This window comes from Nelumbo lutea, chromosome 2, assembly GCF_056320005.1.
Source record: "Nelumbo lutea isolate HS-2025 chromosome 2, American lotus-T2T, whole genome shotgun sequence".
NCBI lineage: Eukaryota > Viridiplantae > Streptophyta > Magnoliopsida > Proteales > Nelumbonaceae > Nelumbo > Nelumbo lutea.
In genome coordinates, this window is record NC_142685.1 from 29698599 (window position 1) to 29842777 (window position 144179).

A 144179-nucleotide genomic window follows, 5' to 3' on the forward strand; every position below is an offset into this window, starting at 1 on the left:
GCTTCCCACTTGCCCCTGTTTCAGATCCGAAGACTTACATGACGAAAGTTTCATTTTGAAAATTTGAAGAATAAAGGGCAAAAAAGTCTTTTTGTCTTTCTGTTAACGAACACTAACGGTAAGGGATGTATTAGTCAATTGTCAGAAATAGTAGGGATAGTGTTAGTCAATTTTGAAACAGTAAGGGTACAACTTAGTCAATTAGCTAAACAATAAGGGTAGTTTAAGAAATTTACCCTAATTATAATACTAGTAAGTCTTTGGGAAATGGAGTAAGTGGTGGGGCACATTCGGTTTTGCTCGAGAAAGTATTGAAATGGGAGATTCTTTCAAGGAGGGCGGAGGTGGTAGGGAGGAGTATTTATTTGTGGGCCACGTGGAGGGCCAAAAGAAAGGAAGAGTGGGGCAGGGTAAAGGGGAAAAACTTTAGCTGTTGGGGCCAACAGCCTATACTGTTGAGAGAATTTCTGGAAATGCAACGTTACCATGAGAATGGGTAAATTAGTAATTACATCTTAATTTATTTTGACTAAAAACCAAAGCATAGGTGTGAATTGGTGAACTGCCCAGAACGTGCCCAACCCAGAAATTGTCTCAACAGCCTATGCTGTTGGGTCCCAACAGCCAAAGTTAAGTGGGGAAGCTTCAAACGTTAGAAAAAGAAGAGATATTTCAGGAAGGAAGGAGGGATGAAGTCTCAAATGGGGCCCACACCCTGAATGCAAAAATAATGGAAAGGTTTTTAGAATCTCATATCTAAAGGTTAGCAGGAGATTTTTCATTTGCTTCAGACATCAAAAGTATAGGGAACCAAGAAATAAACTCGAGGAACAAACGAGAAGGGAGGATTGAAAGCTGGGTTTGGCAGATTTTCAAATATGACTCTTAACAGTAAGAAGATCATTCCGAACAAAGAATCGAAAGCTGATGTAGGAGAAGCTCTACAAAGTGTTTCTAATGCTAATTGTGTTTCATTTCCTTGCGGTCAGTTGGCAGATGACTCCAAGGTGATCTTAGAAGTAGAGGAAGATAAAGGGGTGGAAGCTATTTTAGCTCAGGAAGGTGACTGCGACCCTAGCCAGAAGCCTATGAAGGTTGTTGAGGAAGGGTGTGAAGAAGCAAGTTTTGGGTTAAGGAGCAGGAAAAGGAAGCTGCGAGGGGGGTAAAGAGGGTGAGGTGGGAAGAGTGGTGAAAGTAAGAGAAGAAGGGAGATCGCCGATTGTTACAGGTGGTAGGGACTGTAATGAGCTAGAGAGATCGACTGCCAAAAGCTGGGCTGGTTATAGACGACGGAGGTGGGTTTTGGTCTCAGATTCTTAATGCTCCAAACCTCAGGTGGATGATGCTAAGCAAGGTTTGGAGATGTTTCCAAAGAGAAGTCAGCAAGGGAAGGAGTTCAACCAATTGAGGAAAAAGTTGATAGAAATGTAGAGATTGGCAAAAAGCTTGGTTTGTTCTTCTGGGGAGGAGAGAGTTTTGCTAGGAAAGCTTTTGAGGAATTTGAATGGAAATGGAAAGAAGAGAAAGTGAAGAAAGTGGGTATTAGGGGAGGGGGAGAGAAGTGGAACAAAGAAAAAAAAAGTCAGGAGGAAAGCCCTGCAGAGGAGTTTGAGTAAAGGACAATCTTGTTAGAGTTATGCTCCTCCTTAAGATGGAGGCCTAAAGGTTTTCTGACCCAGGGGTAAAGGGTTTTTTTGGTTCTCTGTTCCGATGTTTGTAGTCTGTTTTAAGGTGTGAAGTTTGTTTTAAGATCTAGATTGTTTCTGTTTTTCTTTTGGTGGTTGAGTTGATGTTTCAATGTCTTCTCTCGGGTGATTTCTAATCACCTTCTTATTGTTCTTCTTTCTTTTTCTTTTGAATTTAATTCTTACTTATCAAAAAGGAAAAAAGAAATGGAAAAGATAGTTGACAAGGAAAATGATTACAGCCCTTGTTTCTTCCTTGGAGCAAAGAACTAACCATCAGAAAGGTGAGACATTTTGCATGAATGATGTGACCACAATCTAGAATTCATATTAAGGCAAGACCCTAGAGACTCTAACTACCATTTTATCCTGCAGGTTTTAAGGGTTTTTTTTTTTTGAATAGGCATTACAAGCATCCCACAGAGAGGCACAAGATGCTACCTCTCATACAAACATCAAAATATAGTATCAAGAATCAATTACAACTGAACCCAATACAAACTGTCCCTATTTACCCTTTGTTTAGCTAACCCATCAGCTGCTCTCCTAACCCAAAAAAAACTCCAAGTTCATCTTTTCTAGTTAGTCATTTAAACTTAAAATCTCATCTCTAAAGCACCAGGTTGATTCTGGATCCTTCAGCCAACCTATCACCAGATTTGAATGACCTTCAATCTCCACATTTATCAGGCCCATCTCACTTGCAATCTGTACCCCTCTCATTGTAGCAAGAAATTCCACCCTGATGGAATCCCCCACTCCCACGGGACTGGAAAACAATGCAATGATATTTCCTTCTTTGTTTCTCAACACCTCTCCTATGCCTGAGGACAATTCCACCCTAATGGAATCCCCCACTCCCATGGGACCAGAAAACAATGCAATGAGATTTCCTTCTTTGTTTCTCAACACCCCTCCTATGCCTGAGGGGCCCAGGTTGCTTTGACTACTCCCGTCAAAATTTAGTTTTACAAATTCTTCAGCCGGGGGTTTCCATAAGGTCTTTTCATTTTCCTTTTTGGAAGAGCTTCTGGTTCTGGCCACTACTTCCCAATTTCTCCAGATATCATCAAAGGACCAAAGGAAGAAAGAATCCAACATCCTAAGCCAATGTCTCACCCTTACCATTATGCAATCTCTTGCCGCTTCTTTACATCTCTTCTTTCCTGAAAAAAATATATATTCTAAGGTTTCTTTCTTCCCACAGAGTCCATATCTATACAGCTTTAGCAGCCATCCAATAACAGCTGAAGTAGCTAAACTGAAAACTTATTGATTTGTCTTTTAGTGTACAAAATAATTTAGTAATAAAGTATTCAAGGGTATGGAAATTAGTCCAACTTAAGTAATTAAGGAATTCAGCCTCTTTAATAATTTACTTACTAGTTACTAAAGCATTAAGCATTAAACCTCCTTAACAATTTATTTAGTTAATCAGTTCAGTCAATTCAGCTGTTATCAAATATTCCTTGTAAAGAACACTGATGTGGTCCCCACAGTGTTCGTATGGCAGCAATATTTCTGTTAGATATGACAGTGTTAGTTGGTAGTTATTTCAGCTTTATTATTAGTTATTTCTTATTCTATTTGCCATGTAAGCAATAAGGGCAATTCAGCCCTTTTACAGTTAGCCAATAGTTATATAAATACTAAGAGAGGGTCGGCAGAAATTATGACCAACTCTCTCTTTTCTGAAACTCTCTTCGTGTACTTCTTTTCTTCTTCTCTTCAACTTTTCATCCTTTTTTTTCTTTTTAATTCAAGACTGATTGTAGTCTAGATCGACTACTTGGTATCACAGCCGACCTAGGAGCTCTTATGCTAGTCTGATTAGGCCGACTGCATGAAAATCTCCTAGGTTTGGAAGTTTTTTCAACAAGGAAGAAGAACCAACTGATTCTTGGAGGTTACTGTTAGTGTGTGGATGCTACTAAAGAGATTGTAGAAGTCTGGGAGAGTTCCAATAGTCAGGAAGAATCAGAAGAAGATTCAGATCCTCACAATTAGGGTTTTGCATCAACCAGAAGGTAGCGGCCAGAGATATTTTTCATAAAGCTTTTCTTGTGATTCTGTTCAGAAAAGATCTTGGTTTAGTCTGAGAGGTGCAGCTTCAGAATTTTTTATGTTTTCTTTAGGGTTTTGAGAGAAAACCCTAAAATTCAGAACTATTATTTGTTTCAGATCAGAATTTGAACTGGTTGTTATCAGTTGGAACTAGACCGGCTGTGTTTTCTGTGTTCTTTGGAAGACCTAGACCGGCTGTTATCAGTTGTTTGGGTGCTGTTTGTCCTATTACAGTAATTGAAAAATGGTTTTTTATAAATTCTTGATCAAGAATGAACTTCAAGAGTCTTTCATTGTTTGGGGGTAGTTGGAGTCTACCAGCAGAAGTTCACATGCTCTTCAACCATTCTACCTTTTATTGGCCTACAAAAATAGGGAGAATTATGTGGAGATGTGCTCGTGCTGCCTTGACTTGGACTCTTTGGGAAGAAAGGAATCTCAGAATTTTTCAAGATAAGGAAAGGAACAGCCAAGATTTGAAAGACTGTGTGTTAAACAGGGCAATACATTGGCTGAAGACCTTGGAAATCTTTCATCAATTCTCCTTTAATGGCATTTGGAGAAATCGGTCAGCAGTAGCAAGGTGTTCATCTTTAAAGGCCAAATCAATTACAAGCTGGTTTCCTCCACCCGAAGGTTCAATTAAGTTGAACTTTGATGGAAGCAGCATGGGTAATCCAGGATTATCCGGAGTGGGGGGTGCTTTGAGAATTCCATCAGGGCAGAACTTTTAGCTACTGTACAAGGGGTTCAATTTGCAAACCAGCTGGGGGTACAACACCTAATAATCGAGGGGGATTCCAAAGTGGTGGTGGGTTGGTTGAAAAATTCTGAAGAGGCTATGTGGCGATACAAGAATGAAATGAAGAAATTTAGTTGGTTGACAAGGAATATGTTGGTCACTGTACAGTGGGTGGGGAGATCAGCAAATACCTCGTCAAATGTGTTAGCTAAGCAAGGGGTAAATAGGGAAGAATTATTTTGGGCTCAGTTGTGATTCTTGTTTTTCTTTCCTAGTTTACTTGTAAGTTTCAAGGAGGGGCTGCAGCTCGCGCCTCTCACTGGGATGATGTATGAACTCACTCTAATTTGCTTCTGAATCAATAAGCTTATTATTATTCATCAAAAAAAATGGACTTCAAGAGTCAAGGGGAAGGTGTTTTGGGGATTAGCAATTCTGGTAACATGTTTGAGAATACCTTTCAGATTACAACAGTTAAGTTTGATGGATCAAACTACCTAGAATGGGCTCAATCAGCCATGATAGCCATTGGGGGGTAAGGGAAAACTGGGCTACTTGTTGGGAGATGTGAAAGAACCAACTAAGGAGGACCAAGCCTATACCAAATGGGTTCAAAAGAACTATTTGGTTATGACATGGCTGTGCAACTCTATGCAGCCACATATTAGTAAGAACTATTTGTGGGCGAAAACAGCTAAGGAAATCTGGGATGTCATGAAAGAGACCTTACTCCCAACCCCTAAATGTTGCTAGGCTTATGAACTGAAACGTGAGGTTAACAACCTTAAGCAATGAGAGAAACCAGTCTTAGTTTACTTCTCTACAATGAAATCTCTGTGGCATGTAATTGACCACCTAGAAACACTTGGGTGGGAAAGCCAGAAAGATGCACAGACTCATAGAAAGCAGGTTGAGACTAATAGGGTTTTTGAGTTTCTAGCTGATCTAAATCCTGAGTATGCTATTGTGAGACAACAACTACTGACAAGAGAGAGTGTGACCCTATCACAAGCCTACTCCTTAGTGCACAATGAAGAAACTAGGAGAAAGGTTATGATGCAACATCAACCCTTCCCACCAGCCTTGGCAGCAGTCAAACATAAGTCCGGGGGTGATACAGAGAGGGATATAAAGATAAAAGACAAGCGGGATCTAGTAATATGAACATTGCAAGAAACCCAAGCATACTAAAGACACATGTTGGAAGTTGCACCCTCATTTAGTCCCAGCAAAACTCAGGAACAAAAGGGGTAATGCTAATATGGTTGTTAATACTGATTGTGCCTCCTCATCAGGCACAAAAGGCACACCCCTAGACACCCTAGCTGCTGTCCGGGCTACCTTGACTCAGCTGGAAAAGGAAGTTGGCAATTCAGCTCAATCATCTCAGCTACCATCATCTCCCACATCAGCTTTTGCTCATTCAGGTACTCGGGCCTCAACTTATAATGCTTCAGCTCCAGGTAACACTGAACCTTGTTGGGTAATAGACTCAGGTGCATCTAACCATATGACTGGCTTGCCATTACTGTTCACTACCTATCACTTATCTTCTGGCAGAGATAAGGTGTCCATTGCTGATAGTTCCCTTGTTCCCATTTCTGGCAAGGGAAACATCAAGTTGTCTAATGTCATATCCTTATCTTCAGTTTTGCATGTTTCTAAGTTTAATACTAATTTTCTTTCAGTCAATAGCATTACAAAACATCAAAATTGTTCAGTAACCTTTTTCCCTGACCAATGTGTTTTTCAGGACTTGGAGACAAGGAAGGTGATTAGGACTAGCCGTGAGACGAATGGGATCTATCTGCTTGGAGAGAGTTCACATTGGGAAGATAGTGAAGAGAGGAAGTCTTTTGTTTCTCAGTCTGTTAGTCAAGTTATGCTTTGGCATAAACGATTGGGTCATTTATCTTTTCGGTCTTTAAAGAGTTTGTTTCCTGATTTATTTGAGTCTATTCAGATGTCCAATTTGAGATGTGAGAGTTGTGAGCTTGAAAAGCATTGTAGGACATCCTAATTCATTGAGTAATAAAATAAGTAATAATCCTTTTGATATTGTGCATACCGATGTTTGGGGTCCTTATCACATCACTGCTATGGGGGGGTACAGATATCTCTTGTTGTTTGTTGATGACTATACCCAATTTTCTTGGGTTTACCTTATACGTTCTCGAGATGAGGTTCCTACTTTGACCTAGATCTTTCATCAGATGATTTTAACCCAATTTGGGGTCAAAATCAAAATCTTCAAATCCGATAATGCGAAAGAATACTTTGCCAACCAGTTAGCCTCCTATTTGCTTGACCATGGGACTATCCATCAAAGTACTTGTCCTCATACACCACAGTAGAATGGGGTTGCTAAGAGGAAGAATAGGCACATATTGGAGGTGGCCAAAAGCATCATGTTTAACTCCAATGTGCCTATTCGTTTCTGGGGAGATGCTATTCTTACATCAATGCATCTCATTAACCGAGTTCCTTCAAGGGTTCTTGACATGAAGCCTCCATTTACCCTCCTATACCCTGATAAAGACTTGTTTACAGTTCCCCTTAAAACCTTTGGTTGCACTTGCTTTGTTCGGATTCTTAGACCTCATCATTCTAAATTTGATCCTAAGGCTTACAAATGTATTTTTCTCGGTTATGCACAAACTCAAAAGGGATATTGCTGCTATGAACCCACTTTTGGGAAAAGATTTGTCTCTATGGATGTTACTTTCTTCGAGGATGTACCCTATTATCCTAGGGTTTCTCCTCAGGGGGAGAGTAGTGAGTGTGGGGTTAACTCATCAGAAGTTCCTTTACCTGTTCCATTGAGTGATGAGGGATGTAATGGGGAGGGGTGTCAGAGGTGTCGGGATTTGAGAGTCTATCACAGGCGGTGGAGGTAGGTTGATTTCGGTCATCAATAGTCCAAGCCAGCCCCAATTCCTTCTACGGATCCAGACCCAAGTACTACAGTTCCTTTATTAGATCCGGGTTCCACTGAGATACCTTCCACTATTGAGCCCTTACCTCCTTTGGATGACCTTGACCTCCCCATTGCAGTCCGTAAAGGCAAACGGCATTGCACCACATCCATAGCCCATTGCATTTCCCAATTCTTGTCCTATGATCACTTGTCCCCCTCTTACAGGTCCTTCCTCACATCTATTGCTGATATTCCAATCCCCAGAATAGTGCAGAAAGTCTTGTCAGTTCCTAAGTGGAAAGATGCAATGAAGGTTGAAATGGATGCTCTTCTGAGGAATCATACTTGAGAGCTAGTTGACCAACGTAAAGGGAAGAAACCGGTTGGATGTAGATGGGTAGTTACTATGAAACACAACGTTGATGGTTCCATTGAAAGGTATAAGGTTAGGCTAGTTGCAAAGGAATTTACTCAAACTTATGGTATAGACTACTTGGAGACTTTTGCTCTAGTAGCAAAGATGACCACTTTTAGGGTTTTATTGTCCCTTGCAGCCAGTTACTCTTGGCCCTTGTTCCAGATGGATGTCAAAAATGCCTTCCTTAATGGAGACTTGCAGGAAGAAGTCTACATGCATTTGCCTCCTGGATTTTATGATGCAGACACAGGAAAGAAGGTTTGCCAGTTGAATAAAGCTTTGTATGGACTAAAACAGTCCCCCAGAGCTTGGTTTGATAAATTCAGACAAGCCCTTGAAAGGTTCGGCTGTGTACAGGCCTAGTCAGACCATACATTGTTCATTAAGAGAGTGAACTCTTCCTTGACCTTGTTGTATACATGGATGATATTGTAGTGACAGGGAATGATCATAGTGAGATTAAGTCTCTCAAACAACTCCTTCATCAAGAATTTGAGGTGAAAGATCTGGGAGAACTACGATACTTCTTGGGTATTGATGTAGCTAGATCTAAAGATGGGATTTTTGTTTCCCAAAGAAAGTTTGTTCTAGATTTGTTGGAAGAAACTGAAAAGTTAGGTGTTAAGCCTACGGATACACCTATTGAACAGAATCACAATATCAGTGCAAAGAGTGGAGAGCCACTTGAAGATAAAGCTATGTTCCAGCGATTAGTTGGAAAACTCCTCTATCTTTGTCTCACACGATCGGACATCAGTTATGCGGTCAGCATTGTCAGTCAATATATACACTCTCCTAGGACTACTCACATACTTACGGTTGAGAGGATATTAGCATGTTTGAAGAGGTGCCCAGGTAGAGGTATACTATTCAAGAATAATAATCACATGAAGATAGAGGTTTATACAAATGTTGATTGGGCTGGGAGTATTGATGATAGAAGGTCTACCTCTGAATATTATGCTTTTGTAAGAGGTAACCTGGTCTCCTGAAAGAGTAAGAAGCAAAATGTTGTTTCTCGTTCTAATGCAGAAGCTGAATACAGGTCCATGGCTAATGGTGTGGCTGAAATCCTATGGTTGATATCACTATTTGAGAAGTTGGGTATTGCTTATGAGAAGCCCATAATGTTGTATTGTGATAATCAGGTTGCTATTAATATAGCTCATAATCCGGCACAGCATGACAGAACTAAGCATATTGAAGTAGACCGACATTTTCTCAGAGAAAGGGTTTCATCTCAAGAAGTGTGTTTCGTATATCACCTCCAGCATGCAGCTTGCAGATCTTCTCACCAAGGTTGTTCCAAGGAAGAAGTTAGAGGCAGATCTATTCAAGTTAGGAATGACAAATATCTATTCCCAACTTGAGGGTGAGTGTAAAGAACACTGATGTGGACCCCACTGATGTGGTCCCTACAGTGTTCGTATGGTAGCAATGTTTCTGTTAGATATGACAGTGCTAGTTGGTAGTTATTTCAGTTAGTTATTTCAGCTTTATTATTAGTTATTTCTTATTGTATTTTCCATGTAAGAAATAAGGGCAATTCAGCCCTTTTACAGTTAGCCAATAGTTATATAAATACTAAGAGAGGGTCGGCAGAAATTATGACCTACTATCTCTTTTCTGAAACTCTCTTCATGTACGTATTTTCTTCTTCTCTTCTCTTCTTCTTCTCTTCAAATTTTCATCCTTTTTTTTTTTCTTTTTAATTCAAGACTGATTGTAGTATAGATCAACTACTGTCCTCATTCTAAATCTCATTACCAAATTAATTGACTGAGATTTATTTTCTCCAAGGAAAAGGTACGGATCCAGACCAGATAATCCTTGGAAATCTCAAGGAACAGAGCCTAATGAACTTGAAAAATGTTAGTATATTTACTAGAAGTTTCCAAATGAAAGAATTCAAACCAGATTTAAGCAACTGCAAGTATTGAGTACAAGTTGACCCCTTCCTAAAGAATTTAAAACAGGTATGTTCAGAACTACCTAATTACAATATCACTCAGAAGTGAAATTCTGGTAGCCCAATGAAATACTTTAGCGTAAAAGTTGAGCATCAACTGAACCATATAAGTAATCCCAAACCCCAATCCATACCTTAAATAAAATATCCTAAAATAAGGCATACACACTAGGACCGAGGTTAGAAAACATTGCCCTCGTGAATGAAATCATTATTCACATGCTAGTGGCTTGTAACGACGAATTTTGCATCAACTCACCTGCAATGGGACAATGTTTACTACAGGCTGAATGCAATCCACAACCTGAGGAACTTCAATCACACGGCATGATCCACCAGGACAAACTAATGATGCCTCCCCCTTTGAACACATAACTATCAGACGACCTTTGCGTGCGTGAAGCTGCTGGATAACAGACTGCTGCTTGCTGCAGTAAAATAAAGATGCAAATATCAGAGAAAAACAAAATACGAATATCAATGTCATATTTCTTCACCTGATTCAAGAAGAACTAACCTGAAGCAAGCATCATGGGTAGCAATAACAACAATGGGAAGATTTTCATCCACAAGTGCTAGAGGACCATGCTTCATTTCACCAGCGAGTATTCCTTCACTGTGCATCAGCGCAACTTCTTTCACCTTCAAAGCACCCTCCAGAGCTGTTGCATAGTTGTAACCTCTTCCAAACACAAGAAGTGACTGCTCAGACATTAATTCTTTTGCTAGATCCTTCATTTCCTGGTCAAGTTTTAAAACTTCTCGGACTTTACCTGCACAAAGAAATGAGAACACAAACCAACTTAATGGCATACAAACAGGAAAAGTTTCAGGGGGTATGCAATTCAAATGGAAGAAGCTTGCGGAAACATACTTGGAAGTTCAAATAGACCATCTATTATAGATTCTCTTCTTGTTTGATTGGAAATTGTATCATCTCCAATTGCTAGAGCCAACATAACCATTACTACAATCTGACTTGTGTATGCCTATTGAATTATGATGCCAACCACATTATATTTCCACAAACCCAAAATGGATAAAAATCAAATCAAACAATGTAGAAAGATTTTTTTTACCTTGGTACTAGCCACACCTATCTCACAGCCAGCATTGATGTGAACACCACAGTGTGTATTCCTGGCTATTGCGCTGCCAACAGTATTTGTTATGCCCACACATAATGCTCCATTTTCCAGTGCATACTCTAATGCAAGCAAAGTATCTGCTGTTTCGCCAGATTGACTAACAAATACAACTGTATCTTCTCTATATATTGGACCCAGCCTGTCCAACAAGTCACTAGCTATTTCCATTGTAACAGGGATGCCTTCAGTTTAGAATAAGAAAAAATTGTAGAAGAAAAAGTTAATACATCATAAACTCAAAATTGAGAATAACACACAAAAAAAAAAAAACATCTTGGTTCAAACATCTCACCACAAAGTTCTTCCAGAATGGGTCTTGAAGCTAAGGCAGCATTATAGCTTGTACCACAACCTATAAAAACAATCCTCCTGCTTCGTCTAATTGTTTTAAGGTGATCCTTAATTCCACCCAAAAGAACACTCTTAGCTTTGCAAGATCCTCCACGTATAAGGCGCCCCCTCATTGTTGTTGTTAAAGACTCTGGTTGTTCATGAATTTCCTTTTGCATGTAATGCTCATACTTTCCTTTATTTATTTGTTCCACTTCCATCTCAAGAACAGACAATGCGCGTTGAACTGATGCAGGTCTAGTATGACCACCTTTACTTTTACCCTTGTCATTATCAAACTTAAGGATAGTTACATCTCCATCCTGCAATTATGATCATCAAGAATGAGTACATCCTGATTTCATAAAATGGCCTGAAAATGAATATAAAGTAGAAAGCTAGGTGAAGAAATTTTTCATACAATGTGGTCTCATTAACAGCATATGAGAAGGCACATGCAATTTCTATGTCATGATGTTTATAATCTTAGAATTAAGGAAAAAATACACAGATCATGTGTCGAATCTCATCAAGCATAACCGACACTAAAATATAGTCTTCTCATCTCTTTTAGTAAAATTAAAAAATTACTAAATATACAAAACAAACTCTCCTATGTGAAGTTAAGAAACAATTTTATTGCCTCAGCTTCTATTGAAAATAGAGAAAGAAAGATAAAGTCATCAACCTTCAAATTGATTTTCAGATAAACCATTTGCAATCTTATTCGTATTATTGTTAATAGTTCCCTACAAAAAAAATAAAAAATCTAGAAAATATTTACATAAAAGCTTAGTTAGAAAATTCAGAACAGGGCAAACATATAGTGTAAAAAAGTTCATTACCAGTTAGATTCAAATAATATAAATAAGGTAAATGATTCCATCAAATAAAATTGATGCAAGAAGATTGGTTACAGATATATACATACACATGATAGTTCATGAAGATGTGATGAGAAAAAATAATAAAAGAAGAGAGAGTGTATCGTGGAAGAGGGAAGTTGTCAATTGAGAGCAAGATTATATCTCTCACAACCAGACACTGTTATTGCCGGTCATGTTTTCAAATAACAAGAATTCTAATACATTTTTTAGTTTAATAGCTCCAAGATGAAAGGTGTTACCTTTTCTTGAAATAAAAAAAAAAAAAAAAAAAAACAATCATGAATACATATAATCAAAATAATCACGAATACATTCAAAAGTTTCCATTCTTTTGGCAATTCAACTTTTTTCAACAATAAAGAATATTTATTGTATATGTTTATTATATGCATATTTTCTATGTTAACATTCTCAAAATCAACATGAAAAGCAAAAGAGAGAACAAATTTGCATCTGATACAAAGAAAAGGGACTACCTTAAGATGTACCACTTCACCATCTTCAATAACCAGAACTTTCTTTGTGTGCTCCACAAGGGCTTGGGCATCACTAGAAAAGAAGAGTTCCTTGGGCTGGCCACTATTTGTGAGGAATTTAACATCATGAAATGATGCACCAGTGCCTTTATCTTCATTTAATTCCTGTTATAAAGATATCATGCTTTTAAAACCAACGTCTCCACAATAAAGTGATTCTAAGTACATAAGAAATAACATGGTTTGATAGGGTTGTATAACAAAATATATAATAAATTGAACACATTGCTTCATACTATCTACAAAAGAGTATTTCAAAAGCAAAAAAAAAAAAAAAAACATGGTACATGCAAAACAAAACATCAAGTTTCATATCCATAAAGCCTATATCCTGGCATACAAAAACAAAACCACCATAACATTTACAAGAACAGGAAAAGTCAGCTACGATGCAAATTCACATATATCATTTCCGGTTTTAATCTACATTTAAGTAAAGGAAATTGTGAAAAATAATGTGGAATTCAGTATGTCAAAGAAAGTACACAACTTGAAAACAACATCAATCAACCTTAATTTTATCATATAAATTACTATCACAGACAAGCAAATTGTGGTTACAAAAATGTTACAGAACTAAAAAATACTAACTATTATCATAAAAGATTTATTTAAGGCATCCAAGTTAAATGAGGCTCAATATTTGTCACAGTAGAATAGTAGTATACAAAAATAACTTACTTTAACACCTAGGAGTAGTGGACTACCACGTTTGCAAGCAATCAACTCATTTGGATAATGCCGACTTTTGAATATGAGCGCATATGCTCCTTCAAGATGCCTCATGACTTCAATGACAACTTGGCTAAATGTCACAGGCTGGTCACCTGCAACAAAAACACATGAAAGGCAAAACAAGATAATAAATGAGGGAACGTATACACACAATTCTGTCTATATGAATACGTTCATGATGAACAATGCCATATTCCCAAAAGCTTGCTTTGACCATACAAGATGTGAACCCAAGCCACTAACTTGATGTTAAATATCACATATTTCGCTCTTGCCTCCAATGGTCAAGAGTCAATCAAGAGAGTAAAATATTGCAGGGAATCACTACATAAAGCTTTTTCAAATAAAAATTACCTTCTCCCTCATTTGCCTTGTCAAATACAAATTTTGCAAGCTTTGGAATTACTTCTGTATCTGTTTCAGACTCAAAGGTAAATCCATGTCGAACTAGTGTCTCCTTCAAAACCTGATCATGTTCAAAATAAAAGAATATTATTCTTACATGTTTAACCTCAAACTTCTGTTATGGATAAGTCAATGAGATCAGTCAGCAAGAAGAGAACATCATTAAATTCTAAACAGCAGGATCTTAATTTAATGCACAAGAAACTCTTGCTAGAGCGAGTGTATACTAGTTTTACCTAATTTTCTGAACAACAACAAAATTATCTTCGTTCCATAAAATTTCTAATTTTAATATGTTCAAATTAGCTTTTTCCTACAGAAAACTTTAATGTCAGGTTGGATGGAGTTGCATGATAACAAATGAGGCAAGTAAATCAATCAAGTCACCTATGTATGCATATTTAATATTAAGATTGCCTAACTTGACAGTCAAATTGAATGAGCTTTATGGTAGAGATCTGGTGGAGACAAAACTTAATAGGGAGAGATTGGAAGTAGTGGAAAAACAAGAAGACTAAATTGGCTGGCCCTTTTAGGCTTCTAAGTTTTTTTTCTTAAGATAAATAAAATAAAATAAACTTTATTAATTAAAAAAGGAAAGAGATGATACAAAAGGGTGATAAGAAATCACCCACCAAAACAAAACCCAGCCAGAAACAAAAAAAAAAAAAAAACCTAAAACAGAAAATAAGTTCTACAAAGTCCAGTACACCCTGAGAAATCCAAACAAGATACAACTACAAAAAACCCCAAAGAAATATCACGCACACCCCTCCACCAATAACTAGAATAGATAAGCAGGAAACTGCAGGTCCAACACCCTTCCAACCCCTGTCAAAAAAAAAAAACAGAAGAAAACCTCTCGATCCTCACCAGCCATTTCCAACAAAAAACATGTCAAGATTTATCCATTTTCTCTGCATATCCATTGTCCAAAACATAGCTCTCACTTCTCATCTGAAAAACTTTCTTTGTCTTCTTCCCCTTCTTCTTTAGTCCCGTCCCGAATACTCCCAACTTTAACCTGGCAAAAGCTTTTGAAACTTGCATCCTTTGATTAGTTTTCCCCCTTCTAAATCTTCTTACTGCATTAGGAATTTTCTCCATCTTCGTGTAGGCCTCCTTTCTTTCATTGATTCTTTCTAATTCAAATATTGCATTCTTCTCAAAAAATTGAGCTTCAATCAAACCTTCCCCTCCCAACATCTCCATCAACCTTCACAATCCCATTCTCCTCAGCCCTCCCAGAATCAGAATCACCCACCTCATCGTCTGAATTTAATATTGGGCTTCTGAATTCTCATATTCAAGAAGTTAAAACCCAGGCCACCATGCCAGATAGATTTCTCCTCATGATATCTATTTAATCATATTAAGGGGAAGCAATTTTTCCTGACTTTAGCTTCTGAATTGTTGGTGTCACAGTAAAAACATGAACATTTTCCAAAGCCTTAAGGCTCCTTCATTAATTCCAATAATGGCCTCAAAGGCATACTATAAAATATAAATTACTACTGACCCCTCAAAAAATTTTTAAAATCTCTAAATTTGCCCACCAATGGTTTGTTAATATTCAAATTTAATAAAGTTCTCAGAGAATTCAAAAACCCAAATCCCTTTTTTTCTCTCTCCTTATCTTTATCCATTTACAACCAAAAATCATCCACAAGAAGAAGCATTCATTGATAACCTATTAGCTTTTTAAGCCACCCAAACACCAAATAAGGCTGATTAGGTCAACTAAATGAGAAGGTCATATAAGAGCACCAAAGGGAGAAGAGGGAGAGAGGGATCTAAGAAACCCACTTAAAGGAGGTGCATGGTGATTGCTCTTCTGTGACTGTCTATTCATGCTTATGCGGTTGCATGCATTGTTCTGGTGAGTGTCTTTAGTGGCTGGACTTTGGTAAGGAGGGGTACTACTTTTAGTTGGGCTCTCTTCATATTTGGGACCTCTTTTGCATAAAAGTTGTGATGGTGTTCATGGGAATTTTGAGAGTTCCTTTGAGGGGATGGATTTTTTGAGGTCAACTCTCCTTGCTGTTTCTGTTCTTTTGGTTACTGTTTTCTGCTAAATTTAAACTTTAACAATAAAATTCAGAAAAGTAAAAATAAAAGGAAAGAGGTAGGAAAAATTTTAAAAATAAATTGTTTAACATGGTATTGATGTTTAAGAAATAGTGCAGATTTTACAATCAGGCTTCTTTAGGTCTCACATAAAAAGAAAGGAAATGAACACCTCCCTGAAATTGTTATTTCATGGTGTTTCCGTTGCATGTAGAATAGCAATGAAAAAGCAAATATTTTCCAAAAATGAGTAGCACATGAGACTACATTGTGTCAAAAGAAGTGCCAATAGTTTGGCAGATTCTTTAGCCAAACAAGGGGTGGAGAGAATCAATTGTTTTGGGCTAAGTTGTAAGAAAAAGTAAGATCTTTTGGAGAGAGAAGAGGGTTTATCTCTCAATGACTACTTTATAACTTTTACTTTTTCTTACTTTCTTTAATTAATAAAAGCAACGGTTATTGATAAAAAAAAAAGTTGAAACCTCTGGTGAGGCATAACTGGTCTCCTGAATATTTTCATTATATCTTACATGTAAAATCCTAATATCAAGTAAAATGAAGCTTTGAGTCATATCACTAATGAAAGACAAGTTCTTATATATAAGAGAAGAGAGAAAAAGCACAAAACCTCATAATTAGTAATAACACCGTTATGAACAACCAAGAAGTCATTTTCAGAGCCAGAAGACTGTGGATGGCTATTCCTAGGAGCTGGTTCTCCGTGTGTTGCCCATCTGGTGTGTGCAATTCCAGAATGAATAGGAAATGATTCCTCCAAATTCAAATCCGTTGTAGCAACCTCTAAAAACACCAAAAAAAAACACAACAATTATCCCCAGGCCAGCAAAAAGAATTTTGAAATAAAAGAACAGAAACAACAAAATAAATAAAAACTAGGTAGAAACCAAGAACTAACTTGAGATCCCAAGATAAAATTAGAGAAAAAATTTTATTAGCTATCAAAAAGGATTTTATTGCAAAGTTGTTATCATATACTATCTTTTATTTATAAAAAAAATGCAAACAAAAAACTTATTATCACAGACATGTTACACCTAAGTGGGGTTGATAATACAAAAATGCACATTTCTGTTCTACTCTAAGGCCTTATTTTATGTTAAAGAATGAGAATATAGATCTTTGCTCACTATATGAGTTCATTTCTTAACCGGTTTTCCACTCACCCATCTCAACATTCGTATTTTTGCCCCACTTATTTTTTTTGGCATATTATTTCCTGATAGGGCAACATTCTCTTCAACCTCTCCCCCGATTATTCAACCAAGGTAATGAAACCAAAAAACGAAAATTCCCCTCTCAATGTTCTCCAGTAAAGATAGTTCTGAGATAACTTGTTCTCTCCAACCAAACAATCCTTAATGAAGAATTTGAAAAGGGAAAAATCTTAACAGTTAAAACCAAACGCCTTTTTCTCTCAGAATCTGCCATAAAACGTCAACGGAAACCCGAAAGTGATAGAAATCGCCTTTAAATCCAAATCATGCCTTCTAATGTAAACAGAGATTAAAAAAACGGCATATTCAAGAAACAGCACAAATATCAATCTAGGGAATCAAGCACAATCCAAAATTTCGTTTTTCTTCACAAAAGAAGTCCGAAGCAATTACCTTCGTAAACCGATCTAACGAGTGAGTCGATGTTTCCTTCCTGGCGAAACACAAGCGGTGGAAGAGATTTGCATGAATTCCCGCAATTATCCTCACAACCCGCATAAAAATAAGAAGAATCGACAGAAATCCCAGCAGAATCGTAGCCTCTGTACTCCAATCGCCTCAAGCCATTGAACAGAACTTCGAGAATGTACCTTCTCTCCCGGGCCACGTTGTAGTTCAAGTACGCAAAAATCCCACACATTTTCTCGAAATTCCTCCTTCTGCTCTTCTCTTCTGTCCGAATTCAGGAAAAGAGATCAGAGAGAGATTAGAAGAGTAAAAGGGAGATAGGCACATTCAAAGGAGAGAAAGGAAGAGGGAAACGATGGCGGTTTCCTCCCACGTTCCAGTACGTTTCTTCGCGCTAAGTGGGTGACGAGAACGAGACCGGAATGGATCTTCTGCACTTCTTAGCATGCACTTAAAAGCTGCACCTCTCATACAATTCAAAACACGTCATCATCGCACACCATCGGTATATGTACATTGAAACAAGAAAGTGAAAGAAATTTAGTAGAAAGTTTTTCTTTTAAATTATCTTTAATTTTTATTTATTTTATTTTTATTTATATTAATCTGAAAAGTTTAGATTAAAAAATTTTAAAATTATTAAAATATTTTAAAACAATTATATAATAAATTTAAAATATTTTATTAAAATACAAAAAAAATGTAATTATTGTATTTTTTTATTATAAATATATTTTTAATAATTATGTAATTTCGCTATAAATTTTCAATAATTATTGGAGACTAAACTATTGTTATTTATTAGAGATGAGACTATTAATTTAACTGAAATTATGAGTGTTCATGAGTTGGTTCAGTTCGCTCATAAGCTATTTGACAACAAAATTGACCCGGTAAGTTGGGAAATTGGTTAGCTGAAACCGATTGACCTTTTGTGAAACTGATCCGCTTAAGTTGTATCGGTTTTGGTCGACTTTTTTATTTGGTTAGTCGGTTCTTTAAACTTAAAATTTTAATTTAATTTTAAAAATTACAACATAATAATTAAAAATTAAATTTACAAAGATATAAAACATTTTATACTAAGAAATATGAGAAATTTTTCACTTTTCCATATTAAAAATTATATATAGTCATTCAATTTTGGTTGGTTACAAATGGCCAAAGTGAAACTGATCCAACTTGGTTGAATTGGGAAAGTTTTTAACCAAAGCCAACCTAAAATACTAGAAAATCGACCAACTCAGGTCAAATTGATCAGCTTGGTCAGTTTCATCAATTTGATGAATAAACCTAACTGGAATTAATTATATTTATTTTTGTATTATGAAAAATTTATTAAAAATAGTATATAAAATATGAATAATTATTAATTACTTAAAAAGTTAAAAATACAAAACAATTGTATTATGTGTTTCTCTTAGGGTCATTTACTAGAACATACCTTATAGTTTTATATATTTACTTTAATCCACCTTATAGTTTTCATTTTTACTAAAACATCCCATATATTTTACAACTTATTTACTTAATCAACCTTTTCATTAAGGAGTATTTGTTTTGCCATTAGGCCCATGATTTTTATTTCAAAAATACACTTAACACTTTTTTGTATAGAAAACAAAATTGACCAAATATAGACAATAGAGCGGTTGCCCATGTCAATGAAAAAAATGGTATTTTTATTTTTATTTTCTTTTGATTAAATTTATTTAAATGAGCATTAGGGTTAACACTATCATTTTCTAGTGTCATTTAATGGAAGATTAATTAAATTAATTGCAAATTATAAGTGGTGTTTTAGTAGATTTTAGTAAACCCATGAAACTATAAGGGATATTTTAGTAAATGACCATTTCTATTATTTAGCTTTCGCTTAATAAATCCCATGCATCTAAGGGTGAGCGTTCAGTTTATTCAGTTAAAAACTGAACCAAATAAACTGAAAATTTAAAAACCAAAACTGAAACCAAAAATTAGAAAAACCAAAATAACCAAAATCGAAATTTTTGGTTCTGTTTTTGGTTAAAACCAATTTTTAATAATATATAGTCTATTATATATTATATATTATAAAATATATATTATGAAATCAAATTTCAATATATTATATATAAATATATTATATATTATATGTTACATATTATATATTATATATTACATATAATAATAAAAAGTTTGGTTAACCAAAATTCTAATTTCAAAAACCGAAAAAACCATACCGATTTAACCAAAAACCGAAAAAGATGAACCAAAAAAATTGAAACCGTAATTTTTGGTTCAGTTATTTGGTTTTAACCAAATAATGCTCACCCGTACATGCATCACACGGGTCCCCGCTAATAATGTTTATAACGTGCAATCTAGATGCCATTTGACAAATCTGAAGTCCGATTTGTGAAAAGTCAAAAACCTATTATTTGAATCTGAAATTTGAAAAAAAAAAAAAAACATTTTCTATGTTTAAGAGATTTTAAAATGATATAATCTTTAAGTTGGGGCAACTGTGAAATTTATTATTTATCCTTAAAAATAAATTGATAATATTAAAAATAATAAAAAGAATATTAAAAGGTTATCTATTATATAAAATTTTATTATTTCTTTAAATAAATAGTAATAATTATTATTTAAATAATAATAATAAATATTTAATAATATTGTTTAAATAAATAGTACAAATTTTATAATAATAATAATATTATTATTAATAATAATAAATAATACTATTATTTATAATTATCTATATCTATATATTAAAACCAAATGGAGCTCATACATTTCTCTTGTGTTTGTGTGTGTGCCTCATTAAGCAAGCACCAATAAATGAAAAGAGAGTAAGTAAGACGTTTGGGAACAAAAACATTAATATTGCATTAGAAGTACAGAATCTTCAGTATGGACTATGGAGCTCAACGGTCACCGGGGAGCGGAACTTGAAGCTGCAAAAGTGAACCACCATTGAAAATAAAAATAAAAACAAATGGTATATCTTCTATTGCTTTTGCCCTAGCCCCTATGGAATTAGCTCAACACAATGGTTGTATAAGGGGATGTGAAAACCAATATTATTGAAAACGCCCCAATGCCAACCATAAAAAATACATGGAATGGCATGAGGCGTTATCATTCAATAAATAGTCATCACGTTTCAGCTAATCGATGTGATTAGATGAATGCAATCTATGCTTGTTTAGCATGTCATGGAACTTAGCTATGAGATCCAACACCCCACGCCAACCAATCATGCATAAAAATACATAGCCCACTAAATAGCCATTACATTATCAGCTAATTAACCTGAGTTAATTATAAGATTGGATTAGTAATGTAATGGTTGTTTCGGTTAGGAAAAAGTACTCGAAACATTCATTCAATAAAACTCAATATTTACAATGTAAATATTGTTGTAGCCATATTTTGAATCTTATTGTGCAAGATGATTTGAACATTGTTGATGATGTTGTTTCTAAGATTCACGATGGTGTGAAAAATATAAAGAAATTAGCTGCCCAGAAGCATAGATTTTATGAACTTACTAAAAAAGTTTTCACTTAAACACAACTAGAAGATTGATGTTAGATATGTGTTTGAAATGGAATTCAACTTATTTGATGCTTGAACATGCCATTTATTATAAGCAAGTCTTACAACAATGGGGGCAAAGGGATAATATTTTCAAAATGTTTATGCTTTTGGAAGAAGAATGGGGAAAGGTGAATAAACTTCACAAATTCTTAAAGGTTTTTTATGATGTTACTTGCATATTTTCTACCACTAAGTACCATACTTCAAACATTTACTTCCAGGGAGTGTGAATGATTCACAGACATTTAATGTTAGTGAGTAAGGAATCTCAGAATTTTATGACCGACATGATTAGAAATATGAAGAAGAAATTTGATAAATATTGGGCTAAATATAGTATGATTTTGTCTTGTACTGTTGTATTGGATCATCATTGCAAGATTAGATTAGTAGAGTATTGTTTTGATAAGCTTTATGAGAATGAAGCGAGGAAGTATGTTAATGCTATAATTAAAACTCTCCATGATTTGTTTGATAAATACAAAAAAAAAATTCCTCCACCTCCTTTATTGGGTCTTCTTGTCAGTTTGACATGAGTGAGAGAAATGATGATGATGGTGATGGGTTTAAGGATTATGAGTAATTTTTTAATTCAAAAAGAAAGATTCAAAGTGAAAAAGTTCAATTGGACTTTTACTTGGAGAAACAAAACCTTAATATCAAGGCAGATGTTAATGTTTTGGAGTATTGTAGTAAGAGTTCACTTAGGTATCCTGAATTGGCATCAACGGCTCGAGATATTTTTGGCTATTTTTATTTTCACAGTTGCATCCAAATCTGTATTTAGCATGGAAAGAATGTGATCAATCCTTGAAGAAGTTCACTTAAATCCAAGACAATTCAAGCTTTGGTTTGTCTTGAAGATTGGCTCCATGCACAACGCTTTGTATTAGATATTTTTTTTTATTTATTGTTTATTAAAATATATGATTCATTGAATTTTTTCTAATAGATTTTCTAAATGTATGTAGGGGGATCAAGTTTGTTAGGGGCTTCTTGAGGATCAAGCTTGTTAGAAGAGGATGAAGAATCAAATAGTAGTGATGATGATAATGAAAATGCTAAATTTGATGATATGTTTTAGGTATTATAATAACATATATTTTCGTTATTTATTTGTCATTTGACATGATAACAAATTACATATGTGATATGGGTATTGAGTTTATCTCTTATTTTCTTTTGTAGAATGGCTTGGAACTTGGAAGTTGGAATGTTCAATCTTGTTGGTGAATTCAAGAATAAATGAAGATGGATAAAACATGTTTTGTTTGACATGGGCAATGAATTGGTCTTTTATTTTATTTTTTAGAATGGCTTGGAACTTGAGAATTGGAATATTCTATCTTGTTGGTGAATTCAAGAATGGATGGAGAACATGTTTTATGAATTTTGTTTGTCTTGTTCTTTTTTTTTTTATGATTTTGGAGGAACATGAACTTAAAGTTATATGAATTTAGTTTTGTGTATCATGCTATTTGTAGGAATATGAAACTATATGATTTTTTTAATTTAAGAATGTAAAACTATGCTTTAAAACGTAAAAGAAAGGGAAAAAAACCATCTTGTAGGCTTATTGCTAATTTGAACAGGGAAAAAAACCATCTGAAGTATTGATAAAAAAAAATCTGAATTAAAATAGATAATTTCCATTTAAATAGGGAAAAATCCCAATCTTTTTATTAGGTCTGGTTTCGGACTTTTTATCAGGGCCAGGCTCAAGCCCAAATTATACACCCATTGGTCGGACCGGGCTCGGGCTCAAGCCCGACAAATTTCTATTTATGAAGAATAAAAACCCGGCCCCTTTCCCCCAAGTTGGGCATGTGGAAAAGGCCCAACTTCAATTCACAACAGCTCTGCCAACGTCAATTCACACCAACCGGCCCGGAGCCCATGACTTGCACATGGGGATGAGGTTAAACGTGGAGAGGTGTAATTGATTGATGTGGACGGTGGACTCACAAGTCACAAAGAGAGAGGATGAGATTACGCTCATTACTTGTCTTTAACCTTTGACTTTGAGCAAGTCCCGCGCAGCCGTGCCACCGCTTCAAATCTTTCAACACCTCGACGGAAGCTTCAAGAGCCCACACATTTTTTTCTTCAGACAGATTAGATATTTAAATAGGGTCAACTCTCAACTGGTCTACTTCTTACTTCTTAGCACCAACACCGGATTCTAGTGGGTGGGACAATTATGTCGTGCGTCCCGTTTGGTATGGGTTGGAATATGACGATCTATATCTAAATCTAATGGTCCTGATTAATTTTATTTATTCAAATAAAACAAATTTCAAAAACATTATTTAACGTTGACTGGCGGATAATCGCACGGATAAACACCAAGATGTGATCTAATGGTCAGTAACCTTAGCACGCAGATCTGGTGTTGTATGGATTTAACGATCCAAACCCAAGAAAAAAAATATATTCCAGTACTGGGCGTTTGGTACCGTGAAGTCCATGACCCTTTCTCCTGGTGATTTTACTTTGAAAATTTGTATGGTAAAGTGTTTAATGTGAAAACACGTACGGCTACAACTTTGTGTAGCCATGTAGGATGCCACGTGGGAGCCAATTCGGCAGCCCATGTCTAGAAATGGTCAGGTGCTGGCGTTTCTACCAATTCGGCCAACTTTCAACATCTGTGTGGCCGTAACCGTACGTGTTTTCACATTAAACACTTTACCATACAAATTTTCTAAGTAAAATCACCAGGAGAAGGGGTCATGGACTTCACGGTACCAAACGCTCCCGTAAACCTTCGGCTAGATACCGGAAAGACGTGATGCGGAGAAAACTTGCAACCAATCAAATGGTTTTATCTTAAAGACCGGAGCAACACAAATTAAAATCTTTTTAAGAGAGGTTAGTATTTATCAAATTCATGGAGGATTTTGATCGGTCAAAGCTATTCTGCTATTTGGTGGTATGGTTTTTACCATTTTTCTTTTCATTTCACTTATTGTAGCACGCTTCGTGAGGGCCAAAAAGCTGTCAACAGTTGGATAAGAACTTTTGGATTAGGGATTAATAAAGTAATATATATTTTACATTAAAAATAGTCTCTCAATCAAATGGTTTTATCTTAAAGACTCGAACAACACAAATTAAAATCTTTTTAAGAGAGGTTTTCTAATCTTAAAAGACAAATTTCATTCATATATATACCATACTCGGGATACTCAAATTTAGCATATTTTGACAAAAATATTTATATTTTAAATCTAAAGGTCCATTTGATTCATAGCCAGAATCAAAATCAAAATCGGAACCCTTCAGAATTGGAATCAGAATGGTTTATTTTCACAATCAATCTATTTGGTTCAAACAGGAGTAGAAATAGGAATTAAAATCAACAAGAATGGGATTTCATTTCCAAGAAAGAGACAGGGAATGGCCATTCCCTCAAATGGGAAAATGCCATTCCAACAGAAATGAGATTGGAATTCCGATTCCACTCAATCAAACAGTTGGAATCAGAATAATCCATTCTGATTCATATTTTGGGCCCCTATTACTGTGAAGCAAACGGGGCCTAAATACTTTTACAATATACCAAAAGGTCACATTTTAGATGAGGCCTAATTTCCTAGAATACACCACATTACTTCTAAAATCATGAGTGTTACATATTATTAGTTTATTACCCCATTATCTAGGCTATTATAAAAAAGTAGGAATATCTCTCTAAGGCTTTTGGATTTTTCTTAATTAACATACCCTCTTTCACAGTGTTTTAAAAACCAACCCAAAGGTCAAACCATTTTTGCCTTTGGGTCATGTCACCGGTTCGACCGTTCAAGCGTGCCATGTCAATGTCTATATATATATAATACATATTTTATCAATAAATAATATACAATTATATTATAAACATGATAATGTATTATTTTATATTTAATTTATGTTTTTTAATTTTTTATATAAAAATATAAAAAATTATAATTTAAGACCAAAAAAGGGTTTTTCTCATGAAAATAACAAGGCAAGGTGCCTTTGGCTCCTTGGGAAGCATAGATATAGAAAAGTTACCTAAAAAAAACCTTAATCGAAAATTGAAGTGCAAAGTTATGGCCTCCTGAAGTTTGCATACATAGTTACAACCCACAACCCAGTAACTGAGTCATTGGTTTGACGACTCAACTGTTCGGGTTGATGGTTTTGTTGAATTTTCAACTGTTTTTGGGGCAACACCAGGTCTTATAAGAACTAGACCCAAAAAGTCAACTAGGTGATGGTTCGAATTGTTTGATGTCAACAATGGGTTAAAAGCATTACTCTTTTGATACTACTATTTAGTTCATTATATTCTCTCTCATTAAATTTCATATTTAAGGTATTGGATCCATTTCTCTCTCATTAAATTTTATATTTAAGGTATCCTTGTTTCTTAACATTAGATTCCACCGGTTAATTTACAAAAAATAACTTTAAACATATAAAACCTATATTTTTAAAAGTAATACTAAAACCTTAAAATAGATAAAAACAAAAAATGAAAAATCATAGAAAACTTTGGACATATCTCTCATTAAATATTTTAAAAAATAGAAAACATACAAAGAATTATTGAGAATTACAAAAAAAAAAGAAAAGTTAGGCACATCTCCAATATTATATAATAATCTTACTAAAAAAATAAGTGTGATAAACAAGAATATTTTTATTAATGATCTACATGAAATACAAAATTCAAAATTGATCTAAAAATGAAACTATTTTCTTGTCTAAGTATCATCGTAGTAGGTCAATGATTCAACCTTTTGGATCAAATAGGTCAACCCATGATGCCATAATTAATTAAATAATAAATATTTTAAAACATCAAAACACAAGAAAATACAAAAAATACATAAATATTTTGTAAAAAAAGTGAGCACATCTCTAACGTTATATATTTATCATATTGAAGAAAAATAAGTGTGTAAAAATAATACATATTTTTAGTAATGATGGAAATCAGTACAAAATTTAAAATTGACCAAAGAGCAAAATGAATTTTCCATTCATGTGGTAGGTCGATAGTTCAACCATCTAGGTTAAATGGGTTAACCCATTATTTCATATAATAAAAATTTAATAAACTAGATAAAAATACAATAAGTCATAAAGATATAGAATTTTTGTAGAAAAATATGGTTATATCTCTAATACTATATATCTATCAATTTAGGGGTGGGTTTGAGCCAAGTCGAGTCGAATATCTAGTTATTTGAGCTTGGCTCACCAAAAAACTATGAAGCTAAGCTTGACCTCGAGCTTGATTCAAGCTAGTCTTGAGCTAGAATTTGACTCAACTCAAAGGTTCATAAGTTCAAGCTTGACTTAGATCGAATTCAATTGTGAGCCAACATTCTATAAAAATAATATATATATAAACTTATGAATAATAAAAATATTATTATTATACATATAAAAAATAAATATTATATACCTCGAGCTTGATTCAAGCTAGTCTTGAGCTAGAATTTGACTCAACTCAAAGGTTCATAAGTTCAAGCTTGACTTAGATCGAATTCAATTGTGAGCCAACATTCTATAAAAATAATATATATATAAACTTATGAATAATAAAAATATTATTATTATACATATAAAAAATAAATATTATATTATATATAATATTCTGTATGTGTGTATATATATATATATATATCGGACTTGTATCAGCTCAAAGCTCAATTTAGACCTAGCTAAATCAAAATTTTCACAAGTTGAGCTCGAATAGCTTGATTTGTGTTTTCGCTATCTATCATGCTAAAAAATGTGATGAATAATTATTGTTGATGGAATCGAAAAGAGAAAATAATTAATGTTTAACCATGATCCCAGAGGTTCAATTCTCAATTAACTAGGTCAATGTGTTGCTGACTAAGTCATGTTTTTTTTATAAAATATTATGAAAGTAATAATAATAATAATAATAATAATAATAATAATAATAGTAAGATGATGATGATTATATGAGTATACTAATAATTAAAATAATAATAAAATATTAGTAACATATTCATAAAGTAATAATAAAATAATAATAATAATAATAAAGTAATAATAATATAATAATATAATGATATTTTAATAAAGTATTCATAAATTAATGATAAGTGCTAAGATATTAATTATGAAAATACCAATATAATAATAATAACAACGTACTAATAAAATAATAATTATATATTCATAAAATAATAAAAAATAATAAATATACTGATATAAAATTGAAAATTTTCAATTGATTCCAATACCTAATTGAGCCAAATAAGCATACAAGTGATTTTGATTATGATTCTGAGGGATTTCGATTTCAATTCCAATTTCAATCCTATTTGTTAATCAAATGGACCCTTACTTTAGCAGATGTGTTTGATTCTCTCTAGCACTTTTTAAAGAATGTGGGTATAAATACATGCATTATTGTCGTAGGTATTGCATTTATTAAGACAAGGCCCCACTTTATTACCTATTTAACTGGTTTTGGAAGGAGGCCCGACCATCTAGATCGCTAGAAGAAGCAACCCTTCCATGGGGGATCTTTTTTGTTTTGGTATTACAAATTACACATTTTAGAAGAATTAAGAGTAGTAATAGGATGGATGACCTCTTGGGAAGTCCTTGTGTTGCACCCCAATTTGTTATATAAAAAAAAAAGTGAATAGGTGGGGACACAGAGAGGTGCACTGCACATGAGGTCATTTGGAAAAACACAAAGTAAGCAACCAAGATATCTAGGGGGAATCAGGATTTGCTCCTCAAAAAGCACACCTCAGAGGGACCTCACAGCCCCATTCCACCTTGTAATGGGGATATCTCCCAATGAATAACAACACAAAGGACAAAAGATGTTCCAAATACATGGTGGGATGTAGCTGTAAGGTCCATGTGAGGTGCACTTTGTGAGGAGCAGATCCAGATTCATCTAGGGTCGTAGGGATGGTAGGGATCTTTTATCAATAAAACAGTCCCAACATTGTCCCTACATGCCACTGCATTTGTACATTGGGAATCCAGCATACTTTCCATGAATGTTTAAAACATGAACTTCACATTTTAAGATTTGTAGAAAAAGATTTTGAAATTTATTAGGCACTGGTTTGAGGCATCACAGTGTTTACATAAATAGGTAAGTGAAAAGAATAAAAGTTGGGAAGATATGTACAAATATTAACAACTGTACAATAAGTAAAAGAGGTCGTTCAGGCAGGCATTCCATTCCATCACTCAGTATAGAGACTGTAAATCCTCTTTTATAACAAAGGTTCTGCAGAAGTGTACTCATTAGTCCATCAATACAATCCTTAATAAGAATTGCTTGTTTATACTCTCCATGATGAGTCCCTGAAATATTTTGGCGATATTTCACTGGTGAAAAATATCCCAGCTCCCACACTGTTTGATCACTCATTTCTAAGTCGATCAGTATCTTGGAGCCGTAAATTCCCATAAACCTTGATGGCCCTGAATAAGTGAAAAGAGTTAAAACATCCCTGCAAAAGAGCAGTTCTTTGCACAGTTCATCCAGCATGATAACAATCCAATGAGGCCTACTTCCTCTGTGGGTTGTGCAACATCCCTTTCCCGTCTGTGTAGAACTCTTACAAACTCATCTGAACTTAGACTCCCATCTCGATTCGTATCAAATACATGGAAAATGATGTCAATGACATTGTCAGAGAGAGAAATTCCACAAACCTGGTACAAAATTTTGAAATTAGAAGAAATGAGATGTGGGAGATAAAAAAAACCAGTGCCAGGAATTGAAGGATGAGTTAAGGAGTGATGGTGGTAGCAGTAGTAGTAGTAGTAGAACCTGGGAGGCAGCTCGTTGTAAATCCTTCTTTGTCAACAAACCATTTACTTTCCCATAACTAAAAATAGCCAAAGACAATGGCTGCAATTGTTTACGTAGCTCTGCAAAACTCATGAATTCCTCCAATGTGACGCGGTTATCCCTGAGTTGTGGTTCATTGTTTAATTCATCAACACGATCAAGAAACTTGTTTATATGGCTCATATCGGCAGATGCAACCATTGACAAGGCAAAATCCTTGGCTGATATTGTTCCCTGTGACATGCAGTCATAATGGGCAAACTCCAACAGCAAAATCTGTAAAATTAGGAAGGAGTACTTATAAGTCATAGAAAACGTGATGGGTAAAGATCCATGTAACCAAATAATGATGATTGAAGAATACACAACAGAAACTAGAAGATAATAGACAGTGTAACCATGGCTTCGATTTCCCTTCAAATATCTGCTGCTACAAAATATCAAAAACAAGACTAGCTTCCAGAAACCCCCCTGATGCAGGAGAGTACCAGCACCTTAACTCCTAAGAAAGATGGATTTAGATTTAGACTCACAAATTAGTATCTAAATGAGCCACTAATCTGAACTTTAGCTGGATTGACCATGAACATTAAAAGAAAACTAGAATTATGGATATTTCCAACAGTTCTGAACATGTAAAAGGATGGAGGGTACATGTGGAGAGAAAGCCAACTGCCATGGAAAGATGAAGATAATTTTGTTGGTTAATGGAATGTCTTGTCCAAAATCTACAAGGACGGTGATTCTCAATTGTAAAAAAAAAGAACTTTTTATTTATTTAACCTCACTAACAAGTTTACTAGGAGACTACCTTTGCAATCATTCACGTGGCAACAGAACAGTACACCCCAAACCAGTGCTAGGCTTGGATATCACCTCATAACATTTCCAAAACGATGTTACCTTAGATGCTGCCATAATATATAAAGTGGTAGAAAATACATCTTGAAAAACCAACTTCAATACCAAGAGTCCATCAAAAAATTGCACCTTGTTATTTCCCCACATTATAGCCTTATTACATTTTTGAGTTGGTGCAAGGTTCCCATGCCTATTTTCATAAGGGAGTCTAATCATTATATGCAGGGACCTTGAGTTCAAATAACCCAGCTCACCACATTTCGTTTTTTTTTTTATTCCCAGTTCCTCCTTTGTATCCCAACTAATCTTTTTTTCTCTCAACATCCCAAACATTTATTCTCATTTCATTCATGTGGAACACCCCCAGCAAACACACAAATAAAAAGGAAAGAAAGGGAAAAATTCTCTACTTCATGGTAGCTTGATCTGCTACTTTTAGTCCTTTGCACAGGTTAAAATGACTGGGTCATGGTTAACTATAATCAACAAAGCCTACATTGGAAAGAATCCACAAGAAAATATATTTCTAAAAATTCCTGAACAACTTAGTTTTGAACTGCAAGAACTTAGTTTAATTATTTAGTAAACTAAGACTAAATCATAGCATGGGATAAGATAGTTTCCAAAATGTAATGTGAAGCAGGCACCCAATCAAATGTCCAATACAAAGAAAAAAAAAGGAATCTAGAAATGCTACATGCATCAAACAACCATTAGTGCATATTAACCAAATCACAAGGAAGAAAAGGGAGATATACCTCATGATGCAAATCCCTAAAAAACTTGACAAATTTTTCATGCTGGAGGCATGACTTTCCTTCCTTGCCAAAGAAGTACTCCAATAGACCCCCATTTTCAACAGACTTCCCAATTTTGAACCCAGTCCGCAGTCCATCCCTGTGACGAGATCCTTGTCTGTTATGTGTTCGCATCAAAGCCATCACCTTCTTAAACTCCTCCCTGTCTATCTCTCTGGAAATGAATGTAATCAATCAGTACTAGAGGCATTAACAAAACCAAATAGAAGCCCACTGGTAGATAAATGTAGAAATAAATATGACTTGTCTTGCCGATTAATAAGAAAATGGTTAGATGCCTCAATCTTTAATGACTAGAAAAAAAAAAGTTATTCATACATAAATATAGAGATAAAAATTGGAGCCCAAAACCGAAAAGAAACTTTATAATATACCACTCTCTACACAAAAAACAGCGTGTTGATTAAAAGCACAATCTTTAGGATTGAGGCCCTTGAAGTCATTAAGCCCAAGGACATTAAATAAATACATATTATATCCATTGATTTCAGACTTCACTAGATAGGATCAAACGTCAATATATACAAATAAATTTTGTTTTACAATACGAAATAAATCTCAATTACTGTATCATGTAACTCATAACAAAATTAACTCCATAAGGTGAAAACAACAAGATTGTATGCTTCCATTACACCTGTTCTTGGTACAAGTCATATTTACTTTTATCAAGTTAAATAAATTTAAACATAAAGGTGACCAGTATCATTGCCCAACACGATAAACTTCCAAGATTGCAATACAAGGCTTATTCTTAATGATGGCCTATGACACCTGGATATAGCAACATTCTCATGGCTAGAGTAACATTCTTTGTAAGAACAACATATAAATAGTTACTTCATATAGCATGGGTATCAGAAGCACAATTTGAAAATATCTTCATCCTTAAACTAAAAAAAGGCAGGAAAGGAACTTTGCACGGCTATAGCTCTACTTAATTTTTGATGTAAACATGAGATAGATATCCTTTATTCTCAAGGTAAAATGCTTTAAAATCACAGGATACATACCCATTGTCATCAAGGTCAAACATTTTGAATGCCACAGAAAAGCTTGATTCTGGGATGCTGAGTAATGTAACAAAAAAGATGTACCTGTTACAGTAAGGAATGGATGGATTGGTCCCAGAGCATCTCTAAATTAACAAAACATTGATAGAAGATTAATCCTTCAACTGAAACTGATATTTGGCAATACAGAAGTCACAAATTGGCAACTCACTCTGCAAAAGATATAAGTCCATCGCTATTAGTATCAAAAAGCATAAAGAAATCTGAAGGAGCACAGTACAACTCGCCAGGAGTTCTCTCCCCTCTCCTCTCCCCTCTCAAATACCCTTCTCTAACACGATTTGATTCAGATGGAGGAAATACAGGAACAACTGCTCGCATCAAGTCTGCTGGTGTCATAAATACTTCCCCTTCTGGAGACCTAAAAGATGCGAAGTACTCAAAAATCTGGAAAAAAAGACACGGTGAAAGAAGGTATTAATTAGAGGAATACTCCCAAAACACATAATTATAGTGACAGCCTATTTAACTAAAATCCTATTCCTTATCAATGGCAAGGACATTGACAAAATGCCAGCTTACGATGGCTTAACCCCCTTCAGAAGGCCTCTGGTACAAGCCAAAATCTCATCTCCTCCTTAGCTAGATAATCTGCAAGGAATTGGTAGATGTTTGGACCCATATAAATGAGATATCCATGCTGGATGCCAAAGATCTTACCTTTCTATCCGGATGAAGATATAATCAAGGACCTCCAATAATGACTTCAGAATCAATCTTAACAAATGAACCAATGCAAGGTTAATAGAGTTTCTGTTGCCTATAAGGCCAGTAAAATACAACCATAATGCACCAACATGGTTCTTAGAAACTTCACATATACCTCATCTTCCTGGGTAACAGTCATAGCATCATTAGTGCTGGCAGCATGTCCTTGACATGACCACCAAATTGATAAAGGCTAAGTTGTAGAGTGATGTTCACTCCAACAACTTTTAGAGTATACAAACATCATTAAAAAGTGCTAAAAGGACATTTGGAATTTCCGGGCACAAATTTATATGCTACATTTACTAATACAACTCAACTCAACTAAATAAAACCTTGTCCCAACTATACGGTGTTGGCTACAAGAGTCCTGTACTACCATTCTGGTCTATTCAGTGCCATATTCTTTTATCAGTAGTTCAGTTCAATATTAAATTATAGGACCTCAAATGATTACATTGACTATTACACAACTACAGACAAATAGTGTCAGTTCCATGATCTACTGAAGAGTGAAAACAAGAATCCCTTCCTGAGGACTACAACAAAATTTCTCATCTTCAGTAATCTTGGTCGCTGCAATAATTTTACTATGTTTTCTTAATATAACATACAAACACAAAATTTAGCAAATATTGAACAGGTAAAACCAATTCTACTATAAAAAACCCTCATGTGCATTAGTTCCAGAGAACAAGGGCTTTGTTATAGTGATTTTGTTCTCTAAGTTCTGCATGTTTATTCACCATCACTAGCATATAGTAGTAACAGTACAAAGTGAGAAGTTATAATAAAACAGCACTTTGGAAATTTCCGGCTTATTGTAATAAGACACATGTGGGCCCTATAGAAAGAACCAACTGTAGTCATGGTTCCTCAACCATGGGAAAGGACAGCCTAGATACAAATCAAAGAAGTTCCTCAGGAATTTCATATGGCCAAATCAGTTATCTAAAAATTCCTTCAACGGTAAGACCAATTAACACCTTTGAATTTGATGTTCGCAAAACTAAGAACTAATTCAAAACTTGCTGTTTTACAATTCTCCTATTTCTATCCCATCATCTACTACCCCCTTGACATAAAAAATTCCATATGGTACCCTCCTCATGTGAATATACAGTGATATAACAACTTATCCATCTTATGGACCAGAATATTTCACAACCCCAAGAATATAACACTTTCTTCTAGAAACTGGCATAGGAGGATTGGCGAAAGAACCTTTTGGATAGCACTTCCAAATTATTTCATCAGGTCATCATTCTACTCTGGATGAAGACATAAAAGAAGTTTGAACCATAGCTCTATCATCAATATCAATGAATAAAAACGACAACAATGGATGCTAAATAGGAATGGGAATGATTGATCCATAGAGAGAAACTTTATTGGAGGCAGAGATCAGACCAAAGTAAGGAGGGTAATAACAATACCAAGTTATTCCTCAATATGTGAATGATCATTAAAGAAATTTCGTTTTCTCATTGATAGGCTGATTCTACGGAGAGAAAGGTATACAGGTCAGATCTGGTCTTAAGATGCTTGGAGACGGACCATAATTGGGAAACTGGCCAGAACCACCATATTTGAAACCAAGAAAGAATATTTATTGGTTAGAAATGGAACTTAATAAGTAGGAGGCAGTGTACTATCTTGATTAGAATGGCACTGGTATTAGATGGTTTTTACATGGCATTTTATCACGAATTTTGGGACAACAAAAGAGGAGACTTGATAGAAGTGTTTGATGATTTCGACAACTCAGACAATGTTGACAGGGCAATAAATCAAGCTTCATCATTGACATAATTAATAAAGAAGGAACCATGAAATAAAAAACTTTGGTCCTGAGTGGTCTACATAATGTCATTGTAGAAGTGTTATCTTATAGGCTAAGAGGGGTCATTGGTGAAGTCATTTCCCTTGGCCAAAGAATTTTTGTTGATGGAAGATAAATTGTAGATAGCATTCTGCCTCTAGCGACAAAGACACAGTTGTGTTTAAAGATCCTTTAAAGGGTTGGAACCATGTCATTCAAATACCACTTTGTAATTGAGAGGTGGAGGAAGTTGATTCCCTATTTGAGTCCTTAAATGATGTTTATGCCTCCCCAGGAATTAACTGAAGGTTATAGTAACTTAACTCCTCTAGTTTGTTTTCCACCAAATCTTTTTTTTTTCTATTACAATCCATCATAGCCAGTCTGCAGCTAGACCTTTCCCTGGAAAAAATTTGGTTCTCTTTTGCACCTTTGCGCATCCAAAGGTTGCCTTTTCTTAGAAAGGAACCTAGTGTAGAATTAATACTTCTAATTTGATAGAAAGGGAAAAAAAGAGGATATCCAGACATGTATTCATCATGTGCCTTAGGAGTGAGGAGTGATCAACCCATTTACTTCATTTCTAAGTGACTGGGAGATAATGGCATTTCTTCCTAAATCTGGTCGGACTTCAATTTGGGGCTCCGGTGATGAGGAGTCATCAACTTATTTACTTCTTCATTGCTCAGTTACTGGGAGCTAATTCTATTTCTTCCTAAATCTGGTTGGTCTTCAATTTGTGGATCTAGGAAGCTTTATTGGCATGCCCTTATAATGCAAGAGGCACAGCCTGGATCTAGGAGCAGAGTTTATAGGAAGGCAATCATTTGGGTTTTCATATGATTGGTTTGTCAAGAAACCATTTAAGAATAAGAAATCATTAATAGTTAGTTATCCAGTCTAATTAAAGTTATACATATATTAAAGGATATGGATACAAAGTAGCTTCCTACCAAATCCAAGGAAGCTTCATCCTAAAAGATTATTAAAGTTTCCTAGTGTCCAAAAAGAACAAACAACTTAGAAGGGCCATATGTTTCAATTCTCAAAAAATTAAGACACATAAGTTATCATGCTGATAAAAAAATGAAGATAAAACATTCCTTCGGTCATTACTAAAGTTCCTGTGATGTTGATACCTTTTCTGGTGGGCTTCTCATCCTTATGCGTTTTTCATAGTTAAAAAAGACTTTCCTTCTATATGCCTCTGCAAAACAAATAGAGCTAACTGTAAATAACAAATAATGCATGGTATTAATAAGACCGATATTGTCGCATCATGATCAGATAAGGAACTATTTCTTAGTGGAATGGTAAAACCTCAGGAGGCTGACAAGCATAGAGTGACAGGTAGAAACTTCTTGAAAGGACCCTGTTCTAATAACTCATTAATGTTATAGTTACACAATTTCCAACCTAATTTACCGAAATGAAACAAGGAGAAGTTACTTTGAACATATTAATACAGTGACAGTTGGACCAACTCAGATCTAACAAAACATTTGCTCTTTGTAGAGGAAATGCATCGAAACAAAAATTTACTACGAAAGAATTAAAATCAAGAAGAACGAAAGGAAAATACCTCCAAAGAGGAACTTAGATGTCTTCTCTTGCGCCACATGACGGAAGGACGAATGCGTTGGATGCCGCTCCTCTGCAGTATCTTCTGGCGCGCAATCAGCTAAAGAGATGGAAGAATTTGCAGCAGCAGAGGAAGACCACAACCAGAACCCAAGACTCGAGCCTAGAACGACCCTTGAAACAGACCTCAAGAAAAAACCTAGTACAGAGTCTCTCCGCTTATCGTCGTCAATGCTCGACTCGGAAAACAAGCTCGCCGATGAAGAAGAAGCTGATCCTCCTGCTTGATTCGAAAATGGGCGAATGTTCAGCCGTTGGATTCCGATTACTCGGCGGATCGACGGTGAAGATCTCGTCAGCAATACGCAGGAATACATAGTATGATTCACCTGATTCACACGGAGAGAGCAAGAACGATTGCTAACAAGGAGAAGAATAAAAAGGAGCGCGAGAGGAAGAAGAGAGAGGTGAGGAGCAGAAACACGGACAGCGAGGAGATTTGACCGGGAAAACCGGTAGTTCCGGTTAGTTAATTGTAAGGTTTGCAATGGTTTGATTCGGAAAACACGCAGAGTCCGCGGATTTTATTTTGGGCGGTTTTTTAATTTTAACGGTTAATTAGTTGGTCTACGTTGACTCCCATCGTTTCCGTTTTCGCTGTGGCGCTTCTCCGGGAGTTCCATCCGACGATTTGACATCTCCGTATCTGAAACATACACGTGTATATGCGATAAAGGTGGACCCTTTTAGAGAAATCAACGTCATCATCGAATGATGTCTATACTGTCTGTCTCATCAGAGAGATATGGTTGGTAGTCCTATTCTCGTGTGTTGACGTTACTGCATGTGCATGTATCCACTAAAGATGCTGAAAAGACATTAATACCCTTCAATGGACACGTGTAAAAAGCATTACTATATCACAACTCTTTTGGATTTACAAGTTGCATGCCACTTATTTTATTTTATATATATAGGTGCTCATTAATGTCGATATTATATATAGAAATTTGATTTCTCGTTTTCCTTCGTAAACACAGAATTAGATTAAATCAAATACAAAGTAACAGTCCTTTTTAGATAACTTCATAACTCCCTCACCCAGCTGGGGAGAAAACTATATTTTTTTGACTAAATAAAGTTCAGAATATCTTATCTAAACTGTATTTTTTAGATAAGATCATGCTTTGAATGAGCTTTAGATTTTGCAAGATTTACCTATTGCCTTTAAGCCTTTTCATAGTTGTGGATTGCTTCCACCAGTATTACTCCTTCTATGGGATTTGCTTTAGCAGATAAGTAGTTGTCATATGCAAAAAAGAGATGCGAGACTGTGGAACAATCCTTATTAATTTTTGTTCTTATCAAATTCTTTTTCTCCACTAAACGGGTCAGATTTGTTGAGATATGTGGTCTCCTTGCCTCAGGCCTCTCTTAAGGGGTGTACTTTTTTCGGATTTTAAGAGTGGGGAAAATTGGTCAATGGGATTTTGGTTTTCATTCACCAAGAATCCCATGTTTTTTTTTTTTCAAATTTATGTGAGGATCAGAGAAAGTTTATTTTTCTGGGTATCACTTATTACTCACTCAGGTAAGTGATACCTATCTCTTAGGTGGCTAAATAACTTTTCCATGTAGGGGGAAAGTTGCCAACACTTGAATGAAACAAAAATGCCATTTTTAATAATGGATTTTTATGACTAAAATGGTCATTGCCTTATTTACATGATAAATAAAAGAACATGGGTAAATGCACTTACTTGGGTAAGCGCTTCCTGGGAAAAACTTACCTAGGTAACTACATTTACCCGGGTAAGTAACTTTCCAAAAAGTGAACAGGGCCTTACGGTAAATAGTGTCTCCAGTGGAACTATTGTAAACAATCATATATAACTAAAATCACACATTCCATAATCCAATTTATCCACTTTTCTCCAAACTTGAGCTTTAAGAGCACTTTCCTCAAAAACATCCCCTCAACTTTATCGTATGCCTTATTCATGTCCAGTTTGAGAGCCATCAATCTCTTTTTCCCTCTTGTTTTCCTCATAAAATCTATTACCTCAAGCAATTAGAATGTTTTCCTGGATTTGTCTTCCTGGAGAGAAGGCACTTTGGTTCAAACTAATAAGCTTAACTAGGAAAGGTTTTAATCTGTTCACTGGGATTTTTGAAATAACCATGTAACTGGTATTACAGAGGTTGATTGGCCTGAACTAAACAGAATTTTCAGAGTTTTTAACTTTTGGAATCAAAGCAATAAAGGTGGAATTCAGATCTTTTTGTAGCTGCCTTGAGTGGAAGAAATTTTTGATTGCTTCTACCACATCTGCCCCTACAAATTCCCAATACTTTTAATAGAACAAGTTGGGGAAACCATCAGGCCCAAGAGCCTTTCTTGGGTTTTTTTTGAAAGAGTGCCTCTTTGATTTCTTCTTCTGAGACCTCTTTTCCCAGAGAAGCTCTATCATTTTCATCAGTTTTACCTTCAAGGTGTGCAATTAAGTTTTCCATGTCCCTTGGATTTGAAGATTTAAGAATTTTAAAGAAGTGCTCAAAAAAGGTTTTTTATATTTCTTCTTCTACCCAAGCTCCATCTTTATTTTTGATTATGGTAATTCTATTCTAATATCTTCTTCTTTTGACTGTTTCATGGAAAAACTTAGTGTTTTTATCCCCATACAACAGCCAGCTGACTCTTATTTTTGGTGCTACGTAATTTCCTCTCTTTTTAATAGAACTTCCATTCTACCCTTTAGGTCTCCTAGTTTTGTTTTTGTTTTTGTTGTTGTTTTTTTTTTTTTTTTTTTTTAAGTTCATCTGAGACCTATCTTTTGCTTCCTCCCTCTCTAAATCAGACTGGACTTCTTTTTTTAGACATGACAAAAAATATCCCTGTTCGAGATTCTTAGAGCTTTTTTCAAATTTTTTGCTTTCTAAACATGTATAGACTGTGAGGTACCACTCTTTTGTCTTTCCCAAATTTCTTTATATAGGCTTCACAATCCTCATGGGTTATCCACATCTCTTCAAGCTTAAAGGGCCTCTTCTTCCAACGCTGACTTTCTAGGTGTTCAAGGCTAGGGGATTATGGTCTCAACCCAAAGAGCAGAGGATTTTGCATTTGGCCTTTGGAAAAAGGTCCCACCAATCTCTGTTACACAAAGCTATAGCTAGCTTGTCTCTAATGATGTTAGCATCCTCCCTTTTGTTTGACCAAGTAAAGAAAGGGCCATGGCTCACTATCTCTTTGAGTCTGCACTCCCTTAGCAGTTGTCTATTGCCAGAGAGATAGCTTTGACTACAGACCCTTCCTCATTTTTCTTCTTGGGAGAAAGTTAGGTTTAGATCACCTAAACAAAGCTAAGGGTCTTTAACAACCTTTGCCAACCTCCTCCACTTTCACTAAAACTCTCTCTTGCAGCCTTTCTTGGTTCCCCATAAGATTAGGGTACAACACCACTTCCTACACAACTCATCAAGAATCTAAGTGTGTATGAAGTTTTTCATCTTTTAGGCCACTACTAACACCTCTTGAGTCCACACCCCAATAAAGCCAATCCTTAACAAAGTTCAATTTTTTTTGGGTAAAATACAAAAACCTCCCCTATAGTTTCATTTTAACAAATAACTCCCATGAACTTTTGAGAAACTCAACAAAAACCTCCCTTCCGTCACTGTTCTAGACTGAAAATGTTAGATTGGTGCATCAATTTTTTTTCCAAATACCCATTCTACCCTTTAATAAATTATTTTACATACAAAATTACTGAAATAACCCCATTTTAACTCAACAAAAACCTCTTTTAACGATCATTTCAGTAATTTTACATACAAAATTACTGAAATATGTTTTTTATTGAGTTAAAATGGGATTATTTCAGTAATTTTGTATGTAAAATCATTTATAAAAGGGTAGAATGGGTATTTGGAAAAAACTGGTGCATCAATCTAACGTTTTCCATTTCTCAAAAGTTTAGGGGAGGTATTTTGTTAAAATGAAACTATAAGGGAGGTTTTTATGATTGTTAGAAACTTCAGGGGAGGTTTTTGTATTTTACCCTTTTTTTTACAATTACGAGAATGTTTGCTTTTTCTGTCTTCTGGGTTTCTCTGAGGGCACAAATATTTTATGGGGTTTTTATGGTTCAGTCCACCCCTAGGTGGAGCTAAGATTTCTAGGGGTGGATTGAATCCTGTCCGTGGATTGATGCCAAATTCACAAGTAGGATGTGGTTTATAGGGGGTAGGGGCTACTTGTAGACTAGGAGGGGTCTACAAAAAAGATTTCTAAGGGGGATTGAAGTCCAAAAATCCCTATTTTTATTTGGGCTTTGGGTTCTGTTTTGGGACAAAACCCTAAACCTACTTATTTTTAATCTCATAACCAACTTGTGTACTTTTAGATAAATTTCTACATCCCTTTCCGTTTGGTTTGTGGATGGGGATGAGAAAAAGGGAATATTCCAAAAGTATTCATTTTTCTCTCATTTGCTTCAAGGGAAATAGGGGATGGGATGAGAAAAAAGTTGGATGTGAGATCCCAAAATTACGCAATTGGGGTCTCACCAAAACCGTGTGTCCCCAATGGAAAAACTTGAGAAAACTCGAATTTCTTCATCTTCATCCTCTGCCCTGCCATTACTGCACCACCGCTATTGGGTTTTCCCTTCTACCTTCTGTCGTCACCACCTTCACTTTCTCCTTCCCTTCTGGAAACCACTACCACTATTGGTGTTGTTGCACTACCGTTGCTGGTAATCACCACCATCACTGCTCCTAGGTTTGCCCTTCTACCTTCTTCCACCACCACTATTGCTGGTAATCACCGCCCCACCACCATTGCTGGTAATCTCCTTTGCCCTTTTACCTTCTACCACCACCACCACCACCATTGAAGACGTTTTCGCCACGATAGAACCTAGATCAGCGCAAACATACATTGGAGTTTTTCTGCCATGGTAGAACTTAGATCGGATGTTTTGAGTTTGCTAATTTTTTCCATTCTTTTTAAGTTGTAGAACAAAAAATTACAACTCTAATGAAGAAATCAAAAAGGCGATGCAAGAGATGAGAGATTAAACATTATTCTTATATTATAAATCTAAGATACACCAATGAAGCAAACGATATGGGATCTGAAAGAGATTTAGATAGAAATCTCTTTAACCAACCGCCTCCTTCTCAGCTTTAACCAACCACCTCCTTCTAAAAGTCTCACACTCCCCTATCATAACAATGTATATACACGGTGGACTTTAACCTAATCTTTATCTAATGGTAAAAATAAAAGTAATACTATATTTTACATCTTACTAATTTGACTTGCTCAAAATAGACGATTGAACTGCCAACCTTGAAACCGAAATCCAAAGTCGTTCCGTTTTTTTGGTCAGTTTTTAAAACCTTGATTTTTTTCAAAAGAAAGTTCCACAATCTTTATTCGTATTTTTAATAATATTATAAATATAGAATTATAGATGTGTTCAATTTTTCTAGAACTTTTTTTTTTTGTATTTTTGTGTAAAAATAATTCTAATATGTCACACTTACTTTTTGTTTAATATGATAAATATATGATATTATACATGTGTCTAAATGTTTTTATTTTGCAAAATTTATGTATTTTTTTGTGTTTTTATATTTTATTAATTTTTATTATCTATTTATGACATTAAAGGTTAACACATTTTACCCAAAAGTTGAACTATTTATAATTACTATTTATATTTCATTTTTGGTCAGTTCTAAATTATTTATTTCATTTTAATTATCAATAAAAATAATTCTTGTTTATTACATTTATTTTTTAATTTGATTAATAAAAATATTATAAATGTGTCTATTTTTTCCACATTTTTTTTAGTTTTCTATATTTATTTCTATTTTAAAATTTTTATTACCTAAGTATGATTTCATATGTTAATCAATTTGATTTGTATTGTTGAATTGCTTAGCCACCACTTGGATAAAGAATGGTTTTGTTTTTGATTCAGTTTTAAAATATATAGGTTTATATTGTTAAAAATATTGTTGTAGATCTAATTAGGAGCATTTATTAGTAAAAAATAGTTTAAAAATATTGGTTTTAATAAGAAAAATGGAATTTAATACCTTAAGTATAAGATACAATGAGAGGAGATTAAATGAGATAGAAAGTAATAATTGAAGTTAAATTTTCAACCCTTACGGTTAGAGATGGATTAAATACACAAATATGGTTATTTTAGTAGTCACCAAAGTTGACTTTAAAGTTATAATAAAACAACTTTTATACCCTTTCTCTAACAAATAAATAAAGGGTAATTTTAGTCCAAAAAAAGTTTCACACTACATCCACACTACTATATATAGTATAGATTTAGTAACATCTCTATGACTAAAAAGTCCAAATTGTAAATTAGCCATACCATTATATAACTGGTTATATAATCGATCACGACTAAACATGCTAGTGTTATGTATGTATGGAACCCTATAAAACATTGGTGTATTCACTTGTGGTTGGGTTATATAGCTTGGTTCACATTCCAATGTTTGCAACAGATCTTGCCACCTTCCATAGACCCTACTAATAATTGTTAATTTGTTATATAGACATTGGAAGAGGTTCCCTAGACCTTATTGATCTTTTAGTATGTGTTTGGTTTTATGGGCATCTATAGATGTGGTGTTTCAAAGATAATCATTTAAATGAAAAATATTACTTTAAACATTTATTGTTTTTATTGTTTGGTTGAATGTTTCATGGCCGTTTCAAGAAAGACCCCATAAAGCTACCTTCCACCTCAGCTTCCAGGTAAGCATTTCATTTCAATAAACATTGGGGCGCTAGGAAAAACCAGAATTTGAAGTTCCCCCTAATGCCTCATGCACATAAATCCAAGAGTTTTTATTTTAATGTTTATTAGATAAATGTTGAAACCAATTAGTGATTACATGCACAATAAATGCCAATGCTAAAGTGACTGATGTGGTGATGTTTTTCCAATAAGCACCATAGAACCAAACATAGCATAAATCTATGGGGGCGTTCTACAACATGAATGCTTTTATTTTCATTTGTTATTGAAATCGTCACATCACCTATAAAACAAAACATGTTTTTGAACTGTTTTTGCTTTTAAAGATGAAATCAAGATGGTTTTGTTTCAAAAAGCAATACATGTTTTTAATTTGAAACTAATGTAGGGTGATTTGACCCGACTTGGTAATAGGGGGACACGTGGACACGACCTAACTTGCAGGTTGACAGCTCACTCCTACGCACCAAGTCTGCAACAGATCGAGCTCGGATAATCGAACCACCTCGGGGCAAGTTCACCTCGAGGCACGACCGCATCAGGACCACCTCAGTCTCAAGGCACTTCGGCATTCGTACCAGGTTGGATCCAAAGGGCACTAGCTCGGGTAATATTGACCGACCCCAGCATGGCAACCCCGAAGATCTCACCACCAGATTCCACGCCTTACGGGATTACGCCTCGTAACAACTAGCATTATCTCCCCCATCCGATCGAGCGGAAAAGATAAATCTTATCTACTGGCAGCGTTATCCCCAATCAACTCGCAAATGGACCTCATCGTAACGAGGATCCCAGAACCACTCTGCAAAACCTGCAAGGACTCCACTACATAAAGGCTCCATCCTCCGGGGGTGAAAGGTATGCGTTATCTCTACTTACTAGCTCTCCTTCTTTCTAAGCTACCATTAGCTCGCAAGTTACTGACTTAAGCATCGGAGCGACCTTGTTGGGTAAGTGCCTCGGGTTCTCTGGTTTGCCTTTTGCAGATCTACCGAGTTCGTCGTCTACTAGGATCCAGATCACCTCCAGCTGGGAGCAGTCGGATTGCTCAACATCATTTGGCGCCGTTTATGGGAACGATACAAAAAACCTTTTCCTCAAAAAAGCATCCATTGCATCTTTTAGTAACGTCGGACAGAACACTGACATAAACATCTCCGGGGGACAACTTCAGGTCCCAACCGTGTGCATTGGACAGTTCACTGTGCCTCTCTCTGCAGGTGGGGTTCCAACACTGAACGTGCCTCGGGTCATAGCACTGGTGAATGCCCCACTCCCTCCTACGGTGGGTGCAACCTTTGCTGAACCTTCTATAATTTCCCCTGTAGTTGGGCAGAACCAGCTTAATGACCTGGTACATTGCGTGCGGGCTATTCAAGCCCAAATGCAACAGGTCTAGCAGTTCCACCAGTACCAGCAACAGGTCCTGCATCACTTCTATCAACAACAATACTAGCAGCAGTTCCCACTGCTGCAGCAAAATCCACAGCCAATTCCACCTCGGCATCCGTCGACACAGCAGAACAAGTCTCACCGCCAGAACGATCATCCTCTTTGCCGGGGAGAGACCTCCCAGATCCAAAATCCTCTCGGGAGCCAGGTCACGTCCTACGGTAGGAGGGAAGGACAAGTGACGAGAGTTTCTTCACCTCGGCCTTCGCAGCTTGAAGCTCCGCTCGCAAGAAACCGGTTCGAGATTCTGGCCACAAAATCTAGACAAGGCCCTTCCGTCCACAGTAGCTTCTGTCAGCAATCCGAGCAGCTCCAGGTTGGAACAGTGCTCGACAACACGGAAGCCAACAACACTAATGCAAAGCCAGTCAAGAAGTAGCAGAAGCGATGTCATAAGGCTCACCGAGCTATGGTTCAAAGTCAGCCCGAACAGCCTAAAGGAAAAGAAGAGGCGAGCTCAGGAACCACAAAGACTGCTTCCCTCCTCTCTGTGCCATCTCCCTTGTCCTCCGAGCTCCTAGCTACATCGATGCCCAAGTACTTCAAGGTACCTCCACTGGACAAGTATGATGGGTCGTTCGACCCGAACGATCACGTAGACTCCTTCCAATCCCAGATGCACTTAGTTGGGGCTGATGAATCTTGCATGCACGTTGCCTTCTCCACAACCTTCAAAGGAGTGGCTCGCACATGGTACAAGAACCTTGCACCCGGGACAATCAAGAGTTGGGCTCAGTTCGTGCAAATGTTCACCTCGCACTTCATCACCAGTAAGAAGTGCCCGAGGTCACAGGAAAGCCTCCTCAATATAGTCCAGAGGGAAGGAGAGTCAATTCGAAGTTATATCAAATGCTTCAACGACACATGCTTGCAGATCCCCGACATGGATCCCGTTGTGAGGCTCATAGCAGCGAAGAGAGGCTTCACTCATAGAGGTTTCAAGTGGCATGTGGTAGCCATCAAGCCCAAGGACATCACTGAGTTTCTCAAGCTCGTTGATTAGTTCATTGGAACAGAAGAAGAGATGAACCAAAAAAGTGAGAACCCAGCGGAGAAGAGGAAATGAGATGGTGATGCCTCGGCCAACGGGGACAGTAAGCAAAGAAAGGATGAACCAACCAGGGGAGGGAACAAGTTAGATCTGCATTCCCGAACTCCTCCGGTTGAAAGGACAAACTACACGCCCCTCAACGCGAAGTGGTGAGAGATCCTCTTGCTGATCAAGGATGCCTCGTATGTGAAGTGGCCACCTCAGTTGAGAGGGGATCCTAATACAAGAAAAAAAAAATGTATATTATCATTTTCATAGAGATCACAGTCATAGTACCGAAAATTGTAAAAACCTCTGCGACGAGATTGAAGAACTCATCCATTGCGGATACTTGAAAAACTTTGCACAAAAAGATAATAAAGATCAGATAGGTCGGTAGGGGGAGTAGAGAAGAGATGCTCCTAAGTCCAGCAGCAGACAGACTGAGTAGCCGCAGAGATAACTACCCGAAGAGAGACCCATCCGCGGGGTAATCCACATGATTACTGGCGGGTCTATTGTCGTGGGCTGCACCTTGGCAGCAATGAAGACTTTAGCTCGTGAACTAGAAAGAGAAGATCAGAACCCTCCAAAGCGGCCAAGGCTCGAAGATCCTATATTCTTCATGGAAGACGATGCACGCAGGATTCAATACCCCCATGAGGATGCGCTCGTCATAAAGTTGAGGATCAACGACTTCGAGGTGAAGCACGTCTTGGTTGATTCAGGAAATTCAGTAGATATCCTGTTCAAGGACGCATTCGATAAGCTCCAGCTCCAAGAAAGCGACATCAAGCCCATGAACACTCCTCTGGTAGGCTTCAGTGGAGAAGAAGTCAGGCCCCTGACGCGAATTTCAGTACCTGTGGAGATTAGCATGTGGCCTAGTATCACAAGATTCGAGCATACTTTCCTAGTAGTCGCGACTCCCTCCCCGTACAACGCCATTATAGGTTGACCCATCACCCACTAACTTTGCGTAGCGGTGTCCACCTATTATTTGGCTATGAAGTTCCCCACGGACTTCAGAGTAGGGGTAGTGCGAGGTGACTAACTCGAGTCTCGCAAATGCTACGTCGCTGCCTTCAAAAAAGCCAATGTAGTAGCTGACCTCGAGCTAGAGTGACCTATGGAGTATACCGAAGAGCGAGCTACACCGACAGAAGAGATAGTCCATGTGCCTGTTTCAACAGAAGATCCAACTAAGACTTTCCAGATCGTTGCATCGGTCAAGGAACCTCTTCGTTCTCAGTTGGTATGTTTTTTAATTAAAACTTTAGATATATTTGCATGGTCCACGACAGAGATGCTCGGAATAGATGCAAAAACAATAACTCAAAAATTAAATATTGATCCTGTAGTCAGGCCCATTAGATAGAAGAAACGCAACCTAGCCCCGGAGCGCTGGAGGATAGTCGATGAGGAGGTTGGGAAGCTCCTTGTAGCCGATTTCATTAGGGAGGTCCATTACCTGAGCTGGGTAGCTAACCCTGTTCTGGTAAAAAATGCCAACGGTAAATGACGCATGTGTGTCGATTATACCGACTTGAATCGAGCTTGCCCGAAGGACTATTTTCCACTCCCCAAGATCGACGATCTAGTGGATGCGACCTCAGGGCACGAGTTGCTGAGTTTACTAGACGCGTACTCAGGATATAATCAGATCAAGATGGACCCTACCGATGAGGAAAAATGACTTTCATAACCGAACTAGGCTTGTACTATTACAAGGTCATGCCCTTTGGACTGAAAAATGTTGGGGCAACCTTCCAAAGGCTTGTAAACAAAATTTTTGAGCCGTTGATCCGCAATAAGGTCGAATGTTATGTAGACGACATGGTCATCAAAACTCAATTTTCAAATTGTTTAATAAAAGATTTGCACTGTGTTTTTGAAATTTTGCGCAAATATAACATGAAGTTAAACCCTAACAAATGTGTCTTCGGTGTCACCTCAGGTAAATTCCTGGGTTACATAGTTAATTGACGTGGCATCGAAGACAACCCTGACAAAGTAAAGCCCATCCTAGATATGAGGCCACCTCATAAATTGAATGAGGTTTAGAGGCTAAAGGGTCGTATAGCCGCTCTGAGTCACTTCATGTCCAAGTCGGTAGATTGCTACCCAACTTTTTATTAAAAAAAGCAAGGATTTTGAATGGATCGAAGAGTGCCAGTTTGCCTTCAACGAGCTCAAAAAATAACTAACCAGTATCTCGGTTCTAACCTGACCCGAGGAGGGAGATATTTTAAAGCTATACCTCTCCGTAAGTGATGGGGTGGTCAGCTCAGTACTGATAAAAGAAGTAGATCGGGTTCAACGACCCATCTACTATGTTAGTAATTTTTTGTAGGATGCAGAAAATAAGGTACCTAATGATCGAGAAGTTGGTATACGCGTTGGTCATCACAGCTCGGAAGCTTCGACCGTACTTCCAAGCCCACACCATTGTCGTCCTCACCAACAAACTTCTGAGGCAAATCTTACTCAAGCCCGAGGTCTCTGGCAGACTGACGAAGTGGGCCATCGAACTTAACGAGTACGACATCAGGTACGATCCTCGGATGGCGGTTAAGGCCCAAGCCTTAGCCGACTTCATTACAGAATGCACCTTCAGCACCGTAGTCCCTGAATTAATTGAGCCCGAGCACAGAGAGGAAGCTTCAACTAGTGTGGCACCAGTCCCAATTAGAGCAAGGCCAACTTGGGACGAGGAGCCCTGGATTCTCCATGTAGACGGCTCATCTAATCAGCAAGGAAGCGGGTCGAAGATGGAGTATGTGCTTCAGTTCGAGATCGTAGCATCCAATAACGAGGTGGAGTACGAAGCATTGATAGTCGGACTTGCTCTAGCAAGTGAAGTACAAGCCAAACACGTCATCTGCAGCAACTCCCAGCTCGTGGTCAACCAGGTCACCGGCGAATACGTAGCTTGCGACCCCACCATGGTTGCTTATCTAGCCAAGGTCAGGGAAGTTCTGCGTGGCTTCCAATCATACTTCATCAAGCGGATACCAAGATCCGAGAACGTTGAGGCCGATGCATTGTCCCGGTTAGACAGCACAAGCGACAACACCATGAGGACCGTGTACATAGAGAACTTGCCTCGACCCAACATTCTCGAGGGGGGGGGGCAGAAGAGGTTGCTCCTGTTGCACAAGCAAAGCTAATCTGGATTGACTCACTCGCAAGCTACCTGCTTCACGAGACCCTCCCTGTAGATCGCAATGCGACTAGAAGGGTAGAGCGATAGGCAGCCAATTATGTCATAATAAACAGACAACTGTACCGAAGATCCCACACGTTGCCCTACTTGCGCTGCTTGCAACCCTCAGAGGCTAAGCTCGTTCTCCATGACACTCATGAAGGCCTGTGTGGCGGACACTTGGGGGGCAGGGCTCTCGCCCAAAAAACACTATGACAAGGATATTACTGGCCCACGATGAAGGCAGATGCACTCGAGCTTGTCAATAAATGCGATAAATGCTAGAGGCACATCAACATCCATCACCAACTTGCTGCTGACCTAAAGTACCTCACCAGCCCATGGCTCTTCGCACAGTGGGGAATCGACATTCTTGGACCATTCCCGCCAACGACAGGACAGAGGAGATTCTTGGTGGTAGCAGTGGATTACTTTACAAAGTGGGTAGAGGCGGAACCCCTAGCAACAATGACAGTTCGAACTGTACAAAACTTCTTTTGGAAGAGCATAGTATGTTGCTTCGAATTGCCTCGAGTGCTCATCTCTGACAACGGTAAGCAGTTTGGAAATATCAAGTTCAAGAACTAGTGTGCCGAGATGGGGATACAACAGAACTTCACTTCGGTAACACACCCTCAGGCAAATGGGTAGACGAAAGTCACGAATATATCCATACTCCGCGGACTAAAAGCTCGCTTAGCCCGAGCTAAGGGCTATGGGTAGACAAGATGCCCATCATACTATGGGCTTACAGAACCACTGTCAAGACCGCCACAGGTGAAACCCCCTTTAACCTCACCTATGGCATGAAAGCGGTAATCCCAGCTGAGATCGAAGTACCTATATTACGCCTAGAGGCATACGACGAAGAGGCAAACGATGATGAGCTCCGTACCAACCTCGACTTGGTGGAAGAAGTACGAGACCTCGCATATATCCGGACCGCAGCCTACCAACAAAGAGTGGCTAGGTACTATAATGCTCGGGTCAAGAAGCGGCACTTCCGTGTCGGAGACCTGGTTCTTCAAAAAGTTGTGGTGCTAGAGCCCGGTGCTGGTAAGCTCGGACCGAATTGGGAAGGACCCTACCGAGTAAAGCGGGTGCTCGGGGAAAGTACGTACGAGCTTGAAACCTTAGAAAGAAAACAAGTACCTCAGGCATGGAACGTCAGCAATCTAAGGCAATACTACCTGTGATCGTCTAACTGGAGAGCGGACTGCAAGCCACTCCCAGAAGTCTAAGGATTAAAAGTGCCAAGCTGATAAAAGACCTCAACATCATATAAGTTCCAGTCACTTCCTTGGCATGGGCACATAGGACCCAGTCGCCTCTTCGGCATGGGCATACAAGACCTAGTCGCCTCTTCGGCATGGGCAAATGCTTCTAATGCCTAAAGTGTAGACACCTCGAGTGTGAGCCCTACGATGTCCAATCCACTTCGGCATATATCAATAGGTTGGGTCCGTTAGGGACAACTGACATTTAATGAGTAGCCCATGCGCGGACAGGTCGGGTATATACCCTGCAACCTCGCTCACCTCGGCGTTCAATATGTAAAGTTGCCCCTACTAATAGTCCAAGTGGACAGTTCGGGGTAACAAACACTTATATAAATTTTTACTTTGGTTATCCTTACTTGTTGTCCAGCTCGGTAGCTCGACAATTCGGGTAACCTATACATTCGTTGCCCAGATCAGGAGTCACTCACAGTTAGAGTATTTTTGCACAAGGATTGCTCAGAAATGTTTGTATTTCATTAATGAAAAAGTGTGGGTACATAGATTTCATTGTAATCCGAGCTCGGTGGCCTCGGGGCATACATTCAAAGCACAGAAAAAAGAAAGAGCTAGAATCACTCGTGAGGACTGCTAGTCGGGTCGGTCTCCATGTGCTCCTCTATGTCTCCTTGACCCGAGGAGCCCGCCTCTTCGACCTCGTTGTCACTTTCTTGCTGGGCTCTTCGTTCGCGCCTTCGCCACCTCGAGGGTAAGGCCTGACATAGTGAGGACTCTGGAATCAAGATCGGGGAACTTCTGCCGCACTAAGTATCTGCATAGCTTGAAGCCAGAATGATAGGAACTCGATCTATACTCGACCTAGAGATCGTGGAACTCTGAGGATTCCTTGAAGCGTTTGACAGCGTGGCTTCGAAGACCTTAGTCTGCTCTTGGATCATCGCTTCGAGACTCTCGTTCTCCCGTTGAAGCTTTGCCTTCTCCTCGGTCAGCGTCGAGATCTGCTCCTGTTGCTTCAATTTTTCCTCGGTCAGTGCGGAAATTAATTCCTCATGCTTCTCCTTCTCCTCGGTCATGGCCAAAATCAGCTCCTGATGGCCTCGAGCTCCATTCTTGGCCTGAAGTATTTCACCCCGAGCTATGTTTAGTTCGTGATGAAGCTCATGTGCCTTTTCTTCGGCTTTCAAAGCCCGCTTCAGACGAATCTCAGACTGGCACCTCAATGATTGAATGGCAGAGTTCACCTAGAAAATAAAATCGAGGTAAGTACATTTGAAATTAACAAAGAAATAAACTGTAAAATAAGATACATACCACCATGCAGCAACCAGTAGCTCGGGCTCCGAGCAGGGCTGTAGACATGTTAGCCCACTCCGCAACCTCGTCAGGGAAGACGACATCCCTGCTCCTGTGCATTGCGAGCCGAAGAGTCATTATGCTCCCTTTGGAGGATTTGGACCTCGGTGCAGAAGTGCTCTCTGGCCTTTGAGGTTGGACGCTCTCCTACTCGGGTACAAAAGTGCTCCCTGGTTCATGAGGCTGAGCATCCTCATCCTGGTCATCGTCCCGGTCCACTATGGGGGGTTGAGGACGAACTTCCTCCCTGGGAGCTCGGTAGAGATCGGCTCCACGGCCAGGACCTCAGGTGGGGCTAGGGGCTGAAGGACCGGCCTCCCGGCAAAGCTTCTTCGAAGCCTTCCTTTTCTTTCCTCTTTGAGAGCTCTTGAGAAGGTTCTCGGCATCGACCTTCGACATGGTAACTGCAAGAGCAAAGGGTATGCTACGAACTAAAAAGGAACTTAAAATAAAAAAAAAACCAAGGTGGAAACCTACCAGGAGGGCTCAGACCAGCTCGCACGAGCTTCTCCTCAGCCAAGAAATCTTTCATCTCGAGGCTGAGGTCCCTCCACGAGTTGATGACTGCCCTAGTTTCTGCATCCAAGCTCACCCCGGGATCCTTGATAGCTACCCTCCAGTGGGTAGGAAAAGACCACCCTCAGGATTTTAGATGATAAAATACCTCCTTTTCCAGGCTGGGATCTTGTTCGGGTAGCCAAATAGGATTTTGAACCTAGGCCGAGGTCAGATGTAGTAGCTCTATCTGATGTCCCCGTGCAGACAGGCAGAATTTCACTTGATCGCCCAGGTCGAGCTGAAGGTGTCTAAGGACAGAGCCGCTTGTAGGTGTGGAACAAAGAGATAGTACCAACTACATTCCGAATAGAGTTCGGGTGTAGTTGGTTGATGGTAATGTTAAAGAACTTAACTACCTCTATAATGAAAAGGTAAAGCGGGAAGCGCAGCCTGGCAGCAAGCTGCTCCTCAAAGACTGCGAGCTCATGGTGATCATGAGCCCAAGGATATGAACCTAAGGGAAGGCTAAAAACCAAGCTATCGGGAAGACGATAGCAAGCTACTAGGTACATTAGCCTATCAGAAGTTAGAGTAGAAGGACCGAAGTCGTTTGGATCCCGAACTCGGGAAGAAGATGCAGCCTTCGTTCTAGAGGACGGACCCTCTTCCTAAACCTTGGTCTCCCTGAGTCGAGATGGCTCAATTTCGGGAGCAGAAGCTTCTACTAAAGACTGAAGAGGGGAGTCACCCTGCGGCGAGTTGACCTCCCCAGCAGGGGCCGCGGATTGCACCACAGCACCCTCGACCTCACTAGAACTACCTAAAAGCCTATCTACGTTAGAACTAGACATGATTAAAAAACAAAGGAAGAATAGGAAAACACGGACTCACCGGAAAGAATGATGACCTTGAAAAACAAAGTGAAGAGCGAGCTAAATGACTCCGATGCGACCTCAGGAGAGCTCTATCACAGAACTTGTGGCGAGAAAAATGAGTCGCGAACCCTCTATTTATAGCCCCTATGTCTGAGAACTAACGGTCGAGATTGAAGCGATCCAACGACTCCTAGGAAAACCGATTGCACGACCCCCGAGGATAAAATCAGTTTAGCGCGTTTTTTGACGTCCGCGGAGCATATAGATCGTGTGACGTCCGTGCATAGGCTAGGTGCGACCTGGGTTTTCCTAGTTAAGCCGGGTGGCTGAACAAGTCCGACCTGTGAATCATCTGCCTAGCTGCCTAGACCTCGGACCAAATCCACTTGGCTCGTCATGAACTCCCCGCATCGGGTTAGGACCCTTAGCTCAGGGAGTGGGGGGCAATTGATGTAGGGTGATTTGGCCCGACCTAGTAATAGGGGGACACGTGGACACGACCTAACTTGCAGGCTGTCAACTCACTCCTACGCACCAAGTCTGCAATGGTTCGAGCTTGGATAACCGAACCACCTCGGGGCAAATCCACCTCAGGACAAGTTCACCTCGAGCACGATTGCATAAGGACCACCTCAGTCTCAAGGCACTTCGGCATTCGTACCAGGTCGGATCCAAAGGGCACTAGCTCGGGTAATATTGACCGACCTCAGCATGGCAACCTCGAAGATCTCGCCACTAGATTCCACGCCTTATGGGATCATGCCTCGTAACAGCTAGCATTATCTCCCCCGTTCGATTCGGGCGGAAGCGATAAATCTCATCTACTGGCAGGGTTATCCCCAATCAACTCGAAAACGGACCTCATCTTAACGAGGATCCCGAAACCACTCTACGAAACCCGTGAGGACTCCACTATATAAAGGCTCCACCCCCCGGGGGTGAAAGGTACGCGTAATATTTGCTCACTAGCTCTCCTTCTTTCTAAGCTACCATCACCTCGCAAGTTACTGAATTAAGCATCGGAGCAACCATGTCGGATAAACGCCCCTGGGTTCTCTGATTCGTCTTTTACAAATCTACCGAGTTCGTCGTCTACTAGGAATCAAATCACCTCCAACTAGGAATAGTTGGATTGCGCAACATCAGAAACTATCAAAACAATGATTTTTTAAAAGAAAACATGCAAATTCTGTAGTGTAGAAATTATATGATTTATCTAACATGTAGTAAATAGCCAGGAGAAAATATGTTTTCAAAACCAGAAATTTAAAACATATTTTTTTTTGTGTTTTTTAATGAAAAATAATCTATTTTCAAACCTTATGAGTTTGAGTTATTTTTGAAACTAGCAACAACAACACTTTAAGTTGTAAAACACCCCGTAAGAGTATCATACAAGCAAAACTGACTGACACATCAATTCTTTTAAGACCAATCCTATATTGATGCTTTGAACCTTTGGAAACTCTTGTGTGGGAATTTTGGAAGGTAGAGACTTGTGATGGAGATGAAGACTATGCCATATTATCTAATTAATCTCTTTCAAAATAATATTATATAATTAATCATATTATGTGCTGTCATTATCAAAGTCTATTTGTGTCGAATAATTTGTCGGAGTAGGTAATTCTTGATGGCTAGACACACAAAAAGAGAAAGAAAAATAAAATCACGAATGACTACTTTTCGGGTCAAGTCAATGCGCCCATCTTTACTCTATTAACATAAATAAATTTTTTATTTTTAGATACCGAGAGGATATGACTCAATTAAGTTAATTAGTATGACAGTTGACATAGTCAAGTGGGCGATGGAAACTCGGTGATGCTCATCCAGGGAAAGAATAATGGAGCTATAAATGGACCGTAGTCTAATTCATTAATGGCTACGTCTTTGATAAATACCTCCTTCGAGCCAACTCAAGTCAATGCCTCCTTCCCTATCTAATCCGATTGGTGAGATACAATCCCCCAAAAAATAGGAAATTGTGAAGTTAATTTGTTTTCCTTCAATTTTAATGCTCAATTTAAAAAGAGTATAAATACAAAATTATAGTATTTTATATTAGGATAAATTAAGAAAACCCCACCTCTTTTATAGGGTTTATGTCAAAGAACCCCCTGTACAACAAAGACACTTTCTGTACTATATCGTGAACAAAGATCCCTTCTGTTAAAATTCCCCGTTGCAATATTTTTTAATCCTGTATTACCTTTGTAATAATGATTAGGATTCTATCCTTTCCTCTCTCTTCTTTCCTTTAACCTTTCTTCTTTCCACCCAGAGAAGATTAAGAGACAAGGTTCTAGCGGTCAGTGAGCTTCCCAATCGCTCTGGGTGAGAAGAAGAAAGAATGGCTCAGTGAGCTTCTGTACCAACAGATGATGATTAACAAAAGAGGAGAGGTAACGTGGCGAGAGTGGAGAAGGGGGAGGGTTAATTATGTTGGTAGTCTGCAATAGAAGAAACCGAAAGACAGAGAGAAATGAAGAGAAGATACAGAAACCGAGATTCCAGGACGGAAAAGATCAAGATGACCGCCCAAGAAGTAGAAAAAGAGCAATGGAGGTCTATAACTAATAAATCTACCCGAGATAAAAAAAGAAGTCAATTGCTTCGAACCCATAGTTCCGTGTAGACACATTAAAGTAAGGTTTATGTAGCGTGTTTTACATGGCTTGGGCTTGCTTTATTGAATTGAACGTCTTCGATTTGAAAGCTGTGATAAACAAACTGTAAATGAGCAAAAGCGGAGGAGAGAGAGAGAGAGAGAGAGAGGGAGGAGGAGGAAGAAGAAAGGCGTCTTCTGCGACTCCAAGTCGAAGCTTCTAGTGCTTAATATATCCGGAGGTGGTGGAGGCGTCGGCCGTGGCAGCAGCAGCAAAAGTAATTTAGAAGCTTTCTCTTGTTCCAAAGTTTCTCATCAGGAAGAGTTGCTCTGTTGGTCGTGGAAAATTGGGGGAAAACTCTCGCAGGTGCTTGGGAAGCTCACTGAGGTTAGGGTTTTGTCATTGCTGTTTAATGATTTCACGAGTGTGATTCCGGATGAACTTTGGGGTTTGCAGAAGTTAGAAGGGCCTGATCTCGAGGGAAATTCGCTTTCTGGAACTTTGCCGCCCAAATTTTAAGGCCAGAGGAGGTTGCAGGTCCTTAATCTCGGTTCCAATAAGCTTGTAGGGGAGATTCCTACTTCTCTTTCCAATTCTATAGGCTTACAGATATTGAACGGGACAATTCCCCGGTTTCTTGGCAAATTTATTGAGCTGAAAGGGCTGTTCTTGTCTCTTAACAAAGGGGAAGGAGAAGAAGAGAGATAAGGGGAGAGAGAGAAGAAAGGAATTTTACAAGACTAGTATGTATGGGGATTAAAAAAATATTACAACCGTGAATTTAACGGAAAGATAACGGAAGGGTGTTTTTGTCTCACGGTCGTAGTACAGGAGGGTGTTTATAATTTATCTTTTATATTATTTTATATATATTTATACATTTATATTTATACTTTTTCAAATTAAACTTAAGTCTTAATTTAAAAAGAGTATAAATACAAATATATAGAACGTAAAACCTTGTATTTTATATAATTTTTTGTGTATTTGGAACTGTGATAAAATTGAAAAATGATATTAAAAAATGACATTAGAGGCTCTAGGATGGTTGTCAAATAAGGGGAAGTAGAGTTTAGGTTCTATACTCACTTTTGGGATGTTTTAAAAACTAACCCAGAATTAAAATTGCTTGAAAATCGGTTTTAGAGTCAGCGAATGCTAGTTGAACAAGTTGCTTATTTGTGGTGGGATTACATAATAAGTGGCAAATAATAGCTTATTTGTATGTGGTGTAAAAAGAGTGAATTGTTTTCAAAATATGTAATAAAAAAAAAAAGCAACCAGGAGTAGCTTATTTTAAGCACTCTAATTTTTTGGGACAAAATTGTCTTCATAATTTTAAATCCCATCAAGTGTTTTCCATTTGATCTCCAACATGAACCAGCAAAGGCGACATGTGACTCCAAGCTGAGAAATTGTTCTACATGCATTAATCTTTTCACTTTTTTTTCATTTTTTTTTTCTGTTTTGGACAACTCTTCATGTCTATATTTGTCATTTCCACAAAAATATATACATATTAATTAAGTGTCTCTCAAAATATTATAACCCAAAAAAGTACATAAAATAAGTGTAAGTGGTTTGGAAAAAATCTCCCAAACAGTAATGAGTAATTATTTCCAAACATGAATGGAAATGGATTTGAATTTAAAAAAGAAAAATTCCCCTATGACTTTTCAATAAATTTCATATTTAAAAATTTTAATTATTAGAAAATGTCAAAAGATATAAGGGCAAAATAGAAATTTTAAAAAATTGACATGGAAGAAAAGTCAAGAGAGGAGAGGCTTTTGTCGGCCAAAAGATGTTTAAGTATTTTGGTGAAATATGAGGAAAGGCATTATGAGATAAAGCGTCTCCTAATTTCAAGACATTCTGTTCTTACTAGTGCAGAGAGAGAATACTAGAGACGATGAAGGCGGTTCCCAATTTTTCTTCATTGTTAGCGTTCACATTCATCTTCAGCTCCATTTATCTGTTATACTTGCTCGATATATCTCAAGCTCAAACTACCAATCCCATTGAAGGTATCTCTCTCTCTCGTATTTGGTTGCTGGATCTATGATAAGAGTCAGTTCACTAAAAGAATACCGGCCTAAGCACTTGGTGACCAAAAAAGTTTGGTCCTTGTTGGATTTTAATCTTATAAGAGATTAAATCCAATGGGTTTGATTGGTCAATTACATGAGAAACTATACCTCTGCATACTTGATTGAAAAATTAGTTTTTTTCTTACAAAACCCTGTTTTGAACTTGTCATACATTGGAAAATTATAAGTTGTAACTGTTAACCACTTTTTAAATAGTCACAATGTTTGAAATTATGACTGTTCAATGTGCCTTCTCTGAACTAATGCTTACTTTTCTTTTTCATACCTCTTCATAAACTATTTAAGGAGCATGAATCAGACTTCAAAAACACACATTTTCAAAATCCACATTCTCTCTCTTTCTCAATCCGGTATGCTACAGTCTCACAGAAGGTTTATTCGGAGATTCTTCAACTTTGCTGGTTGCAGATTTTCACCCAAGGTTTTGTTGTATCCTGGGAACAGATTTGCCTGTAACCCAACAGCAAACTCGATGAAACTAAATTGAGACAAATAACATTTTAAAAACAGTATCTTAAGAATTCCATCGACAGTCGTTCAAGGTTTTGAAAACCATTTCAATAGTCCTCATCTTCGATGAATCATGATTGACAGTCGTTCAATGTTTCTAGTTGTGATTGTAATAGTTCCATCGTCATTGGCCTCTAGGTCTGCTGGTTACCTATGAATTGGATCCATTGCTGGATCCTGGATCCCTAGTAGGTTGAGCTAGTGGTCGAAATTATTTGGAGACACAAAATGGTTTTCAAAACCCTTCAAATAAACAAGGAAAAATATGATTTTTTATACATATAAACTACTCTAGCTCTATGCTTAAATCTTAATATGCTGTTTTAGTTTATTACGGAGCAATACTATAGCTAGATTATAGGGTAGCAGGACGATCTCGACTGATTGTGGATCAGGTAAAAAAAAAAAAAAAACTGATTCGCCTGATAATCAAGTCAATTAAGTTGAATTGAGCAGTGCTTGAATAGAACATTTCTATTCTTCAAAATAAAAAAAAAACATTGTTCTTTTTCTTCTTTTGAGATAGAAGATTGTCGATATGATGAAATAAAATAAAATAAAGGGGTTTTTACAGCTCAGTCCACTCTTATAAAATAAAATAAATTATTTTTTGCCAATCTGTACTTTATTGGGGTACTGAAATTTTAACTCCCTGAACTTTCATTTGTGAATTGTGACAAAGACCTCTTAGCCACTCTCAACTTTCAGATCCAGCACTTCCCCCCACCCCACCTGTTCCCCCATTAATGGGTTTGGCAGTACAATTAATCAGATCCAGCATTTCCCCCCCACCCCACCCCACCCCACCCCATTAATGGGTTTGGCAGTACAATTAAGTTACGAAAATGTATATTCAAAGTTTTGTGATCTTTTGTACTTTTCTATCTACCATTCTGTAATTTTTTTCTTTTTTCTTATTTGTGTTTTTGTTACATTTTTTTTTGCAAGTTTCTACTTTTTCTTTATTTTTTTTATTTTTATTGTATTTTATTAAATTTTTATAAAATGGTCTCATAAAATGATATAATAACAGTTTGGGATTTTAGGAAATTTAAACATATGCATGACAGTGAGAAAATTACCTAAATACTGAGGAGATGAAGTACTGGAATGTAAAAGTTCAGATGAATCTTTTCCCCAAATAAAAGCTTGGGGGTGTTAGAATGACATATATAGACAGTTGAAAGCTGGCCCTACATCGTCACATTTACCTACGATGGATAAAATTTCAAAACATGAAAAGCAAACTATTAACAATGAATTTGTGGAGATCACACTAGCGCCACACAGGCGCCCCACATTCACATCTAATCCAAGCGAGCATTGGGAACATCTTCCGTATTTGTTATGAGATTGGATCTACTTTTTACAATTCACGCCTCACAGGCGTTTCACACGTACATCCAATCATACATTCGGAACATCTCCTGTACTTATTAATTATTATTCACGGGAGATATTTCTAATGCATATTGAATGTGCCTGTGAATCGCCCATTTGTGAGGAACAGATCCCGTCACACTTGTTATTGGGAAGATGTGAACAATATATGGTTGGGAGGCATGCCGTGTGGGGCACCAATGTGAACTGGAAATTGTGTGTTTTTCTTTTAGGGTGATTCTAACTTTTAAATTAAATTGTAATCATTCATGTTTGGTAAAATAAGCCCGTTTTAGGAGGGCTTTTATCTTGATTGTGTTGCCTTGACAAATATACTTCAAGGATGCCGAGATAGCTTCACCATAAAGTCGGATTTTGCAGTTGGGGTTTTACCAAATAAGACTTCACGTCATTCCATTGAGATCAAATCAGTCCTCCAAAAGATTACCCCCTATAACATCCCACAGCATATTTCCGCTTTGTATTAGGAACATCTTCCAATGATAATATAACAAATAATGATGTCATTATTGAGAGATGTTCCTAATACACGGTGGAGATGTGCTGTGGGACATTATAGGCGGCAATCTTACGTGGGGGGTGGGGGGCTAATTTGATCTCCAATACAGGTTCTTCATCCCAAACACCTGTGAGGGGTGTCATGTCTCGTGTCTTCCTACTTTGACACCAAGGGGTGCAAACTGCCAACGCAAATAGGGAGGCCCAATTTGATAAATTTCTGACATATTGGGCTCCCATTCACAACTGGGCCCATTAAAAACTTAAAAAATTATCAATTCACTCGGATCCAAATTGCACCCCAACATTTACCGGATCTGTAATTGTTACTTGACTTATTTTTTTTCTCTTCTTTTTTTTTATCTGCTTAGGTCAAGGGTTGAATCATGTGGTTAGATTTGCCATATTACTAGCAGCTAGAAGTACCACATACATGCAAGCAATATTTTGGCTGTTTGGTAGCTTTCTTCACATGACAAGTTATTCCATCTGGGTTTGTTTTATTTGCAGTTGGAATTGAAATAATCTATTACTCTTATTTGTTTGGTTCAGATGGGAATCAAAGTCAGAATCAACTAAAATGAATTCTTATTTTCAAGGAAGGGGAAGAGAATGGTCATTCTCTCAAGTCAAATGGGAGAATGTCATTTCACTAGGAATGGATGGGATTATAATTCCACCGAACAAATTGATTAAAAGTAGAATGGACCATTCCCATTTTAATTCCAGACCCTTTTTTTCTTGCTTGCCATTTTAACTAAAACAATAATACTTGCAATTTGCAATTGCTTCTCAATTCCAAATTCATCATCTAAAATAGCCATAAAATGGTTTGCTTCTATTTGGGTGTCTTGCTTGTTAACCAGTTATTCAGTTATTTGTTATTATAATATTTTTAAAACGTCATTGATCCAGACAGTAAGGTTCAAAGTAGCGACCACGTATCAGTACGTATCGGTTGATATGTATCATTTTAGGACCCCTCCGATATATGCCCCTACAATGAGTGTATCAGAGGTTTGACCGGTTCAGGGGTGAAGGAGCCCTAAACCGCTCCCTGAACCGATTGCGAAAATAAAAAAACAACAAAAACAGTATAGAATCGCCCGATAGCCTCTCAAACGTATCAATATTTTGAGCCTTACCATACAGTCAGATCATTTGGATTTAAAATAAATGATTGAACCATTGACATGAAAAATGGAGACTAAAACAACTCCAATTCCAAATCACTTTTTTAAAACCAACCATTCTATCTTATGTTACAATTAACTAGAGACCATACCATCTGAACCATCATCACTTAGTAATAAGCAATATTTTGACTTTAAAACAACTCAAGCAACCATATAAAAAGGGGGACATGCATGGAAGGAAATATAGAGCATACAGAGCGAAAAGGGTTTATGGAACGAATACTGGTCTAACTTACGTAATTTGATTTTTATATCACAGCGAAGGCTTTAAACTCAATTTTCCAACGATGGCAACGATTCTCATCGGATATCTCAGCAGTCAGCAATGGCTGGAATATAAGTGGAGAACTGTGTAGCGGTGCCGCTATCAATAAAACAACTGATCTGGCAAGTACAAACTATAATCCAGGGATTCTATGCGACTGCAGTAGCAAAGCTGGAACCATTTGTCACGTGACACATCTGTACGTCTTGATTAATTCTTATTTCTCTCTTTTTTCTTTTTTTCTTTTTTTCATATTCTAATGGTGCAGAGAATGCAAAGTTTACCTATAAATCGGCTTTATGTCCATGCATGAATACTGCTTTACAGCAAGTGGTATCAAAATTGACGATCCGAATGAAAACATCCGGGTAATCGAATCGATCAGTTTATGTTTTCTTTTTTTCAAAATTTTGGTTTTTAGTTAAAAAAGCCGTGATTCATATATATATATATATATATATATATATACACAATTTTTACATATATTAAATATATTAAATATATTTTTAAAATATATGTCATATATCTTATCATATCTTTTTATGATGGGTTCGACAATCAGACAAGAAAGATATGATAATGGAAAATCTTATAGCCAATTAACCGGTATTACAAAAGAGGTGATCAATCAGGTGGTATTTATTAAATTCAAGGGGGTGCTTTGATTGGTCAAATCCCTTTAGTACCATGTTTTTTAGATATCATAGATTTTCATGTTTATAATATACTACTAAATGTGTACGTGCATTGCATGTGTCAGTTTCAAATGATGATGATGATAATAATATTTTAGTATTTTTTTATTAGAACTTGTGTAACAAAAAAATGATAAAAGCATGGTGTACTATGAATATGTTGTCTTTTAACTCAAATACCTAACTTTAGATGTTTTTATAGTTTTTATCAATGGTTTCAACTTGTGGTTGAGCCAAACAATTGGGTTTATTAGCTTGTCACTTTTTGAGTATGTTTTAAACTAAACTTTTTTTTTTTTTGCAAAAAAAAGAAAAAGAAAAAACATTGACTTGGTGAACAATCAAATGACCATTATTGTTAAATCACTAACCTATTTGCCCGGGTTAATGGACCACGGTTAAGACATCAATTTGATTTTTTATATATTATTAGTCATTTCCATCTTTACTAATAACAATTCTCATTTTTTCAAACATGCTTTTGTTTAATATAAAGAACAAATAATATTAATGACATATTCAATTTTTCTATAAAATTTATAAAAAATTCTATATTTTTATTTTTAATTATTTAATTTAAGACATAATAAAAGTTACTTATTTACAGGAGAAAATGCAATTCCAATATATTATTTAAATATTGATTTTTAGTATTATCATCAAATCAATTGAATAGATTGATTAATCTGTCATCCAATTTAAAACCATTTAATTAACCTAGTTAATTAAGCTATTGAACCATTTGACATAGTTAGTGGGGTCATGTGTTAGACATTAGTGCCATTTATTTTTTTTCCTAAATTTTATCCAATTTTCACCATTAATGAAAACAATTATTATTTATCACACTTATTTGTTTATATGATGAATATATAATATTATACATTGTGTCCAAATTTCTACATTTACTAGAACATTATATATTTTATTATTTAATTATAACAACATATGTTGACCCATTTGACATGTACATTTGCACTACTAACCCACCACTTGGATGGAAAAAGCTATTTTGCTTTTTCAGTTGATTTTAAGTCATGTATTCAATTTCCATCATTAATAAAAGTAATAATTCTTATTTTCATGTTTATTTTTGTTTAATGAGATAAATATATAACATTATATATAAATGTATCAAATTACTTTATTTTTGTTTAATGTGATGAACAAAAAGGTTAGATTGTTTACTTGCCATGTACATATGAAAATGGTTTCATTTTCAAATTGGTTCTAAATTTTGTATTTCATTTATGTCATTCATAAAAATAACTCTTATTTATCACACTTATTTTTGTTTTATATGATTAATATATAATATTATAGATGTACCCAAAATTATTCCATAATTTTTTTATATTATTCTACTTTTAAAAATTATACATCATGGGTTAACCCATTTGACTTGAAAGTTTCACTTCTCATCGGTTTTAAATTGTATATTCCAAGCCCATAATTAATAAAATTATGTCTATTTTATCATGCTTGTCTTTATTTTAATATGACAAAGTTTCTTTATTTTTTATATTTTTAAATTTTTATTATTTATTTATGACACCATGTAATTATCCATATGATTGAACTATTTGCCCACCAAATAGATGAAAAATATGGTTTCATTTCTAGTTTTATTTTCAAAATATAAAATTTCATTCTATTAATATTATTGTGCATGAATTTATTAGTGAAATCTAATAATGAGAAACAAAAGTAACTTAAATGTTGAGTTCAATGAGAGAGAGAACGAGATTTATTTAATGCCTAAATAGGAGACTTAATGAGAGGTAATTGGATGCATTTAATAGTATTGTTTTAATTACACTTTCTGCCTTCTCAATGAAGATGAGCCAAATTCAAGAGAAGGGGTATTTTAGTAAAAAATTTCCAAAATCCTAATACTTTATATATAGTAAGTAGACCTGTTCATGGGCCGGGTGGCCCGACGGGCCGGCCCGGCTCGGCCCGACCCCCGGACAGGCTTGAACAGGCTTTTTGGCCTACGGGCTTAACCTCGAGCCAAAAAGCCATGCCCGCATAAAATTCGAGCCGGGCTCGGGCTTTGCCAAAATAGCCCGGCCCGACCCGACCTATATTTAAACGTAAGTAAACCCGATCCGACCTATAGTTAAACCTAAGTAAAAATCCTATGTGATGTCCATTTGAATAAGTTTTTTGATTTGAGAAGGTTGTTGATTCACTTGTAGGCCCATTGTTCATTTAAATAGGGGAAAAAAACACCTGAATTAAAATAGATAATGTCTATTTGAATAAGGAAAATTTTGATTTTCTTTTATTAGGTCGGGCTTCGGGCTCGAGCTCGGGTTTCGGGTCTTTTATCAGGGTCGGGCTCGGGCCCAAGTTCTAGGCCCATTGGTCGGGCCGGGCTCAGGCTCGGGCCTATTATTTTTCTGTTAATGAACACTAAAAGCCTGGCTCGAGCCCGGCCCGGCCCAGCCCATGAACAGGTCTAATAGTAAGTGGGCATGTGCTTTGTATGTGGTTGTATTGAGTTGTGAAGTTTCAAGTGTCATTGACAGGCCTACTAGCTTGGCTATGTTCATCTTTTTGTAGTATTTTATCTTTTTGGTGTATTTTTTTTTCATCTATAAAAAGTATAAGATTTAAATAGAGGGAATTTAATGAGGTGAAAAGTAGTAGTTCAATTTACAATTTAAACTAAAGTTCAATGTATCAAAAACTTCCGATATGCATAGATAGGGATGAAAAGTCAAGATATGCATAAATATTTAAGGAAATTCAAAGATATCTTAAAAAGTATATTACTAACAATAATTACAAGTTTTAAATGATTATAAATAAGTCATTTAAATGTAAAAATCCATAATTTAATGGTATATATAGTGTGAGATATTGGGATACAATTAATAAATGTTGAAAAGAGATGAAATAAATAATTTTATTAAAAAAATCAAACTACAATAATTTTAATCTTAAAAAAATGGAATAAATAACTGAACCAATTAATTGGTTAATTGGTTGATTCAATTCGGATTGGTTTGAAGTTATACCTGTGGAACCACCATTTTCTTTCTGAATGGGGCTGTGGAAAATGTGGGTTAGGGCCTGCTTTAACATATGAACCACAATGGTGGGCTTACTAATCTGAAAAGTGATATAAACATTGGCAAGAATATTACCTTATATTTTTCCAATTGCAAATAAATTGTGACAGAGTAAAATGTTTGAAAGAAACACACCATTTTAATTACTCACCATATTACTCGGTAAAATTCTATGTAGGTCCATGGTAAATCGTTTCGCCATCAAATGGAGAAGTAAATTTAATCTCGTTTATACTAATCTATTTCACTTAATTTCTCTCTTTTTTTTTTTTTTTTTTGACAGGTAAGTTTATGCAAAAAATGTGAGGGGAAGAATTCCAGATGAGCTATCCAACTTGAGACAACTTACCTATCTGTATGGCTTCTTGTTTACTCAACTACCTTTCTATTAATCTTTTGTTTTTTTTTTTTTAAGTTTCTAAAGTCATTTCCATTTATCAAACCCCTCCCCCCTGGATATCTCAGTAACAATTTAGGAGGTGTTGAAGTCAAGCAATGCTGGAACCTAGTACCACATTTAGTTAGGATGTATTTCAAATTAGGATTTTTTTATCATTTAGTTGGCATGATCTTTGAGTTGGGAGCATTGGCATCTGCTGCTTAGCACACACTGTGCATAAAACTCTACATAACCAATTGTGAATGAACACAACGATGTTCTATACACATGACCAACGATGCTGTGAGTAGCAGATCCAGGAAAGGGAGGGAGGTTGGCATAGGAGTAAAACAATTCAGGAATGTTTTATAGCATAACCTTGTGTTTGATTGTGTGTGTATAGAGAGACTGGATCTGCTTCTCACACAGGGTGCCTCACACGAATCTCACAGGCACATCCCACCATGCATTAGGAACATCTCCCATACTTATATTTTATTACTAACGGGAGATATTCCCAATGCATGGTGGATGTGCCTACAAGGTCGGTTTGACGCACCCTGTGTGAGGTAGGGGTGTTCACGGTTCGGTTAACCAAACCATGTCTCTTTTTTGTAAACTAAACCGGTAGTATTTGTTTTTTCATTTTGCCAAACCGAAATCGAACTGGTACCACCGGTTAACCGGTCTTCTGGTTTCGATTTTTAATCGGTTCAGTTCTTCGGTTTTTTGGTTTTTTATATTTATAATATATATTATATTAATATATGTATAATATTATATTATAAATAATAAATGATATATAATATATTATAAATATTTTAAAAATATATAATATATTTATAAATAGATCATTATAAATATAATATAAGTATATATTTATATATATTGAATATATATTTATATAAAATACATAGAAAATATGTGACATAAATTAAAAATATTTATAAAATATACATATAAATATATATACCGGTCGGTTCGGTTAACCATTGGTTTTTTTATAGGTTAACCGAAAACTGAACTGGTCCTTCTATTTTTCAAAAATTCTGAATCGAAACCAAACCGACCAATTCACTTGACCGCATTTTGCGGTTCCGTTTTCTTGGTTCGGTTCGGTTTTTCATGGGCACCCCTAGTGTGAGAAGCAGATCCCAATTTGTGTATGGGGGGGGGGTGTCCTACCAAATGTTTATGGGCTCATTCGTGTGATGAGCCCAACCTGGACCAACCTAGGAAATTATTTTAATAGCAAATAGAGGGTAACCCATGCTATGCGCGAACTTTGTTAAGTGAAAGCAAAACAATGGAAATGCATAATAGCAAATACATTTTTTATTAATTATTGATAATTTTCTGCTATTTTCTATTAATTTCTTGAAATTATCATCTTTTCCCAAAATATTGATAATCTATGTTTGACTATTTTCTTAATTAATTTCTGTTCATTTCTACTAATTTATCACAATTTTTGGCAATTATTGGTAATTTTCTGTTATTTTGATTAATTTTTGGAAATTATCATATTTTTCTGAATATATTGGTAATTAATTTATCATATTCTTGGTTATCATATTATCTATTTCTATTAATTACCATATTCTTTATTATAATTTCTGTAATTTTTGATAATTTTTATTATGAATTTATTATAAAATAAGTATACAATATTTTAACAGTAACTCGATAATTAATGTTTATTTATATTATTTTTTGGTAACCTATCATGTTTATTGGAAATAATGTTAAATCATTTTTGGTAATTTTTGGATAACTTTTGCTAGACATTATCAATGTTAATTCATTTCTGTTAATTATTGGTAATTGGTAATTTTGTGCTATTAATATTAATTTCTAGAAATTATCATATTTTAAGAAATATTGGTGTTTGATTTTTGGTTATTTTATTGGCTAATTTCTGTCCATTTCTACTAAATTATGACAATTTTTGGTAATTAAGCAAAAATTTCTGATATTTATAGCTCATATTATATTTAAATGTACAATTCAAATTGAAAATATAAATTAAATATAATTGCTGTTAATCATAGTTTAACTTAATTATATTTGTTACAGTTTCAAATATAATTTAAATGTAATTGGTGTTAATTACAGTTTGACAGGATATTTATTTTCAATAATAAAGCTATAAATTATTCAAAATAATAATAATTTTTTCATTTTGTAATTTAATTTTAAATATATAATTATACTTAAAACTTAAATTATATTTAAATATATAATTCAAATATAGTGCAAATTTAACATACAATTTAAATGTAATTACTGTTAATTATAGATTGAAAGTGAATTTAATTTGAATAATATAGTTTTTATATTATTTTGCCATTTTATAATTTATTTTAAAAATTATAATTCATTGATAATTAAACTTACAGTTGAACTATTGATAATATTTAATTTTAGAATATAACTACTCTTAATTATAATTTAAAATATAAAATTAAGTTATAACTTAAATTATATGTATGTAAAATATAATTTAAATATAATTACTGTTAATTATTGTTTAAAACATAATTTAAATATATTTTAAAATTCAACAGACTTTAGTTTTATCAATTATAATTAAGCATAGTTTAATTCTAAATTATAACTTAACTTAAATTTAAATATAATTTATATATGATTACTGTTAATTACAATTAAATGTAATTTAATTTTATATTTAAATAATTATACCATAATATTAATTAAATCATTGGGTTGGGCTCGACGAGATCAGAAAGATGATCCGGACCGATCTATGCCAAAGTGGATTCAAATCGGATCTTGGTCGAATACAAAAACCCGACGCATAGATCTTATCTTCTTGACCCGGGTCGAGCTATAGTGGTTGCTCAATACAGTGACCATGGTAGCCAAATAGAGTCATTCTTTCACTTAGTTTAGGCATCCAAACTAAAGCAAAGATGTCGTCAGCCAATCTTTGCATCAAAAACCGACCAAGAAAAGCTAGATTCGGCCAATAAACTCTTTATTTTTGTTTCAAATTCCTCTATTTCTTTCTAAATGTTTTCAAACAGAACCTATGTTCATAAATTGATCAATAAATGAAATAGATGCTCGGAGCACATAACTTTCAAAAAGATCCAAGAGATTAAGTGGGAGAAAGAAAGAACCATCCGCCCCTTGCTTTATGGTGATTTTCCGGCCAACCAATGAGAGAAAAACAATGAACAGATGTGATCTTGATTGCATTAATCTTGTAAAATTAATGGAAGCTTGTGTTAATCTTGATCGGATATTTATAATTTATTATAGAAGACTTTAGAATGTAAGTTACAACTGAATTGTACACGTGGACTCTAAAACAGAATTGTACATGTGGATAACAGATTCTGTAATATTGCCCCCTCAAGTTGGAGATGGAGGAGCACCCAATTTAGATTTTAACATGTGAAATTGATCATTGCCCAAGGCCTTGGTGAAAACATCTGCTGGTTGGATTTTGGTGGGAATATGGGAGGTAGCAATAGGCCAAGCTTGGATATGTTCATGAACAAAGTGATAGTCAATCTCAACATGCTTTATTCTCTCATGGAACACCTGATTGGGAGCAATATGTATGGTTGCCTTATTATCGCAGAAGACAGTCATGGGCTGAATATGGCTTAATCCAATATCATGAAAGAATCTCTTAAGCCAAATTAGTTCACTAGTTAGAGAAACCATGGAACGGTATTCGGCTTCTAAAGAAGATTTTGAGATTGTAGGCTATTTACGTGTCTTCCAAGAGATAGATGAAGAGCCCAACATAGTGAAGTAACCTGTTATTGATGCCTAGTGACAGGACATCCTGCCTAGTCTGAATCATAATAGTCACAAATGACTAGGTCATTGTTGGTAGGAAGAGAGATACCATGATCCGTTGTGGACTTCAAATATCTAAGAACATGAATTGCAACATCATAGTGAGCTTGTTTAGGCTTGCTCATGAACTAGCTGAGCACATGCACTAAATATGTGATTTCAGGTTTGGTAATTGCTAAATAGATCAACTATCCAACTAATCTTCAATATCTATTTGGGTGTGGAAATGGGGGTCCTTTTGCAAGAGTTAGTTGTTATTATTGAAGCATAGGAAAGGAACCAGGATGACACCCTAGCATGCCCATCTCAAATAAGATGTCAAGAGTGTATTTTCTTTGGTAAAGAAAGATACCATCTAGAGTCCTGGAGATTTTAATGCCAAGTAATTTTTAAGTCTAGCTATGCAATTGGAATCATTTCCGGCAATGGTTATATCATTGACATATATAGGAACTGCCAAGAAACTATTTGACCGAGAATCAACGAACAATGTGCAATCAGTTGTAGATTGAAGAAAACCATGATGCTTTAATGCGTTAGCTAGTGTGTTAAACTAGTTGCGCAATGCTTGTTTGATTTCATAGATTGATTTTTGAAGACGACAAACTCGTGTGTCACCCGTTGGTAAGAAATCCGAAGGTGGCATCATGTAAACTTCTTCATATAAGTCACTATTTAAAAGTGCATTACTTATGTCTATTTGGTGAAAATCCCAATGACGGGCTGCATCCAAAGCTAAAAGACATCTCACTATAACCAATTTTGCTATAGGAGCATAGGTGTCATTGTATCAACTCTAAGGGTTTGGTTATAACCTTTGGTGACTAATATAGCTTTGTAACGATCAATAGTCCCATCAAGTTTAAGTTTAAGCTTATATACCCACTTGCAGCACGCTGGGGATTTTTCTAATGGTAAAGAAGTTAAAGTCCAAGTGCCATTTCAGGCAAGGGCTATTAATTCATCTTGCATGGCTTGTTGCTATTTCTGGGTTGTTTTTTAAAACATTGCTTACATGTCTTTTGATTATTAGGTCTGGCAAAAGATCTTCTAAAAAATACTTACCAAATGGCCTCTAAGATTGAGAGCTCCCAATGAAGGTCACCTCTCCAAGTACTATTCCTTTCCGCCATTGAATGACTAGAAGGTTGGGCTTCAAACCCAGCCTCTTTCTGAGCATGCCTGAATAACTTTGTAATTTGTGCTTCAACACTTGCAAATACCTCCACCCACTTTTGTTCTAAGTTAGCATTGCATTTGAGCACCATTGCCCCTCCTCACCAACTTAGAGACCAATGTAGACCCATTGGCTTTGTCTACACATGCCCAATTCTCGAGCTAGACCACTGTATGTGATCTGTTATTATTCATCTTTAATCCCATTGAGCAACCAAACCACAACAGCCTTGATATAAAACACGCTGTACGGAAACATGATCTATAGTTTCATCTAAAAATCCACACATCGGGCAAAGATCATTGATTTTGTTGGATCTTCTGTCAATAACTACACTTATTGGGATCATATTGTAAGATTTCAGGAAATGTAAAATAGAATGCATTGATTAATATGAGAAATACAACCACATATTTATAAACTAGAATCAAAGATCTATTGCCCAATTAGCCTAACCTGCGCGGGGGGGGGGGGGGTGAATCTCTCACTCTTCTTTCTTGATTTTTCTCCTTTCCTAGACTTTGGTGTGAATCTACTGAGGTAGATAAAAAGCATTGTAGAAAATTGAATAATTTAAGTGTGTGAAATAAAAACAGTGATTAGAAGAATAAAAAATCCCCAACCTCTCGAAAATTTTACTAACCAACAACCTCTCAAACAACCTCAGTGAAGCCTTTACAACTAGCAGGGCTTTCGGGTGCCTACTAGACCTGGATGAACATCCTTAGACCTGAAAGTACAAGCAAATAGTCCAAGATGCAAAATAACACTATAAATACTCTAGGCTCAAATGGGTTTTTCCTATCTTTTAGACCGAAGGGTTTTCAAATTTTCAGCTCATATGGAGCTTAATAGATCAAATCTTTTGATAGCACATGAACCACTCTTGCTTTTCTTGCTAAACCCCTTGTGTATCACATAGTTGCCTTCACTTTCTTCCTTCTTATAGATTTTTATAAGAAAAATAATATAGCTATTATTTGACCTTTATTTGAACATTGAAGGCTAATCAATCCTAGGTTGGAAGGAACGACCCGTTCCTCTACATGCCGAAAAGACAATGTGATTCAAATATTTGGATTTCAGCACCTGGGTCCTTAATTCACTCTTGGAGATTAAAAGGCACCACATCAGCCACAGTATCTAAGCTTTATGTTTTAGGATCACATTCCTTATCATCACACCCCTTTCCAATCCAAGCTCAGTCCGTACTTTAATTTGATGTATTTGGGATGGGATGGACTAGGCTCGAACTGGTTCTGGGGTACTTAAGGACTAGATTCGGACTCAATTTGAAAATTATAAAACCCTGAATTCTTAGGCCTGAACCCAACACAAGGACTGAAAATCCAAGTCCAGCTCATGTAAAATTTTAGACTGAATTGGTTCAAGCTTAGGCAGGACTAGGAGTGGCAATGAGCTGAGCTTTTTACGAGCTGTTCGAGCTTGGCTCGGCTCGGTTTCAATTGAGCTCGAGCTCGAACCTACTAGAGCTCAGCTCGTGAGGCTTGCGAGTCGGCTCGAATATATTTAAATATATATATTAAAATTATAGAAAATAATATATATAATAAAAATATTATAATTATTAATTATTATAGTTCTTAATTTTTAAATATAAAATAAAAATTTATATATATATATATATATAATTTTTATTTTATAAAATAATTTTTCTCAAAATCAAGCTCGAGCCGAGCCAAACTCGTGCTTATGAATTTTTTACTTGAGCCGAGCTCAAGCTCAAGGTTCTGGCTTGAACCGAGCTCGAGCTTATGCATTTTTAACTGGAGCCAAACCTTGTAGAACAGTTTCGAGCTGAGCTCGAGCCTAATACTCATCGGCTTGACTCGATTCAAATCCACCCCTAAGCAGAACCCGTCCAAGTTGCAACTTTACCCTTAAATGTATCGATTTCTTCCCATCAACATCACCCCATCAGATGATCAGAAATCTCTCTCCAACTTCTGGATCGAGTTGCAGAACAACTTAGAGAATAATTTCATGCGCATTTAGTAGGCTGGTATACGAATTGTCTTAAAAAAATCAAAGACTACTACCACGTCAACAAAATGATGTTATGGTTTTAGGGTAGCACATAAATTTTCGATGATGTGCTCAGATCAGTCGTCTACTACTACCGCTATTGATACCAAATTTTATTGTTCTCTTTTTTTCTGTTTGCAGGAATTTGAATCAAAATTATCTTACAGGTTCCTTACCAGCATTTCTTGGCAACTTATCCAAATTGCAGTACTTGTAAGTCAAATTCCATAAGAAAAATAAAAAGGAGAAAAGAAAATTGATTCAAAGGGAAATGCATAATTAATGTTGAAGTACAAATCCATTATCTTTTGAGATTGCATAATTAATGCAATTACTTCGTTTTATAATTTGCGTTTCTGACTATTAATTTTTAATTCTCACCAGACAAGTTGGTATCAATGCATTATCTGGAACCATTCCTCCGGAGATTGGAAACCTTAAGGAACTAGTTTCATTGTAAGATATTCTCATACCCTTTTTTTTCCTTTCAAGCTTAAGGCTGTATTTGGTTAATTCATTCTTAAGGCTGTATTTGGTTCGTAAAAAAGAAGGGAGGGGGGGGGGGGGGCTTAAGGCAACTGAACATGTGCAAGCTTATTAAGCCTTGCTTGTACAGGTTTCCACATCTTTCCCTTTCTCTACCTTTTCTTTTTGAAACCAAACACAGCTTTACTTTAATTGATTGAAATGAAACAACGAGCAAAATTACAAACCAGGTATTAATCGATACCTAAAGCTGTTTCGTGCTTCTCAGTCTCAGTTGAAGGGTGAGTGGGTAGAGGAATCTCAGTCCTGAGGAGATAGCTGAGTGCAACCCTTCGAGGGAGGGCTTTTCATGTACGAACTTAGTTTTATAATTTTTTTTTAAATATAAAACATCATGGAAAGAGCCGCCCCACATTATCCATGGATATTAGATTAGATTCCATAATCTTCTTTTGACAAAGGTACAGAATTTTTAAAAAGAAGAAAATTAAAAAATGTATAGGACATTGGAGGCAGAGGAAGAACCGATAGAAACCAACAAGCCCAGCCAACAAAACCATCCAGCCCATTTCGATCACCACTATAAAGTTCTCCTCCCTCCTAAGATAATTTTTTCCAAAGTACATGCATGGCAATACACTGCGAGTACTATTGCTTGGATTTCCTATCAACCACAATAGCTCAATGTATCTTCTCAATTCAAATGGATCTAGTTCTTTTTGTAATCAGAACTGATTGTCCATATATTGATTTGAGGAATAAAATGACTCTAGATCATATCTCTTGCAAGTTTTCTTCAAGGAAATAATTAAAACCTCGAATCTATAAGTAGTAGAGAAAATTCAAAGAAAATCATATTCAACTTTTTGAATTCAAGCTTGTATAACGGCCTATTTATAGGCAACATTTAGCTTTTTCGAAATAATAAAACCACCAAAAAATATAAATTTTCTAATTGGACTCAAACTCTTTTAAAATGTCATATTTTACTAAAAATAAAGCTTCCTAAACAAACTTGGATCACTTAGAATATGCTAAATTGAACAAAATGTAAAACTTGCTATAAATTAAACCTTTTAGAAAAGTCCACTTTTGTGGGAAAAAATGATGGATCTTGGTAGGGGTGTCAATGGACCGGTTTTGGGTTGTATTCCATCCAAATCAAAATTCATTTGGATGAATTGGACGGACCAATAAGACATGTGGAATTTGGATGGACTGGATGGACCAATATGACATATTGGATTGGACCTGGTCCGTCCATAAAGAATTTATATTGGGTTGAGCCAATATCTGTCCATTGATAGAAGATAAGAACATAGGTGTCAATAGACCAGGTTTGAGTTAAAACCAATCTAAATTAACAGGAATTTGAACAATTGGACAGTCTTTGGACTGGTCCAAAATGATCCAAAATATTTATTGGACTGAATTGGACCAGATCCATTTGCAATGGATTCATATTGGACTGGACCGGATTGGACCAAATCCAGTCCAATTGACACCCCTAGATTTTGGGTCTACAAGCACATAATGCTCACTGGGATAATTGCTTTGACATATTAATGGACGCTCAAGTCAAAAGTTATTGATTCTTGAAGTTGTAGTGCTCTTTTGGCTTTTCTTTTTTGTTTTTTTTTTTTTACTCATGATCATGGGCTTCTAACAACCTTTCAGACACCTTGAAAGCAATCACTGGGATGATTGCTTTGACATATTGATTTTTTACTCATGATCATGAGCTTCTAACAAGTCAAAAGTTATTATATTATTCAATGTGTGATATGTATCCCATCATTACATGTATATTCTCATATGAATGACTTTTTACACACATCTAATTAAGGGGACACTTGGACTGATCATGTTCAATAAAGTTGAGGGAAAAGTGTAAGAGATTTAGACCTGAATAGAGTTGCATCTCTCTCTCAGACACACACACACATCAGAGAATAGATTACAATCTAACAAATTTGGTTGATTGCCACAATTGATAAATCAACTAAGTTTTCAATACGATGATTGATTATTTCCTTAATCATTTCATGATAAGATTATTGAATCTTGGTTATAAATTCTTTTATCTCAAATTTGTCTTTTATATAGGGCTATTGGCTCAAATAACTTCTCTGGAGCATTTCCTCCACAAATTGGAAATTTAGTCAAGCTCAAGGAGATGTAAGCTCATTTCTATGCTTTAATTAGTAAAGGGGAAACCAAAAGAAAGAAATAGTTGACATTTGATTGTATTGTTTTTCTATTATGTAGTTGGATGGACAGCTCAGGAGTGGGTGGTGAGATTTAACATTTAATTTGATTGTAAACATGGAAACTTTGTAAGAAAATTGTGATTTTGACTAATTTGATTTAATTTTTAATTAGCAGTTAGGTTTTTAAATACATTATATACTTAATTTTTCTATTAAATACCTTTTTGGATGTTAGGTGGGCGTTTGATAATAAATTGTCAGGAAAAATACCAGACTTCATTGGGAATTGGACAAAGCTTACTGCTTTGTAAGCTGAATTATCTTTAATTGAGTAGAAGTTTATGCAGTTTGTGTTTTTCTCTGAGTATTATAAATTTATCTATGTAGTTAAGAAGAAATTATTAGTAGCAACACATGACTTATCACTTATAACAATCCTTTACATATGTAGCGCTTCTTTAATTTTACATTTAATTGATAATTTCTTGATGAAATAATTAATTTTTATGTAGGCGATTGCAAGGGAATAATTTTGAGGGTCCAATACCTTCTAGTCTCTCTAAATTGGTTTCTTTAACTGATCTGTAAGCTTTTGCTTTTTGTTATTCCTTCATTAGATTTTTCTCATTAATGTAGTTGTTTCAGTAACTGTTGTATATTATTGTATAGGAGAATAGGTGAGCTATCTAATACAAGTTCAACAATGGATTTCATTAAAGATATGAAGAGTTTAACATCATTGTAAGATACCTTTTGTCCTGATATAGTAATGTTATATGCCCAAGTTCTTTTTCTACGAGTCACATTCATTTAATATGAGGTGCCATTTTTCTTAGAGTGTTGAGAAATTGTATGATATCTGGCACTATTCCACCCTACATTGGAGAGTTCCAAAATTTGCAATATTTATAAGTAAATATTTTTTATTTGATCAAAATTCATTTGGGTACCTGTGTTTGTACAACAAAATCATTCTACTTAATTATTTTTAGTAAAAGTAAAAGGGGAAAGAAATGTCATTACTAATTTTTGTTCAAAACCTTTGTTTATTTGGTGATAGGGATTTAAGCTTCAATAATTTGACAGGACAAATCCCAAACTCTCTATTTAATTTAAGGTCTCTTCAATACTTGTAAGTAACAAAGGAGTTCCCCTCCATCTTTCAATAGAAATCAACTTTATTTCCATACAATTACCATTTAGTTTTTGCAATGAACAGGTCTCTTGGTAACAACAGCTTATCAGGTAGTCTTCCTGCTAAAAAAAGTACAAATGGTACTATCATGTATGTCCTCATAACATAACATATAGAACTTACTACCTTTCCAAATACTAAAAACAATTGGAATTCTTATGATAGCACAATTAATTTATTTTGCATGATTTGCACAGTAATATTCTTCCAAATGTTTTATATGCAGAGATTTGTCATACAATGAACTATCAGGAAGTTTTCCTTCATGGGTGACACCAACTCTTCAAGTGTATGTCCAAGAATGTTACCATTTACTTTTCTAGTTTTATCAAACTACTCTCTTTTTAATTAGTTGAATACTTCTTTCTTAAAGGAAAAGTTTATAAATAATTATAAAGGGACCTAAGTGGGGCAGAGAGACATAGAATTGAACCCTTGAAGACTTTATTTATTTGTTGTCATGGATCTGTTAACTGCTTTCATTTATTTATTTGTCAAAGCTTTTAGTTCCCCTCTTGACTTGCAAACCTTCTTTTTTTCACTGCCACCTAATCTTTGGTTCTAAACTTCTTTCTCCATACATGTAACATTCTTTTTATATCTTTCCCTGCTTTGAGTTTTTATCATTATTGAATTGGACTTCAACTTCTTGGTTCTAAGTTTGCATCATCACTTGGAAGATAGTTCATACTTCACTACATGAATATCTTTCACTAGTATGACAAGACTTAACCCCATGTGATATTGATATCTCTTTGTAGGCTCTCACTAATCCTCCATCCATTTTTATTCAATCTTTCCACCCTTATGTGTTGATCATTATTTAATTATATTCCCCTCTAGCTACTAGTCATATTGTCTTAACTTGCACCCTTTACATTGTATTGCCCAACCATCACATCCGCAACGTGCTCCACCACCACACCACCAACCTAAGCTAACCCATCTTAATCTAATGTCTCGATACTCACTAGCATGCTTTTCAAAACTGGACCGGACTGGAAAAGTGCGAATCGGTTCTGTTTCACCTCAGAACTGTTATTTCACCAAAAACCGTTGATTTAATTAGCAAATTGTTAACCCAGGCGATTGAATCATTCAATAGTTTTGACTATTTTTTAATTTTTGTCAGAATAGGCCATCCATTCGATTCGAATGATCATACCATTTGACCCGAGAACCGGACCCCTAACCAGTTCGTTGTCTGATATGGTTTTAAAAACCTTGCTCACTAGTGAAGGGCCATCTACATTATGATATCAGCAACAACTCCACACATCATTACTAATATTTTCTTGATCATTATTTTTAAGTTAATCTTCCTTAACTTCTATGTCATTTTGAACCTTCTTCCAATAACATGGTTTTATAGAAGCATTTTGATGAGAACCTATAAACAAAATTTTTGTCTCCATTTTGCACCACTCGTTATAAGTTTTGTCATGTTGGATCACTCTTCTAATACCATCGTGCTTATCTATTGACTACCTTGGCTCACACCTAACTAGTCCTTAAATATTACGGTGTTATCCTCTACCACAACCCAACAGAAAATTTCTTTTATCATACAACACACATTCCCCAAGGACAGTCACAAAACAACTAATTATTCCACCAACACACATTCCCCAAGGACTCTCTTACTTTAATATGTGACATGCCATCTTTTTTATTAATATCTTACTTTTCCATGTTTATAATTTTTTTACCCTCCAACATTTTTATTTATCATCTCTAAGCTTATTATAGTGAGTAGAACAGAAGATTCTCATATAAAATCTTCTACCAGAAATCCTCTCTCGTAGTTCTTATCCAAACCCTTGAAGGGTTTTCTTTCAACAAGTTGACCTCTACATATAGTCTTTCTTCTGTAGTACAAGTAGGACATTCCCAATAACTCAAAGTAATGAACTTCAAATAATTCTCATTGTATGGATTAGATTCATTCGAAGATGAGGATGATTGATCTTAGAACAATAGAAGGATCCAACCCAAATCAAAGTAACGAGACTATTTGAACACAATTGAAATTAATTCTTTTTTTCATCATATAAAAACCTTCCTTTAACTAAACTTTGAGAAACTCATCTTCCTTGAAAATCGGTTTAAGATGTACCTTGAATCCAAGGAGATAATAAGTATCCCTTGGAAAATTGGATTAGGATAGTTTGCCCACCTTTATTTCTTTAAACGCCAAACTTTACTCCAAGTCCAAGTAGAGTGGCATCCAGCTGAAATTTTATGAAAGCTCAAATCTTAGAATTAAATATTATTCACGACTAACTTCTGCTTATCACTTGCGGAAATTCCTACCAGTATATCAATAAAATATTTTTGGTCATGATTAATTTATTAGTATCTTATGAATGATAAAGAATTCTAATTATGACAATTAGGTCAAAATAATGATCAAATCAAAACATAGTATTGATTATAGCTGACATCTATCATAATAAAATGTGCAGGAATCTGGTAGCAAACAACTTCATATTTGATAGATCAAATAGCAGGTTAGTTATCTTATTATGAAACCATCAAAAAGCATTTTTAATTAGTCAATTGCATGGCTACTAAGGAAATACATCACTTTGTTGTATATTATGTTCTCGCTTCTCAGAACATTATCATTGTGCATACAGTGATTTTGGAAATTTGAATTGTCTTCAACGAAAATTTCCATGCTATAGGGATGAACCACGATGTAAGCCATCTCTTTTTCCTTCCACTTTTGTTCATTTAACATTTCAAATGGTGCTTTATAACATGGATGCCTTTTTATCATTTCATTTGATTTTGAAATTTTCACATCAACAAAAAAAAAAAAAAAAAAAAAAAGAGGCATGCTATTAAATTGAACATGCTTTTGTTTTGATAAGTGAAAACAAGTTGGTTTTATTTAAAAAAAAATCATGTTTTTGAAACCTTCAAAATGATGGTTTTTAAAATGAAAAAATTTTGAAAAGAAAAAAGCACCTATACAACCAAGAACATGTTTCCAAGTTTGTTTTTAAATCAAATGGTTTTAATTTGTTTTTGGAACTTTCAAATACCCTTTAATTAGGATCAAGTAGAGTGTTTTTTAGAAAACACCATGGTATAATGGTGGTGTTTTATACAAGGATATATGCCCTAGAATTACTTAATTAATAATGGTACCTACATTACTTGTTAAGAGGTATATATTATCCCAAACAAATTATATATATGTAAGTGCACTTAGTTGCAAATAAACTAAAGCATACTAATTGATTTACTATCTTTGTAGTTTACAATTTTTCAATCAAGTGTGGTGGTCCAGAGATGGCATCTTCTACTGGAGTAGAATTCGAGAGAGACAATGAAACTCTTGGCCCAGCATCATATTTTGTTTCAAATATCAGGAATTGGGGAATTAGCAATGTTGGACTATTTACTGAAAGAAATAACCCTGAATATATCCGAAGTATCAATTTAGCACAAATCACAGGAACTTTAAATCCTGAATTTTTCCTGACAGCAAGGCAATCTCCAGGATCATTAAGATACTATGGCCTGGGTTTAGAGAATGGAGCCTACAATGTGCAATTACAATTTGCGGAGACAGTATTGGATGATGCAAGCTCTTTCACTTGGCAGAGTCATGGCCGACGTGTTTTTGACATTTATGTACAAGTATGTATAACTTTCATCGCTGTTTTTGAGTTCAACAGTACAATCATAAATTCATTAATATAATATTTGCTAGTGTTATTAAATCTAAATCTCAACCAAGAATCTTTACTTTTTATTGATTTACGTTTTACAAAATATAATTTTACGTACTTTGATGTTTAATAAGATATGAACAAAAGATATATTTGGTCTTCGTCTTTTGTTGCACGTGGATGCACTATAGATTTTGCCTCGTATTTCATCCTTCTTTTGAAAGGAAAGCAACTTGTTTTTGTTAAAAACTAAAACACAGTCGAAGAACATGTTTCAACTTTCATTTTTTTTTTCTTTTGCCAATGTGACACTTTTACAAAAAAATGAAAACAAAAACATTAATTTTATAAAACAACCCCAAGATTTCTTTTTAATATTGTTGAAGTTTATAATTTAGTTATTCTTCTTTTCTTTTTTAAATACCCTACATTCACTCGTAATGCAAATTATTTGCATGGAGTAGTTCAACTATTACTTAAAAAAAAAAAAAACTGTGAAAACAAAAGTATAAGAAAGCAATATATTTAGTAAGATCAACTAATTAATGTCTTATTTATTTTATTGATTATATATGAATATATAATTTGTCAAAAATCATGCATACTTATAAAGCGCGGCAATATGATGAGTGCTCCAGGGAAGTCTAAAGTCAAAAGATTTTGATATAAGAAAAGAGGCAGGTGGGGTCTCTAAAAGAGTTGTTGAAAAGAACATACAGGCTCAAGTGTCTGAAAACTTCCTCGAAATTCATCTCTTTTGGGCCGGAAAGGGTACGTGTTGTATACCTAATCGAGGTGATTACGGGCCACTGATTTCAGCCATTAGTGTTACTCCAGGTAAATTATTGTAGAATTGAAATGTGAATTTATAGTATTGAGCTTGGATATGTTGTCAACTGACTAATGATACTGAGCACTCAGGTTTCAACCATACTGTTAGTGGCGACCAACCTTTAAAAAATATGGAAAGGACTGGTTTGATTGTCGGTATTGTAGCTGCTGTTGTTGCTGTTACATGCTTGTTGATAGTTTGTGCAATCTTTTACTTTTACTTGAGAAGAAAAAATTCAAGGTCTAACAACAAGGAAGGTAAATTGGCAAATAATGTAGAGTAATAATAGTTTTCCACCTTTTTTTGACTTTGTAATGAATTCTTGGTTTGAGGTGTCAATATATATTTGAAAAAAAAAATAAAGTTTCATTTGAGTTTTATTTATTAAATTTCATAATTTTGAAGAAAGTTCATTTCCTAATGCACAGTAGATGTGATTTCATCTAAACTCTGCTCATTGCTAATAAAAATACAAAAATGTTTCAGCAAAATATGACAGAAATAGTAACCATGAGAACTTGTATACTAATTTTTTGCATATAAATCTGCAGAGCTTCTAGCAATTGGCCCTAAGGCCCACATTTTCAATTACTCTGAGATAAAAGCTGCTACAGAAGACTTCAATCCTAAAAATAAGTTGGGAGAGGGGGGATTTGGATCAGTTTATAAGGTAAGATGTATTTTCTTTTCTTTTTTGCAAATTCATAATGCATTGCACATAGCATTGTGTAATCAAAAGATTGAATAAATCGTACTTATCTTGTGGACTAAAATGAGTATTGGAAACTTAGTTTAAGAAGAAAGAAAAGAAAAGTAGTCAAAAGTGTGGAAAGAAACGCGGAACCAAAGGAGAAAAAGAGAGTGACATGTTTCTAGTGTCACAAAATAGGCCACATAAGAAAGAATGTCATGGTTACAAACGATGTCTTCAAAAGAAAGGTAGCATCCTATCTCCAGTATGCTTTGAGTACAATTTAGCCATTACCTATCAAACACTTAGTAGTAGGTTGACATAGGAACCACCATTCACATTTACAAATTCCTTGCAGGGATTCCTAAACCAACGAAGGATTAGTAGTCATCAAAAGACAAATTCCACAGGAAATGGGGTAGAATTTGAAGTCAAAAGCCTTTGGCCTAGTTTGTTTAATTCTCCAAAGTACTTTTGTCCTTGATTTAAAAGATAATATTTTTGTTCCCTCAATGACGAGGAATTTAATTTCTATTTCAAAGTTGAACTAATTAGGTTTTGAATTTTGTTTTTATGATAGATCTTTGAGTTTATTTTATGATTCTCAACTTGTTGGTTTCAATTCCCTAATTGATGGGCCTTATTTACTTGATCTTGATTCCATCTTGGCTCAATCTCTTCTTTTCTCAAACGCTGGAACCAAATATAGCCTTGTGGATTATAATTCTTCTATGTTACGGCACAAACGTCTAGGCCATAAGTCTAGAGAAAGATTAGAAAGGTTGGTCTAGAGGGGATTCTAAACACACTAGAATTTTCTTATCTTAGTGTTTGCATTAAATGGATAAAAGGAAAATAAACCAAGTCTAAAAGAAAGGTGCTACCATAAGTAGGGGTGAGCAGGAAAAACTAAGAAACCGAGCCAAATCGAACTGAAAAACCGACCAAAATTGAATTGAAAAACTGGTTAAACCAAATTGGTTGGTTCGGCTTTGGTTCAGTATTTTTAAAAGGCCAAAGGTACCAGTTTGCTTTCAGTTAACCAATATAGAAAACCGGTGGTTAACCATACCAATGGTTAACTGAACCAGTTAAGCCATCGGCTTTGGTTCAATTTCGATTACTGGTTTTCCAGAAACCAATGATACCGGTTTGGTTCCAAAAATAAGCCCACAGTTCGGTTAACCTAACTGTGAGCACCCCTAACCACGAGTAACGAACTTTTAGCATTAATCCATACAGATATTTATGGTCCATTTGAAAGAATGGTAGGATCCATCGTATGGATGCCAAAAAGGTTGCGGAATGGGTGGGCGAATTTCAAAAATTTCCTACATTTCTTCCAATTGGGAATCATATTCCCTAAATTTAGAATACAATATTCAACGATCATACTTAAACCATAACCGAACCGGATTTGAACCAAAAGACAAGGGAGGAATTATACCTGATCCAGAGAAGTAGTATCTCCCAAAGTTGGTGTTCACGCCCAAAGAAGACACCAAGATCCGCTCCTGCTGAAGATGACACAACAACTATAGAACGAAACCAGCAGAGTGCGTCTTACACACTGAATTCTTCAGAAGAATCCTCTGAAAACAATGAGGACCGAACTTGATCAGTTTCTTTTGCAAAACTGATATCAAGAACTGATTTCTTGATTCTTCCCTCTCAGAGAGATCGAACTGTGCAGTGAGTGGCGGCTAGAGGAGAACTCTAGAGATGAAGATGGCGAATGCTGCTTTTCTTCTCTCTGGAGTGAATGAGATCCTATCTCAATTCGCAGGAGGTTTTTCTTTTCTAAAACCCTAGGTTCGAATTCTGTTAATTCTCCTTTGGGTTTCTCTTCTTTCTTATTGATTAAGAAATCTCCTAATCCCATTAGGAGTTATCCCAATCCAAATCAGCATCTGGATAGGGGATGATCTTAATCCTATCTGCAAATTATGTTAGCATACTCCAGATCTTATTAGGAGATCATCAGATTCAAATCTCATTTGTATTTGGTCTCCAAGAGTGGATTAGGTTAAAACCCTAATCCTTTTAGCTAACCATAATCTCAGATCCGCCCCATAAGTGGGTGATCATATCAGTCCAGTTCGAAATGGGCTTTTGGCCCATTAAGTAATCAGTGCTCAATTAGTTTCCAATTTGTTGCCCAGTTGGGCTTTTTTGTCTGGCGTGGGACCCAAGCATTGATCTATACACCAGCCACATGGGTTCGGCCCAGCCTTTATTATAAGGCCTAGTCGAATTCATTGGAAAGCCTACTGAACCCCTAAGCCTATCATATGGACCCTATGGGCCCAACACTTACACTAAGTGGTCCCTGGACCAAGCCATCTTATAAAAACCCTGGGACTATGCGCAGGTGCAAGATTAGCCCATCATGTATTATCCTAAATGGCCTTACACTTAACCTCTCAACCCATAATGATCAAGCACTGCCCGATAAGAGAGGACCTCTCCCTCGGCTGCAAGGAACAGTGCTGCATTCTCTACTCACATGGGCCCCGAGAATTAAAACCATTTGCAAACAACTTGAAACCGAAATTATATATATATAATATAAATTTTGCAAAACAAAATTCTAACAATTGAAATCAACTGCCGGCAGTTTGGTTTCCATCAGAGAGAGTGCATTCCCGATCATTACCTTTGTCCGACAAAGGGGTTGATCCTGTCACTATGATCACCCACTCAGATGAATTCTCAGACTGTCCCAACATACCCAGGTTTTGATCCCCGCTAAGGATCTCACTGATTGGCATATCAAAGACAACCCAATCCGACACCTAGTGAAGTATCATAATCGAGTCTAGGGGTCAGGTGTAACTTTCCAGTTTTGCTCATCTATCTCTAAGGTCCAGGGCAATGCTGGAAATCTGGTCCGGTTCAAGGATTCGAGTAATCCCATACTGCATGTGCCTTGGGTCTTACCCTGGTGGCCGAGACAGGCCATCCCAACACTTGGCGGCACACTAGTATCAGCCTTGGCAGGATAAATCTCCCCAGACTTATTCAATGGCTGTGAACATTTAAATCTAACACGAGTCTCATTAAGTGTCCAGTTTTAGGGTCTTACACAGAATCACACCACACAACATGAATCAAACATGCACTTTATTTATTTATACTAGATGTCAAAAGTACATCAAATCGGATTGGAGCTAAGGGCATACAAAACTGTCCAACACCATTCCCTACTCCTTCTTAGGGTTGGTAAATGTATTTCATTACCTTTGTAGAAAACTTTTCCCGTTATGGATATATTTATTTATTTATTTATATATCCTATAAGATGCTCTAGATGCATTTAAAATATATAAAATAGAAGTTGAGCATTAGCTTGACAAGAAAATTAAGGTAGTTTAGTCTAATCATGGTGGTGAATACTATAATAGACTTAGTGATATTAGATGTAACCTAGGCCATTTGCTATATTTTTGCAAGATTACAGTATAGTTGCATAGTACACCATGCTAGGTGCCTCTAAGAAAAATGGTGTAACTGGTTGGAGAAACTGCACCTTGAAAGATAAGGTGAGGAGCATGATAAGTAATTCTACCGAACTAGAATCCTCATGGGCTTAAAGACTGCAATATATATCCTGAACAGAGTGCCTTTTAAGGCTGTATCCAAGACTCATTTTGAGCTATGGATAGGCAGAAAACCTAGTTTGGGTCATATTCATGTTTGGGAATGTGCTGTAGAGGCAAGGATATATAACCCACATGAAAGAAAATATGATCCCAAAATAGTGAGTTGTTATTTTATTGGCTATCCAAAATGATCAAATAGGCTATAGGCTTTACTTCCTATCTAATAGTGCCAAAGTTTTAGAAACCCTGAATTCTTTGTTAATTGAAGATGGCAATGCTAATGGGAGTGTTGAATCTCAACATGTGGTAGTTGAGAAAAAACCAAATACTAAAATTAAAAACACCTCACGTAAAACCCCTGTTTAACTGGCATTAATGCTATTATGAAGGTTACAAATTAAGAGAGAAGAACAACTATCCTAGATGATTATATAGTTTATCTACAAGAGAGTGACTATGATTTTGGCGTAGAAGGTAATTTGCCAACATTTCCTTTAAGTCACTGGTAGCTGAAAAGGCTCCTTATGGTTAGACTCCATGTAGGATGAGTTAGAGGGACTTAAATCCATTAGATGCAAATGGGTATTTAAAGCATTATTCAAAAGGTAAAGTTGAAAGTTAAAAAGCTAGACTTGTAGTTAAGGGTTTTACTCAAAAGGAGGGCATCGAGTATAAAATGACCTTTCCTGTTTCAAAGAAAGATTGACTAAGAGTAATTATGGTACATTGGGAGTTAATCAAATGGATGTAAAGAATACATTCTTAGATGATGACTTGTAGGAGGATGTCTATATGGTTCAACCAGAAGGTTTTGACACTAAAGGCAAGGAACTTTTAGTATGCAAACTTCAAAAATCCATCTATTGTTAAAGCAAGAATCAAGACAATATATGGTATCCAAAATTTGATGCAGTAATTCCTCAAGAAAAGAAATCTACATGTTTTGGCAAATGCATTCATAAAGGGGTACTTGTCAATTACAGGGAACACTTCTTGATGGGAGGATTGTGGCTGTGAAGGAACTTTCAGTAGCATCCAAACATGGAAAGAGTCAGTTTCTGACGGAAATTTCTACCATATCCGCAGTTCAGCAACGAAACCTAGTGAAGTTATACGGGTGCTGCATTGAAGGAAATAAACGGCATTTGGTTTATGAGTATCTTGAAAACAGGAGCCTCGACCAAACACTATTTGGTATGAGAAATTGCAGGATTAATTCCAAAGCTTAATTGATGCTCCTGCCTCCTCCTTCTATGTTTATTATCCGTGTTGTTCCATTGCCTTGCAGGGAAAAGTGGTCTATATCTCGATTGGAGGACTCGCTACGAAATTTGCTTGGGAACAGCTAGAGGTCTAGCTTATCTTCATGAAGAATCAAGGCCTAGGATTGTACACAGGGATGTCAAAGCTAGCAATATTCTTTTGGATGCTAAGCTGAATCCTAAGATTTCAGATTTTGGTTTGGCCAAGCTGTATGATGAAAACAAGACCCACATTAGCACTCGTGTTGCAGGGACAATGTAATCTATATTTTCTTCAGAGAACTGACTTGAACCATTCTTTTGTTCTTATACAGTAACATTCTTGGCTCTGGTTTGTGGTTTGTTTCTGCGCAGTGGCTATCTAGCACCAGAATATGCTCTTCGTGGGCATCTAACAGAGAAGGTTGATGTGTTTGGATTTGGGGTGGTCACTCTAGAGATCCTTAGCGGGCGGTCGAATTCAAACAGAAACACAGACCCAGAAAAGATCTGTCTTCTTGATTGGGTAAGAGAGAAAAAACAAATTATCTATATATACTTACGATTCTTCTTTGTTTTCGATTTCATCAGTAGTAGCCAGTTGATTCAGTAACTTGGTAATATCAATCCTTATATAGTTTTACTTTCGAAATCATCCAGGCATGGAGTCTACGTGAAGATCACCATGAATTGGAGCTGATGGATTCAACACTAAATGAATTTGATGAAGAGGAAGCTCGCCGAGCTATAGGAGTAGCACTTTTATGCACTCAAGCATCACCAACGCTGCGCCCATCCATGTCGCGTGTTGTAGCCATGCTAGCAGGTGATGTTGAAGTGAGTGCAGTTACAACTAGACCTGGTTATTTAACAGATTGGCAGTTCAATGACCTTACCGGCAGCTTCACGAGCAATGTTTCTTCGACGACAACCGCAATGTCAAAATCATCTGAGAGTGGATTCAAGATATCATCATCAACCTCAGGCACAGTGCCTGATCCTTCCCTCTCCCCATTGAATGTTTCTCAGCCGATGCTCCATGAGTTTGGAGAAGGAACGTCATTATTATAAATCATATTCTTTAATTTTGAAGTGAATTATCTACTAGCATTTATGCATCTACTAGCACAAATCACCAAGTAGTTGCATTGCAAATGATCTTGGGTAAAAGAAATAGACTTTATGCTTTTGTTTTGAAGGACAAAATCAAATAAAAAACCATCTATGTTATTTGTAGTTCAATTTCTTCAGTAGTAAAACCTCTGAGTTTTGTAATAGATCTACATCTTGGTTTGAATGGAAATAACACAATCCTTCTGTAATCTGTGTAGACAAAGGTTTGGAATAACAGATATAGGCATTTGTCTCAAATTGATGATCGAAAATAGTTGAAAAAATATTTGTATTTTTGTTTTTCTTTATATAAACTGTTATATTTTTATAAATTTTCAGAAATTAAATCTCATTCGGATATCCAACATTTTAAACGATTCAGATTCAAATTAATGTTTACATGGGTAAAAAATAGGCATTTGTCTCAATTTGAATCCGGTTCGGTCCGTTTGCATCCCTAGACAATCAGGCCTAACAGGAATGGCCATGAAAGTGAAAATTGAGTAGTACTAATAAACGAGTTTGTGTGATTCATGGATACCTCACTCCACAAGCAAGATGGGCTCTACCATGTCTGTATAGGAAATCCAAGAGGATTTTGTGGACGGGCCTGAAAATTTAATCCAGGCTGGGCACATCCAACCAGGAAAGAACTATAGCCAGAGCCCGGCTTGGCCTAAAAATCCAAACAGGTATCAAGGCCTGAGCCTGCCCCAAAAGCCCTCTGGGATGGGAAGCTCGGCTTACGTAGGGCTCAAAAGACCCTTTGACAAGACAATTTGATGCTTCATTCAAAGATGGTAATAACGATATAACTCTGTTTGAGCCTTTGAGGATCTTTAAGATCTTCATGAAGGCATCTATAAAAAAGAAAAAAAAAAAAAAGAAAGACTCGCTTTACGTGAAGGAAAATTTTCAGCTGATTGGCTGGAGAATAGGCTGCAGTGGACCAATGAGGTCTTGTCTTGGACTTCTAAAATTCAACTTGACCACATCAGCTTTTATGATTCTTAGGGAAAGCCTTCATGGAGTTTCTGTCAATATGGTCCTTTGCCATTTTGGCCAAAAATCCATGTAGACGTGTGTATGTGAGAGAGTGAGAGAGGCCACGTGGAAATGGCTAAAGTAATTAAAATGAACGACTTATCGCTTTTGTCTTTTTAGTGGATAAAAGAAAAGGTAGTCAATTTGACATGCCATTCAGTTCTTAAGGGAGTTCATAACCTATTTAGCAACTTATTCACTAAAAACAAAGCAAAGAGTCATTCAGTTCATCCACTTAAGCCATTATAAGGGGGACTGGATCTAGTAGGCACATCAAAATATTTATCAAGTGCTCATTTAACGTGCTTACAACTTCGTGCTTACCTCATCCGAACCCTTATCAAGGGGCCCTTAAGAGGACTGGAGAATCTTTCCTTGGAAGCTTAGTGGATCGGGTAGGCAAATTCAACCTATCCTTAAAATGATTCCAAGCAAATTTCTAAAGCAGTTGTCAGAATATTTGTCTTGGAAAGGATCCTGTAATTCAAAATGATTGCAAATTCACTATATTACTTTTTAAGTCATGTTTTTTTTTTCTTTGTATTGAACTATTGATTACTTGTCTTTGCCTCATAAGAGTTGTAATTCAGTTCTTGTAGGGCTTGAAACCACATCTCATCTGAGACTACTCAGTTTACGTGCCAATTAAGCCACCATTAAGTTGGCAATTCATGTCTTTTTTTTGGTGGTATAAGAAAAACAAAAACATAAGCAAAAGCTAATATGGTAGTTCCCACCCGAAGTGTGAAAGACAAATTCATGTTTTAACATGAATTTAACTCGGCACTGACCTACCACAGAAGGCGGAAGAAATCCCTGAATCTTATAATCATAATATCTTTTTTTTTTTTTTTCTTTTGAATGGGTTATAAGCCAGATTCATTGTATGGTTGCACCAAACAATCACGGTTTACAATACCTAGCCAAAGTGTGGGCAGCCACAATACTATTCCTGAGAGTGTAGGAGACCAAGATTGAGTTAAAAGGAAGGAGAAGGTCGGACACATAAAAGTTGAAATTAAGGTATCAGAATTGGGTTTAGTATCGGATAAGTTGGATATGGATACGAATACGGAAATGTTTTGAAAACGCATGGATACGAACGAAAAATATAAAAACACTTGAATATGCTAGTGAAATGCATACAAATCACATAAATACGTTAATAATATTAAACTAAAAGCTGAATTATCTATGAATAAGATATAAAGACATGAGAAATGCATACTTCAATAGGTTATATGAAGAGAAATATTATAATAAACAATACCAGGATTCTAGAACATTCAAACATTGTACAATAATTATCATTCTTTCAATTTTATAATTATGATTTTCAATTTTTATTAATTTTTGGAAATATTTATTAACTTAGTATTTTATTTAAATAACAACTATTTTTAAATAATAAATATGTTTTCATTTTTAACATATAATATTTTTATTTCACACATAATTGTAAAATAAAACAAATAAATCATTAAGGTAGATAAAATAAATTATATTTAATTTTTAGTTTTTATTAAATATTTTGGGAAAATTAAATCTTAAATTATTCGTTTTAGATTTTATAATTATAATTTTCTGTTTTCTATTAATTTTGTTGGGAAAATTTATTTATTTAGTATTTTTATATAATAACTATTTTTTCAAATAATAACTATGTTATCGTTTTTAACATGTAATCATGTGTAAAATAAAATATATAAATCACTTGTTTATAATTTTTAGTTTTTATTAATGTTTTTTGGAAAATTAAATCTTAAATTATTTATATTAGTTTTCATAACATTATTTTTAACCTGTATTAAAGATGAAAAACAATCCAAAAGTACTCAATGTACAATTTTGTCAAGCTAGACATGGATACACCTCTGTGTCGGTGTGTATCGGACTGTATCCACTAATACGATGTGATACGACTCGATACAAAGGCATATCGTATCGATATGCATGACTCGTAAGATATGTATCTAATCGTATCATATCTTGTATCCATGATCATGGATACGGATATGATATGCCTTGTATCGAGAGTATCGTATCAATACCTTAATCTTTGGTCGAAACTAGTTAAGGGGGCTTTGGCCAATGCATGACTTTATTTATTTTAGGGTAAATGTAAATTGCTGAAACCTTCCTTGAAGTTTCTAGTTTCTGGTTGTTGCTGAAACCTTCCATGAAGTTTGATAATTGCATCCACCTTCCTTACACTTTCTAACATAATTACAAATAAACACCCTTTGTTATAAGGGTAAATTTCTTAAACTACTCTTATGGTTTAGTGAATTAATTAAGTGTATCCTTATTGTTTGAAAATTGAGTAAGGCTATCTGTTTCTAACAATTGACTAATACTTCCCTGACCATGTTTATCCATTAACGAAGGGATTAAAAAGACTATTTTACGCATCTTTCTTCTTTCAATGTTCAAAAATTGGATATAGTTCCGGCTATAGTAATCGGTTGATTTTCCAAAGGACTCTTTTGCCGGTTGGAGCAATCGTTCGGGCTACAGCAATCGATGTTGGGATTACACACAGCAGCAATAGCTACCCCTATGTCTCTCGACCTGGCGCACAATCCATCTTTCTCCCTGTCATCGCCCACGGTGTTGGGATTACCAATTCAACTCAATACAAACAATTTCCACTGACAAATCTCCAGACCATAGAGTTACGAGTCGATTGAAAGACGAGAATATCAGCAAGAGCGAAGAAAAGGATAAAAGAGGACCTGTCAGAATTTTACCAACCGATATATTCGAATCTTCAACACCAGAAAACCAAATCGTCAATCTCCAGACTGCTTTGGCGCAGTCAAGGCCCTTGTTTCTAGATTAAAACAAATTGAATCACAGCTAGTAATGTCAGCAAGAGCAAAGAAAAGGATAAAAAGAGCACCAGATATCTCAGAAATTTACCAACCGATATAAACAAATCTTCAACACCAGAAAACCAATTTGTCAATCTCCAGACTGTGTTGGCGCATTCAAGACCCTTGTTTCTAGATTAAAACAAACTGAACCACGGCCTATAAATCGATCCACCAGTTATTCACTTATTCTGAATTCTGAACCCGCGGAGCTTTCATTCAAGACCCTTGTTTCTAGATGAAGACAAACAGAATTACAGCCAGTAAATCGGTGTATCAGTTATTCACTTATTCTGAATTCTGAATTCACGGAGCTTCTGAATTCGATCCGGTTGATCTCGTCAGAGAGAAAGAGAAAGATTTCTCAGTTCAATGCTGATCGTGAGAGAAATCTCATGCGAATTACAAGTTTACAACCGCATGAATCTCCGTGAACGGAAATGATATATATACTCTCTCTCTCTCTCTCCTGTCTCCGCTTTCCCCAGTTCCACTGCCTCTCTCTCTCTCTACCTTCGTTCTCACCTGTTCCACCACCCCTCTCTCTCTCTCGCTCCCTGCCTCTGCTCTCCTTTGTTTCACCGTTCTCTCTCTCCATTTGTAGAACCTTTATTAACGATGGGTTTTGATGTTTATTGATACAGCGATGGCGGCAGAAACACCGCCAAGGAAACAGTGAGAAATCACCGAACGTCACCGATGTTGAATGTAAGGAGAGGCAGAAGAGAGAATCTGAATGAAGTCCTCCAGCCTGTGTCACAATAGAAACCGAAGACACTCTTCCATCTCTCCTACCTGTAGGGTACTTTGTTAGCTAGAAAGTTCATGGCCGGAAATTCGGGCCAAGTTCATGAAGACGATAAACCAATTGAACAGAAGTCTTCTATTGAGGTTGGAGACCTTCGGAAGTATTCAAATATGAAGGAAGGGGAGGGAGAGTCACGAGAGGACACGAAGCATAACATTGATACAGATGCCGGTGCCGAATTTATAAGAAGGGTAAGTTGGGTACTGATGTAACCGTTTTCGGCCACGTACCAATGTTTTGTGATGTAAAATTTTTTGGCAAAGTACCTCATTATTCGACCCGGTGGTGGTGTACCTTAGTGCCGAGCTACTTGGTGGCGAACTGCCTTGGTGGCGAACTGCCTGGGGGCGAACTCCCTGGTGGCGAACTGCTTTGGTGGCAAACTGCCTGGTGGCGAACTCCCTGGTGGCGAACTGCCTGGGGGTGAACTGCCTTGGTGGCGAACTGCCTGGGGGCAAACTGCCTTGTGGCGAACTCCCTGGTGGCAAACTGCCTGGTGGCGAACTGCCTGGGGGCGAACTGCCTTGGTGGCGAACTCCCTGGGGGCGAACTGCCTTGGTGGTGAACTGCCTGGTGGCGAACTGCTTTGGTGGCGAACTGCCTAGTGGCGAACTGCCTGGGGGTGAACTGCCTTGGTGGCGAACTGCTTGGGGGCGAACTGCCTTGTGGCGAACTGCCTAGGGGCGAACTGCCTTGGTGGCGAACTGCCTGGGGGCGAACTGCCTTGGTGGTGAACTGCCTGGGGGTGAACTGCCTTGGTGGCGAACTGCCTGGGGGCGAACTGCTTGGGGGCGAACTCCCTGGTGGCGAACTGCCTAGTGGCGAACTGCCTGGGGGCGAACTGCCTGGGGGTGAACTGCTTGGGGGCAAACTGCCTTGTGGTGAACTGCCTGGTGGCGAACTGCCTGGGGGTGAACTGCCTTGGTGGCGAACTGCCTTGTGGCGAACTCCCTGGTGGTGAACTGCCTGGTGGCGAACTGCCTAGTGGCGAACTGCCTGGGGGCGAACTCCCTACTAGGCGGCCGATGCCTTGGAGAATGTTGGAGCTCCCTGGTGCGGCGCAATCCGACTGCCCTTAGCATGAGGTGGTCTTCTTTCCTTTGTAGGCTGCGGGAGATGAAGGACCTGCGAGAACTTCATCTTTTCCTCCTCTTTGTAGGTGGCGGGAGCTGAGAGACCTACGAGAACTCCATATTTTCCTCCTCTTTGTAGGTGGCGGGAGCTAAGGGACCTGCGAGAACTCCATCTTTTCCTCCTCTTTGTAGGTGGCGGGAGCTAAGGGACCTCCGAGAACTCCATCTTTTCCTCCTCCTTGTAGGTGGCGGGAGTTGAGGGACCTCCGAGAACTCTATCTCTTCCTCCTCCTTGTAGGTGGGGGGAGCTGAGGGACTTCCGAGAACTGCATCTTTTCCTCCTCTTCGTAGGCGGCGGGAGCTGAAGGACCTGCGAGAACTGAATCAGAGGTCCCGGGGGTACTTTCCCGGTGGGGGCTCTTCGATGCTTAAGTTAGCACTCTTATTGTAGAGAGCTTTGAAGATAATATGAGAGAGCTAGAGAGCAGGGTTACTTCTCTTTCTTTTCCATCCCCTTCCCCTTTGGGGGGTGAGGTCTTTATATACTGGAGTCTTCACGGGTTAGGTGGGTGAAAAGCCTCCAAACGGTAAGACTCGTCAAATCCGGTCAGAACCGGGGTACGGTGGTGAACTCCTCAAGGTCGTCAGGTTGGCGCTTGTGTCAGGCGGCCAGGTCGGCTCCTGGGCCGGGTTGTCAGAGGGGTGCCTGCGTCAGTCGGCGGGTCAGTGTTTAGGCCAGGTCGTCAGGTTGGCGCCTGTGTCAGTTGGCGGGACAGTGCCTAGATCAAGTCGTCAAGCTGGCGCCTGTGTCAGTCGGCGGGTCAGTGTCTAGATCAGGTCGTCAAGCTGGCGCCTTGGCTGGACCATGCGCTAGGCTGGTCCAGGTCGGCCAGGTCGCGTAGGCTGTGCACAGTTCGCGCATGCCGCGCGCTAGGCCGCGTACAGTTTGTGCGCGCCGCGCAGGCGCGCGCAGGTCGCACCAGGCCGGCCAGACAGGTGCCCGGGTGGGTCACCAACTTCGTAAGTTTGTTGGCTGGGTTTTCCTAGTTGTCACGTGGTGCCACGTGTCACAATTTTACTGGAGGGCCAAATCTGCCCTCTTCAGGTACTTTTGAAAATTATAGCAGTCACATAATGGACATTTGAATGGTTTACGACAGAACGTTAAGCGTAAGGGAAGTATTAGTCAATTTTCAAACAGTAAAGGTATACTTAGTCAATTAGTTAAATCATAAGTGCAGTTTAAGAAATTTACCCTTGTTAGAGGCATAAAAATATTCAAAATACCCATATATTTACTTTAGACCAAAATGTTTATTTTCTAATTTTTCTCTTCATATGAATGGCCAATCCAAACCCTTCTAATCTCTTTTTTTTTTAAATAGATTTATTGTAGGGCTAGCATTAGTCAATTTTCAAACAGTAAGGGTATACTAAGTCAATTAGCTAAATCATAAGGTAGTTTAAGAAATTTACCCATGTTAGAGGCATGAAAATGTTCAAAATACCCATACAGTTACTTTAGACCAAAATGTTTATTTTCTAATTTTTCTCTTCATATGAATGGCTTAGCCCATACCCTTACAATCTCTTTTTCTGAAATAGATTTATTCTCCAACTTTACTTTTCATATCAATGACTTAAAGGTAAAGCTACAACTTTAAATTCTTTTTTTTTTTGTTGTTGTTTATAAAGCTTGTATTGTTTTTTTTTTTTATGTATAAACTAGCATAAATAGTAATTGCATGGATATTTTGGACATTTTCGTGCCTTTTATTAGAGAATTCTAATAGGAGTCTACTTGCAACTGTGTCAAAAAGTTCAGGAGAAGTGATTGCAATTACCGAATTCTGAGGAAGTTTCAACAATGGTCAGAGGAGGTTTCAGCTAGCTATTTTAAACAAAAGCAACTGCTAAATCAGCAAATTCATAATATTTTTGCTAATGTGGTAGTTTTTGTTTTCAAAAACAAACCATACATATCACCAATGCTCCCTTGAATATACAAATTTCAAATATCATACTGTTGTGTCATTATATAAATATTGCAATGCAATATAAAATCTAAATACAAGTTTTTTCAATAGTTTAACCATTGGAACCATCACTTGACTATGATTTTAGGTTCAGTTTTCCTAAATTTCATAAAAACTGTTGACTTGATCTAAAACCATCTAATCCAAAGGCAAAAAAAGGTTCAGCCTCTAAAACATAATCAAAATTAAGACTGTCTAGCTAAAAGGTTTTGGACCCGTTTAGGGATGAGCCCAAGATTCAGCTAAGGCATAGACTATTTCAAGAGACTGAAGCATAATTTAGGCTGTCTAAATTTTTCACCAAACATAGCTTATTAACGAATTCAAATCAGCCCTCACGAGATTGCCCCCCACAACAGCTCACCACACATTTTCGCCTTGTATTGGAAACATCTCCCCGTGATAAATTGAGCAATAGACTAATAGCCTTTTGTCAGGCACAAAGCGATCAATTTATTCAGGTCCTTGTTGATGTTGATTAGATATATTAAATCTCAAAAGAATGTCTGTTTTGTCTAAATAAGTCCATATGTTTCTATATATCCCGGTATGGGCATAAATATCTTTAGGGCACCCATTCACTGATTCACATGCCCAAATAGACTGAATTTTTTAATGGGTCGAATTTTTGACAAGGATGTAGTAGATCTAGTAACCGGAAACCAAAGGGATTTGAGACCCCTAAAAATCAACCGGGTCATTCTCAATTAGTTTGGATTTTAGTCCAGAGGAGATGGAGGGGAAGAAGTCACGGGAGCAAACAAGGAATCGGTCCCAACCCTTCCATGTGACCCACAAGGCCTCAGTGAGGACCAGACAAAGACCCATTTGAGCTCTGTAATTTATTTCAGAAGAAATCAGTGCATGAGACGAAAGAAGAGACAAATCTAGGTGGTTGTAGATTACTACTGAATTGGATTTCTTTATACCCAACATTCTACTGTTGATTTTTCCTATCCCTGCTCCTTCCATTAGCATGGATTCATTCACTATCCATCAAATCATCACTTGGGAAGCTCTAATGCAGTAATGCTTTCTCGTTTAGTTAGACTTGCAGTGTTCCCATCATTTCACTGATAAACATCAATTGCACTAACAGATGAAGTCAGTGAGCGTGACTGCTAAAGAACTCTCACAAACATATAATACTATAATAATGCTAAAAGAAACTTACTACATGCAGTTGATCTAAACCCACCAAACAATGAAGGGCCAAGTCAAAATATGAATTGTCAGACTATAGACTCTCATATGTTTGCTTACTACATCCATATTCATATTGAGTTATATTCATAGACAGTATTACTTTTGTATTAGAATGTTGACCAAGCTCAACAGCCGTTAGATGGAGAATCAAAGGCTCTGATAAGGTGAGGTCAACCTCATAAAATCCAAAAGATGGGAAGCTAGTAGCACTGTCTGATGCTACCTGGGCAATCACATGGTACCAAATCTTGATATATTAAAATAATGCCCTAAACTAACATTAATTTTATAGGTATTGGGGTCATCTATCAGTAAATACATATTAAACCAAAAGTTGGATAATGATGGTAGCCTAAGCCATTACTATAATCAAGACTCATGTACAAACCCTAACAAACATAAATACATGTCTCATGGCTCCCCTAGCCCAAATTATTTTCAGGTCAAGGTAGGTTCAGAGTTGGTTGTCGCCCAAGCACCCATATACTTGATGTGACTATGATTACTTCATAATTATAATCCACTGTAAGTTTCCTGAATCATGTTATCAGTTGAGAGGGCCATGGTCTGAAAATATCTCAGAATCATTCCATCAGAATTCAGAAAGCATTTCATCAATGGAAGGTATGCACTGAAGGGGTAGATCAAACAACTCTAAAATTTCACATGGAGCCTTGTGAATTTTGGATCACAAGTTTGCTTTAGACCAACCAAATCAAAAGGAATTCTTCCAGAAAGTGATTGAGAGTTTGAAATTTAGATTGTTTTTTCTAACCCCTTCCACTATACACGGTCCTCTAGAAAGTGGTGGCTCCCATTCCATTCTTTTTTTTTCCAGGCCGTGATTGATGCCCATCTTTTCAAAAGAAACCCTTAGACCTTACTCCTGAGAGTGTGATCACGTACGAGGGTCCCATGCAACAACTTTTTACTATCACTCATTCTAGTCTCAACCACCCAACAACTTACAGACTACCTTTCATTAGTCTTCACCTTCCCTTCTGCTTTATATATCTTGGCTCATCTTACACAGATACCCATATCACAGCCATGGATTGGTTTGCTTGGTTATCCAAAACTGGCCTCGAGCCTTCGCTTGTGTACGAGTATGGCCTTGCTTTTGCTCACAATGAGCTCGAAGAGGAGGATATAACTTACTTCAACCACGAGTTTTTGCAGAGCATGGGCATCTCCATCGCCAAGCATAGGCTAGAGATACTCAAGCTTGCTAAGAAGGAGAAGGGAGGAAGCCCGCATCTTGTGTCAAGGTTTCTAGCAGCAATCAAGAAAACCAAGAGGCGTCTTTCCAATTACATTCGAACTTGGGCTCATCGCGAAGAGTCTGCACTAGTTGTAGTGCCACAGTCTGCTTATGGTAAGAGGTGGAAGGGAGCCATGTTGAAGAGGAATAAGAGGACGATGACGCTCAAGCAAGGAAGGTTGATGTCGCTCAAGCCAGCACCTTTGATGCTCACAAATGGAAATTCAAAAGATGCAGCAGGTCCTCCCATTGATAAAGGGGCAAAGGCTCCTCCTGTTCACAATCTAGGCAATGAGGAGAAGATAGGTGATGACGGTTACTGGTCGACAGCAGTCCAGATCAGGTGGGATACAATGTTTCAGGATTTGAAGCCCACATGAAGTTCTCCTCCTTTGCCCTCCTCTGTTCAAATGGTGAGAGATGGTTTTTTGGTTCTACCACCAGAAGATTTTTGGCTTGTGTGTAAGACTTCTTGCTTTTTTTTTTTTTTTAATCCTTATATGATGGGTCTAGTAAAGCTAAAGACCCACTTGAGCACCGCCAAGGGTCCGTGTGCGTATGTCATGAGTGTCCACTAAAGTTTCTTTTACTTTTTTCATGAAATTGGCAGCAAGACCAAAATTTTGGTTTGCAATTGAAATTATTAATAAGACATGTACTACTTTACTAACAAAGATCAATCCAGCTTTAAAAAAATTGGTGATGGTGGTGGTCGGTTTTGAGGCCCAGAGCTCTCTAAATGAATTTACTTGAGAGACGTCATCAGTCTAACCAGTAAATTCAGACTCCATTAATAGTGATTTTCTATATTAAAATTTCAAGGACTTGAAGGGATAGTCCCTGACCGAGTAATCCAAGGAAACCAGGTTTTTCTCTGTGATTCATCCATGAATCAGTCGGGTATTGCGTGATCACTGGAGATCAGAAGAGCACTCTATCAGTCAACAGACACAGAGCAATTGAAATTGAAGCCACTTTGTCTAAATAAAAAATCATTCTGAGCATCGAATGCGGCATACTGATTGCAGTCATTGAAGGGGGTGTTTTATTAGTTCGCTTTCTGCATGGGGAACCTGTGGACCATCTTTGGCACATCAGGTATCTGATCAACAATTGCAGTTCATTACAATAGACCCATGGATTCTCGGTTTCATACGCCCCAAGAGCCACAAAGAAGCATCTCGTCTTCTTGAGAAATAGGTTGCTAGCTTCCCTTCTGATTATTCTAGGTTCATCTCTCCGCCGGTTTGTATTCCTTATTTAATTTCCTAGTTGATAAATGAATTGGGGCTTCCAAATAATATCCAGGCAGGTCTTTCGGCATCCAGTGTAACATTCATGCACTTGAAATGTGCAATGGTAATTTCAGCTGAGTGATGAGATGCTCCCAAACTCACCCTGAAACCCAATAAAATGGGTAAATCCGAAGCTTGGCTTTCCCCACACGATATACAAAGTCCAGATTGAGACATGGCATGGGCCAGTGACTGATGCTTAGGGAGTAAAGGGAGAATGCAGGAATGAAAATAACAGCTGAAGCAACGGCTGTAATGCCTTCAGTAGGCAACAAGCTTGGGATTATATGTTTGTAATTTTCTATGTTCACCTCAACAATAATAACATATTTTAATCGATCTATCTCAAAATTTATCTCCATATATAACATTTACAAGAAGTTGGAAACATGACTTTCTACACTTGAAACATGGTAGATACATCTAACTACAACAAAAAAATAGTCCCTTGATTATTAATCCAGAAACTAACAGGAACACTTTTTCAGGGAAAACTGGAGCTCCACCATTCCATCATGTTGAACCTTATAAAATGAACAGGAAAGACAGATAATATCAATGATTTGAAATTTTGAAACAGCTAGAATGACTTGAAATTTAGGGCTGTAACTGAAGAAGCTAAGCTGAAAGGTGCCCCCTCAGTGGTTCTACGGTATTGCCCCAATATTAATATTCCAAAGAGATAGCGAACTCCTAGCCCTTCATTAAGATGATCTCAATGGTTTGAATTTTGAGGGATCCGGAATGAACCTCCAGAATAAAGCATTTGATAAACAGGTTTTATTCTCATAGTCAGGATTATGCTCAGTATAGAGCCTAGACCACAAACACCAGCTAGAACCAGGAAGGTTAACCTGAAGCAATTAGGACCAAGGCAAGAGGCACTAGAGCCTAGCAGATTCAAACCGTGCTGCTTTGCAACCTCTTTGTCATATACATAACCTGCAAGCAAGGCCGAGAAGAGGAATGCACCAAGAGGATTGCCTAGCAACATGAAATTGTAAATAATACCAAAGTGTTTCAACCCAAAAAGCTCAGAAGCAGTTGGCACCATGATAGAGAACTGAACCCCATAGCAGATCCCAAGTAATGCAGTCCCAGCATAGAGGGTACCATTAAGAGCTGAAGCAAAAAGAAGATATGTCACAATCATCACTACTTGCGTGCATGTCATCCATACTGTTCGAGGGATCATCTTTGACCTGTAACAAGCAATATCCAATGCCATATAAATCTGAAGACCATAAGATATCACAAGGAAATACAAGTGCAGACTGGAACTTTGGGGGCTCTACCTCTGTAAAATGTACCAAATGGTTTATGGCTTCAATAACATGGAGTGTCCTATATAGAATGACTTTGTATTGGTGCATAGCACAAATATCAGAACTATTTAACACCCTAACCATCCAATCAATTGATTCTATTTCACAAAGCTTACAGGCTCATAGATGAGAGACTGTCCAGTCAAGATGGCTTTTTGGGCTATATTCCACCAGCACAATGAGCAAATACTTCCTTTAGTGCATAGTTGCATTTTATGCTATTTCCTCGTAAGGGTGGGGTGGGGGCAAGTAGTAAAGCAACATGAAAAAAAATGCTCAGAAACAGTACAAGGAGAAATAGTACTGACCTAACAAAATGCTCAGAAACAGCACCACCACCAAGACGACCCACAAAATTGCAAAAGCTGAAGAGAGACAACAGAATTGTTGTATCATTGACGCCTAGTGCAGTCCCAATTTGTGCCAAGTTATTTAGAACAGTTACACCAGACCCAACTCCAAGAAAGTAAACCAAGAAGAGAAGCCAAAAGTCTGCCTTTATAATAGCTTCTCGGAATTTGAAATCCTCCCCTCTCTTGGGTCGCCTCTTCTTCTTGACAGCCCCTTCCCCTTCAGCCAGAAGTATGTCAATGTCTGAAGCATCATCGCTTTCTAGGAAACTTCCAACATTTGTTGTTGATGAAGACGGAGTTAGCAATGGCTCAATTTTGTCTGAACCATCTTCTCCTGGAAACAGAGAATCTGAGGAACCAACTGCATGGCTATGTAATACAGCTTTCTTGGGATTAGCTCGGAACAATGTCATCTTTACAGGGATTGCAAGTGGTGCCATAAGAAGCAGAACCATTACAACAACAAATGTATAGGAAATGGGAGCACTTAGAGAAAGCACATCAACCAACACTGTGGTTATAAGAAGATAGATGCCAAGAACAATGCTAGCAACTTGAGTGAAAAGAAAATGGCCATGTTCAGCAGAGTCTTCACCAGAAGCTGGAGTACAAGGTCTAACAAAATACAGCATTGCCAAGCAAATTACTGGAAGACCAAGTGTAAGGAACAGCAAGAGCTTTGAAGCAGAGTTCTGAAGCACTGCACTGTAGATTTCTGTGTATACTGCAGCACTGAGTCCCACATAACCTTTGAGAATACCTGCAACAGTTCCTCTACTAAGAGGGAAGTTTCTCATGTTGGTTACAAGCACGCCAGTACCCAACCATGCGCTGCTATTAGTGGCAATACAAAGTGCAATCCATAACTGTCATATCATAAAAAAGAACTAAACTGTGAGGACAAAACCCAAATGCATGAAGCTTGGATTTTAGGCATTCTAAGACCATATAAGAGGGAGGATAATTGCACAATTTGGGATTTCCTGAAAGCAAAAACTGTGCAATCACTGTGTGAGACTGGCATCCAGCCACACCTCGGGAACTTATCCATACTACAATCAGTGACTACATTCGAATGTTAAGTAGATTAAACATACAGGTATATGAGATATTCCCAACGTTCAGATGGATGTCGTGCTCTCAGAGTATTCACATGGTTTTTGCTTTTAGGAGATCTGAGCTCTAATTGCACAAAATAACTTGCTAGGAGAAGATGTCCTTGATCCATGTAATAGCTTCAATCACTAAAGCTTATTATCAAAGGATAACTTATTCATGCTACAACCAGTGATTACATTCGAATATTAAGTAGATTAAATACTTGAGCAATGCAAGTTAGGCATAAAATATATGGATTTATAACATACATAATAATGAATGCCTATTGATTACAGTAACACATCTTGACTTGCAAGGATATTCTTTGATCTAGCCTTTGATAAACATTTCTTGAGTCCAGTCTTTTGTCAGAAAAGATTATTAAACGAATTCTATGCAGAAAAAGAATGAAAACTCTCATTGTTCAGAAGTACAAATGAAGGAATGAAGGAAACAAAGTACATGATACATAGCCAACGCATTATAGCATCAAGATCACATAGAAAAGAATACAAAAATTATTGCTGTTTGGGTCAAGAGCCCTCCAAAATCCAAATGCAACTTAGCTCTCTCAAACCCCTCTCCACCCAACAATTGCAAGTCCATTAACTGATATAGGGGACCCAACCGAATGAGCAATTCAGCCTAGAAGCTAATGTCTCAGCCTCCTTAATAACATATCTAAAGTTCTAAACATCTATAGTCCATCAGACTATGAGGCATCCATCCAACCACCACCTATCAATTACCTTCCAAGCCCAAGGAGAATCCATCTTGAGACCATTAAGTGATGAGGTGCTCTTATCCTCCAGTTGTTTTCTTATAATTTTTTTTCAACATAATTTTTTGTAGTAAATAAAAAGCAAAAATTTTATTGATAAAAAAAGATGAGTACACCAGCTAGGGTGATGAGGAATTGCCACAATTTAACTCTATAAATATTCTTTGCCTTAATATTTTCTCTCATTGTAGGCTAGCGAGCAAAATATCTCCAGGAGTCCTTGGTTCCACTATTTTAATTTTGAAAAGCCCAAAGAAAAATCCACCAATTAATTTTGAGAATGGACAACCAAAGCATAGATGTAACACATTCTCCCCTGCAGCTTCACACAAGTAACATCTTCCCATCAATTGGATGCCCTTGCTTTGGATGTGATCCAATGTTAAGATACTGTCCAATGCCACTAGCCAAGCAAATACTTCCACTCTTGGTGGAATAGGGTTTCCCCATACTCCTTTCACTTCAGGTCTCTTCACTTGATTCCTTAGTATACCCTTCTAAAAAGATTTAACTGAAAAAAAAAAAAACGTCATCTTGCATCCCTCCTATCCATTTTGCACCTCTATTGATTGTAGTTTTGAAAGCAGATCCCCACTCTCCAACCTCCCAATCCAAAAGGGGTCTTCTGAATTTTAGGCACCACACCACTCTTCCTTGAATTACTTCAAAGTTTTCTGCAATAGAGGTGTTCCTTCTACTTAACCTATACAAATGTGGGCAAATATCACAAAATTTTCCAATCCCCGCCCAATCATCCTCTTAGAGTTTTATGGTTGAGCCATCCCCCACTTCGAAAGAAACAAAACCAAGAAATGCTGATTGAAAACTCATTATTCCTTTTTTATGAATAAAGATAAATTTATTAATTCATAGAATCAGTCTAATACAAGCATCCCTTGGAGAGGCACAAGCTGTGACCTCTCCTAACAAAGTACAAAGCAGAAATAATAATAACCAAGTTACATCTGAGCCCAGAATAAATGTTCCCCATCTGCCCCTTGCTTGGCTAGGCAATCAGCTAGTGCATTTGCTGATCTCCCCACCCATTGTATTCTTACATACATATTATGTGTTATCCACTTGAACTTTTTGACTTCATTCTTGTAGTACCACACTGCAGTACTAGGATCCTTCAACCAGCCCAATACCACCTTGGAATCCCCTTCAATCACCAACCTTTCCACACCTAAAACAGATGAAAACTCCACTCCTTGAATGGCTGTTAATAATTCAGCCCTGGTTGAGTCTCCAACTCCCAACGGACCCAAGTAGTAAAGTATAATCTCTCCCATCTCATTCCTTGCAACTCCTCCCATACCATAGGGACCTGGGTTGCCTTGACTGCTCCCATCGAAATTCAGCTTCAAAAAACCTTATGTAGGAGGTGCCCAGATAGCTGCCACCCTAATCTTTGTAAGAGAACACCTTGCTACTGCTGGCCAATTCCCCCAAATATCATTGAAGGAGAATTGGTTAAATAAACCCATCGTCTTCAACCAGTGTATTACCCCATTCAGAACACACTCGTTTAAGTCTTGGAAGCTTCTCTCATTCTCTTGGAATGTTCCTGCATTCCTCTCTTCCCAAAATCAGTGCTGCTCTAGCACATCTCGACATAACCTTTCCTCTTTTGTTAAGCCAGGCAAAGTAGAAGGATTAAAGAGCATGCTTGCATTTGCTAGCATATTCCACCTATACCCAAACAACGAAAAAAAGCCAATCCCACAACTCTACAGTAAAAGAGCAAGAGATTAGCACGTGGTAGCAATCCTCACCATGAGACCCACAATACACCAATTAGGTAAATAACACAGGTAAGGTCTTCCTTTCTATAGGCTGTCCAAAGTGTTTATTTTCCCAAAAAAACACTTCCCAACAGAAAGCCATAATCTTTGGGGGAATAGGCTTGCACCAAACCTCCTTAATAGGGAAAACCTGCTGAGACGAAGACTGACATAGAGACTTAAAAAAAGAGGCACAAGACAAAGTTCCTTTGGGCTGAGGAAACCAGACCCATTTATCCAATTCAGAGGGATCTAAGCAGACCTAACTGAGGAGGCAAAGCAAATTAGAAAAGCAATCCAGGTCACTAGCCTTCTCCACAGAAGAGTTAACTTCCTTAGTATCCCAAACAAACCCCACCACACCATACTTACAAGTCACTAGCCTTCTCCACAGAGCATCCCTTTCAATCCCAAGCCTCCATAATCATTTCCCTAGAAGTTCCTTATTAAACAACTTCACTCTTGTAATTCCCAACTCTCCCTCCTTTTTAGCTAGGGGTGGATTTGAGCCGAATACTGGGTTATTCGAGCTCGGATAGCAGAAATAGTGTTAGGCTCAAGCTCGATTCGAGCTAGAGACTTGAGCTCAAGCTCGGATCAGTTCAAAAGCTCACAAGTACAAGCTCGGCTTGGCTCAAGCTTGACTGCAAGCCAAGCTTTTCTAAAAAATAAAAATTATACATATAAATTTTTTATTTTACATACAAAAATTAAGACTTATAGAAATTATTTAATATTATACATAAAAAATATAAATATTTATTATATTTTGATCAAAATGATTTATTATATATAAATATTTATATGTATATGTATGTATGTATGTATGTATGTATGTATGTATGCATGTGTGTACGATTAGGCTCACGAGCTTTATGAGCCGAACTTCACTAGGCTCGAGCTTGGCTCGATTAGCAAACGAGCCTATATATCGGGCTTAAGCTTGGCTCGAAGCTCGGTTTAAACCGAGCCGAGCCGAGCTCGAATAGCTCGTGAGAAGCTCAACTCGTGGCCACCCCTATTTTTATCCCTGCAAACCCATTCTCATTTCACCAAATGCAACACAACCTAACTACGCCTATTTTTTCTGGTTGGGTTGGGTTAGGTTCACGTTGGCCCAACCCAAAGTTACATCCATGATCAATATGCATCAGTCTGGAAATTAGACAAGACTCACAGTTGGAAGAATGAGAAATGAACGAGTAAATCGAATTGTACTCCTAACTGCAATCAAAAGAGTCAAAACTATGTGCTACAATCTTGATGTTACTTCAACATATCAGATATGCATGTTCTGCTATTGCTGTTATTTATTTAGTGAACCAAAACACAAGCACAGATTGAGGAAAATTAAGGCATAGAATCATAAGGGAAGTGTGATATGTGAAACATATTAGCGACCTTCATTAAAACTAAAATCTCCAATTGTATCGCTCACCCAAGTATCAATGGCTCCTCTCTTCACAGCATAAGAAGCTTAAGTGATCATTCAATTTGAATTACGGCCTTATGGATCAGTTAGAGACTTAGAGGGCAACATTCACTTGTTTCGTTCTTGCTGTATTTTATTGTTGAGGGCATTCAAGGGAAATCTATATAAGGTTTGCTAACCAGGAACAAAAAGAAAAAGTCACTTCCATGCTACCGCAGGGGTTTCTACTGATTTACAAAAGCTTGCTCTGAGAAGAGAAGTATCTCCCGCATGGTTCCACTAGCAGCCCAAGTATATAGTATATACAGAAACTACTAATGGAAATTGCAAACGGCAAAAAGTTGTTTAAGAAGATTCTAAAATGAGGATCTAATTTGCAGAAAACCTGTAAGATCTCAATAACATGCAAAAGGTTTCAACTTTCGATCACACAAAATCCGCCACAAATTACTCTATAAACAACTGAACCCATTAGGCAGAAACTCAACCAAAACTGAATTAACAATCAGTCCGCCAAACCCATCAAAATCTGAATTATTAAAAAAAAAAAGAAAAAAAAAAACTCATTAACAAAATTACTCTATAAACAACTGAACCCATTAGGCAGAAACTCAACCAAAACTGAATTAACAATCAGTCCGCCAAACCCAGTCATCAAAATCTGAATTATTAAAAAAAAGAAAAAAAAAAACTCATTAACAAAATTACTCTATAAACAACTGAACCCATTAGGCAGAAACTCAACCAAAACTGAATTAACAATCAGTCCGCCAAACCCAGTCATCAAAATCTGAATTATTAAAAAAAAAAGAAAAAAAAAAACTCATTAACAAAATTACCTCCATCCAACCAAATTCAAATGATACTTGAGAAGAAAGAAAAAATGTTGAAAGAAAAGAAAAAGAAAATTAAATGAACTCACCAACCAGAAAGGCAAAGACTGAACAGTTTGGCTTACAGCAAGCCCAGCTGCTACCTGAACCCAGACAGCAGCTCCGAGACCGATCCATGGAGGTCTACTCCCAGCTTTCAAAACCACCATTCCTGAAGAAGAGAGAACTTACCAATCAGCTTCAGAGCCCTCGCTGTCCTTTCCTCTCTTTCCACTTCTTTTTAACACCTAAACTCCAAGCTAAAGTCATTACCTTCCTCCACGCCTTTGCTTTTTGGTTTCACGCCTTCTGTCATGCCTATTACTGACACGGTGGAGCCAGTAAAGAGGAGTTCACATCTGCGCCCGACAGCGTTCTACAGCATATTCCCACCGTGTATTAAAAACATCTTTCCATTGTGGTCTATCATCGAGAGATGTTCTAAATACACAGCAGAGATGTGGTTTGGGACGTTGTAGGGTGCAGGTTCATATGAACTAAACAAAGAGTGCTTCCATCGTAGTAATTAATTAATTAACTAATACAGGGCTCTAAATGGCTGGATTCGGATCGGTTCTATTTAAATTCGATTACCATCCTTGAAAATTTTCGATCAGTACTCTGTGTTTTGGCTCGAATGATAATTTGGTCTTAAATTTTAAAATACGATTATTCAGTATCTGAAATGTAAAAATTTAATATTTAAATTTTTAAAATGTAATAATTTTGTATTTGCCGTTAATTAGTTAATTAATTAACTGTTAAATAATATTTGAAGAATTAAAAAATGCTTTAAAAATATTAATCTAATTTTTTTATTAATTATTTAAACATCCTAAATTAAGATTCTTCTAAATAGTTATTAATTTTTTGAAACAGAAGAGACTAAGATTTGAGATCGTTTACGAACCCTCCGTATTATAGGATTAGTGACAAATACCCTTAAAATTTAATTTGCCACAAAACCTCCAAAGTTTGGCTGTTAGACAAAGACCCTTCCGTTAGCTTTCTATTAATCAATTTGAAAAAAGATTCTACCCAAATTACCTTTTAATAATTAATTTTACCTTTTTCTTTAATTTATATGGTTATGTTCACCACCGTTTCATCGGGTAATATGTCGTCCTCGCTGCCCCGGGAACCGATGGGTCCATTACAGAAATCGACATCTCGTCTTTTCGACAGCCAGACTGCAGCGGCATCCGATTTCTGTTGTGCGGCAACAAAGGAACTTCACTCATCCAATTTTCGACGGCCGGATTGCAGCGACATCCGATTTCTGTTGGGCAGCAACAGAGGGACTTTGCTCATCCGATTTCAATCTCGGACGGACTGCAGCGGCATCTGATTTAGAAAAAGGTAATTATCTATTTTCTTTGTAGAAGTGATAATTGATGATTCTATTTGTGTTTTGCATCGAAAGATTGGTTATAACTCAGGAATTTCCCGAAACGTGATTCGCTGATATCGTTATCTGCTTTCTTTCATTGCTTTGAGGAAAACGAAAACCACCGAAAGAGAAGGATCCAGGAGTGAGAGACCGGAGAAATGGGTTCCCAGGAGAGATGCCAGGCTACGGAAAGTCACCGGCTATGCGCTAAGGAAGCACAACCGCCTCTGCTAAAACTGCTGTCGAGAAATCTCTTAACCCCACACCAATCGAGTCCTTCATCTTCCGTTAATTACTCTGTTTTGGGATACTCCACTTTGTCGTCATATTCGGCGGATTTGATTTCGACGGCAACCAGAGCGGAGGGGTCGATGAAGGTGAAGAACAGGTGTGGGTGCTGTAACAAACGAGTTGGGGGTGAAATCATCTCTCTCTGATTCCAGGAGAGGGCTGACTCATTAATACGTTAGCTGGTTTGTTCCAGCGTTGATGCAGTATCAAATCCCACAACTATCACTGCAGGTTTTGAATTGTAGTTCAGAATCAAATTATTATTATTATTATTATTATTATTTGATAAAAAAAAAACCTAAAAATCAACAAATTATCACTCATCGATCGAGAATTTTCCCTAAAATAAAAGACAAACAAGCGGAACCTGAAAGTAATACCCGAGTCGAAGTTGTATTATTTGGTCGGCGAGCCTTGATTTAATGGATGTTGACATTAAGCCCATATGAACATCAGACATCCTGTCTCTAATAACATATACCACTTTTTTAGGGTTCCTCTCGCATTGGAAATTTGGAATCACTCGGTCAATAAATTTCTTTTCATCACCGACCAAAAAAAAATCTCTTTCCATCGTTTCTTCAGGTCCGTTCAGGATATTTGTTTATTGAATTGTTTTGGGCCGTGTCAACAACAAATTCAGATGCGAAAGAACTGTCAACAGTTTTATTCTCTTAACCACAATATTTGATGTTGGGTGGATCTAAATTTCAATACAAGAAATAGATTACATCTTCATCGTTCAAGCCTTATATAATTTATATGGTGCCGGTTATATAAATTCTGACCATTCTATCCATTATTGAATTATGAATGCTTAATTCCATCATCTAAGCTTTATACCGTTTATATGGATTGGTTATACGAATCCTATATTTAGCAATTCAATTCTGTTTATTATCATGTGGCCCATATTTATTAATTATTATTTAATCATTTGTATTTAATTTGATCCATCTCACAAAAAATAAAAATAAAAGGTAAATTAGAAAGACTCCCTTTACTATGGGGTGTATGATAAAAACCCTCTCTGTACTTTGTTTTGCAATAAATACTTTTTTATACTATGACCGTGAGATAATGACCCCCTTCCATTAGCTTTTTGTCCAAAAATATGGTTACAATATTTTTTAATTCTCATATTACCTTCGTACAAAAAATACTGTTTATATTCCCCCACCTCATACACTAACAGTAGCGGCACTAATCTCATCTACCTTAGATTTTTCAAATTCTTCTCTCCCAGATTTTTTCAAATCCAGAGTGCACTGTTCATGATTTAGATCTGGAGGATAAGAATCCGGTACAAATTAACGGCGAGAACACCATATTGTAAAGTACAGTCACAAGTTCAATCTCAAACAATGGCCTGGTGGATAAACTCCCCTGAGATACACATAAACAGCATATGGGTTGGGCTCATCCAACCTACTCCACAACTTCACCCGATCCCCAAAGCTCCTAAAATAGATTTCCGCAAAATACACAAAATTTTCCCTGCAACAGTAAGCACCAACAAAATCAAAATCCCATTTTCTATTTCCAGTCAAGCTCTCTTCACGATTTCATCACAAGATTTGTGACAGTGAGACACAAGCACAAACTTCCCCAGAAATTTGTGTTTTATAATTCATAAAATCTAAACGAGATTCAGATAATTAGAGAAACAAATGTTCATGGGCTTACTGTATTAGAGGGTTCAGCCATCCCCCATATCTGTCCTCCAGTTCTTGTGGCAGGTCGTGATGATACAAGGTCACAAATGGTTCGATCCCTGACGACACTAGCCTAAATTTGTTACAGACAATAAGAGGAACACAGGAGTCTTAGGAGATTGTCTATCATACTGTTGGAATTCTAGTCTTGAGGTCTATCAGAGCAGATTTGGTGAGAATTAAATTCCAAGTCTCTGATTCACCTCTTAGTAGGAGATTGTCTATGAAACCATTATAGAACGCGATCCCCATAGGATTAACGTCTCCAAACCTCCCTCCTACAACATACTAGCAGCTTAGTTAAATGGGATATATCATTTATGAAGAAGGTGCATTGATTTATCATTTATGAAGAAGATGCAGCTTTGATACTGTTATAGAATGCGATCCTTGTAGGATTTACGCTAGTGCACTCCGGATTTTTATCCTCCAGATCTGTTAGTGTATCATGAATATAGTATTTTGGATTTGAAAAAATCTGGGAGAGAGAAAATTGAAAAAATCTGAGGTAAATGAGATTAGTGCCGCTACGGTTAGGGTATGAGGTCGGGGAAGATGAACAGTGTTTTTTTGTCAGAGGATAATATAGAGCTTAAAAAATATTGTAACTATTTTTTTGAACAAAAAACTAATAGAAGGGAGTCTTTGTTTCACGGTCATAGTACAAAAGGGGTATTTATTTCAAAACAAAGTATAGAGGGGGTCTTTGTCACTGACCCCATAGTACAAAGAGGTTCTTCGTAATTCATCCAAAAAAAACAAGAAAAAAAGTTGACCCATGCCCTTTTTTATCTATGCTGGCCCTTCTAATCTCTTCAACTTGCAACATCACCTCTTATTCCGGGTTCTGTCTATACATGTGACCAAACCAGTATGGTATATTTTCTCTCATCTTAAAATGTTTCATATATATTTATTTTTTAATTTTTAAAAATTAAAAAAACTACAAAATTCTAAAAGAATCGTGTAGTATGAGGAGATTGATGTGGACAGCTGAAATTTGATAGATAGAGATTTCGTTATCGAAGGATGTTAGCCAAGAATTTTTCATGGGTAAATTTATGTATTTTATATTATTTTGTATGTGTATTTGTATTCTTTTCAAACTGAGCATTTTAAATTTCTCTTTGTTTTCCCGTGGTTATATTGGTTTCTAAAATTTTTCAAACAAAAGATTTGAGTATTTTCACCCTTTTCACAATCAAAACATTGTTTTCTTTGTATTACGAATAAGAATCAAGAATAAAGTGAAAGGGTTTTCAGCATAAAAGTGGATGCATTATGAAAAAGAATCAATAATAACAAAGGTTTAAATGCGAATATATATATAAAGCAGTGTTTCAATCCACCGTTGAAACATCACCCAGTCATGATCATGGGTCTGGTTCTCATAAAACTTGTCTTTTGGTAAAAAATTGTCCGACCAGGTTGTTGAACCATGACCAATTCAACCTAGTCAACAGGTCATGGGTTGCACACTCAAGTGCAAATTTCATGAGACTATAATTTTGTGCTCGGATGTAGAGGTGTAAATGAGTCTAATCAGGCAGTATGCGGAGTCTAATTAAAAAATTTGATATTCGATTTTTATTTGATATCTGATGGATTATTATATAAAATATTTAAATATTTTATATATTATATATAAGAGTTAAATAATCGATCGAATTCAGATATTAATCGAATCAAATTAGGTCATATCCAAATTCGACTGATTAGATATTTGAATTATCCTAATTCAATTCGATTATGTCAAATCTCAAATTTAAAATTGAATTTTTGAATACCGTTGACACCCCTACTTAGATGCCCAATTGGGGTGATCTTTTTTCTTTTTATTTTGGACAATTTTTTGATATCCATGTGTTCCAAGTTGACGAAGGCATCATCTCCCATTATTTTTCATAAAATAATCCTTTTTCGGCCTCAAATCACAAATTTTGACATTTTTTATAAATAAAAATTAAAAATTAAATATAAAATAACACACATAAATCGTATAAAATATAATTATACTTTGTAAATGCACGTTACACACACTTTGCACATCTAACCTGCGACCCCGAAACAAAAACGAATCAACTTTCGGGTCAGCTTTTAAAACAAAAGAAGAGACACACGAATCATGTGGTTTGGCATTTCCAGCCTATATATCTCGAGAAGATTTACTAAATTTATTAACTTTTTCAACCAACAATACAGTTGTAACAATAAGAACCTAGTATTTATGAGCCCGTTTAGTGGGGCTTGATTGAGCTGCACTGATTGAGCTGTAAGGATGTAACTCATTATTTATAGGGAATGGGGATCAGACTTTGCCTTTGCAGCGCGGATGGTCCATGACATTGCTCTGTGCCGTGATAGTTAGGCTTTCTTGGATCAAAGGTATAACTGGTCAATTCGGGTCAATTCGGGTCAGGATTTTATAGTTTTATTGTACAAGGGAGATGAATCCTGACCCTGAATTGACAGGCAATATCCGGTTTATAAGGGGCTATTAATAGATTATGAGGACTGTCATTCATAATTCTGCATTGGGTTGCAGGGTACTTTAACCCTATTTTCTTTTTCTTTCACTGCTTAAACATTTAAAATTGCCAATCGCCCCTAGTTCAGTTGATCACTCAGCATTCCTCCCTTAATGACGTGTACATTCAAATCTGTGGAAGGCAGACTCCCATAGTGGGCCCGTGCATGCGTTCCTATCGTTACTAACCCATTAACCCAGTGCATGTCAGGCCAGGTCAGGTTCGGTTAAATCAGCTCAGGCCCAATTCGAGGTTCTGAACCGCAGTCCTAATTCTAATTTAACCTTTCTCCCAACCTCATAAAATCTCTCAAATTATTTTAATGGGTAAATTAGAAAGACCCCTTGTACTATGGGTTGGTGACAAAGAATTCCTTAGCAAGATTCAAAGTATTGTTTCGTATCGACAGATAGTATTGGGAGCCTCCCGATACACCCTTATAGGGGTTGTATCAGTTCAGGCCATGGTTCAGAGGGTAGTCGGGATTTTAACCAGCCCCTCTAAACCAGTTTTGAAAAAATAAATAAATAAAAAATAAATAAAGCATCGACACTGGCCGATACGCTGGGTGTTGATATTTAAAACCATGCTCCTTACAAAGACCCACTAAGCTTTCATTGTGCGACAAATACCCCTTTAACCATTAAGTGAGATGACAGAATATGCTAAATTACCAAAATACCCATCAAGTCTTTCTTAATTTTCTTTGCATTGCCCTTTTCTCTTAAAAAACCCTTTTCCCTTAAAAAATTTATTTTCTCTTAAATTATCAATCCAATCCAATAATTCCAATATCTCATAGCTAGTCATGCTCGAAGATCAAATGTAGGGAAAGCTTCACTCTTTGCCTTGAATAATTGTCAAAATCCTTGCAACCCTTCATGGTCTCAATTTATTTTTCTCTAAAAATTACAATAAGGTCTTCTACGGACCTAAAGATAATGGTTTACAGATCCTCCTCATTTGCTTTGATTCTATTTATATGGAGTTCTTCCCTTTCATATGGGATTTCTAGTGTTTTTAGTTTGGAGATTTAAAAATTAAGAAAAGGATAATTTGGGAATTTAAAAAACATTAAATAGTTAAATATAAATCTTTTTTGAATTTAATGACAGAATACAAGGGGGCCTTTGTCTAACAACTAAAGTTTAGGGAGTCTTTGTTGCAAATTAAAGTACAATGGGGTCTTTGTCACTGACCTCATAGTACAAGGTGGTCTTTGTAGTTTACCTTATTTTAATCTTTGATTATGAGAGATTTAAACTCAACTTATATGATCATATATTGATCATACTTTTTATTGGTAATAATAAGTGTGCATGTACTTTGCATGTGGTAATTCAAGATGATGTAATGATACTAAATAATATATCAAAATTTTCTATAAACTTTATATATTTTTTATTTTTTTGTTTATATATATTGTTTTTAATTATTAATCAGATGTAGATTACAAATCCAAATCTAATTACATAAACACTTCATCCAAATATGTGATAATCAAATCAGTTGTGAAGCTTCAAGTATCATTGGTAGGCTTACTTACTTGGATAGATTCTTCTTTTTCTATTATTTAATCTTTTTGGTGCATTATTTTATTCATTTATAAAAAAAATATGTAAGATCTAAATAGAGGGAATTGAATGGAGTGAAAAGTTATAGTTCATTTTATAATTTAAACCTAATAAATAAATAGAGACTAAATTCAATAATAAGTATTTTAGTAAAAAAATCTACAATCTTACTCGGATTTTTAATAGTAGTGTAAATATAGAATTATAGATGTATTCAATTTTTCTATAACTTTTTTTGTATTTTTTGTTTGTAAAAATAATTCTAATATGTCACGATGCCCTTTTTTTATTATTGTATTGGGCTTTTTACAAACTAGATACAATTTAAAACATGTTGTGAAAACAATGATCACTGATCAGTACATAAAGCATTTTTTTTACCAAGTTGACCCTTCTTAAAATAGAAATTATGGTAACATTGTCTTCCTCAGGGAGCCAAGTCTTGGTTTGCAAGCAAGACTTTACCAAGACTTGAAGAGCCTCTTGTATTCCCAACAAAAGTCGCTTCTCAATTGTTAATAGCTTTGTTTTGATCTACAGGAAGCACAAAATAAAGACATGTGGTTGCACCATTTGATGGAACCCCTTGGAGGAGCTCAAGTGGATCACCGTCACTGAACATCGCTAAAATGGTTGCACCATTTTATCGTGTTATTTGGTTTCCTTCTCTATTGATATAAATCAGATGCAATCTTGTAGGAACAAGTATTATTGGTCTTAAGTTCCTTTCCTGCAATGGACATGAGATCCTTCGATAGCGAGACCCTAGTTTTACCTTGGCGTCCTGCTCTTGGTACACACAATGGAATGATGTGTCATCATCGGATCCGCAGTGGGTCCTCACAATGTGGAGGAGCTTGTATTTTGCCTGACGCCTATCTGAGGACTTATTCGGTAGTAGAATCGCTGATCCACCCACATGGAACGGGCAATTAGGTATTAGCATTAATTTCTTGTTCACAAAACACCAGTTTTGGTTGTTCACAATGTTGACGATGATGGCACAAAGTGTTGCAGTGAATTTGAAGCATGTCCCTGGCTAAGTCGATGGCAATCACCCTAGAAATGTGTCCCTGTGTTAGACAGTGTATGTCCTTAGTTCCAATAAGATTGATGTACTGATGCAACTATTGTAAATGAATAAAATTACATAATTGATTCATGTTATAATTGGTGTGTTTTTGCGTAGTTACCCTTAAACTGAACACTTATAAGACTTGTGTTAATTTAGATTGTTCTCAGCCATTGGATAGACTTGGTAAAGTTTATTGTACCAAGGTTGACAATGATGTGTTGCTAAGACTCAAAGTGTTTGTTTGTTCAAAATACTGAACCTAGACCAATTTTTAGTTATGCCTTGGACCTTGGAGACTAGTGGGTAAAACTAGAATGTTACACAAAACTCCTAAACTTGATATTGGTATTGCACTTGGTGTTAGATTGGACTATCTTTGAGATGCCAATCAGTGAGATCCTTTGGGGGTCAAAGCCTAGGTATGTTGGGGCAGTCTGAAAATTCACTCGAGTGGGTGATCATAATGACAAGATCAGTCCGTTTGTCAGACAAAGTGAATGATTGGGATTGCACTTTCTCTAATGGAAACCAAAACTATCGGAAGTCGATTTCAAACTTGTTTAAGATTTGTTTTGCAAAATATATTTATATGATAATATATATTATGTTTTAAGAAAAATATTTGGAAAATGTTTTAATTCCCGGGATCCATTCGAGCAGAGAGTGCAACATTGCACTTTACAGCCAAGGGAGAGGTCCTTCACTGTCGGAAAATGTTTGATCATTAAGGGCTGAGATGTTAAGTGTAAGAGACCATTTAGGGTTGTTTACCTAATGGGCTATATCCTACTTAAGTCCATTGTCCTTGGGCCTTCATAGGATGGCTAGACTCAATGATCATTTAATGTAAATGTTGGGCCCATTAAGAGCCCATATTGATGGACTCAAAGGTTCACTATACTTGATAGTAAATTCAGCCAGGCCTTTTTGACAGAGGTTGGGCCGAACCCATATGGGCTTTTGTAAGGTCATTGTTGGGGTCCCACGCCATACAAAGTGAAACAAATGGACCAAAAATTACTTAGGGACGTGAGCCACTTGCTTAATGGGCCTAAAGCTCATGATTAATTAGATTAATCAAGTAGTCACATGACAACTTAAACAGTCATGTGAGTTGGGCGAATATAGGTTTGGATAAGGGTATAGAGCACCCATTAGGATAAGAAGTTAATTCTTATCCACTTAGAGAGTTCAAATCCAAATAAATATTTGGATTAAGAACCTCCTAAGCAAATTAGAAGTGGTGCTCCTTTAGGTTTATAAATAGGGAGGAGGCGATCTACTCTAGATATCACATTGCTCTCTGTTCTTGCCGCCCATAAGCCCTAATTCGACTCCACTTCTTGGATTGATATTGATCAGTTCCCTCTTTGATTTTTGCAAGAAAAATACAGAGAAAATTCATGCTCACCTCCCTTGTTTGATCTAAGGTGTTGGATCACAGTTTTGTTGAAAACAGTATTGTTGAACCAGCTTCAATTCAAGTTGTGTCATTTTCAGTGGAAGCTAGTTTTGGAACTTTCTTTGGGCGTGAACTACCACTTTGGGAGCTACATTTGTGGAATCCGTATCAGGTATACTTCTCCATTTCTATTGGTTTCAAATCTGGTCTAGTTTTGGTGCACGAACGATCCTAGAAAATAGCAATTTTTCCAAAACAAGGAATACGATTTCTAGAAGGTAAAAAGAAATTTTTTAAAATTTCACCCAATCTTCTTGCATGGTTCAACCATCCATATGATGGATTTCCCTTTCCTTCACCCCATTCCACTAAAGTTAAAGATCCTAATATTACCTCTTAGCTTGTACTTGTTGATAATCATGGTGAATAACGAGGAGGTCGAATTAAACAAGTTACAGATCACGACTAGTATACCAACGTCCTTAGATTTCATGGAGGTATTGGCGAAGAGGTTTTCTAGAGTGCCAAACATGACTTGCTTAGCTTCCTCCCTAGACTTAGCCATCACTAGCCGTGGGGGAGGAAGACAATTTGATTTGTTGATTTAATATGGGGCAATTTGGTCAAGAAAGAATTATTTTTTGTCCCACTCACTATTTTTGTCATATGTTTCAAAATGTATCTAATTTTGTAAATTCATTAAACTTTATTAATTTTTTTTGCAAAAAGTCCTTTTGTATTTTTTTATTTTATTAACTTTTATTATTTATTTATGACATTAAAGGTTAATATGTTTGACATAAAATTTAAACTATTTCATTTTCATTATCAATAAAAATAATTCTTGTTTATTACACTTTTCTTTTTAATTTGATTAATAAAAATATCATAAATGTGTCTAATTTTTTCTATATTTTTTGTAAGTTTTTGTATTTATTTATATTTTAAAAATTTTATTACCTAACTATGACTTCGTTAGTTGATCAATTTGATTCGAATGGTTGAATTGCTTAGCCACCACTTGGATTAAAAATGGTTTTTTTAGTCAGTTTTAAAATATATGGGTTTATATTGTTAAAAATATTGACATAGATCTAATTTAATAAGAAAGAATGGGAGTTAATAATTTACGTATAAGACTTAATGAGAGGGGATTAAATGAGGTGGGAAGTAATAAATCCAATTACATTTTCAACCTTACCTTTAGATATGGACTAAATATACAATTATGGACATTTTATTAGCCGTTAAAGCTAGCATTAAAACTGTACCAAATGACTTTTATACCCTTTCTCAAACAAAAAAGTAGAGCATAATTTTAGTCCAAAAAAGTTTCACATTACATTCACACTTTTATATATAGTGTAGATTTTGCATATACATTAATCTACTAATAAATTGTCATCAAGGTTAGGACTCAAGAGTGAAGAGAAATAGATTATGACTGAAGAACACATATACAATAACAATAATAAAGACATGTAGAGGTTGGGTCGGGTTGCCTGAGGGGTCATACCTAACCCAATCATCAACCTGGCCCAACCAAATTTGACTTTTTGAGTTAGGTTCAGACTATCATGGCCCAAGTTGCAGCCCAATCTAGCCACAGCACCATACCCCTATAAGGTCGAAGCTTGATAAAATCATCATCAGCCAGGATAACAATGTTATTGGGCTAGTCTATATCTATATTATAAAGAGAAAAGAGGGAGAGGCGAGGGCCCTCTCACCACAGGCCTCACACGTAGGCCTCTCCGTTCTCAACACTTGCATGTCTGTGGCTTTAAATGCTTTAATCAGTAAGTTTTCGCATTTATTCCACTTCCTTTTGCCTTGCCCCACTTTTAATTGAATTCCACATTCTCATTTTAGTATAGGCTCTTCTTTTTTGCTCCTTTTTTCTTGAGGTCAGTTTTCCGATTTTAATGTAGGGTATGCTTTGTATTACCAACGGTTGCTAGTAACTTTAAGAAATCTCTAAGAGATTGATACTGCATCCTATTAGTAATGGTAGAATACTGAGTTTTAATCTTTAAGAGGTCAGCTTTTCAATTTCGTTAGGCTCTTACTGAGTTTTAAAAATTCTGAGTTAATTTGAAGTTAATGGTTGCCTGCATATATGCCTCCGTACATTCACCATTTTGGAACTTAGTTTACTTATTAACATCATATCATTCACTCAAGCCATCTGTGGAGCTAAAGTCATTCGCTCAACTAAGCTATATTTTTCTCTCAAAGTATTTTTGGGCTTCTTTCTACTTTTCTAGGTTTCCAGATTGGGTTTATGTTTCTTGAAAGCCTGGAGATAAGAGCATTTGCTCAAGTTAGGTATATTTTTAATTTTACATTTCTGGGCTTCTGTCAATGCATTTCTAATTTTCTGAGTTTTTTTTCCAAACTGAATTTTTCCCATTACTTATAGGCTTTTATATTTTTTGGGCGTCTGTCAACATCTTTTTTATATTTTTTGGGTTTTTTTTGGTAAACACATTCTTAATTTTCTATTAGTACATTTCTAATTTGATTAAATAGCTACTATTTTTCTCCCATTTCTCCTAATACTTGCAGGTTGTTGGGTTTATGTTTCTTGGAATTTACTCAAGAAGTATCCTCTACCATGATTAAAGAGTAACCAACAATTCCAAGTAGTTTTCTAAACTCTATTTAAAACTTTTCTAAATTTTTTAACACACCCGGTTTTTGTGTGCATCAGTACTTTTGAAGTGGTTTTTTTAGCACTTTAGCATTTTCAATATTTCAATAATTCTCTTTGGATTATATTTGACAAAATCTTACCTTTTACATGCAAGTGTTCTGACCCAAGATATTTAGAAATACCAAATTTTGGAACCCCCAAATTTACTAATTTTGATATGATATCATGTTTGTATATTTTGGGATTTGTGCCCCAACTACCTTTGAATGTATGTCATATTCATTTATGGGTTTTTCATTGGTATCCATGTATGGTGTGCTTACTTGATGCTAAGAACAAAATTTCCCTGTTATTTACCTAATTGGCATCTTATGGTAGAAAAGAAAATAGCACTCAATTTAGGTACATTGAAAAATTATTCTGTAATCCATAGCAATTTTTCCTTATGATCAAAATTTGCTGATACAATAATTTACACCATAAAAACCTTTATTACTTATATGTAATTTGAAGCATTTGGGTGGGGGTGGAGTCTATTGGCTAGACTAGGGCTTCATCTATCCACTTAGTAGGTTGGGCTTGACTAATCATTTTGATATTTACATTTGATAAGGATGTGCACATGTAAACACATTTTGCAGTTGCATCACCTTTGATCATCATGGTCTCTCTCTCTCTCTGTCCCATTATCTAAACATGATCCCCCTTTGTTCTTATTTTGCAAAATAAATGGATGTAATTGTTTCCCTTTGCTATGTCAAAAGCAAGAACTATTCAGATTATAATTTTTGGTGTTTTGCTGGTCATGCAAACAGTTACTTTAATTTGGTAAGTACCCCACGTTTATTCTTTTGCATTTTTTTTCTTCTATTTAAATAATGATCTCAATTTTTTCTCTACTTTCTTCTTTTATGTACATAGATGTATGTTGAGTTGCAATTTCAATTTCCACCAGTGCAAATGTTTAGGTTCTTCACTATTGCCAACAAAATATGGACAAGGGGACTTGGGCAATCGTTGATTTTCCAATGGATAATTTTTATGACAATATTCAGCCCCATTTTCCTAGACACAAAGATGACCCTTTGGATGTATTACCCAGGATATGCCTAAAGGATACACTCCAAGGTGAGATCTAATATTTCACTTCAACTGATATCGTACATTGTTCTCATCTTTGTAATTATATATATAGTTTTTTTATCATCCATGAAATTATATATTTTGTTTTTGGGATCCTAATTTACTCTCAGGAAAGGGTTGTTTAATATTCATTTTCCCCCTTCCTATGTTTTACTCTTGCAGTTGCATTTCTGAATTAGTAGATTGAAGTTGTATTAGATATATATTTGTAGGTTTTTATTTACATTTTATTATAACGTCCTCTTATATTTTTTTTTTATTTTCTTCTTTTTTATTTTTGTATTTTTATAGAGGAATTGGTTTCAAGTAGAAGTTTGTCATCTATATTTGATTCATCTTAAATGAATGGTGCTGTATTGCCTCAGTGTGTATGTTATATGCCCCAGACAATAGCTAGGTTTGGTTCCCTTGGGTTTAGTTTGGAAGGAGTACAAATGCAAATATGTAGAGTGCAAAACCTTATATTTTGTATGTATTTGTACTATACATATTTGCATTTGTACTCTTTCCAAATTGAGCATTGGTATTTGTGGGAGGGTTAAGGTCTTTGAGGTGGGTCATGTCTCCAATTGCAATTATCTATTGTGCTAGCTTCCAAGTTCTAATAGAAGTATGCATCTATGTTGGGTTGTGAGGTTTCTTCTTGAAATCGATTAATCCTCTCAAACAGTTCCATGTTTTTGGACCTCTTTAGTGATTGTGAGCATATTGTGATGGAATGAATTCTTTGGGTGGTGGTATGATCCTAGATGATTTTTGGTGTTGTGGTGGTTCCTGTGATTGCTTTGGAAATGGAGGCAGGAGAGGATAGTATGTTTTGGGCATGCCATGTGCTTAAAATATTGTGAAACTATATGCAAATAATAGCATGGGCTTTCTAGAGCATACATACATATAATTGCTTTTTTAGGAAACTTAATCATCATTCTATCACATCTTTGGGCAAATTCACAAAGTTTCCCTACCAATGTGTAAGTGTAAGGCTATAAGACTCAGGGATGTGCCAGTTATCTAAAAAATTTGTATTCGTAAAACTTTTTTGTTCTACCACAAAGTTAGTAATATATTCATTGAAAACTTTAAGAAACTTGAGGTTCCTATATACATAGATTGAGAAACTAATCCACTAAAGGGTTTGAAAGATTAGGAAATTTTGTAAGTTTCCACATTAAAGCCTATATCTTAAATTGGACATCATTAAACTTATATCTATAGGTTACTCATAGTAGATGTTCCCTACCCCTTAACTGTATATCCATGATTGCTTCTTATTCATGTGTTTGATCAATAACATAATTTTATTATTTTATCTTTTTAAAAATAAATCAAAATATTTTTTTAACCTTAAACATCCAAATAGCCCTTCAATTAATATATAAATAATTAAGTTTTCAAAATATTGTATATTTTTTGTAATAAATATTATAATTATTTAAATGAACATTTATCATTTCATTGCTTCAAGTTTTGACTTTAATATATATTTTCTTTTTTTTTTTTTACTTTGTATGTATGTCACGTATAAAAGATATTATTCCATTTTAAAAAATAATATGATGATATGGAAACGGGTCAACATTTATTTATATTTTTTACGGGCGTCTTGCTAGTATGATATACATGCAAATTCAAATGCACTCGTTTTTCTACTTGTCCGTTTATAACCAATTTTCCTTGTAATGGGATGCTAGTCAGAAATTTCAGTTAAAGAAATTTCCAGTCTCCTATTCCTCAGGTTGTCTTTGGTTTGAAGGAAAAAGGTAACTAAAAGAAGGAAACCTATGCAATATATGGGTTTTTCTACCTTTCCTTCAAATCAAACAACCTTAGGCTGTGTTTGGTTTGAAGGAAAAAGTAGGGAAAGGAAAGGAAAGGTAGGAAAACCTTTACAAACCTTATGGGGGAAGTTTGTCAAAACTTGAGTGAAAAAAAAAAAAACCCTTTTTAATAATAGATTTTTATGACTAAAATGGTCATTGACTTATTTACTTAAAAAATAAAATAACATGGGTAAATGCAATTACCCAAAACTTGGAAATTTGGGTAAGATCACAGAGAAAGCTCCAACATGGACTCTGAGTTGTTTTGGATTTTATGTGGGCACCTAACCTTTCATCTCAATCTATTTAATTAGTAAAGCCCACTAAAGATTTGTCTCCAAACCTAACCATTTTGAGATGGGGACCACAGTTTTGTTTTGCACCAAATTTCCTAAGTATGATCCACCTGTAAAGTCTCAGTCCATCCCTTTCAGTCTTTTAAGATTCCCATCCATTCTAGAAAATAATGCCGCATGGTTAGATGTCTCTGTACAAATCCATATAAATTGCTTTGCACAAAGAAACGAAGAAAGAGAAGAAAAGAACCCAAATAGAGAAGTAATGTATCCATCAAAACGTAGAGAAGATATTGTTTAATAGAAATTTAACCATTCTCACCAATCACCATGTTGAATTCGGTTGGTTTCGATTGGGCCTAGGCCAAATAGTTCAGTACATGCCAGATAGATCCATAGGCCTCTGTTTGCTTTTACTTTGTTTCGCAAATTTTTGTTTTTGGTAATCAAAGGAATCATTCATTAATAAAAGGATGAAACATCCATATATGGACACAGCAGAACAAAGACACGAATTGAAGGGACTGTTTCAGACCATGACCCTTTTACACAGGAAAAGCCAACAAGAAAATGAGCTAAACCATTCGCCTTCCTACAGGTATGAGAGAAGATAGCTTAAGTTTTTCAGCCAAAATATCAACAAAAATAGGCCAGATCTCGCTAAGGGGAATGCGTGGAGGAATTCAAACAATTAACCAACAACAGTTGACAGAAAGAAAAGCAAATGCAATGGTCTTTCCCCACCAACTTGGCTAACCGTAGACCAGAGAGAATGGCTTGATGAGCTTCAGCAAAAAGCGGTGATCTTAATACGCTTTACAGCAGATGACGAGGCTGTTATCATCAAAAATTGCAACTCCAGCCCCTGCATAAGCACTCGACAGAACATATGACATGAACAGCTTTAGAGATTTTATTAACAGGGTCGGGCTGGGAACAGTTAGAGGTGTCCGACAAGTTCTGCATTGTGATAATAATCTGTTCACCCTATCAATACAAGAGGATGGATCGGAGGTCTCATTTCGCAAAATTTAATCTATTCCAGATTTGCCTCAGGCTGTTCACTCTAAGGTGAGGCTCGGGTTTGGCTGCACTCCAGATCTCTGCTATCCACTAACTTCTCCCACAGCACCCGTGACAACATATTATTGGATTTGGGAAAATCTTCCTAATGCTCAATGGGTAGGGATGTGACAACATATTATTGGATTTGGGAAAATCTTCCTAATGCTCAATGGGTAGGGATGTGACAACATATTATCGGATTTGGGAAAATCTTCCTAATGCTCAATGGGTAGGGATGTGACAACATATTATCGGATTTGGGAAAATCTTCCTAATGCTCAATGGGTAGGGATGTGACAACATATCATGGATAGCAGATCCGAGCTCGCTTGTCTGGTCCTGGGCTAAGTGTTTGAAATGCCAAGTTCAAGTTAACTGGGCTTGGTATATAATGGGCTTTGAAATTGTAGGCACATTCAGGACCATATGTAAAAAATAAAAGCCCATGCTTAGCTTGCTTCTGGCAAAATCTGGGATCAGGCTGAGCTATGGTTAAAGGAACATTTATCCAATATATTGATCCCGGTTATTTGTAGCATTGGGAGGGGAGACTGGAGTCACTGGACACAGACTTAAGCTTATTTTATGCACAAAGAGATTGCTTTCAGACTTCAATCTGTGTTTTCACGCTTGCCAGCATGAAATTTTAGTGCAATGGCCATTAAAATCTATGAGGAAAAAAAAAACTGTTAATACATATTATAATATATTCCAATTTTTGTTTATTAGGCTCAGTTTGGAAGGAATATAAATACAAATATGTAGAGTGTAAAACCTTACATATTGTATTATTTTATATGTTTTTATACAGTACATATTTGTATTTATACTCTTTCTAAACTGAGAGTACAAATACAAATATGTACAGCATAAATACATACAAAATAATACAAAATATAAGGTTTTTCACTCTACATATTTGCATTTGTTCTCCTTCCAAACTCAGCATTAGTTGAAAACAAGGATGAAATTAATTGTATCGAATATGTATGGTGTACATCGATACAAAATGATTGATAAAATTTAAAAGTTTAGAAATGTAGCCATAGCCCTTTAATGATTATAAAATTAAAACAAAAAAGTTAAAAAAACAAAGAGTATTGGTGATATCTATACATATTAATACCTTACTCTGAATATTCGGGTGTATCAATATTTTAATCATTGATTTCAAAACTCAATGTTTTCAACCTGCAATCAAATTGGCCATGGATACTATGAAAGAGAATATTGTTCTTTTCATATTGCCTCGTTTACAAGGAAAAAAAATTTATACGCTATAAAGTGTAATATTTTATGGTTTCAAACAATAACACAAAAACATGCACAAGGCAGCAATGGGTTTTCCTCGTATGTTATATCATATGATGTTCACTTGTTAGTTGTGACCAAATCATCTATAACCAGTTTTGATGCCCCTTATAATTTGCCATCTGTTCTATATTAGGATTATCAACACCTAGGGGTGCAATTTGGGTGGGTTCAATTTTGTCGATTTTTGAATGGGCCCAGAATGGAAACCCAGGCCCATGCAGTGTAAAATCTTCAAATTGGTAACCCAACTTAAAGCCCCATCAACACCCATTAGGGCTGTCAATGGACTTAAGACCTGATCTAACATCCAATCCAATTAAGATACTGAGGCCATCATGTTTGAGAGTGCTTAAAAATAAGTGCTTATTTGGGTGGGGACCACACCATTAAGCACTTATTGGTGTTTGGAAATAAGTCTGAAATAAGTGCTTATTTTAAAAATAAGGGCTTATTTTTTTAAGCCCAAATTTCCAGCTTTTCTTAAGTGTTCATACAATAAGCACTTATTCAAACTTTTACTCCCAAAATTATTCATGGTAAATTTTTAGAATACCAATTGTATCCTCTTGCAAAAGCAATTTTACAAAGGCATTTTTATAAAAGTACTTTTACAAAAGTAAAGTATTTTCATGGAAGTACTTTAATGAAAGCACTTTTATGAATATACTTTTACAAAAGCACTTTTATAAAAGTACTTTCTACAAAAATACTTTTATGGACAAAAATACTTACTTTTATGAAAGTACTTTTATAAAAGAACTTCTATCAAAGTATTTTTTTTCATTCACTTTGTATTGGATGTTTTGAAAAATTGAAAAAAAAAAGGACAAAAGAGTCACAATTGCTTATTAGAGAAAAAAACCACCAAATGCATAAGATGAAATAAGTGCTTATTTTTTTTTTTAATAAGCACTTGAAAAATCTGAGTGCCAAATGCAAATAAGTGCTTTAAGCACTTATTTTTAACATAACCACTCCCAAACATGGCCTGAGTCAATTAGATTTTATAATATATATCTACATTTATCTATATATCTATAATTAGATTTTATAATAAGATTGGTATGTTACTTGATTTTCTCAAACATTGATGCGGAATTCCCGCAACCACTGATTTGGGAAAGGGGTTATTAGTCGTGTGTGTGGCACCAAATACCAAAAGCAAAAAAAAAAAAAAAAAAAAAGTCTATCTATCTATTAAATCCAAATCTGATAAGATTTCAATTTTGAGTAACCAGTAAGCAGATGAGATTGGATATGATCTAAATCCGACCGAATTACCGCCCTAGCACCCACTATTCCATGGTTTAGCTCCCATCTTGAAGTTTTAATTGGAACAAAAGCCATCTCAGAATCTCATTCAAATTTAGTGGACGGGGGCTACCCCGTGTGTAGTTCATTATTCATGAACCCAAAAATTAAATAAATAAACAAATAAATAAAAAGAAGAAGATAGAAACTAAAAAGCAAAAAAAAAAAAGGACTTTATCCATCTTGGACGTAACAATCAAGCTAAAGCAAGCTTCTGTATTTGGTTTAAGAAAGGAAGGAAAAGGCAAGAAAATTTATACAAACTTTGTTAAGATTTCCCTACATTTTCCTTCCTTTCCCTACCTTTTTCTTCAAACCAAACATACAATTAGTGTATCATCAACTCAGCATCCATAACCTGGGAAGCATAACTTGGCAAGCAAGTAAGCAACTATAAAATTTTGGTGGGAAGAAAAATGCGAAACCAACGTCACTATCCCATCTTGTATTTGCTTATTAAAGAAAAAATGTAGTTCTCTCTCTCTTTCTGTGTGGATCTAATCTGACACTGTGACACATGGTAGTTGCATTTTTGGAGCTAGTCCTTTTCTTTGGAGAGTTTGCCATCCGTTTCTTTGTGTTCAAAATGAAGGGAAGAAGAGTTTGGGAATTGGGAATGGTTGTCAAATTGAATTTTGACAAGGTTCAAACCATCTTAGACCACCTGGCAATATAGATGAAGACCCAAAATTCCCCGAGAGTTCACTGTATGAACTGTGTGAAATGTCAGTTCTTTCTTTCCCATCTGCCCGAGTCGACTCTGGGTTTAGGCCCATTCTCCCTCTCCACTGTTGGCCCAAGTCTCTGGTCCATTGCTTCCATTAGAGTACTCTCATTTTTCCTTTTCATGCTTTCTTCTCCCAACAATACCTCTAGCTCTAAATTACCTTATCCTGTTCATTCATTAGCTATTAGCTATCTCAAGTGTCAAATTGGCCATAAGGCCCAATTCATTTTCTTCTTTAAAATAAAAAAAGGATCAAGATCTGGCGGTCCATTTGTGGGTCCTAGAATCAGATTGGTTAGGCTTGTTGGGCTTGCAGTGCCCAAGTGGAATACATTGTTCACGTAACCCCTGAAAAGACGGGGATTGGAGAGCGAGGGACCCACATTAACCGACATGCAACGGTCAAATTCTGCACCGACTCCTCCATTTGAATACTACGTGTTTTAGTACAACACTGCCATTGCATACTCTCTGATTGAAACTTCCGAACTACCATAAGTTATAGTTATTAACAAATAATCCAATAAGAACGACTCGAAGTTGGTCAGATTGGATTTAATCATTAGACTATGGTGGGTTCCACTGATTATTCCAATCTGATGGTGTTTTAGTTCAATCAGAGTTGAGCTTACGACTCAAACATGTACCACCAAGGTTGCGCTTATATCCGGAAGGGTTTAGAATTAGAGGCAGAATCGGATTTGTCAAATCCACAAATCTTCAGACTTCAACGTTTGAGTACTTTTCTTGGGATCCTGGAATTCAAAGGAGTTGCTCATTTTTCCAAGAAGGATGATGACTCACTGAGCAAGTTCACATCGAGTAGGGCATAAACAGTTTGATAGTGTTTCACCATCAATTAGATAAAACTTAGAATCTGATACGAAGAACATGAAGTATGTGTTTGGTATCGATGCAGTTGTTTTTGAGATGTTTGCTGAGAAAACGGTGTTGAATGGATGAGGGTTTTTTATACTGTTCTCTCAAAACATGGTTCCCTCTTTTTGTTTGACATCCATGCCACTGGTTTTGTTTGATATCTGATGAGGGAGGATTTGGCCCTCCAATGACACTATGACACTTGGCACATTGTGACAACTAAGTGTAGCCTATTGACAATTAGGCAGTTCGCCACAGGTAGCTCGCCCTCATGTAGCCTGGCACCTCAGAACAACTAGGTGACACCCGAGACCACTTTGGCAACAACTTGCCTTTGCTAAGTTCATGGTGTCCCACCAGGCGTGGCCTGGCCCTAGCGTAACCTGGCCTTGGCGCGACCTGGTGGCCTGGCCCTGGCATGATCTGGCCCTGGAACCGACCTGGCGGCCTGACATAGGCACCAACCTGACAACCCCGAGGAGCTCCCCACCATACCCTGCATTTTACAGGATTTTGACTTGTAACGGCTATATTAGCTCACCCACTCCCCGAGTCAGGTGGAAATGGGCAACCTTACAAGTTGGTGGCTTTATCTCCACGTAACACGAAAGCAGGTTCCATCACAACGGGGATCCAGGAACTGCTCCACCTAACCCACGAGGTCTCCAGTATATAAAGACCTCACCCCCTAGAGGGGAAGAGGGATACAAGGATGGTAACCCCTGCTCTCTAGCTCTCTCATTCTCTAATATCATCTTCAAGCTCTCTACTATCAAAGTGCTAGCTTATCCATCGGAGTGAGCTTGCCGGGTAAACACCCCCGGGTTCTCTGATTCAATTCTTGCAGGTCCCTCAGCTCCCGCCATCTACAAAGACGAGCTTATCATCTCCTGCAAGGAGCAGTCGGGTTTCACCAACAAGCAGCTCATCAAGGTAGCTCACCACAAGGTAGTTCCCCACCAGGTAACTCACCGCCAAGCAGCTCATCCAGGCAGTTCGCCACCAGATAGCTCACCACCAAGCAGCTCATCAAGGTAGTTCGCCACCAGGCAGTTCACCACAAGGTAGCTCACCACCAGGCAGTTCGCCACTAGGTAGCTCGCCACCAGACAGCTCGCCACTAGGGAGCTCCACTTCAGCCCCTCAGTCACAAGTCACTAGGAGCAAACGAGATGACGAGGTACTTAGCCAAAAAATATTGATACATGACCAGAAACCGTTAATCATTTGGTGTCGTCTGTGGGAACACACTACAAAAAGCTAAGTTCTCATCCTATAAAAAGCTAAGTCCTCTTCTCCCAGAAAGCTAAGTCCTCACCTTTTTAGAAACTGAAGCTCTCGTTTCATAGCTCTAAGGCGCCCACCTAGCGACCTGGCACATGCGCCGACCTGGCGACTTGCAAGAAGTGCTCGCCGACGAATTCAGCATGCATATCCAAACACTCCCATGATCCTTGGAAGTTGGCCCACGTGCCAAACAATCTGGAGGGTGGTCAACGTGCATGGCGGTTACCTCCAGGAATCTTGAACCACTTAAACGACCTCGCAGAAATCTCGGATATGGTGTGTGAAGCCCACACCAAATAATGTCTGTATAAAGGCACCAAGCCCTGAAGCAAGTAAGCAAGCTCTAGCTCACAGACTGTGATTTTTAGCTCGCAATCTACTATGAGAGTACTGACTTAGCCATTGGAGCGACCTCACCGGATTAGCCACCCCGAGTTCTCTGACATTTAGTTCCTTGCAGGTCTCTAAAGAGCAACGAAGCTCATCACAGGCAACCCAACACCTCACAGGCAGCTCGGCACCTGGTCAGCCCAACACCTCACAATCAACCCGACACCTCACAGGCAGCTCGTCAGCACCTCACAGGCAGTTCGGCACCTGGTTAGTACTACTCAAGACCCAGTTGCTTCTTTAGCATGGGCAAATTTCAGGAATGGACTACAAGTCGCTCCCAAAGCCTAAGGGCCACAATACTACTTAAGACCCAATCGCTTGTTCAGCATGGGCAAAGTTCAGGAGTGGATTACAAGTCGCTCCCAAAGCCTAAGGGCCACAATACTGTTTAAGACCTAGTCGCTTCTTCAGCATGGGCAAAGTTCAGGAGTGGACTACAAGTCGCTCACAAAGCCTAAGGGCCACATTACTACTTAAGAATCAATCGCTTCTTCAGCATGGGCAAATTTTCAGGAGTGGACTATAAGTCACTCCCAAAGCCTAAGGGCCACATTACAGCTTAAGACCCAGTCGCTTCTTCAGCATGGGCAAAGTTCAAGAGTGGACTACAAGTCGCTCCCAAAGCCTAAGGGCCACAATACTGCTTAAGACTCAGTCGCTTCTTCAGCATGGGCAAAGTTCAGGAGTAGACTACAAGTCACTCCCAAGGCCTAAGGGCCACATTACTGCTTAAAACTCAGTCGCTTCTTCAGCATGGGCAAAGTTCAAGGGTGGACTACAAGTCACTCCCAAAGCCTAAGGGCCACATTACTACTTAAGACTCAGTCATTTCTTCAGCATGGGAAAAGTTTAGGAGTGGACTACAAGTCACTCCCAAAGCCTAAGGGCCACAATACAGCTTAAGACCCAGTCGCTTCTTCAGCATGAGCAAAGTTTAGGAGTGAACTACAAGTCGCTCCCAAAGCCTAAGGGTCACATTACTGCACAAGACCCAGTTGCCTCTTCGGCATGGGCAAAGTCCAGGAGTGGACCATAAGTTGCTTCCAGAGCCTAAGGGCTACAGTACCGAATTGGAAGAGAACTCAGCACCTTACGGGCAGCTCGCTTCCAAGAAGCTCCCAGAGCCTAAGAAACTGAATCAGCGCTTACGAGCTTGTCGAATTACGAGCCAAAAGGAGAAATTTACTCCCTTCGCCGAGTTACTTTCAGCTCGGGAGTGGGGGGCAAATGATGAGGGCGGATTTGGCCCTCCAATGAAACTATGACACTTGGCACTTCGTGACAACTAAGTGTAGCCTCTTGATAATTAGGCAACTCGCCACAGGCAGCTCACCACAAGTAGCTCGCCACTAGGCAGCTCACCCTCATGTAGCTTGGCACCTTAGAACAACTAGGTGACACCCGGGACCACTTTGGCAACAACTTGCCTTTGCTAAGTTGGTGGTGTTCCACCAGGCGTAGCCTGGAACAAGCACGGCCTGGCCCTGGTGCGACCTGGCCCAGGCGTGACTTGGCCCTAGCATGAGCTGGCAACTTGGCCTTGGCATGAGCTGGCAGCCTGGCCCTGGCACGAACTGGCGGCCTGGCCCAGGCGCGACCTGGCGGTCTAGCCCAGGTGCGACCTGGCGGCCTGGCCCAGGCACCAACCTGACAACCCCGAGGAGCTCCCCACCGTACCCTGCATTTTACGGGATTGTGACTTGTAACGGCAATATTAGCTCACCCACTCCCCGAGTCAGGCGAAAATGAGCAACCTTACCAATTGGTGGCTTTATCCCCACCTAACACGAAAGTAGGTCCCATCACAGTGGGAATCCAGGAACTGCTCCACCTAACTCACGAGGACTCCAGTATATAAAGACCTCACCCCCAGAGGGGAAGAGGGATAAAAGGATGGTAACCCTTGTCCTCTAGCTCTCTCATTCTCTAATATCATCTTCAAGCTCTCTACTATCAAAGTGCTAACTTAGCCATCAGAGTGACCTTACCGGGTAAACACCCCTGGGTTCTCTGATTCAGTTCTTGCAGGTCCCTTAGCTCCCGCCGTCTACAAAGATGAGCTGATCATCTCCTGTAGGGAGCAGTCAGGTTTCACCAATAAGCAGCTCATCAAGGTACCTCACCACAAGGCAGTTCGCCACCTGATAGCTCACCACCAGATAGCTCACCACCAAGCAACTCATCATGGTAGTTCGCCACCAGGTAGTTCGCCACATGGTAGTTCACCACCAGGCAGTTCGCCACTAGGTAGCTTGCCACTAGACATCTCGCCACTAGGGAGTTTCACTTCAACCCCTGAGTCACAGGTCACTGGGGAGCAGACGAGATGATGAGGTACTTAGCCAAAAAAAATTGATATATGACCAAAAACCGTTACATCAATATCAATGATGAATAACTGTTTTCAGTGTTAGTCTATATAATCTAATGTCCAAGATGATGCCACATCATTGTATCATTGGCAACAATAGCCTGTTTTCTAAGAAAACATTAAATTCGACGCCAGACCACATTTTTTCAATTTTCAAGACGTGGTCTAAAACAAGAGCGCCACTTTTTTTTTGATATAGCACCATTTTCTAGGGCAAGCCTTGGTGTGCATGTAAATTATGAATCACATGCAATGGTGGTCCTTAGATTATGAGCTTGGCCCATCAAAATTAGAAATCAATAGCTATATTTAGATTAGCTGAATGCGATAGCTGAAGAATAGGATGTGGAACTAATGAGGGTGCATCTCAGTTTGAACCACACATAAGGTACATTATATTGCAATTTCTCGTTCATAATTAAAACACATGGATCAACCCACACCAATAGATTGAATGATTGCTATTATTAAGACAATTTATTTAGAATTTTACCGATAATACATCCACAAAAGTGTTTAATTTTGTGGTACAACCAGCTGATCTGCATATAATTTAAATGCAGTGCTTCAATTTTGACAACCTCGATATCCCCATTTCGTTTCTTGCATAAAACTGGCTGCTTTTCCACTCTGACTTGGGATGCTGCAACCCTATTTTGCCATTTTACCAAGCAACGTCATCTTTATAATAGGTAGGGTGCAGTTTAGACGGGCCAGGCCGAATACAATGTAATATAAATTCTTATGCCTGATTTGAACCCTTATCAATGGCCCATCCAAACTAAGTCCAAATTTTGGTTCTATCAGCCCATTTTCCTTAAAAAATAAAATATATTTTTAACAAAATATAATAATGATGAAAAGTTAAAAACAACAACAATAACTCCGTTTAAATGCGAAATGGTTTCAAATGCGCATTTTTCAGCAGGGCCATATTCTGTGAAATTATATTCTGCCATCCTTCAACTGTTTATAAAGAAAATGTAATTCGTGCCCCAAAAGAAAAAATAAATCTTATGTTGATATTTTCAAGACACAACAAAACAGTCAAATATATAAAAATCTATTCACATTTGATCTCAATGAGATCAAGAGTTTTTTTTTTTTGTGGAAGTACAAATGGGATAAAAGGTACAAATTTTGTATAGGGTTTTGATTTGCAATAACTTTTTTTTTTTTTCTCTCTCTCTTTGTTTTATAGAAGTCTTCATTTCTGCTTAAACAAACACGCCTCAACTGACAATCTAAAGAAATTGATTATTTCTATTTAGGCAGCGTTTGGTTTGAAGGAAAAATAGGGAAGGTAGGAAATGCTAAATCTTGTATAAGTTTTCCTACTTTTTCCTTCAAACCAAACATAACTTTAGTGATTAATCAAAACTTGAAAGAGAAAGAAAGCAAGAGAAGGAAGAGCCTAATGCAAGCTGACCAAACCCATTCCATTATCCATGATTTGTGTCGGGAGGTTGACTGGGTTTGATGGATATACTTGCTGTCTTAAAGTCTTAATGGAGATGATCACTTAGAAACAAAGGATATAGACTGATTTTGACTAATAGCTAAACTTGTTCTAGAAACAAATTGATGAACATCTAAGTTGTACCGTGGGAATTAATGATTTGTTATAACAGTCCGTTTAACTATTTTATGCAAGGTTTTTAAAATCGAATGAGACAATGAATCAGTCAGGGGTCTGGTTCTCGGGTCCAATTCTTTAATGGTTTAAACCGAACAGACGGTCCATTCTGACAAAAAAAAAAAAGAATAAAAAAATGGCCAAAACCGTTGGATAGTTCAAACAGTTTAATCACCCAGGTCAGCGATTTGCTGACCAAATCAACAGTTTTGGGGTAAAATGGACCTGACTAGTTATCGGTTTTTCTCATCCGATCGTCCGGTCCAGTTTTGAAAGCCATGATTTTATGTATATATAAATTAAACACCAGCATTGTTTATGAACCAAATTTTATATTTTAGCTCCATTTTGTTCACAATTGTAATGGAAAAAATTCTCCATTTGACTTAAACTTCCAAATCTTGTGCAGAAGGATATGTTTATTATGCTGGGATTTTAACTAGTTATTTCCATTTCTATCAATGAATTCACACTTTTATTCCCTGAAACGATTAATAGGTCTCATATGAAGAAGCCCAACCTGGACTTTCCCAATATCAAGTTGAGATGCATTAATCTGAACCTAAGGAAAAAAAATCTATTTTTAATAAAGACTGGTGGAGTTGTGTTTATTAATAGAGTTGACTCAGCCTCCTGGTCCGACCCAATATTGGGTCAAAATAAACAAACTAATAAGGGAAACCTCAGCTGGCTAATGGGTTGTGAGGTCCAACAACATCAAGGAATTCTGCTCACCATGTTGTGCAATAATGCACCCACTAAATAATAATGAATGCTGAATTATCTTGATGAACAACCTCTCTGATGTGGGGACACTAGCAAAATGTCATGTTTCAAGCAGTGAGGATAGACTTCAGAGGTGTAACATCCCGTGAAGCTCTGAGACTTCATGAACGTGGGATGCTCGTTCACCTAACACTTGAGACATTCAATGAGATGAAAACATGGAAGTATCGGTCAAGGTCAGGGTCCTTTTGCACAGTGTCTGTATTAGTAAACAGTAATTGGCCCGACTCATGAACTGATTTATACTCAGTGCAATGTGAAGAAGGTGTATGAATCCATTCAGAGTTGTCATGGGGCTGAAAAGCATTATACAGTGCAATCGTTTCTAGTGAGCTTGAAATCTCCTGAACCAACACTCTACTCAAGAGCAGATGGCAATGTGCACATGGATGGTTTGTCCTTGCAAGAAACCCATTGAGAATTTTTCCATCAGGACACAGATATATGGACACAGCATGTACACACCCAGCCCATTAGTGCAAGTACTTCCATTGGTTTTCAGCCAACTCTTCATACACAAGTCACATGGCTCTATGGGCTACTAATCAATCAAATATTGGATGGAGAGGTAAGGATAAATAAGGAAATTAAAGACCAAAGTAGTCCCAAGGGTAAATCTCATGAGGGTATTTTTCACACTACACAAACCAGCTCTATCTCTTCACATTCACTAGCAATGAACCCATACCAAAAAACAGAAGCTAAAAAGAAAAAAACAGTTCTGTACAAACACCTGGAAGAATCCTTATTTTCTCTATTTAAACTAACTCCATTTGCAAAACTGTTTTTTCTTAATTATTTGGTTATGCCACAAAAATCTTGGATCTTATCCTCACCGTACATTACAAATAAAACCAAGAAACAATGGATAAATTAGCAGAAATGCAATTGTAGGGAGCAAATTTCATGTGAACATTATTAACCTTTGGATTAATCAATAGTTGCTGGAATATACTTAGTATCTACTCTACCAGTCTATCAACTAACTGATTGATTTTTTTTTTTTTGAAAGGGAAGCCCTAACCAAATGATTAACTGTTGCTTAGGAGCTGAGCTCTATCATTCATATATTGCACCTCTGATACTAATTGGGTGATATACTATTACTAGCCATATAACTTATGGACGACAGACTGACCATCCGATGGTCATGGATATGCATGCATGTGATCCACATGTAGGTGTCCGCTGCAACTTGATAAAGGCCTTAATTCACAAACAGCTAAGCTTAGTTTTTATTACATATTATATATTAGACTTGATTTAACTAGTTTTTGTTCTCACTGAATCCAATTTTTTGTGTGCGACAGTTGTTTTAGGTTATGTTTGAGAGTGCTTAAAAATAAACGTTTATTCAAAATAAGTATTTATTTAGGCCATTAAGTATTTATTGGTATTTGAGAAATAATTTTTATTGTTTTAAGTTCAAATTTCCAGTATTTTTTAATCTTTTATACAATAAACAGTTATTCAATTTTTTTCTTCCAAAATTATCCCTAGTTGAAGTTTAAAATACTACTTATAATATTATTCCTAGTTGAATTTTATAAAATTACTTTTATGAAAGTATTCTTACAAAAATACTTTTGTGAAAGTACTTTTATGAAAGTATTTTTAAGAAAGTACTTTTATGAAAGCACTTTTATGAAAGTATTTTTATAAAAGCACTTTTATGAAAATACTTTTATGAAAACATGTTATAAAAGCATTTCTATAAAAATACTTTTATAAAAGTATTTCTATAAAAGTACTTTTATAAAAGTGTTTTCATAAAAATGTTTTTATAAAAGTAATTTAATAAAAGTGTTCCCAAAGGGTATATTTTAAAGTTTGAAAGAAAATGAAAACAGAATAGTCACAAATGCTTATTTCAGTGCTTATTAAAGAAAAAGATTACCAAACGCCTGATATAAAATAAGTGTTTATTTTAAAAAATAAGAACTTAAAAACATTGTGTCAAATGCAAATAAATGATTATTTGAATAATCACTTATTTATAATTTAAACACTCCCAAACATGGCCTTAAAGACACTAAACAGGGCTTTCTGTGACGTGAACCTTTGACATAACCAACCAGCCAGCTGATTTGACAAGTGACCTTCTAGACTAGCCACATACATATCTAGTGGTCTCATCCATTTTAATTACACACTTCTATATAGAGTGGTAATTAACAATGGGTGCGCCTCGATTGGATACTCCCACCTACGCGTCTAGCACCCATTGGATCAAAAATCGAAAATTTTACTATTTTTTGCTTTCCGATTTTCAAGCAAAGAGTTGAGGTAAAGTATGTTTGATTTGATAAAAAGATAAAGAGTTGAGGTAAAGTACGTTCGATTTGATAAAAAGATAAAGAGTTGAGGTAAAGTTGTAAATACAAGATTTAAAAATATACACATTTGTATTTTAATCTGAGCATCCGGTAAGAGTGATACAAATATGTTCAATGCAAAAACTTGTATTTGCACTCTTTTGATATGAAGCTTTGGCTGGGTTTGAAAATGATTAGATTTGTTCATGGGCTGGGTGGTCCGACGGGCTGGCCCCTGAATGGGATTGAATAGGTGTATGGACCCATAGGCTTAATCTCAGACCAAAAAACCTGGCCCATAATAAATTTGAACTGGGCTCGGGATTTGCTAAAATAGTTTGGTCCAAGCTCAACCCAGCCCGACTTATAATCAAACATAAAAACCCTAGTCAAATACTCTTCTTTTTTTCACCTTTTTTCCTTATTTTTCTAGTCGAACCCTTCTTCTCCACATCCTCTTTCCTTTCTTTATATTCTTTTTTTAATGTAAATAAATTTTGAATTTATATTCTTTTTTTTAGCGTAAATAAATTCTGATTTATATTGATTATTGAATAGAGAAAATTTCTAATTTTTTTTATTAGGTTGGGCTTCGGGCTCGAGCTCAGGCTTTGGGCTTTTTATCAAGGCCGGGCTCAGGCTCGGGTCTAACATATTTTCATTAATGAAGAGTAAAAGCCCGACACGAGCCCGGCCCGAGCCCAGCCCAGCCCGACCCATGAACAGGTCTAGAAATTATGCAAATATGTAAACTGTAACAGTCCATATAAATTGTAAAGTTTGGTTAGTTTTGCACTGACAAGTTTACCTTCTTACCAAACATACTTTTAGCTGTAATTGATGCAAACATGAATTTCAATAAAGCATATGCCTTTTTTATCAAAAGCCCACTTGAATGCAAATTTACTTGGATATACTTTTACATCTTATTATCAATGTAAATATGCATTGAAAAATGTGTTTTATGTCATTTGACAATACATAAATGTAATATTGCTAAAAACAAACAAAAGTGAAACAGAGTGCAAATTTACCCTGCAGGGCCTAAATAAGGATTTAAACTCTATTTACATTGTTTCCAAAGATGGCCTTTTCAAAATGCAAGATTCATGAAAATGACAGCATTTGTATTTAGACTAGACATATTTATATTTGCATCTTTACAAATGGATCCAAAGAATTTTATGTTTAGATGAATTCTTGAAAACTTTCTATTTTACTCTTTATTTTCTATCAAACCAAATACAACATGGACAGGTCCTTTGTTTTAAAATTCAAAACATCTAGTGATTTTCCTTTCAATTTATTGGGCTGCCATCTCAACTGACACATGTCAAGATTATAAAAAAAAAAAAAGAAAAAGAAAAAGAAAACATCAGTGGCATGCCTTGTTCAACCAACCATAGCCACAAGTTGTGCCATGTCATAGCTAAGATTCCTCCTTATCCAATTGGTGTACCAAGACCGAATTCCAACATGGCTAAATACATGCACTAGAGCCATAACTAGAGGAAAAGGCCAAGATCAACCACCCTTGAACATGTTGTCAATTGAGGAAGCAAAACGACAAGACAAGCTTTCATGTGGGTGAACCAACCCTAATACTCTTGCAGCCATTATGACCTATTTTCCCACACTGTAAGACCCCATTTCAATTACCTACCATTCTTTGCATTCCAACTCTTTTCATGCAAAACTGAAGAATCCATCCTCAGCTGTCCTTCGACATTTTCCTCCGCCTTCATTAAAACTATTGACGGAGAGTCCTGGACAATGAACCGGTCCAATTCATGTTATATTCAAGTGGTCCAGTATGCCTTGCTCCAAACGGAAACCAGTTGGAAGCACACCAGAAAAGGGGCAAGACATGAATAGGTCCAAAGAAGCCAAATTCTGAAATCAAACCAGAAACTTCTGAAATCAAACCAGTTGGGAGCACACCCGCTTTGGTTCCCATAAGAGCGGGGTGCTATACGCTACGCCCAGTTAATGGGCTAGAATCTCGATTCGGTCCTCACAAAATTTGTGTCCACATCGTCTTTACAACACTTACAGTCCTGCATTTAGAATATTTTCCTAGTGAGTGGCTACGAGCTGAGCTTTTCATCATCTATTCGAATTCAGTTCGTGAAAAGTTCAGTTCAATTCGATTTAAACTGAGCTCAAGCCAAATAAAATTTAGCTAGTGAGGCTCATAAATCTATATAATAAATAAATAATTTTTTATCATATACATACATATACATATATAAAATAAATATTTTTTATTATATAATAATAATTTTATTTTTTATTTATAATGATAAATAATTTTTATAATTCTTATTTTTTTGTATATAAAACAAAAATATATATTTTTATATGTATATTTTTTATTTTTTAGAAAAAAACTTGGCTTACAGCCAAGCTTGAACTTGCAAGCTCTGAACTGAGCCAAGCTCGAACTTAAATCTCTAGGTCAAATTGAGCTTAAGCTCGAACACAATTTTAGCGAGCCAAGTTTGAATAGTCAAGTATTCGGCTCGAATTCAGCCCTGCATTCTCCTGTAAATGAAAAATATAAGAGAAATTCCAAATGCATGACTGCAAGTATTGTGAAGACAGTGTGAGGATTGAATCCAGTCCCACAGGGTTAGTGGCACCACTAACCCTTCCACAGGTTTGAATCCACCAATCTGCGCCTCCTCAAGGGGAGGGGTGCTGAGCATGGTTTTCAAAACCAGAACGGACCAGACAGTCAACCCAGAAAAATCAGGAACCGGTCAGGTGACCGGTTTCATTTTTCCCCAAAATCAGGATTTTTCAAAAAATCATTGATTTTGGTCAGTAAACCACTGACCCAAGCAGTTAACCATTCGAACGATTTTGAGCTTTCTAAATTTTTTTATTTTTTTTGTTAGATTCGTTCAGTTGTTCAATTCAAACGATTGGCCTGTCTGACCTGGTAACCGGACCCCGACTGGTTCAGTCTCTGGGTCGGTTTTAAAAATCATGGTGCTGACTGCTGAGTGACCATCTAAACTATTGGGCCATGTCATCAGCACAGGCCAGAAGGCCCATTGATTGACCTAATCTGAAGTTACATGGACTTTATGGTGGTGGAAAGATGAAGGAAATCATGAATTTTCATAGATGGCCATTTTAGGCCTCAGGCCTCTCACATGAGGGGCAATTGTGACAGAGGAGGTTCATGCCAGTCTGGAGATCAAATCCAGTTCTCTTTATTTCCTTCAATCACTCAATGGGCTGGCAGCCAGACGCTTAATGTGGACATTCCAACCGACTTAAGGATCTAGTAACCGAAAGCAGCAAAGCAGAGAAACTGCTGATGTTGTGTTGTGTTAGGTTGTAGGCTTGTAGCTAATAAATCAGCTTCACCCAACGCGTTCAAGGTAAGCCAATAAGGTATGAGTCGTTGGGAAGGATCCAACCTTGTCATGTGACTTGCTTTGGATTTTTTTGGGCTATTGAGCCCACATAGGGCCCAAGATGTTGAAATCTTACATAATACCTCTCCTTTCACTTGTGGCCCCTATATGAAAGGAAATGCTGGGTGTTGTTTTCTAGTAATCAACAACATCATAGCATTTTCTTTTCTTGTGAAATGGAGAAAACTTAAACAGAGGAAAAGCAATCTACTTAAAGGGATGGGCCTCTGCTTGTTTTGAGAAGTCCACATGACATGCCCAGAAAACTTTGCCACTTGTCCCAAGCAATCGTCTTCTTCTGATGCAATGAGTAGTGTAGGGCTGAGTTGGACTGCAAGATGAACACGTCATTGATCAAAAGAGTCCACTGTTTGATGAACCATCTAGATTGGCCACAAATAGCAGAAATAGGTGGTGTCCCGTGGCTTCATCTCACACTTTCACCATAATCACACAGATCATGGGATTTTATCTTTATGTAGATTAGGCTCCAAAGCCAGAGATTTTCTCTTTTTTCTCTTCTTCATCATTCTCTTCTTTTACTTGACAAAGTGATCAGCTGTTTGATTACACAACCTACAAGAGATTTTATGAACTTCTAGTGGAATCTCTTGCCAGTGTAATGTCTCCCTTCATCCTTTGTATAGTTGTATGAGAGAGGGGCCCCCCTAATGGATCAATTGAAAAAGTGTTGGTCCCAGATATATTTACAGGAGCAGAAGGGTCAGTTGATGGATTGGAATAAAGCTGGGTGGACCAGGACTAGGACACTTTTCGGTATTTTTTTTATTAAAAGACTTGGTTTTAAGTTTTAAATATTGAATTGAATTAGTCTTAGATGGGACTTGTTAAACTTGGAATCTAAGGGCAATTTGATGGATGGCTCCTCAAATGAAATGAGGGACCCTCAGCAAAGGAAAATCCATCAGGGTTCAGGGAACAGGTTGGCCCCGGGACAGTAATTTAGGAGATAAATCATAAATGGGGTGGGGCAACACTCTAGGGACCTGTATCAGTCTGGGAAGGATGGCAATCACTTCATTCGTCTGTTGCTTGTTTCCCAAGAAACTAATAAAAGTTTGAGATATTTTGATGTTATTATTTAGAGAGGGATTTCCATTAGCAACATATATAACAAACACCTATAGAAAAGTAAGTAACGATGCTAAATGTTACTGGCTGTGTTTGGATCAAGACAGAATAGGGAGCAGAGGCTGTGAGAGTTCAACTCAAGGTTCCAGATTTAACAACTAGCATTGTCTCATGGTGGAAACTGAATTAAAAGGATACCAGATTTTAAGCAATTCCATTGGTGCTGACAACTGGTTGGTTCGGGTTTGGGTCTCTCAAATAAATAAATGTATAGACCAGTTTCGAACCAGACCATATTAGATCTATAATAGCAGCCCAGAAGGCCAGAACCGAACCAATTATTAGTCGGGTGGGATTTGACCTGACAAGACCCGTTTATAATTGCAAGCGATACCTTCAATATGCAATTTGAAAGTTAACCTACCAATCTCTTAAGTTAGCACATAATCGATTTTGTTCTTAACTGGTCCGGAACAATCGAAACCGTTCTGAACCCCACTGTAATTAACCCAATCAATTACAATCAGGAAATGCAATAGTAATACAGGCGTTGGTCGATTTGGTTTGATTCTGGCAGCTCCGCCTGACCCATCCACATATCTAAATCCCCTGTTCAAGCCATTGAGAGCAACGTGTTGTAATGAGAACGGGATCCGGGTATGGATCCAAATTTAGCACTGACCAATGAGAACGGGATCTGGGTATCATGGATCCAAATTCAGCACTGAATCTGGATTTTCTTTACCTAAAAAGATCAAAATTGAATCCATTGAAACCAGTTAGGTCTCAGGAGAACAGGTGCCAGCACGGCAGCGCATACGATCTTCCAATCTATCAAAGGAAGGTCTTCAGGCAAGAGCCCCGCCCTTCAGATACATGGCACTATAAAATTTCAATTAATAGAATTTTACAAGAGATTAAACTCTTTCTTAAAAAAAATCTATCCACTCACAAAAACAAAAAAATTATAACTCCATTCTTTTAAATATACCATCTTAATCGCTAAAAAGTGGCTATTTCAAATGTTATGATAGTAATTAAATTTTATTCAAATATAACCATTTCAAAAGTAACGATTAAACAAATAATTTAATTTAAAATATTTAAAATATTAAATAGATAAAAATAAAAATAAATAAAATTCATAAAAATGACTGAACAATTAATACAAAATGGTTTGTGTTTCATTCTTTTATATAGTAATTTATTAATTGCAAATTAAATTTAAATAACCTAATTTAGCTTTTAAAAATAAATTTATCAAATAAATAGTAGATACCAATTAAAGTGGGTCGTCACTTATAAATAAAACCTCATTTGATATCTTAAATCATAACAAAAACAACATAAATTAATAATAATTTTCAAACAAATTAGGTTAGAATAGATTGTCAATAAAAAGATGTAAGTCCATACTAATTTTTCTAATTTAAATTTTTATAGTTAAATAATAAATTTCAAATTAAATAATACTATTATTGCCCCTACCTATGAAATCATTCTATAGATAAAATGTGGTAATTCTCTTAAATCAAATAAAAATTTGAAATAAATGTTTAATATATAATTTAAAATTTTGAAATAATTCAAATTAATGACCCCGTACCTAATACGAGGGTCATTCCTAATAAAGAAAAAAAAAAAAAAAAGGCAAAACATAGGGCGAGCTCAAAAACCATAGGGCACCAAAAAGTCTCGAAATTTCAAAAAAAGAAGAGGGGGAATGTCATTAATAGGGGTTGGCATTTCAAAAAACCAGGATGAGGCTGAGGCTGAGGCCCTTGATAGCGGAGGCTTCGACAGATAAGATAGGAAATGCTAAAACATAATCGCAGATTTGGGTCACCCTTCGTTCACTTTTTATTGTTGGATTGTGGGCCCCGCGCCATGGATGTTTCATGTTTTATCTTCTTCACACAAACCCTGCCTCTTCGAAACCGCGTTAATTCTCCCGCAGAACTCTCCCCACCGCCAATGGTTTTGTCAACACAGGCAGCGCTTCAATTATGCGCTGCGCCCCTGTACCTGCCTTCCTATCCTAATTTCCAACGGTTTCGGATAAATGGGTCCCGCATAGCCAGTGGTCCAGGCAAAGAAGGATATGTTTTCCGTTCCTCGTGACTATTTTTTCAAAATAAAAAATTAAAAGTAAAAAAAGCGCGAACAGGGTGCTCTTCCCTCCGGTGTATCCGAACTGGGGTAGAAACAGGGTGCTGCTGCTCTCTTCCTCTTGAATTTGAATCTCCAGTCCACTGATCCATTTTAATGTATTCAAGATACTTTTTTTATTTATTAATTTCGCCCTTATCAAACTTTCTCTAGCAATAATGACCAACTGATTGGAATAAGGTGACGGATCCCACATATGAAATCCGACACAAGATTCCACTTGGTTGTCTTAGAGGAAATTCTAGTGGGTCCCCTTTGGTGGACCCACTAGAATTAATTAGTTAATTTTAGATTTTTATTTCAATTTAGGTCCCCTTTGGTGGTTGGTTCTGTCCTTCTCAATGTGAAAACACTTGGTTCCACTAGGATTCGTTCTCTCACATTATGCACTCCAGCAAAATATTCAAACTAAGGAAAGTCTTCACCGAACCTGCAAGCTGCAATAAAGAAAAGAAAACATATATAAATCATTAAAAAATATTAAAATAATACAAATAACAAATAATAAATTCGTAATTTTACCTTCACGAAACGCAACCATGTATACGAATACTAATACGACGTATGTAGAATTCATGGTCCAGATAGCATGCACGTAATACTGAACACGTCAAACCACACAGGAAACTTAACGGCACACGGAATGGCAAATGTCGTTCTGCAAAAAGAGATCACGGAAACCACTGAGAGATGATGACGACGATGGTGCCAAACCAGTTCTTACAAACTTAAACCAATTTTAGTGAATTAGTCTCTGATGGAGGTGAATCTGCCAAAATCAGATTTTTTTTTTAATTTTAGCTGTGTTTTAATGAGAGGAATTTTACTCTCTGATAACTCCTTCAATAGCCTTCAATGGCTGCAAATCTGTATATACAAGGGGAGTATAGGGAGGGGGATGGTCCTGTGTTTTAATGAGTGGAATTTTTGGGCCTCCGAAGTACAAAAATTCGGGGGGATTCCCTTAGATCTGCCTATTCACCTGTCAGTCGATCCGCCTTCCTTTCCCCATCAGTTTGCAAAACCAATCTCGCCGGAATCTGACTTCGCCGAACCGGAAAACTGAGAATACAAAACATTTATAGGAGGACCGGTAAGGGGCAATATATATAATAAACGAACCTGCTCAA

The 144179-nt window shown here is 36.7% G+C and overlaps 7 protein-coding genes and 3 long non-coding RNA genes across 13 annotated transcripts in view; 5 read left to right on the forward strand and 5 right to left on the reverse strand.

Moving 5' to 3' along the window:
• Positions 1–18061, reverse strand: part of GFAT (putative glucosamine-fructose-6-phosphate aminotransferase) — a 22945-nt gene extending 4884 nt beyond the window's left edge. The window contains exons 1-10 of the mRNA XM_088971059.1: positions 17532–18061; positions 16532–16704; positions 13786–13897; positions 13378–13523; positions 12637–12801; positions 11236–11596; positions 10875–11125; positions 10670–10784; positions 10313–10568; positions 10055–10223 (exon numbers count right to left, since the gene is read on the reverse strand). Coding sequence (XP_088827185.1) covers positions 10055–10223; positions 10313–10568; positions 10670–10784; positions 10875–11125; positions 11236–11596; positions 12637–12801; positions 13378–13523; positions 13786–13897; positions 16532–16704; positions 17532–17778 — 1995 coding nt within the window. The 5' untranslated portion in view covers positions 17779–18061. The remainder of the gene's footprint in view (positions 1–10054; positions 10224–10312; positions 10569–10669; positions 10785–10874; positions 11126–11235; positions 11597–12636; positions 12802–13377; positions 13524–13785; positions 13898–16531; positions 16705–17531) is intronic.
• Positions 18062–28196: 10135 nt separating this feature from the next.
• LOC148869532 (calcium uptake protein, mitochondrial-like) lies at positions 28197–36289 on the reverse strand. Its single transcript, XM_088973667.1, has 7 exons — positions 35836–36289; positions 35393–35460; positions 31875–32110; positions 31664–31747; positions 30591–30804; positions 28951–29247; positions 28197–28832 (listed from the first exon to the last, which is right to left on the reverse strand). The coding sequence occupies exons 1-7, from the start codon at positions 36209–36211 to the stop codon at positions 28617–28619; spliced, it is 1491 nt and encodes a 496-aa protein (XP_088829793.1). The 5' UTR covers positions 36212–36289; the 3' UTR covers positions 28197–28616.
• A 9332-nt stretch (positions 36290–45621) lies between these two features.
• LOC148869533 (uncharacterized) lies at positions 45622–46080 on the forward strand. Its single transcript, XM_088969917.1, has one exon. It carries the CDS (start codon positions 45622–45624, stop codon positions 46078–46080), a length of 459 nt encoding a protein of 152 aa, XP_088826043.1.
• A 10712-nt stretch (positions 46081–56792) lies between these two features.
• Positions 56793–65004, forward strand: LOC148869534 (uncharacterized). The gene is made up of 3 exons (XR_016106868.1): positions 56793–56927; positions 60876–61080; positions 64940–65004. It is a non-coding gene; the product is annotated as an uncharacterized LOC148869534 (long non-coding RNA).
• Positions 65005–71960: 6956 nt separating this feature from the next.
• Positions 71961–87225, forward strand: LOC148869535 (putative LRR receptor-like serine/threonine-protein kinase At1g56140). Its single transcript, XM_088968306.1, has 21 exons — positions 71961–72069; positions 72234–72305; positions 72477–72548; positions 74685–74756; positions 75024–75095; positions 75301–75372; positions 75458–75529; positions 75625–75696; positions 75849–75920; positions 76008–76073; positions 76210–76272; positions 78449–78493; positions 78623–78684; positions 79249–79634; positions 80305–80503; positions 80588–80755; positions 81050–81168; positions 85775–85985; positions 86080–86311; positions 86408–86558; positions 86693–87225. Coding segments are annotated over exons 4-21 (2475 nt in total). The 5' UTR covers positions 71961–72069; positions 72234–72305; positions 72477–72548; positions 74685–74754; the 3' UTR covers positions 87104–87225.
• A 3247-nt stretch (positions 87226–90472) lies between these two features.
• On the reverse strand, positions 90473–92025 carry LOC148869536 (uncharacterized). Its single transcript, XR_016107950.1, has 2 exons — positions 91116–92025; positions 90473–91022 (listed from the first exon to the last, which is right to left on the reverse strand). It is a non-coding gene; the product is annotated as an uncharacterized LOC148869536 (long non-coding RNA).
• A 5120-nt stretch (positions 92026–97145) lies between these two features.
• Positions 97146–98120, forward strand: LOC148869537 (uncharacterized). Its single transcript, XM_088969620.1, has one exon. The coding sequence runs from the start codon at positions 97236–97238 to the stop codon at positions 97824–97826; it is 591 nt and encodes a 196-aa protein (XP_088825746.1). The 5' UTR covers positions 97146–97235; the 3' UTR covers positions 97827–98120.
• Positions 98121–98992: 872 nt separating this feature from the next.
• On the reverse strand, positions 98993–107590 carry LOC148869538 (Major facilitator superfamily protein). Of its 2 annotated transcripts, none has more exons than XM_088969619.1 (4): positions 107454–107590; positions 106437–106558; positions 100375–101285; positions 98993–99943 (listed from the first exon to the last, which is right to left on the reverse strand). In XM_088969619.1, exons 2-4 carry the CDS (start codon positions 106554–106556, stop codon positions 99457–99459), a joined length of 1518 nt encoding a protein of 505 aa, XP_088825745.1. In that variant the 5' UTR covers positions 106557–106558; positions 107454–107590; the 3' UTR covers positions 98993–99456. The 2 variants fall into 2 exon arrangements, with proteins under 2 accessions (XP_088825745.1, XP_088825744.1); XM_088969618.1 differs by having other exon boundaries at positions 106660–107479.
• On the forward strand, positions 107497–108390 carry LOC148869539 (uncharacterized). The gene is made up of 2 exons (XR_016107208.1): positions 107497–107745; positions 107884–108390. It is a non-coding gene; the product is annotated as an uncharacterized LOC148869539 (long non-coding RNA).
• A 32928-nt stretch (positions 108391–141318) lies between these two features.
• LOC148869540 (uncharacterized) overlaps positions 141319–144179 on the reverse strand; it is a 3794-nt gene continuing 933 nt past the window's right edge. The window contains exons 1-3 of one of the 3 annotated variants that reach the window (XR_016107941.1): positions 144032–144179; positions 143572–143707; positions 141319–143486 (exon numbers count right to left, since the gene is read on the reverse strand). The exon at positions 144032–144179 is cut by the window's right edge and continues 933 nt beyond it. The gene's annotated coding sequence lies outside the window, so the exon portion shown is untranslated. The other 2 variants (XR_016107942.1, XM_088972903.1) reach the window with 2 other exon arrangements.

What these genes read in the sequence shown, in the direction of transcription:
- LOC148869538 (XM_088969618.1), bottom strand. Translation starts at nt 106,702, where the DNA reads ATGACAGAAGGCGTGAAACCAAAAAGCAAAGGCGTGGAGGAAG. An exon ending in AAGCAAAGGCGTGGAGGAAG is followed by an intron (nt 106,559 to 106,659) that starts GTAATGACTTTA and finishes TCTCTTCTTCAG; the next exon opens with GAATGGTGGTTTTGAAAGCT. An exon ending in GTTTCTGAGCATTTTGTTAG is followed by an intron (nt 99,944 to 100,374) that starts GTCAGTACTATT and finishes TGCTTGTTACAG; the next exon opens with GTCAAAGATGATCCCTCGAA.
- LOC148869535 (XM_088968306.1), top strand. An exon ending in TGGACAAAGCTTACTGCTTT is followed by an intron (nt 75,096 to 75,300) that starts GTAAGCTGAATT and finishes ATTTTTATGTAG; the next exon opens with GCGATTGCAAGGGAATAATT. An exon ending in CCTCGACCAAACACTATTTG is followed by an intron (nt 85,986 to 86,079) that starts GTATGAGAAATT and finishes ATTGCCTTGCAG; the next exon opens with GGAAAAGTGGTCTATATCTC.
- LOC148869537 (XM_088969620.1), top strand. Translation starts at nt 97,236, where the DNA reads ATGGATTGGTTTGCTTGGTTATCCAAAACTGGCCTCGAGCCTTCGCTT.
- LOC148869533 (XM_088969917.1), top strand. Translation starts at nt 45,622, where the DNA reads ATGATTACTGGCGGGTCTATTGTCGTGGGCTGCACCTTGGCAGCAATG.
- LOC148869532 (XM_088973667.1), bottom strand. Translation starts at nt 36,211, where the DNA reads ATGTATTCCTGCGTATTGCTGACGAGATCTTCACCGTCGATCCGCCGA. An exon ending in GGACTTATATCTTTTGCAGA is followed by an intron (nt 31,748 to 31,874) that starts GTGAGTTGCCAA and finishes TTACTGTAACAG; the next exon opens with GTACATCTTTTTTGTTACAT. An exon ending in TTAGGGATTTGCATCATGAG is followed by an intron (nt 29,248 to 30,590) that starts GTATATCTCCCT and finishes CTAATTTTACAG; the next exon opens with ATTTTGCTGTTGGAGTTTGC.